Source organism: Seriola aureovittata, chromosome 24 (assembly GCF_021018895.1).
Source record: "Seriola aureovittata isolate HTS-2021-v1 ecotype China chromosome 24, ASM2101889v1, whole genome shotgun sequence".
In the NCBI taxonomy this organism is placed as follows: domain Eukaryota; kingdom Metazoa; phylum Chordata; class Actinopteri; order Carangiformes; family Carangidae; genus Seriola; species Seriola aureovittata.
The window spans coordinates 861,856-1,006,034 of record NC_079387.1 but is presented as its reverse complement, the minus strand read 5'-3'; positions in this window follow the sequence as shown (position 1 = coordinate 1,006,034).

The following is a 144,179-nucleotide window of genomic DNA, read 5'->3' as shown; positions in this document are numbered from 1 at the left end:
AGAGCAACATGGAATAAAGAAATAATATTTTACATTTTAGGCATATAATTTATTCTCTTATCCACTAGGCAGATGAGGCGATAACACATTATGTTTCCCTGAAGACCAATCTTGACCAAAGTGGGGGACTGACTGACAAACCAACCAGAAGGCCAACATTGCCACCTCTACCACCTCACCACTAGTGTGGTTAAAGATGGTTTAAGAAACAAAAAAGAGGTTATTTATGAGAAGAAGGCCAATGGAATTGATATTATAAATGTGTAAAATATTATAAAACCCTTTAAGATTATTGGTGTTTGCACCTTTTTTTATGCAATATCAATATCTAATTAAGCTAGAGGCTGTGGGAATTATTGTAAAAGAATAAAGGAATTTAATCAAGAATAAAAACATTAAAAATGGATATATGTAAATAAATATAAAAATATATTTCAACATTGAAAAAAAATGATGCTGCAATGTCCAAACTGCCAAAAGTCTTCCTGTGGAACTTGATTGGTGTTTGGATCGTCACGTTGAGAACGGCTTTGTTAATGGAAACCAAACAGAGAGAGCAGCCAGAGAGTTGCTTTTGAAGTAAGTTTGGAAAGTGGAAAGTAGACAAACAGTACATCAATAGAGCAAGTTCAGCAAACTAAAGAAAATACAAACAGAATGAATGTGTAGTTCACAGCAGGTGGTTTTCTGTTTCTTGTCTTTTTCCTACAGGCATTAAAAAAACTGTATGGTTGTGTGTGTTGTGTGTGTGTGTGCGTGTAAAGAGAGTGTGTGTTCCAGAGACTCCCCTGCATTCTTGTCTCACACGCATCCTTGCATGTAAAGCTGTGTGTCTGTGTGTGTGTGTGTGTGTGCGTGTGTGTATATGTGTGTATGTTTTATCCTCTCAGGCAGTGAGGATGTGTGTGCCTATGTGTCTGTGCCTGTGTGTGTGTTTGTGTTGTATGGATTGGGTCAGTGCAACTCGGCATGTTTTCAAACACAAGCTAGCAGTCAGATCAGGGTTCCTACACAGGTCTGTCAACTGTGGAAATGTATGAAAAAGGAAAGAATGTCTAGGTCTTGTTGGGTTTGGATATTACGTAGAACAGGTTAGGAAATTGTGTGTAATTTGCTCTTTAGAGCAGGGTTGTGGTCATCGTGATGTGATCTCCACAAGTTATTCTTAATTTCGGTGCAAGATAAAAGAGGTGTTTTTTTTTGGGGGGGGGTTATGGAGCAGATGACACTTCTGCATCCAGGTTCTTAAGGTTTGCTGCCAAAACATCACAGGTATCAAACCCTTGATATATTTTTTTGGTACCAACTAAAATGTGTCCGCAGGATATAGTATCAAAGAAGAAAAGAAAACCAAAAGCTGACCATCAAATGCTTGCTCAGATTTACACTCTTCTTCTTCTGAGCAGACTGTATTTTATTCAGGCAAAGACTGCTTGTTTAGAGCGTTTAAGACTAAATATGAAACGTCTGGCTTCTTTTCTTAAATAAAATGACTTTTTTTCATTGTGAGGTATTGAAAAATACATTGTTTTGGTGTCTATACCCAAACTCAGGTACTTGTTTTGAAACAAGTGCGACTAATCAACTGTTTATTTTGTCATTCAGTTAATGTTTTTGTCAGTAAATTGCCCCCCCCCCCAAAAAAAGAAGAGAAATGCCATCACAATTCACAACTCAACTTCAAGTGTTTGTTTTGTTCGACCAACAGTCTAGAAACCCAGAGATATTCTGTTAGCTATCACATAAGACAAAGAAAACTAGATAAATCATCAGATTTGAGAAACTAGATTTTGGGGCATTTTTGCTTAAAGAAATGATTTAAAGTATCAGTGATCATGGTAGTTGCCAATCACAGGAAGTGAGAGTTTGAAACTCAACAGATAGATAATTCAGATGACATATGAAGTCCTGTCGCTTCTCTTCCTGAACAGGGCAGCCACGTTGGAAGTCTTTTCACTCTTTCCACCATCTGCCGTCAGCAGAAGCTCTAAACTCTTTGTCTCCGTGTGCTCTGGAATAACAGCGCCCTCCTCCTGTTTTGTGCCGTAAAGTAGTCCAGCAAGTTTCCCTTCAAATCCGGGCAGGTGGCTCACGATGACAAATGTACTGTAGAGACTGTTGGACAGGGTGAGGGTCTTTATAATGTTCTTATTTTTTATTCTAATGTAACTAAATTAATTCAGTAATTATTTAATATTATTAAAATAATCATAGTTAATGTGGTGTCTAATATCAGGTAGAAGCAGAGGAGATCTGGTCTCAGTGCAATAGCTTAAACACTGCAAAAACACTTCAAAGTGTTCCCAGAGAGTTGCATTGAGCAGTGTGTTTGAGAGCAGAGGGGGACTTTAGCACACCAGATGGACTCTGTCACGCTCCGGCTCGAGGCCTATCTGCCGGCCTCAGAATTTCATTAGTAGCTTGGCCCCGGTCGCAAGTTTGAAGAGCATAAGAGGTTCGATCAAAGGATTAGCAGCACATCTGAAGCAACAAATGGTCCACTTTTTTTTCCTTCTTAATTTTTGTTTTTTTCCTTTTTGCGCCCTCCTACCTCCACAAAGTGCTTAGACCTGGCCAGAATAGAAGAGGAGGGTTAAGAGTATGTGGCAACCAGGGTTTCCTTATCTATTAAAAAAAGACATTTAAGAACAACAGAATATTGGTGCTATTAATGTAATTACAGATAATGGAAGATACATTTTTTTGGTATATAGCAAATATTTGAGGGAAAGAAGAAAAAATAAATATTACCTGATTCAAATGTGGCTTTTACTTTTCTACTTTAGCCATCGAAATAAACAAACCATTATAAAAATAGGCAATTATCAAAATTAGCTTATTGTTAAATTTGGTTCTTTGAGTTTAGTACCTGACTTTCTTCCATTGGAATAATTCTTTTTATTTCAAAAGTATTAGTACATCTTTATTAATTCACTGCAAAATTATGTTTAATGCTAAAAGGGTTTAATGGTAATATAGCATTTACATTGGCCTTTCGACCCCAAGTGCCAGGAAGTTTTAATAGGTTAAAATAAGGTGGCAGAGGTTGTTTCTGTTGTCGAACAAAATGAGCAGACTTGTTTGAGTTTGCAGAGTTGCTTGAATGCACGGTTAGGTAGCAGTGTGTCCGGTGTGTACACATTTTTTTCACTTCCCCCCTCCTTCTCTATTTGATCAATGAACTCAATTACAGCTATGTCCTGAGGTTCCTCTCACCACGGCACTCTCTCTTCCTCTCCTTCCTTCTCTCTCTGATGATGCATCACACGAGCCACACCTGACAACTCCACCGGCCCCCCCTTAAAACTCTCTTCAATAAATAAGAGGGGCATGGACGGAGCACCCAGGCTTTCTGTTCCTCACTATCTCTCTGTCTTCTCACCCCAACCCTCGCACTCTCCCTTCCTAACAGCTCTAGCACCCAGCCTCCGTCTGATTCCTCTCCGCAAGGGTAGCCTCTAATAGATTCCCCCAGCTCCCATGTATTATTAATGCTTACTGCTCTCCAAGGTGGCAGTGACAAATAGGGAGCAAAATTCACTGACTAGCGGTGAATGTACTTTTTAGTCATGCTTGAGCTTCCACTAGTCCATACTGCTGCCAGTTGGAAGGTTTCTCTCTTCTCTTCCTCTGCTTTTGCTCTTCATCTTTCATCCTCTCTACTTTCTCACTCTGGCTGAGAAGGACTGCAGAGAAGTTGACCACAGAATTGAAGTCTTTTAAGGAAATGCACATGGGAGATGAATGTGAAAGGTTTTTTTTCCCACTGCTGTAGAGGTATTTTTTTGTTCTTTTATTTCAGTTTTTTTTTTTTGGGGGGGGGGGGGGGGGGGGGTAGTGTCAAAATTAATTTTCCTCCTGCCCTTTCTTTTACATTTTCAGCATGTTTTATTTACTAAGATGTGTCCTCTTACTGTCCAGCTACCAAGTTTCAGATGGGACCAGCACTGAGTTGATATTTATACAGTCGTTTTCATTTATTACTATTATTATTATTAGCATTTAAGCTTTTTGAGAGGCAGCAACGTGATTTGATTACTTTTTTAGCTCCATGTTTTGCCTTTCTGCAATAACCTACAAATGTTACAAACTTAGGAAATAGCATTTAGCCTCTGACTTTATTGCAACCCCTCCCCACGTCTGAAACCAAGCCTCCACAACCTTGAAGCAACATAACACCTGGAAACAGCCACACGGCACTGTAACAACAATCATCACCTTAGTGTTTATGCCTTGGAGCCCATAAATTATACTCAGATATTGCCACTTTCAAATCAAATTAGCAGTAAAAGGAGAGCACATGTTCGTAATAAATAGATTCTTACGAGTCAGTCTGCAAAGGTGCACAAGTTCCCTACAAAGTGGGCTTGCATCTCCAATATGTTTATAAACTAGTTGTTCACCATCATCTCCTGTCAAAGTATGAAAATTGAATAAAAATAACTGTGAGCATTGTCTTAAATTTTTTTGTGATGGATGTAAATACTTGCATGCATTTCTATACCATTATTAGTGATGTGCTTTATGTGAAAATGGGGCCTTTAGTCAGGTTGTTTTGCTGATAAAGTCTCACTGTTACATGGGAATAAAAGGTAGACAGGCATGTAAGAGACTCCTTTTCTGAGCTCCACAGTTCACATCCACCCTCAAGGGACAGCATCTACAGTGGTTAACCCACATTTCCGGGCCTTCACCTCTCCCTGATCCTTTTACCTGAATGTGACAGAAATAGGAGCAGCATAACAACACAATCTCTCCCCTCTGAACAACAGCTCAGCTCACAACAAATCACATGCTTTTAACCTGACAGGCATTTTCCACAAGTGAGACAGACCTACCTGAAAGTGGTTGCCTGTCACTGAATGAAAACTGAAAGCATATGTCACCTGCACACCTTTATCCAGAGCGCCCCCTAGTAATGTGGGGGTGTTAATTTTGTTTGACATTGTGCGAATGGAGCTCCTACTTCACCTGTTGAGCTACATAGGGAAATGCAACCTTTAAAGGTGCAGAGATTTTAATGTTAGGTGAATGTTTTCAATCCAAAATGGTAAATTTCAAGAGCTTAGCTAAAAAGCAGACTTGTTTTTAACTTTGCATTTGTAAAGTTTCACAAGCCTGATTTTCTCAAACAGTTGTGGGCCAAAGCAGTGCCAGTTTTGAAAGAAATACAGCAACCCACATTCAGCAAAGCCATCACTGAGTCTTCAGTATCGATTACCAGCCTTATCAACCTCCTACACCCTCACTCATTACTCTTTTCTGCTTCTTGCACATTCAGAGAGGCGATACACTGATCAAAGCGTCTGATACATTTGCCAAAATTGCTTTTAGTGTGTTAATGTCCTTAGGAAGTGCACAGATGTGGATACAAGTGAAACGAGGAATCAAACCGGTAACCATGGTGGTGTTAGTGCCTTGTTTGAAATCATAGGACCAGAAGAAGAAGTCATCTGCTTTAACTGAAATATTCTATTTGAACTGAGTAACAGCAGACCTTTGTTCACTGCATATTAAAATATGTTGCCAGTGAAAAAAAAAAGGTCTGTGCATTTAATATGAACCTGTTAATATCTGTTTGATCAAGGTTTAACATGAGTGCTCCTCCCCTGACTCTGTCAAGGCATCGTTCACAGGTTGGCACTTTGGTTCAGCTGAAATAAGTAATTACAGCGGTGGGTCAAACCTTCTCTCAGTGGTTTGGAAGGTGGGGGTGGAGGGTTCAGTGCTCTCTTGTCTCAGAGAACCCCCCTTCCTCCCGTCTTCATTCGCTGAGTGCCGTGACGCGAGAACCCACTCTACAGCTGTTCCCCTGTTGATCAATTAAAAACATGCTTTGGTGAAATAATTAGCTCACATTTGCTCCTACTTAACAGATGTTTCTGTGGATTCTGCCTGTAAAAAAGTACAGAGGTGGAAGCAAGGGTGTGTGTGTATGTAGTGATGTGTGTGTAGTGTTGGAAGAGGGGGAGGAGGGCATTTGCACATCTCCTGCACAAAAACAAGGTTCTTCTGCTTGCATTTCAAAGTTGTGTACATCTTTTAATGCAATTATGAGAGGTGGGCCCTTCGCTGAAATGATTTGAATGCTAATTTGAATGTTGATCATCATAGTTAACCATCGTTTACATAATTAGCCTGTAATTAGCATCACATTACAGCAATGTTATTGGCATTAAGTAATTAATTAAACCCAAATACGGATTGTTGGCCCTGCATTGTTTGTGTGTTTGTTTCTGTTTGTGTATGTCTGTGCTTTCATAATCATATTTTTTTGTTTTGAACCAAACCAAATCCAATGCTCTTGTGCTTCGATTGCTGTTTTCCAAACAAGTATTTTCACTTGGCTACTTTTGGCTGCCTTTGAAGGCTCCTGGAGTTGGAATATTGATTTGGATCCCACTTAGAAAACAAACAGAAACAGTCTATGTGTGTGTGTGTGTGTGTGTGTGTGTGTGTGTGTGTGTGTGTGTGTGTGTGTGTTTTTCAAAGAAAGAGAGGTCTAATAATTTGCCCGACCCACTGTCCTCCTTAGCCTCCTCCCTTTTGTCATCATGATCTTTAATCAAATAAATATGCTCACATCTCCTCATCTTCTGCATGACATCTTCAACAGCAAGATGAAATTCCCTCTCCAGAGTGAAAATAACACACACAGGGAGACAAGAAGTTGGGCGGGGGGCAACTGGGGGGTGGGGGGTTGGAGGTGGGGAGGGAGGTCCTGCCTCCCTAATGGCGGTCTGCTTGTCAGGATTAGGGCAACGGGGGCTGTAAAATCTACGCCTGATGAGGTGACTAGCTCTCTCTCTCAGCTCCAGCGCTTTACAGATTTGCCCACCTCTCCGGAACTTTCTCCACTCACGCAGCCGCTGCTGCCTCCGCCGTGCTTCGGTGCAGCTCTCTCTCTCTCTCCCTCCCTCTGTCTCTCCTTTGAAGTCCACTTTTGAGTGCATGCTTCGATGCCATCCATCCGTGCCCCCTAACTTTATGTTTCAGTCTACAGTAAATTGGCTGATTTCATTACCATTCAGGTGAAGATTGTGGAGGAGGGGGGGGTATGAGGGTGAGCTTCTTCTTTTTGGATTTCTTCTTAAAGCAGCCTCTCAAAACCTCATCTTTAAAAAAAAAAAGAAAAAAAAAAGAACAGAAAAAAGCAGCAGTAGGATGTCAGTACAGGGTGAAGCAGGTGCGAAAGGTTTAACCGTTGCCAGCCGAGACGCCAGGCCAACTCTGGCAGCTAATCCCCGAGGTATTTAATGAACTTTTTCTCTTAAACCGCCTCCGCTAATACTCAGAGGCCGTGCTCTTACACGTAGCAAGAGCACTGCAAGCCACGAAGACGACGATAACGTTTTTTTTTTATATACCTGTAATAGAGGTTTTAAGGGGTAGGTCCTCTATTTGGAAAAGGAATGATTTAAATTTGCAGCTCTCTTCAACCTCAGGCTTGTCTTTTTTGTGAGGAAAGAGACTCAAATGAAAAGAGTGTATTATTATTGTTATTATTATTGAGAGGTGGATTGCTAAACCGTTCTGGGAAATCCAGTGGATATGTAGTTTTTGTGATGCCTGCAGTGCTGGAGATATTTGAGCTTCCCCTAACCTTTCTGTGGTCTTATTTTCATGATTTTCGTCTTTTGCCTCGTCTGATTTATTAGCACCCCCCCACACACTTCGAAGCCCTGCTGCACACACACAAACACATATACACACACCAAGGAAAGGAAAAGAAACAAACACATACGCCAAAGGAAAGATCTCACGAGCAAGGTTGGCTGTCAGAACAATTGGGAGTACTGGAAAATAAAGGTTCCTCGCTGGCGAATTACCTTTCTGCCTGTAATTCCAGAGGTTTTACTGAAACATTAAGTGAACAGGCAGGCAGGAAAGAAGACAAAAAAAACTTGAAATATCCCAAGGCTATTTCTTTTTGCTCCAGACGTAGAGAAACAAAATGAACTCCCAAGTTCAGGTTGAGGCTCAGCTTTGCCCTGAGGTTCTACAAACGAAAGTGTGTGTGTGTGTGTGTGTGTGTAAATGTGTGTGTGTTGTGAGGACATTCAGCCTGCTTCCCCCTCCCCTCTTCTCTCACCTCACACACACACTCATCTACCCATCCTGCAGTAAATGAAGTGACAGGACAATTTGCATTACTGCCCTTGACTTGAGCCTAGCATTCACACACACAAACATACATGCAAAGACACACACACACACACACACACACACACACACACATATAATTATATGCATGTACACAGACTTGCACTCATTCATCATAGTGAGCATAAAATCAGCACTTGGTTTCTTTATTTTACCTTACATGTGTTCTCTGTCTGACACCATGAATATTTAGCTGTGGGTTTTTAAGGGAAGCAATATTCAGCAAAAAAAAGGGGGGAAGCGTTAGTGTTTATGCCTGTTTGTAATCATGTGTCACATTTGGTTTGGATCTTTCCGGTAAAGCCTCGGGGTCAGGTGTTAGGTTCAACACTTGTGCAGAAATCAGGATGACCTGTACTGCCTCAGGGCTGCAACACCAAGCACAGCAAACTGACAGAGGCAGGGCGCTGACACTACCAGGGTGGAATCATGGGTAAAGCAAGGCGTAAATGGTTGTCTGGGTTAGGTATTTTTCTTCCACAGGTTGGGGGTTCAATGCCTCAATATACTAAAAGCCCCTGTCCACTTAACTGATTTCAATTATTGTTTATCATTAATAAAAGTGTTAATTTTGTCAAACTAGTTAGCCATACTCCCCATGAGTTTGCTTAGGCTTCATGATCTGTTTCACGGCCTTTGAGCAACTTTTGAGATATCCATTATCATGAAAACACCAAAAAAACACTGAAAAAGCTGAGTTTAGAGCTTTATTTGAATTTTATATTTTGAATGTATTATTGTGATGATTTGTTTTTTAACTGATGGGACATCATTTGAAATCTGTGGGGTTTCATTGCTAAAGGTGCATTGAAACTGGGCAAACTAGATAAAGATAGACAAGGAGTGTAAAACTATCATAGTTGTTCTTTTTGAATTTATGAAAAGATTGTCAGACAATTGGACAATTAGCTAATCTTGAGCTAGATGAAATCAAAGATGGCAACTCTGGAAGTGTTGTAAAACAACCAAAGACATACGTTTATCCATTAAATCCATTTATCCATTATATCCAGAGATAAACAAAAGTGTGCACTCAGGTTAAGGATGAGTTTGAATGGGTTTTATTTTTTCTGTGGTAAAAAGTGAAACAATATCCACACACTGGAGTACAGCTCCCAATATTTAATTGACTACAACAAACACTACGTTTCAACCCGACAGGGTCTTCATCAGGCAAATGGTTTGCATGACGGACAGAAGGGTATATATACACAAGACTTAAGCTGATAACATGAGTGAATGAGATTGGCATCAGCTGAGTCAATTAGGCAGGCTGTTGTCACATTGGCCAGTCCATAGTGGCAAGTGTTTGTAGCCACGCCTGGTTTATCACCTAGTGATAGTGATTTCTAGTGAAAATACCAGAAGAACAGAATTCATCAAAAATTAAATTACAGTTGAACACAATATAACAACATCATAGAAAAGAATAAAACAAAATGACATACAAAAAAATATATATAATAACAATGCCATATAATTGTGAGTGAAATTACCATAAACACAAATGATGAATTAAATTCAATCTTATATAAACTTAATTGACTAAAACTAGATGAAATCATCAGTTTCATTTGAAATTGACAGTCAAATGATAAAAACTGATACAGTTCTTTTGTGAAAAGACTGAAACTGAAATCGAAATGAGATGTCACATCTAGCACAACTTAATACACAGTAAATTCACACAGTAAGTGTGTCAGCATTTCAAAAAATAGTGACAGAGAGCTGCAGTCACATGATGAGGCCCACAGAAATAAAGAAACCGCCATAAGAGAATGGCGTCTGTGCCTCCCTGGCTGTCTGCCCGTGGCAGATCAATAGACTCGCCAAGCGTCCGACATGCTGCCTCTCTGACGGAGGCGTGCTGGAGCACAGGGCCGGGAATAAGTCGAGGGGTTCAGGGCGCACCGGTCCATCATGGTGTGTCACGGTGATGAAATGAGTTGTCTCCAGTCACCAGATCGATGGCTGACATAAGAGCGTTGAGCCGCTGAGAGGGGCCGATGGAGGGAAGGAGGGAAGGAGGAGGAAAAGAAGGGGAGCAGGCTTCCTAAAGTTATTACCTCCACCTCGCTGTCAGAAATCACGGCGTGATGCATTACATGTGTTCCCTGTTGTGTAGTGTGTGTAAGGCGAGCACAAACAGAGGGGAACAGGATGAAAAATGTAGTTTCCGCTCCATTCGTCCCCCATATACCACTGTGTTCTCATGGACGGACGGGAGTGTCCCAGCGTACTTTTGTTTGTAAATAGGCATCACTCATGGTGGCGTTTCTCTCAGCACTGCAGAGTGTCAACTGAGAGATTTACATTCTGCATTTTGTGCTGTTACACGTCAGTTTCATTCATAGTGAGGGTGATAAAGCTGTAGCGGAATGGGATTCAGTTCAGGAGAAACACATCATCACTATCATCATTATCATTTAGACAGACCTTGTAGTTAAATGTCACTTTTGACTAAATATCTTGCACTGTATGTCAAGAATTACTGTGTTTTAGTTAGATATGTGACTTAATTAGATGATTGTTTGGTTTATTTTTAGAATTTATGAAAAAATACAGGAGTGATTAATCCTACAGTTTCTTACAAAAGTGGCACACACACACACACACACACACAGACACACACACATAAGCACACACACACACACACTTGGATGGTCGACAGCAAAGAGAGGGTGAAATAACTCTTTTATACTTAAGACATCTGAATAACAATTCACTAGTTTACCCTCTGTGCATGTGATGATGAATACCATTTAAATAAGGGCAGGCCACGCCCCTTGAGTCATTTGATGACGATTGATCATGACATGCTAATTTTTCAAGGGTAATTTCCAAAATGCGCCTCACACGTAACGTCTGGACTTATTAATACAAACGACGAGGCTTCGTCTCCTGGCCCCCCCCCCCCCTTTTGGTATGCGACGTTGTTCGTCTGCTCCTGGCAATAATAAATCACGCCGTGACAAGTGCCGCACTCTTAACCTTGATGGACTGAGAATCAACGACCCCCTTCAAATAAAGCCTGATTACACGATTGGCATCGATCATTGCTCTTGTCTTCTTCAATAAGGATGTGCTTATTCCGCTGCTCTGACCCTGGCGTCCAAAGGGAAAATAAATAAATAAAAGAAACAGGCAGGTCTTCATTTCAAATAACTTCTAATTCCTTCATTGGTGGCAGTCTGAACAGCAAATAAATAATAATTTCATGATATGTGTAGATTTCAGAGGTCTTTTTCTGTTTTTACTTCATACGACAGTATAGTTTTCAAATCATATCTTCCTGAGGATGAGATTGATGTTCATCGTGAAGTTTCTAAACAAATATGGTTCAGTTAAAGGTTAAACACAATGAAATTCAATGAACTATGTTGGACTCTGGCTGAGAAGCAGCTTCTAGGAGTCAAATGAAAGAACCTGCTGAGTGAAGGTTCTCAATTCAGATGCTACAAACTGGCCTGACTGGGTGGAGATCAACCAGTAGTGAAGGGACCAATAAGAACTGAGCCCAGCTGGGATGACTTTTGTGAAACTGCCCGAAACCACAAACTTTAAATGTTACAATTTTTGGGTCAATATCATAGCCTAACACCGTCATAGGCACATGTTTTTGATCATATTCTGCACATGTAGCAATGGAGGCTCATTTATATTATAAAGGGGTCCTTTTATTGTTTTTTTTTTGTTGTTTTTTTTAAGAATTTCCATTATTTTTTATGTATTTCTTTGGTCTAATAATTATTAATACTAACTCTCTTTTTTTTCTAAAGTCAGTAATATTTCTGACTGATGACAGCATCTGTTATTTTTATTTTTACCTTCATTTCACATCCATCCATGCACCCACCCACCCAGCGAGGCCAGGGGACCCACGGGTGCTACCTCAGGTCCGGCATGCAGACCTGTCTGTCAGTGTTACTCACAGGGGGTTGAATTGCTATGACAGGTGCCAATCTGCCGTGCCTGACGATAGCGGTGTCACCCAGCCGGCGCTCGGAGGCGACCTTAGCAGCCGCCTTTACAGATGCACAAACATTTCAAGTTGTTGGGTTATACAGGAATAACAATGGTGCTGGTGCATTTGTGTGAATCCCGGAATGTGTCTTCTACACTCTTTGTGGTTGATTTATGGGCTCTGAGATGAAGCGATAACCTGTTTAATGCTTGGTTGGTGACATGTACCTTTGCTGTCACATGGATTATGCCTGAAGCTTTGGATGCTTTTGGATCCAAACACTCAAACCCTCCTCCTGTCTACTGTAGTAAAACTTTATCAACATATCTCTTTCTAAACGGTGAATGTGAGATGTGACTTGTCTAATTCGACAGTGTTTAAAATAGAAAATGTCAAAGCTTTTATGCACTGGATATATTAAAAGTTCGATCACACCAGGAGCTGATAAGACATAACTGCAGCATTTATTTATTTGAAAATGTAAATTAATGATTATGATACATTGATGATGCATGCAGTGTGCTGTATGACAGGAGGCTAGACACAGAAACTTGTCTCCCAAAGGACAGAGTTGGCATTTATGCTCTCATTACCCCCTTCCTGTTTATACCAGTGAGCGTGTCTATGTGTTTTTGGTTGGTTGAATCGGCGGGGTAATAACAGGTGTCAGGCGCCTTAAGTGGCACTGACATACACACATACACACACACCTACATGTACTTGTAGTCTACCCAGAGCAGAGTCCACTGTGTGCACAAACATATACAGAAAATGACATACACTTGAACACTTACAGACAAAAAACACATACAAATGTAGATACTGTAAGTTTACACACCAAAAGTATCAAAGAATCAGTCACCATTGTGGGTTATTTGCCAACTTGTTTGTGTGATGCTTCATCCTTTCAGTTTATACTTGTTTGGTAAATATTATCAGTTTTTAAGGTTTTGTGAACAACGCTGCAGTTATATGGCCTCTATGAAACTCCCTGTGGCTTTTCCAAATATATGACGGCTTAGTATACCATAATATACCATATATCAGCATATATTCACAATATATACTGTATAAAGCAAAAAAGTAGAATGTTTTTGTCTTCAGGGGAAAGGCGGTACACAACTGCTACCCCTTAAACTCCAACAACTTTGCTCCTGAGCAGCAATATCACAAAAAAATTGAATGAATATCATGCCAAGAGAGTTACTCACCAGCCTTCAGAACCTGCAGAGATCAGAGTTGTTTGTTAGAGCGTGCATCTGCATTTACAATATCTGACTAGCACAAGACTGCTGTACTAGTTCCAGATAGTTGCAAGATGGTTGAGTGTGGCAACCATTTTCCACACACACACACACACAAACACACACACACACACACACACAACACACACACACACACACAGAAAGAAAGAGAGAGAGAGAGAGAGAGAGAGAGAGAGAAAACCTAAAGTCCAGCCGTGTCTTCTTGTTTTCCTGCCCTTCCTCTCAGCAGATTTCCCTTCAGAAGCCTCTCTGCTCCTCCCACACACTGGAGATCAATTTGTCTTGCCGACAGGAATCCATATTTTTCTCATCGCAGGTACTGCTGCTTCCAAGACCCTTCACCCCCTACTCGCATCCCGCCCCCAGTCCACCCCACCATCACCTCTCTGCAACCGTCCATCTACCTCACCCCACTCTCCCACCCCCCACCAAAGTGCAGCTGAATCAGCTCTCAGTCAGTGTTGCATGGACAACAGACTAACAAACAAACACCACTTGACACTCAGCCAAAAACCAAACACTTCACTTCTATATGCAAACATAAATGCATGTCAAAGCCCTTGCCAAAAACACACACACATACCCTTGCATACACAAACACACCTGTCCTCCTGTTGGTGTTCAATTTACAGTGTCAGAGTGGTGATCGCTGATGGTCCCTGTGGCTGTTTTCAAAAGGTGTTCCATCACTCTGCAGCAAAACCTGAGGGGAAAAGTGGAAGCACACAAAGTGGGTAGAAGACGAAGGGAAAAAAAGCAGCAGCTTGATATCAACAGGGGAGTGGATGAGGGAGGGAGGCATTTTACAAGACGTTTTTCTCTCACCGTTGTCTACCTTGGTCCGAGGAAATACCGGCGGGCTCCCTCGTGGCCGCCGCTGCGATCAATACTACACAAGAGTTGAATTAGACCTCAAGTGGAGCGCACATCTACCTTGGCGGAGGCATGGGCCGACCTGAAATCCCTTGAACATTTACTTTCTTTCCACCGAGTTAACCAATAACTGGATGAAATGAGAGGGAAAAGAGCAGCTGTCTTTACTGTTTCTTATCTCTTCCTTTTTTTTCCCCAACCTCTCCCTCTCTGCCTCTGTCTCTTCTCCTTGTCCTCACTTCTCGCCGTTGCTCTTGGCGCTCAAACTCTCAGTATCTGTTTTGCTTTAAAAGAGTCACTTGAGCAGAAATGAAATGCACAATTAGCAGATATCCAGAAGAAATGGGACACACACACATGCACATGTACAAGGAATGCATGCATGTGTAAGCTTTGTAACCACACACACACACACACACACACACACACACACACACACACACACACACACACTTTTTTCACATATATCCTTAATTTAATCATGTTCTCTCACTGACACTGATTCATGCTTCAGCAGCTCCAAGGGACAAATGTTTTTCAAAGCAATAAAATGTGAGATATGTGCTGTGACTTCTCCTCCTTTACATTATTCCCATTCTGGATTTGGAATCTGTTGTAGTTTGGTGGACCTTTTAGGATTTTAAGTTTTGGATTTCTGCTGTCTAGTGAACAGCATGCTTCTATTAACATTTGAGAATTTGGCCGTTTTGGTCAACCTTTCTCATACATTGCATGCAAATCAGTAATAAATAATTTTTAGATTTAAATAGAAGTAGATATGTTGAAAATTGTTTTTACACCATTTTATGTCCTAATTTAAATTTTAGTTTTCTTCTGTTGTTCTGTTCTGTGACTGTTCACTGCTGATTTCCCTGATTTACACAAAACAAAATGAAGAAAACTCAAACCTTCTGATTATCCACAACTGTCCTTCAAACAAATAGTTAAGAAAAGATAAACTGTAGATAATTTGTGCGGAAAATGCTGAAAAAAAAAACTGATATGTATGTTATGAAAACCAGACCCAAAATAACCTCAAAAAATTGCACATCTTAATACTTCCTAAACATCATTAAAAAAGTCTGAATGAAAACCCTCCTGTTGTTGTATTCTAAACTTGTTATCATCACTCAGTGAAAACGTACCTGTGTAGGTTTCACTTTCCTTATTCCGCATCCCTGTCTCACTCCAACCTGCACTTATAACAGTTACCATCTCACTGCAGGCAAGGAAGCGATTTAATTGGAAGATTAAGGCGTTTTAGGGATTGATTTCATGTCGACAGTTTATTTTTTTCCCTCTTCTGTGTGCAGAGTCAGTTTTCCACCACTGGAGGTGTTGCGCTGTGTTATGTGTAAAACAATGCTATGCTGGGGAACTATTGTTCAGACTGAATAGGAAACTACTATTTTAGTTTTTTCTTTTTTTCTAGAAAAGGTATTGTTGTATGTGATAAGTAGAGAGTAATACTGACTGTTTTTACCTTTTGTCCATAGGTAGGACGTGAGTGACCTGAGTGACACGAGTGACTGAGTTCCGTCAGGTAGGTGCCTTTACCCTGCCACATGCCTTGTACTGAATTTGAGTCAGGAGGACACACTAGCACACACACACCAAAACACACACAGGTCCTCTCCTGGATCAATAAAAGGCACTCAGTGCAGCTAACGGTCTCTCACACCTGATACTTCGCCCAAACACCCTACAAACCCCCCCCACAAAAGACACACACACTCCAACCTAGCGAGGGACCAATTACACCAACCGGAGGGAATTACCCAGAGTCCCCCACTTGTCTGGAGTGATATCTCCAAGGATTACAGGTACTTAGCTCCCATTATGTCTGCTCTATTACCTGCCCACTGCCTCTTGACACACACTAACCTCCTCTGTGTTCGCCTGTTTGCACAACAATTCCTCCCATCAGCTTGCTATCTTTTCACTTCTCAATGGGCGCTTTGTGGCATTGAGACAGGTGTGTGTGTGTCCATGAGTGTGTGTCTGTGGAGGACATACACTTTTTTTAACTCCCACTCACTTTTCTGACCAGGTACCTGCTGTCTTACTTACTTACTTTTCACACTTATGGTTTAAATAAACACACTAATGTTCTTTATTCATCTCGCACATGCACACACACACACACACACACACACACACACACACACACACACACGCACACACACACACACACGCACACACTTTTTTTTCTCTCTTCACCACACAGACACACACTCATACTCACTCACTTACCTGCTGTCTTATCTCACACAACATTTATGCACCCACACTTTTCAATTATAGAATCACTTTTTGTAGCACACAGACATACACACACTCAGTACTTACATGCACAGGCATACAAACAGTTTCTCTTTGCACACACTCTCATTTGTGCTAACACTATTCATGTCAACACACCTGTACGCACACTTGCTTCTCATACACCCACTTCTCCACACACATGCTCACTTATACAAATTATCTCCTTGTTGCCAGACATGCACACTCATTTGATCCCTGTCAGGCACACACTTTCTCTGAGCACACTCACATTCAGTCAACACACACTCACACACCTCCAGACAAGAGGTAAGTTGATCTCTCTGACAGACAGACGACTGGCAGCTTGGAGAGCCGAGGGCGCTGAGAAGGTAATTACCCGTGACAGACGTACCTGTGTAGGTTTCACCTCCTCTTTCCTCCACCTCTTCCTCCCTCCTCCTCCTCTTCCCCTGTCTCACTCTAACCTGCACTTATCACAGTTACCATATCACTGCAGCCACTGAAGAGATTTAATTGGAAGATTAAGGTGTTTTAGGGATTGATTTCATGTCGACTGTTTATTTTTTTTCCCCTCTACTGTGTAGAGTGCAGACATAGTTTTCCACCACTGGAGGTGCTGTGCTGTGTTTTGTGCTAAGCAATGATATGCTGGGAAGACTGAATAAGAAACGCTGTCAAGGGCAGAAACATGTTTGTAAAGGCATGTTTGCTTTTCATAGAAAGTGTATTGTTTTGGTATTATTATATCTTCATATCTTCATATTTAGTTTTGTTTTCAATTCTAAAACTAGGACCTGTTGAGTGGAGGCTGTGTAGTTCTGCCTGGCTGTTGGAGGCCTGTTCAGTGATTCAGTGATTCTTCTAGTTTGAGAATTGAACAGGAGAACCGCCAGTTGAGTTTGATGTCCTGCAGTTAGTTTGTCTTGGATGATGATTTTAATTATGTTTTCGTGTTTTATCTTTGTCGGTAAATTGATAAAATATTAGCATTTTTTAATGGGACCTTTAAATGAGATTAAGTGCAATAACATCATACGTTCATTGACATATATTAGTTTTACAGGGTGGATGTATATTTTTGGTGTATTATTCTCCCCACCAAACACTGGAACGTGTTTAAATGAAAAACAAAAAAAGATTAAATCACTGCAGCTAGTTGCTTTGAGTTTTGATATTTGAATAAAATGCTTTCCAAATGCCCAGGTTATTTGGATTTCCATTAGACCCTGAATGTACTTATTGTACAGAGATTGCTTTTTTAACTGATAATATTTGTTCTACACAGTGAGAAACCATTTGATATACAGTTTAAACCACAAGAAAACAGAAAGGTGCAACTTTCCTTGAAGTCACACTTGGACCAGACTGGTGTTTGCACATTGAAACTGTGTGCGTAAAGCATGAAAACATACACCTCCTGTTCCTACACACATTTTCATACTGTTAATAATTTCATGTCTCTATTAGCCAGGTGTTAAGGGGTCCCTGAGGTCGCATTTCATCAGGAATCAACAACCTGTTATAAACACCAGCTACCTTCCCTTTCTTTCCCCCATCTACCACAACCATCTGGCACCAGGCCACAAAAATAGACTCAAAAGCGTTGATAACAATTAGTAGTCACTGTACCCAGGGACCACACAACAACCCACCTGATTTTCATACCCTGCATTTCGTTGCCCCCCACTCCCACCCTCATCAGGATGCTATCAATAGCCAGGCACCTGTTTCCTGCCAACGCTAGCTAGGCCCTCTCTGGCTGCACCTGTATGTGCTTACACAAGAGCCTCGAGAGGAGTATTTATGTGGATAGGCCTGCAGGGCTGATGTCAGGCTTTGCTAATGCAATCACAGGAAGGACAGGGAACACTTGACGAGTGTGAAGCAAGCCAACGGTGGGGTGAAGTCACTCAAATCAAGACAGGATGTGGATTTTCAAAAGAAGCTCAAATGGGAAATCTTTTGACCCTGAAATGACTATTCAGATAATTACAATGATTGGGATGCATGCAGGCTAATCGTAGAGGCAAATTAGTTAAAGGGACAATGAACATGACTATGAGTGTTTGTCTGGGAATGTTCATTTGTCCAGATGCAGAGATATTGAGTGTATTCTTAAAATTAATTCAGAAGTGTCCTGTCCTCTGCCTTCCTGTCTGTCAGCTTACCTATCCCAACAATAAATAACCACACATGCGAATCACCTGAACGGATTTTCTGCTGCTACCTGATCTTTGAAGTAGTAGTATTACTATTTTCTTACATTTCTTTTGGTGGATCATTGTTGTTACTGATGGAACTCAGTATATTGGTAGAAATCCCTTTTCTGTGAACACTTCATATGAATTTGATTTCATAAGTAACATCAGTTACTGTCTGTTTCTGCAGGCAAGTACTAGCTTACTGTATGTTATTGTTGACTGAGTCAGCCAGTTTGGCAACCAGTCAACCATTTGCTATGAAAAGCTGGCAAGAGTCATTCATTGTGCAAGAAAATACTGGATGGCAAGGCAAGGTGCCTCAACTGCCCTGTCTACCAATACTCCAGTCATCTTAACAATATCCAGTATCCGTGTTCAGGCATGTAGTACATTTGACTTTCATGGAGGAGACATGAAAGTCTGCTGCACAGATGACCTGTAGTGTCCTGCATCAAACTTGTAAACTTGTAATTTTGGGCTACTTTATTTGACAGTTAAATTCATCCTAGATGGTCATTAGGCCCATCATTTGCTTTAAATATAACAGCTCATTAAGACACAAACTCCACAATGTCAACAACAAGTGATGAAAGTCTGCCTCAGCTAGAAATGGAGCCAGTCATTCAGTAGTGAAACAAGTCTCTCACACAGCCAGCCATCCATTACCTCTAAACCAAACAGAGATCCAGACATCGAGGAACACAATGCAGAGTCAAGCATGGAAGGGCAGGTGATTAATGCCAACACAGTGTTTCCCTGTTCGTGGCCAAAGTGTTATTGATTTGATTTTGGAGGGGCGAGAAAAGGTTAGGGTTTGCAGGCCGTGGTTTGAGGTCGGCTGTGTGTGATGGGAGGAGTAATGACCCCTCCCTCCTTGGTAGGAGCTACTGAAGCGGTCATCCAGGAAATGGAGACAATCCCCAGCCAGGCGCCAAGCGACGTTCTGTCCTTTACACTGCCGATATGTGTGAAGTGGACATTCACCGGCTATCGAGTGCCACGTACTGCTGCTACACCTAAGAGCCATTATAAGTTTTAAATGGCCAAAATAGCAAGACAGAGTAGCATGTAGTGTGGGGTGTAGAATATGGGCTACCATAACTGTGGCTTTCACTCATGACCTATTTTCAACTCGTATATATTTCTATAAACTAGTACACTACGCATGAACCCAAGATGTACTAATGAGTGAAATCAGTTGGTAGTTGGAGCAGTCGCACAGATGGTCACATTAATAGCACTTGCACTAGTAAGATGTAGCATTTAGTTCAATGTTATGAGCCTTGGGAAAAAATCTTGACCACCTAGTGCTTACCTGCTCAAATAAACATGACAACAAAAAATGAACCTATCTCATTCTGTTTTGTTTAGTGTAGTGTTCTGTGTCACAAGATGATGTAGTGGTATTTCAGAGGCTTTTTCGTGACGTAATATTTTAGGACTGCTGACTACTTGTAATTGTTAGTGGATGTTTAAAGCATGATCGTATGGTAGCTTCAGTCCAAAGTTATCTGTGTCAACCCAGACCTTCTCAAATCAAAATTTTTGCGGCCAAGAGTCAGCGGTTTCCTGTGTAATAGTAATATTAATAGTCATGGAGAGTGAAAGGACACTGTCAAACTACAGATAACTGGATTTGTTTATTTACTTTTGATCCCAATCCAAGTACTTTCATGTTATTATTAATATTATTTAAAAAGAAAATCAGTATATAGTCACTACTATATACTGATTTTTAAAAATAATATATTTGTTTATTTTCCACCATAACACACCATATGTAATGCATACTACTATAACTGTTCCTGCTACTGTAACTGTAAAATATAGCCTATATCACAGGTTTACTGATTGTTTCTATAATCTTTTTTATGTCTGTGAATAGATAAAAAAGTATTTGGACAGAATTTAGACAGTATCTCTTTATTTCTAGCAAGACGACCATTATTGACATTGTCATTATTTAAGCACAATTTTCAGGAAACAGCAGCACTTCAGAGCTATAGTTGAAGGTTGTCAAAAAAAAAAGAAAGCAAAATGACCTAAAGTTGTCTATCAGTAGAAAAACATTTATTTATCCTAAGAACATGAACAATGGTTTGAATAGTGGTATTAATAGGTACTGAGCATGAGTGATATTACATTTTACTGATATGATTGATATGTATAGTAAGTTGTGGTTCAAGGTTTGTAATCCCATGCTTGTTGGCACTGATTTAACTGTGATTTCATCTTGCATGTTAGCCTGGTGTTTGTGCATCATCAAAAGGTACGAGTGCATTCCTGAGGTACAACAAGGTTAGGTTGGGTGTAAGCATTACTAGCATCAATGTTTTGCTTCAGTCACTTCTCCTTCTCCAGTGACTGGATGGAAGCTGCAAGCTTGTTATTCATGAACCACTGAAATTAAATAACTTCAAAGCATGAAAAAACGTAAATAAATGAGACTCATCCAAAGCAGGGTAAGACATGTTACCCTGTACGTCAGGCACATGACAAGATCACACTCCTGGAGTTGAGTTAATTTTCGTACCCCCACCATCCTTACCCTCCCTCCATTCTCTGTCATTTTCAGGGAAAAAGGTGCCGTAGCCACATGACAGTAATTAACAACTGACAAAAATATTCCCTCCCTTAACATGAGGTGGGAAATCACAAAAGTAATTTTCTCATTAATTTACCAGCCCTGCTCTCTTTTACGCTCTGAGATGGCAATGCAAGACCTGAGGTATAAGCTTAATAAGCACTGTACTGTTTGTTTGTGTGTGTGTGTGTGTGTGTGTGTGTGTGTGTGTGTGTGTGTGTGTGGAGGGGGGGCATACAGTGTGATTCTTCAGGTTGACTTTAAAGTGGATCAGGATTCAGCATCTTAACTCAGTATATAACAACAGCACATGTTTCTCTGTGTCAATTTAATTTTATGTGGTTTTTAACTTAAACATTAAATCATGGCAGTGATAAAAGGCCCTCTTCCATCTATGCTGTTGCAGTGTTTTTCAAAGGTATGTGGGTGAGGTAATGGGTAAGGTGTGTGAAAAAGTTATATTTATTATTTTTTAATATAACTTATTTTTTAAAGTTATATTTAATTTTATTTAAATTTTTATGTATTTTTTATTTTTACTATTGCTTTCATACAGTATAAATCATTTGCATGAAGCAGGAAGCTGTGCATGATGCAAACCTGAGAAAACTTGAAGTTTTCGAGGTTACTCCTGCATTGTCAACATCTGTTTATCCACCAGATTTCTGCAAGTACAGCCACATCTTGTCTGTGTGCTTAGTAATTTGTGGGCTATTCTGCTCTATCAGTGAGGGACAGATGGTTTGAAATTCACAGAAAGCAGACAGATCTTTCTCTACCCTCCCTCTGTCTATTTGGCTACCTCTGCTCCCCTTAACTTGACTTGTGTCCCAATCAATAATAGGATTTGACTGATATAGATTTTTGAAGTCCACTTCTTTCAGATTGAAGTTGGCACGACCCCCTTTAGCACCCTAAAGCAGTATTTGGCACATGCATTTGCAGGTTGGCACCTTTGATTGTTGTTTAAGGAAATAATCATATAAATGGACATCTCTGATTGACTGATACCTGATTTTTATTAAAAGGGCAACAGCGACCTGATAATATCAGTCTAAAGCACATATCCAGCCTTTTCTCGCATAAGTCTCTGTTTTATTGTCTCTCTGTCTTTTTGTCATCCTGGCTGTTTCTCTCTCACAATCAGAGAGCCAGACAAAGCTTCATCACAGCCATAACTACACACAGAGAAAGAAACACACCTCCTGGATGCCTAAGGGGAGCCAGAGTTTGTCACTCGTGTTTGCTCTTTAACATGCGGGACGAAAAAAAAAAAAAGGTACAAACTCCTTTAAATACCCTGTTGCCCCATCTCCCCCCTCTTTGCTTCTAAGCTGTGTTGCATCAAACTGGGGGGGGATAGGTGCCATTAGGCCTGAATATTTAAAGCCACCTAAATGTGTGGAGCAGGTGGCGCACAATGCACTCTTGTTGTTATTTGGTTCGCGCAGTCAAGATGGCAGATTTCATAATGCTTTCAAATGGCACATAACAGGGAGAAGCCTCACAGGACTGCCAAGAACAATTTCGCCAGGAGCCAAAGAGGAGCAGCAGGCTGCAGCACATACCTTTTTCAACAAAGAGACGGTGGAAGGAGGATGTCTCGAAATGCACTAGTAAATCACCTTTTAACTATCAAGTTTGTTTGCTGAATTCTAATAAGCTTTTTAGTAACAGGAAAACTGTAAATGAATCATCATAATGCTCAGCAATGCTAAACGGTCAATTAGAAACCTGAATAAACACAAAACAGTTAAAGTCAACACAAATAATCTTTGGCTATGTTTTGTAAAATATAAATAAAAAAAAAATAAATAATAATAATAGAAATTAAGTAAAGACGTTCTTTAACAGAAAATAAAGGGGTATATATGCTATTATTATGTGGAATATTAGCCAGCAAGGTGATCTTAAGTCATCCATTGATGTTAGAAGTACACTTTTCTGGGCTTTGCTTGCACCTTTATTTAAAAAAAAAAAACTGAAGCTACATTTTTACGTGACTCTCCAAACTAAAAACATTAATAACAAAAAAAGTCTTCCTCTATCTCTCAAAATAAAATAAAAATTTTTAAAAAATGATCTAAAACTGACAGTCTTATCCCGTTTGGTCTCTTGGCGAAGTCTCTCTGCTTCGTGGAGGAACTCGGCAGGGACTCGTGTCTCATCCGCCCATTCAAATAAGCCCACAGATGTCGAGAGGACTCCCCCACCAACACCGCCGCCGCGCACGCACACACATTCGACCCACCTCCAACACTGTTTGTAATGAAATCTAACACTTGGAAGAGGAGAAGTGGACCGACCACCTGTGCATCCAATTGTTCAGCATTCGGAGACACACAGGAGAGAAAAGAGAGACGAGGAAGAGGGGGAGCATGGGTAGAGGAATCAAAGCTGCACACAAACACACACACTGATGAAAGAAGAAGAAAGATGAAAACTATTTAGGACATTTTAAGAAGGAAAATGGGTTTGCAGACTATTTTAAAGTTAGTTTGTTTACACACATAAATGCACATACACAGTGTGTGATGGACAGCACCCCCTTAACTGGGGTTTATAAGCTTAACTAGCGAAGTTTCAGGAGCAGGACCACACATCAACCACACCTCTTCTTGCAATCCCATAAATACCTACCTAACCCTCTTCTCCTCTTTCGCTCTCGTGTTCTGCACTAGAACCGAGAACGGTACACATCACCTCGAGCAAAGCTCCTTGAACAAAGCTAAGCTTTAGAGTTAAGTAATCTATCTACTCACCTCATCCAGAGCATGGTTTTTGTCTCATTGTCCCCATCAGATGATGACACCGGGATGCCAGGATCCTCTGCCTCTCTCACCAGAATGTCATCACCAAGCTTTTCCTTAACAGCCCCGCAGCCGCATGTTCCTTCCGCTTTCAACTCTGGTCTCCCTTTTCAAGTCATTCCAGTGGCCACCAACTTGTCATCCTACTTCTTTCTCCTCTTGTCCTTCCCAAGTCCCTACCAGTATCCATAAAAACAAATAATAGATGGTATTTATGTAGACCTCACACTCCTTCTTATGACTTCCTTCCACCAACCCTCTGCCGACAGATTTAACAAAGGACATGAAGGCTGCGCCAATACCAATCTGCCCCAGAGAGCTTACTCCCACAGAGTTTGCTTATGCTTCCTCTCTCTTTAGACATGTTCTTTGCTCTCATTATCCCACCCGTCGCCAGGAACTTGACAACTACATGTCCACCATTCTCAACCTGGCCCTCCATTTTGGAGGAAATGGCTTCTATAAATACCACATCCACTTTGCCTCTGAGGCCACAGGCAACATGCTCCATTCCTGCCCGGACGGAGACGCAGCAAAATTTCACATGAGTTTCAGCGTTCTTCCGCTTGGCATCAGCAGCCCCACAGAGCCCCCAAGGAGGTCATACAATCTGCAAAAGCTTCAAGGACGCCGGCTCCAACATGTCACAGTGCCACTTCCTTGACGTCTGCTCCTTCTGCAGCGGTAGCCATGCTTGCCCTGCGTGCTGGCACAACCCCACCTCACAGAAGCTAGGTAAGCACCTATCCACACCCATTAACATCCCTGCTCTAGCAGCAACACTTCATAACCGGCCCGACCCAGGAACCCAAGACGGGTTCCACCCTGGTCTTTCCACACTACCTTCCATTTCCTTTGTATGCAAGAACCTTCAGTCTGCCTTAACCAACAATTAAAGAAGGCTTCATGATCGGCCCATTCGCTCATCCTCATTTTCCTAACTTCCACATCATCCCTCTTGTCTCCTTTTTGGGGAACCTGGCTATCTTTTCCTGGTAGGTATCTAGGGGTTGGAGCCCCTGAAAAGAAACACAGGTCATGGAGACGCCATTCCCGCAAGCAGCCTCAGCCCCAGATCTCCAGCAACCAGCCCTGGGTCTCCTGTTCCCGGCCCAAGCCACAGCCCCAGATCTCCAGCTCCCAGCCAAAGCCTCAGCCTCAGGTTTCCACTTTCCAGCCCAAGCCTCAGCCTCAGGTCTCCAGCTTCCAGCCCAAGCCACAGCCTCAGGTCTCCAGTTTCCAGCCCAAGCTACAGCCCCATGTATCCATCAACCTGCTCGAGCCACACGACCAGCTGCCCAGTTATCCCGAGACCCAGCTGCCCAGCATCCAGAGTCTCTGCTGTCCTGTGACAATGAGCCTTTGCCGACCACCCTGGCTGACGCATCAGCCAGTATCCGGGGTGCTGGTCAACATTTGAACTGTTCCTGACTCTGTTCCTGTGTTGACCACCCTAGCTGGTGCTTCTCCTATTCTGGTATTGGGGGTCCCGGTCAATGTCTCACCGGTTCCTGAATTGGTGGTCCTGGGCAATGTTTCATCTGTTTTTGCATTGGAGTTCCTGCCTCTTCCTGTGTCAGCCCTCTTGATCGACACTTCCTCTGCTCCAGAGTTGATCTCCCTGGACAAAGTATCCCCTGTGTCTGAGTCTGTTCCTGAGTCTACTGCCCTGGCTGACGCATCATCTGTTCCAGCATCGGGGGTCTCAGTTGACATTATACCTGCTCCTTGTGTCTCATCGGCGGACCGCCTGGTCTTGTGGTTCCCAGTCGGTGGTCTGGCTGAAACCTGCTCCTCGTGTTCTGTCGGCAGCCTGGCTGACTCCTCCTCCTGGTTCCCATTCAGCGATCCGGCCAACTCCTGATTCTGTTCCCCAGTCAGCGGTCCAGTCGGGTTCAGCTCCTGTTCATCAGTTGGTGGCCTGACTCCTGCTCCTTGTGTCTCATCGGCACCCTGACTGACTCCTGCTTCTCATGTCTTGTTGGTGGTCCAGCTGACTCCTGTTTCTGATTCCCAGTTGGTGGCCTGGTCGACACCTGCTCCTCATGTCCTGTTGGTGGTCTGGCCGATTCCTGTTCCTCGTTCCCAGTCGGCGGCCTGGCTGACATCTGCTCCTCATTTCCAGTCAGTGGCCTGGCCGTTCCTGTTCCTTGTTGCCAGTCAGTAACCTGACTAACCACAGTTCCTGATCCCCTGGTCTGGCCGACTCTACCCCTTCATCTCCAGTTGGTGGTCCAGCCGACTCTGGCCCCTCGTCTCCAGTTGGTGGTCCAGCAAACTCCGGCCCCTTGTCTCCAGTTGGCGGTCTGGCTGACTCAAGCCCTTTGTCTCCAGTCAGTGTCCCAGCTGACATCAGTTCCTGATCTCAAGTCACAGGTCCGCCCTCCACAGGTTCCTGATCCTCAGTTGGCGGGCCGGTTGACATCAGTTCCTCATCCCCACTTGGTGGGCTTGTCACCATCGGTTCCTGATTTTCAGTTGGTGGTCCGATCAACATTAGCTCCTGATCCTCAGTTGGGGGTTCTGTCACCTCCAGCCCATGATCCATAGTTCGCGATCCAGCTGACATCACCTCCTGGTTTCCACTCAGTGGTTCGGTTGTCTCCTGTTCTAGATCTCCTGTTGATAGTCAACATTAGCTCCTGTTTTCCAGTCAGCAGTTCAGCTGCTTCCTGCCCTCCGGAAGGGCTCCACCTGCGACGCAGGCCTCCTGCTCGCCCTCCAGAAGGGCCCTGCCAATGGTTCCCCCCTCCTGCTCAGTCTCCCGAGGGGATCTGCCTTCGTCGTCACCCTCCTGCTCAACTTCAACTTGTAAATCCTGCATTGCTACCATTGATTATCCACTCTCAGGATCATATCAACAACCTAGCACCCTCAACCTTTTTTTTGTACTGGAGAGCTTAGAAAAGTTTCCATCACTGTCATGACCAGCATAATATAACATTCCCGTCATTTCATCTTGTCACCCTGACTTGTTCCATTACCTATACCCATTTTGTGATGGCGATTAAAACACATACCATCAAAGTTTATCTTAGCGACATCAGTTTCTTTAATGAACTCATAACCGGTAGTCCACGCCTCGCCTCAAACCATACTCAGACAACTCCTCAAAGGACTCCTTCACCAAGTGCCAGCTACAAATCCTTGTTGCCTTCCTCTCACCGCTGACTTGCTCTCAACATGCCTTCACACCATCCTTTCTGGATACAGCTCTCCTCACATGGCTCGAACTATAGGAGCTATGTTCTGTATTCTGTTTCCATCAGTTTTAGAATCCATTTTAAAATTTGAGTGATCAGTTTTCGAGCTCTACATGGCCAGGCCCCAGAATACATCACATTCTTGTCCCATATCTCAAACGACACCCTAGTATTTTACTTAAAGCAGACAAAACTAATCAATCCGGTCAGCCCACACCCATCTTCTACTTCAAATCCCAATCACCCCTAAATGCTTTTCAAACCCTCACAAGCGACTAGCTATATCTGAAAGCTCAGACTACAACAGCTAAGGATCCTCTTTTAATTGAATCCGGACAAGTTGTCACTCGATTGTGGTTCCACCACTTCTGTCACGTACTCTCCTTGACTGGCATATCTCCCACTCATTACTCCAGACATTCTTTCAGAATTTGAGCCGCCACTTCAGCTTCCCGTGATGGCGTTCCAGAACACTTTGCTGTTGCCTGGGCGTATGACTGATTCCCCTTGAAGCCTCACCACACTGCATCCAGAAAACCTATCAAAGATCAACATCATAATATTTCTCAATAAATAATTCAAACAATCCCTGTTGATGGTGTGGTCTTTGCTAGTGAAACATGAGGTTGCAATACTTTATTTAAACATTACAAGCTGTATAAAAGCGACAGCGCTATACCTACTGTAGTTGTGCACACGCAGTTTTCTCTAACAATGAGGGATTATTACTGACATTATTATTTACATTTACATGTATTATTGTGCTCAGTTTTGATTTAAGTAGTTTAGCTAATCTAGATTAAATTCTGGGTGTTTGTTTACAACCTGTCTGATCGTCTGATTGCTCGTTGCCCGTTTGGAATTAGTTGTAGCGACGATAACTTGTAATAGACTTGAATATTTCATTAAGAAAATAAGTAAGAGGGTAGAAAGAGACTGTAGATAAAGATGAGCTGATATCCATGATTCACGCACCTTGTTAACACACACAGAAGGGACACACACACTTACACACAAGAAGGGAACAATGGTTTCTTTGAAACAAAGCTAGAAAGAGACAGAGAACGGGTATAGAAAGATGCCAATAAGCACACGCGCACATTCAAACACAAAAAAACAACACACTTGCAATCTCACACCCACACAAATGCACCTACACACACTCTCTCCCTGTTGCTCACACACACACAAACAAGAAAGAAACAGCAACTACTTAGAAATGAGCCCTGACATTGCTTGTCACAGTCAGAGGCCTTGATCAGGATTTGCTCACAGGACCTCCTACTCAGCACACACACAAACACACACAAGATCCTAGGAGGAAGGGGGGGGGGGTTAAAAAAGCTGAGGGCCATGTTGGAGGAAAAGGGGGAACCCGGCAACATCTGCAGTCTCCGTTGTTGATAGCGTTGCTGCCAGCTTGGAGTCAGATCACAGGGCTGGAGATGCAGCAGTCTGGGCTCTACCTCTTGGCCAACCTCCCCCCTCCTCAGATCCGTACTTCCAAACCTCCTAGCTACCACCTGTTAGTTAATTTGCAGCGGAGAAAAGGACACCGTGATACTCTGAAGTCAAACTCCCTCTGTGTGTCAACTCTTTTCTTTGTCTGCATCTCTTTCTTTCGCTGTGTTGATCCCTCTCTCGGAGGTTCGGTACACCCACGACAGAGTTTTTCCGGACTTGGAAAGGATCAGGGCTATGTTTTTTTTTTTTTTTCCATCATCCCCCTGAGTTGAAGCTTTGATGTGAGAAGACTGGAGTCACAAATCCTTGTCCATTTACCATCAGAGAGCATCACCTAACTCAGGGCTTGGCACAACCCCACATGGCTAATGATTTGAGATACTTTAATTAGGCCAAAATGTGTCTAAAGATGCAGTTGTGCCCCCAGATTTCCAGTACTTCCCATGCTAAAGAGATAAATAGACTAAATTTCTATGGAGCAGAGATTTTAGAGGAGCATTTTCTATCATTTCATGTCTTTCAGCATTTGGTAATTCCCTGCTGGAGGGTCTCATGTGGGTGTGGCTCACATTTTCGGAACAATCCTATTGGACCTGATGCATCACAGAGGCTCAGCTGATGATCTGATGATTTGGTGAAAATCTCAAAGCTCTGTATTTATTCTGTTGAATTTCAACATCTATATATAAATGCAACAAAACATAGCAAAGCTAAGATATCCTGAAGATGTGCTTCAACACTTTATGTCAAACAGCATCTATTGCAAAGTGACACTGCCTCTAGTTTACCATTTTCAGTTTATATTTCACTATTATATATCTATTTATATATCTATTTTTTTGAAACAAAGTAATATTAACCTGATGGTGATCTGATTACTTCCTCTAAAATAATAACATGTTTTTCAAGGGGGTTTCTTGTAAATAAGGTAATGAAATTATTTCTGTTCAATCAAATTATATTGATTTCATTTTAATATCCAGAAGCAAATTCAGAAGATAACGTTTAACGAGGGCAGTGTGACTTAATATAGTATTTACAGACTAGATTGCCTTAAGAGTTTTAAATACCTGTTAAGACCACATGTTTAGCTTTGTTTCATAGGAATCAACTGTCAAAATTCAGAATATTATGAATTTTAGATTTTGTGAAAAACTTCTAACATTTTAATTCTGCAAAAGTGCTGGTATGAGACTACTCATCTAATTATCTCTGAGCACTGCAGATTTTAAAAGTGAATGGAGCAATTGAAATAAACAATTAAAGCCGAAGGTTAAACAAAACCTCTGTGACCAAATGCAGCTGAACTCGATCACCAACAACAGCAAAGTTAAAACCTGATGTCCCCTTCTTCCTGCAACAAATTTGAAGTTCACAAAGTTATTTCTACGCTCTAAGTTACAATCTTACATCCATGTGGATTTCCAGCAATAGATAGCATGCCTTTTTGTGTCAACATTGATTTTTCTCTCCCCCTCCACCCCAGTCTCCTTTTAATAGAGGAGTGGATGCTTCAAAGCCCCCCGGTTGCCCAAAGCAAGCTTGAAATTCTTGCCTTTCAAAGGGCCATTTCTTCTTTGTAGTTACCATCCCCTGTCTCATCGGGTAAGGGCGAGGGAGAGACGAAAACTTCTGAAGGTACCAAAGGTAGCACATGAAATCCCCCCCATGTAGGTGTGTGAAGTTCTGATAGTTGTGTCCGACTTGGAATCAATATGATACCCCCCTTAAGCCTGAAAAGTATGTGTTTGTACAGCCAAAGACAAGGTATTTCCAGACCTTAAATCAAAGGCCTCTTCTTCACAGATTCTGCGCCAGACAACTTTCTCCAAGCCAGGCCAAACAACAGTGCAACAACTTCTCAAAAGTGTTCACAGAAGTCTCGAGTTGGTGTTACATCCAGTCTTCTGCTGTCTGCTCAATTACAAGTTGTTGTTTCTTTCTCTGTGTCTGGCTGTCGCCCTCTCGTCTATCTCTCACTGCCTCTCTCTCCTCTCAGACTACTGTGAGGTGTTAAAAAGGAACCAACAGGGGATCTGTGCTCCATTTTGCAGGTCTGTTCCTGTGCTGTCTGTTGTCGCCTCTTTGCACCTCATATTGCATTTTTGCCCATTGAGACACACACATACAACCACACATATGCAAAGGGAATTGAACTTTTGCTACCTCTTTGTATCTTTTGCCAGGTGTAAGGCTAAGAGGTGCTTCTTCTCTGCCCCCTTAGGCCATGCAGGCATGTTCGAAACGAAAAGAAAAGTGGTTGAGTGATCCAGGCATCCATTACACACTGTGTGGGCGGTGCTGCTGCTTGTTTTTTCTTCATCTCTGACGTGCTATTGCAGAAACGGATGGAGTCTAACTGCTAGAGTAAAGGTGCTACATGTAGCCCGGCATTTCTGACGACCTGTATATCATTGTCAGATTAATTGTGATACCTTGGTGGGATTACACCATTGGAGAATTGAGACCAAGGTGGAGATGCTTGAACATTGTGTCACCTGTCTCAAACTGGAAGTGTTTCTCAAAAGTCAGACGTTAAACCTGATTACATCTTTCCATTAACCTTTTGCCTTTCTACCATCCGCCACAAACTTTACAGAAAGATTTGGGGTTATTATCATTTTTTTCCCCTTCCACATTTGTGATATGTAACAAAACTTCATGTTTACCATTTAGAATATTGAATTAATAAAAAAATTCTCACCAATATAATAGTCACAATTACAGTGTCAGTGGTCATTGATGTACTATCTTGCCATTGGTTTCTTGTTCACTCATTCTATAAGCTCAGTATTAAACATCATGGTAGTGAATCTTTTCTAAAACTATATTTCATACAGATTAAAACTTATTACCTCCAACAAAGTTCTTCAAAGTTACACAAATCAGTATATTGAAGAGGATTTGGAAGCTATGCACACTGTCAGCTACTTTTACTTGATGTAATTAGACAAGATAAGGTCCTTTGTTAAATGAATTAAATAAATCTTACTTGATAAAGGTATGCCATGTATATGCCATTACTACATAAAGTGAGCACAAGTCTCTGACAGTGTGTGGTATCTCTGGCTACCTTTTAGTATTTAAATGAACACTGCAATGGGGATTATAAGGTTCAGGTACACGGATAACATCTGTGCTGCTGGCCGATGTAGGTTAAAAAAGTACACATAAACAGGCTCTGAGGCTGTAATGTAGCTAATAATTATTTTAATTTTCAATTAACCTGTCTGTTGTGCCCTTTACAGTGTTGTTGATAAAGACGTTTACCTTGTTCATGGTGGGCTAGTGTCATCTTATGGTGTTCACATGTATTGTTTTTCTGCTCTTACCTGTATTTAGTAGGTGGTGTCTGTCGGTAGCTTTGTATTTGGACTTAATTCTTTTTTATTTCTGCATGCTATTTCTGCAATGTCTGTGTCTGTAAGTATCCGTCCATATGTCCCATTCTTGTGGACACGATATCTTGGAAATGCCTTGCCAGAACTTCTCGAAATTTGGCTCAAACATTCACTAGGACTCAAGAATGAACTGATTACATTTTAGGGGTCAAAGGTCAAAGGTCATGGGCGGTGACCTCACAAAACAGTTTTGGTCTTGCGAACATGCTATCTCAGAAACATTTGACGGAACATCTTCAAATTTGGCACAAACATTCGCTTGGACTCAAGATGAACTGATTAGATTTTGGTGTCCAATGATCACGGTCACGGTGACCTGATAAAATGCTGTTTTGGCCTTGTGAATACAATATCTCTGTAACTTCATAAAAGTCAGCAACTTAATCATTGAGCTTTTTGGGACTCTAAGCAGGTTGGATAGCTACTATGAGAAACTAGCAAGGCCTATACAGTGACCAGCCGCCACAAACAAAGGATGTGAAGATAATCGCTCTGTAAGCAAATGCTCTTTTTGCTCATCATCCAATTCAAAGATTGGCTTGGCAGTCATTATGGTGAAAGTGAAGGCCGAAGTGGCACAATTTAGAGTGGCACACTCAAAAAGAGAAATTGAGCTAAAAGTGGAACAGGCACGCATTCAAGCTACTCTTGAGGCGTTTAAGAACGGAAAGGAAAACGAAAACGATGCTGCCATAGCAGAAGCAAATACATTGGGGGTTGGCCTGTCAGACATGAATGTTAAGGTACAGCAACGCAGCAAGGCTTCCGGCCAGTCCCGAAAGATAGCTATACAGCTGCCATGTGTCAGAGCAAGCCAGTATGCATGCAGATGAGCAGCCTGCCACAACGGAATGCTGCTGTATTACTCCAGGTCTCCTCCCTCTTAAGGCAGAGTAAGGTGAAGTTAAGAGAAGGTATGCAGCACAAATATTGTTCCATCCACACATCACCCAAGCACAAGTTGCTGTTCCTAGCTATCCTGCATCTCACTTCCTATCTCAAACTCCTCAAACTCCGGTTTAATGGAGCACCACCACCTAAGTGTGTTTATAAACACTCACCATTTACTGTGCACCAGCCTACTCTTGGAACATCCTACGACTGATGATGATGTCATTCTAATATACACAAAGCATAGTAAAAACTTAATTCAACCTTAACCACTGTACAAATCAATACTTAACTCACCACCAATGCGAACCCTGAGCCTGTTTTCCGGAGACAAGGTGGTCATAGCGTCGTACTATGTGTGTGAGTGACAGGCACAGCATGTTTTTAACATCCAGTCTGCTGCAGAGCCCTGTTTTGGTGGTGGTCGGAGCAGAAAATCCGGCCTCACACAATTCTGTGGATGGGAATGCCAACAATGTCTGCCATTGTGGCAAGTTCTGGGTATTCTCCTTTAATTTTAATCCAGAAGGATGGGTAAGATTGAGATGTGAATAAAGTCTTTAGTCCTCCATCATTTTTTAATTCAAGTAGTTTGTCCTCTTGTACTGGTGTGACAGATTCAGATGATAGTTCGGAAATAAAAGGATCACATATCCAGTCCTTCCCTGTCCTCGGGTCCTTTACAGAGGGGAAATATCTCTCAAACTCCGCTGACAGTGCCCGCAGGGGACCCCACATGAGATCCATCAGGTGCGCGGCCATTCTCTCAGTGTACTCTGTGTATGTTTGGAACATGTCAAAAACACCTCTTTCCACTCTTTCTTTTCCAAGAATCCAGTTTTGCTTTGAAAGCAGCAATTTTTTGGCCACTCTTAATACTATTGATGTGTTACCTTGAAGTGACAGATTGGGCTTGTTTTAGTGTGCAAATATGTCACACAAGTAAGACAATTTTGCCATCCATTCATTGTCTTTAAAGGCCAGCCAGTGGAGAGCGCTTCTCAGAGAGAAACACTGATAGCAGCTGGCGGAGCTCAAATACACGAGCTAAGGCCTTACCCTGGGACAGCCACCGAACCTGTGTAGAAGGAGCCACTTGTGTTCTATGTCCATGCTGTCACAAAGTTCTCCAAACAGATGTGTGTTCAGCGCACGTGTTCTGACTTAATTTATTATTTCAACAACATCGCTCATCACCTGGTTGAGCTTTGGTGACCGAATGTCAGAAGGCTTCTATGCCTTGGCAATACGATTCGCCACGAAATATGAGTAATTTGGATAATTTGCATCCCCAGCAGCGATAAAACCATATTTTATATAGCTGTCATAGTTTCGGTTGAATTTTGGTTTCTTCTTTTTAGTCTCTCCATGATCTTCAATGCCCACGGGCCTTTTTTCAGCAGCACCTAGATGTGATACCAGTAAAATATTTTTATTTTACATCTAAACTTTTAATAAAATTAAATCGGTTTATTGAACATTTTAAATGAGAACCCCTGCGCTAGAGCAGTCTGTATTGAGGTGATTTAGGCGATGAGTGCCAGCAGCTTCATCAATGCTTTAAGGAGGTTCTTTGCAGTCAGAGGTCCTGCTAAGCAAACTTTACAACAACTACAAACTTTGTTGGTGCCTCCCAAGAGCTGGGCATGGACTGCACAAGTTTGGACTTCAATAATGTTAACAGGTACTTGAGTACACAGGGATGCACATGTGTGTTCAATCCACCTCGTGTCTTACATGGGTTGCGCATGACAGCGAATGATCGCTATTGTCTGTCATATGGACTATATGCAGCTTGAACAGAGCAAATTGCATGTGACATACGACGTCCTGAGAACTCTGATGGCTGAGGTGGCAGCAGTCCTGAACACAAGACCTATCGTCTCAGTGTCATCAGATCCAGAGTAGCCTCTTGTCCTCACAAAACCCTGCAACTTCATCACAATTGGCAAGGGAAGAAGCCAATGTTCGAGAAGATGATGTTGTTCTCTTGAAAGACAAGCAGGCAAAGAGGAACGATTGGCCCATGGCAATCGTATCAGAAACCATTCCAGGAGAGGATGGACTGGTACTCAAGGTTCAGGTGGGATTTATCAAAGATGGGTCTAGGAAGACTTTCTCTCGTCCTGTTATGGACATTGCTCCTGTCTCCAAAGATTGACTCTTCTTAGTTAATCCCCACCTGGGATCCTTAATGATCCTTAATGATCCCAGGTGGGGAGCGTTGGGTGGGGAGCGTTGTGCCCTGTACAGTGTTTTTGACAAAAATGTTTATCTTCATCTTCATAGTGTGGTAGTGCCATCTTGTGGTGTTCACGAATGTTCTCTTACCTGTACTTTGTTTGTAAACCAGAAGTTGGCGGAATCGCCCGGCATTGTGGTCCATAGCTTTATATTTGTACTTAATTCTTTTTTTTACTTCTTCACACTAAAGCAGTATATGTAAGTACCAGTACTTCAGCAATGTTTGTTGACCTATCCGCTATGTTATGTGCCAGTGGGAATATTAAAGTACTGTTTTTGTTAGTATGAGTGACGTGTGGCTAGGAGCTGAGCTAATGCTCTCTCTCTATTTATGTTATTGCAGGCGGCTATATGCTAGCGCCGCGTTTTCTTCAGTTAACTTCATAAAAGACACCAACTTTGTTGTGGCGTTTTTTAGGGACTGTTCAGCTGGCTGGCTAGGTAGCATGAGAAGCTAGCAAGCCCTACACACTATCTAATATTTTTTTTCTCAATGAATTGGTTAATTGTTGAAAAATTGATAAAGGGTGATCACTGATTTGTTGGACCAGAAGTCCAGTATAATCAGATATATATTTACATAGATATAAAACTGAGCAAAGCAGCAAATACTCATATTTAACATGTGGCAACCAGAAAACGTTTAGTGGTTTGTCATGATAAATGACTGAATAGTTTCTGAATAATTGTATGTCTATTGTCTAATTGATTGTTCAGCTAATTGTTTTGGTACCAATTTAATATAGTATACAGTACATCTGTGACTTAATATCTTCCTTTCATACACACTGTACTTTGTCTTAAAGCAGTCAAATTAAATTCTAGCCTGTATACATGCACCTTGTATATACCAGTGTCAATGTAAATGCAGATTTCTCTTCATCACAGGGTGGAACCCCTGAACTCTGGCACACAGCTGATGGAAGCAGATTCTTTTCCATCACCCTCGTTACTGTATGTCTGACTTTTCCATTCCATTTAAATTCCCCTCATGTCAGATTGCTAAAATCTCTGACACAGAAACACACTGACATAGAAACACACTTACTGTGGATACTGTATACTTACATTTATATTGATATTGAGTGTATTAGACATCTATTTGTTGTAGTTCCATCTCTTACTATAACTTGAATATCAAAGCACACTGGAGGATTCACTGTAAGATGCACTTAGTTTTAAACTAACATTGCAAGTGCTTTTGAAGTACAGTATCTCTTGTTTCCCCAAGCTGCACTGTCAGGAAATGAAAGTCGGCATTGACCACCCTGCCCACATCCAAACCTACTTTTACGGCTCAACAGGAGTCACTGTACCTCTCTGACCCCCCCCCCCCCATCACCACCGCTTCTCCATCCCTTGGATGAATAATACATGGCGCCCCCACTACCTGTTTCTGTGTGTATATGTGGGGTTGTGAAGGCCGAGCTTACACACATACACACAAAAACACATACAGTTGACGCAGGAAAGCAGCCTCTGAGGCCTGACCCTGCACATGTTTGGCACACACACACACACACACACACACACACACGCACGCACACACACATATATACCTCACATGCACAATTATGAACATATACAAGCACTGAGATCTCCTGTACACTCATAGACATACATGATAACACATTTAGATACACATACCTACATTCACACACTCATATACACATAGAAAAGTAGGAGTAGAAACATCACACACATACAAACTCGCAGAGACAAGTGCAAAAAAACACACTCACACAGATACTGTACACATTAGCAAACAAAGCCCACACACATCCACTGTGTACCTTGGAGGCAAGGTTGGGGGTTGAAGTGAACACTGCTGGCAATAAGGTGAGCAGCTGTTCTTTGCTGTGGATGAAAGACGAGCATCAGGAGGCATGCACTGTGTGTGTGTGTGTGTGTGTGTGTGTGTGTGTGGTGTGTGTGTGTGTGTGTGTGTGTGTGTGTGTGTGTATGTATGCGTGTGTGTTTGGATGTGTGTGAGGAGATTTTTTGTGTGTTTAAAGGGAATCAGTGTGAGCTGGTGTCTTTTACAGAGAGGAGAGGAGAGAGAAGTTGTGTGTGTGGCTTTACAAATTTATTTAGTAGCATTGTAGCATTGCTGAGTCCTGATTGTATCTTTTTTAAAAGTTACCTTACTTTTGTGCACAGCTTGTTATTCAGTAAAAGTATTTCATTATTGTGTATGTGTATGGTTGACATCATAATTCTGTATTCAAAAATAATTTCTTAGATACTAGAACATATGTATTTCTTGTGTAATACTTGTGATTTATATGTATACTTTTATAAACACAAATATTATAATGCTGTCAGTACTTTAAATCAGCAACCTGATTAATTGCAGGGTACAAATTACTAATGAAGACTGCAAAATAATAGTTCAGCTCAGTTCAACTTGACTCATCTTTGTTTATAAACAAAAGATAGTTAATCCTGACACCTGCACGTGCTCGTGCACAACATTTATGGCGAGAAAAGTTTGGACAGAAAGCTACATCCTTTGTACCAGTGCAGATCGATAGATCGATAGATAGATAGATAGATAGATAGATAGATAGATAGATAGATAGATAGATAGATAGATAGATAGATGGAAAGATAGATGGAAAGATAGATGGATAATACTTTATTTGTCCCCTAGAGGAAATTCATGATGCACTGCTTTATATAGTATATGTACTCTGCATCAATATTGTGTTTATTATTCCACTACATTTATGTGACAGCCACAGTTACTTGTGAATTTTCAGATTCACAATTTACATGCAATACATTATATTAAAATAGGCTGCAAATCAACCAGCAATAATATCAATATACTGCTTACATTATTATCATTAATAATACAAGTACATTTCCTCCAGTATAATTTTGTGCCTATAATATGTTTGTATTTCTCATTTGCTCCTGAGTCCTGTTGTCTGCCTGTATAGATTTCATTGAAACACTTCTCTTTGCTTTGCATGTTTTTTTTTGTCTTTCAATCAGTCTACATTTGTGTATGTACATTTGCTTGCATATGGTGTGTGTGTGTGTGTGTGTGTGTGTGTGTGTGTGTGTGTGTGTGTGTGTGTGTGTGTGTGTGTGTGTGTGCGCGCGCATGTTTGTGTGTTTGTGGTGCAGGGTTGGAGGGTGGTGTGCCACGCCTGGAGCTATTCCCTCCTTCCATGCAACCTGAATCCTTTTGGAATGGGAAGTGGAGTGTATACAAGTGAGATGATCAAATAAATCAGCTGGATTCGCCAGCTCTGTCTGGAACATGAATATTAAGCACATTAGGATCATGGGAGGAAGTAAATATGTCACGTCTGTAATCCTCAGTGATCTGCTGGTCAGTTTGGGTTTGTGTTGCAGTAGATACAACGAGTATTTACTTGAACGTGTGAGGCATTTAGGTGACGCTCTCATCTAGAGTGACTCAGTGATTGTAACAGTAAAACAAGGCAACAGTACCCCACCCCCACACATCTTCTGGCCAATGATGCAGTCTCCCTGAGGGCCAATCAGTAACAAATATGTCAGTTTGTGCTCATATGTAATTGTAGTGCTCCCCTGTGATTAATAATGTAATTTCGAGAAAGCCAGAATCCATCGTTTTGTCAAAATCTAATCAGAAATATTTGGAATAAAACTTGACAGATAAATTAGTAAACTAATGAATGTTAAAATTTGTTAAAGGGTGAATGAGTGAATGTATAACTGAATTGATTGAGCAGCCTTAAAACATTCCAAGCAGCCAGAATCAACCTTCAGTATTTGCGCCTCTGTATGCCATTCCATCCATGATTGTTTTTTCCCTGTATACTTCTGTGTTGTTAGTTTCTGTCTTTGGATGCATGTGAATTGCAACCACACAGATGGGTCAGTGTTGTAGGTGTGAAGCACAGAGACAGAGAAAGGAGAGAGGTGAGGCCAAGAAGGACGCCTTCATGTTGGCGTGCAATGCTCATTAGCATCAACATCCATGTGTCCCTCCTGCCTCCAACCACTTCGACTCACTTCTTACCTCCAAAAATAGAGAATCAAAACCAGAGGTCAGCAAGACAGTAGAAAGAGAGAGAGATGAAGAGTATATTTTTAGCTGGTGTGGGTTCTTGGAGGCCACACGACCATTGATGGGCAATATATAATTTGCCTCTATTGTATGAAATTTCTCTAAAGCAGAAGGAAAGACAAAACCTCTCAGCTGAAATTAGTGAAGCAGGTTTCAGTGTGGGTTTCATAGACTGGCAACCCCAAGGTGCTCAGTGAAATATGCTGACATGTCTTCTGAACGATTTCCCTTGTTTACCATTCGGCATTGAATAAGTGAAAACAAATTAACTGGCTTTAAAGATAAAGAGGAACATCCCTCATATTGCTTGTTGGGATGTATCAACTAACTAACATCTCAGTCTTATGGGTGAATATCACTGCAATTATATTGATCAAATACTTACCCTGAAACAGAGATCAGATTTTCAGACAGACATAAAAAAAAAAAAAAATAATAATAAAAAGAATAAGATAAAAACAAATGATGAACTCCAGAGTGTTTGGTTCCTCTTTGTGTCTATTTTCTCTCTTTCCAAGTCACTACTGGCTTTCGGGTTTGCCACACAGCAAGGCGACCTGTGCAACACCTTCCCCAGGCCAGATGGCGGTGTCGAAGGCCAAAGGAGCATCAGAAATCTGCCAGAGCAATCTGCTGCGAGCAGGTGTCGACTAATTGTCTCCGAGAGCTGAGGCAGCAGCAGGCACGTGCCAGCGCTACCTGAGTGGAAACAAATATCTTCATTTACCCCCGCTTTGTCGAGGGAGCATGCTTCCAAGCTATGAAACATAATAGACCAAGCCCAGAACAAGAAGAGGGTGGTGGGCTGGAGCAGGCAGCCGAACAAGTGTACCTTTGTCAAACAGAGAAAGAGCCACAATGTCTCTCAGAGCTACTAGTGGCAAAACACTCTTGACAATTATAATCATGTCTAAGTGGATACAGAAGGAAGAAAAAATGAACTCTGTTTTTTTTTGTATGGGAGCTTGTGCATGAACATGGTCCAAAATTTAATCAAGTTTACAGTGTTTTAAATTTTAAGAAACCAGAAGGAGACATTGCTCTCTTTCAGAGAGAGAAGTTTGATCTTTGTATTCAAGGAAAAGTTTGCAAATTAATTTTTATTGTTGATTATCTGGATTTTACTGCAGTTACCCAATAGTGTCCAACAAGGCTAACAAGTGTTATGAACTGGAGGCACTTGTGAAGAACCAGCGAGCATAGTAGTCTCATGTGTTTCATGACGACCTGGTTAAACGTCACTGGTTAACACTCCCGACCAATGTGTGGATTTACCTGGTTTCACTGCAGTACGAGCAGACACAGACACCAGAGCAAGTGGAAAGAATGAAGGTGGACGACTGGTTCTGCTTGTGAACAATAGATGGTGCAACCCCAGTCATATTAGAGTGAAGGAGAAGATCTGCTGTCAGGGTATTGAACTGTTAGCAGTTGGTCTTTACTATGTACTGAAGAAGTTTGCTTACATTGTCACCGTTGTTGTTTACATTCAACCATGAGCGGAGCCTGTTAATGCATGTGACGTCATTCACGAGACTATTGCAAGAGTAAAGGCCCTGCACCATGTCATTCTCACCTCTTGACTGGCTTCGCTCAGTATGTTGACTTTCCCACAAGGGAAAATAAGACAATTGATCTGTTGTAAGCAAATGTCAAGGAGGCCTACACTGCTTCAGCTCTACCACCACTTGGCAGATCAGATCATAATCTGTTTTTTTCTTCAGCTTTCCTTTAAACCCTGTGTACTGGGGCAGGCTGCAACCACGCGCTTATTCAGGAACTGGACCCCATAGGCCAGTGACTTTTTTAAAGGACTGTTATGAGTGAACAGATGTATATGTACTGTTGGAGTCATGGGAAAATAATAACCGCAAGGACACTGACCTCGATAGAATGGTTGAATGTACTATATACTGGAAGGGGCAGAGCTGGCTCTTTTTCATCAGGAGGCTCAGATTCTTTGACATCTGCAGTAAAATGCTGCACATGTTTTATCAATTAGTAGTGGCCAGTGTACTTCTTTATGCTGCAGTCTACTGTGGCAGCAGCATGTCCGACATGAACACAAGGAGACTGGACGAGCTGGTCAAAAAAGCTAGGCCTGTGCTTGGCAGGAGTCTGGACTCACTCATGACTGTTGTTGAGAGACGCATTCAATGTAAGAAGGAGGCCATCTTGGACAATACCAACCACCCTTTCACCCTCCCACCACATTCTGGCAGGACAGAGAAGCAGCTACAGCTGCAGCCAATGTCTCATCTCACTGTGCTGCAGAACAGAGAGGTTCAGGAGATCCTTTGTCCCCACTGCCATCAGGCCATATATGGACTAATTTAGTTATTATTAATATTTATTAGAAACTAGAAATTAGAAAAATGTTTTTTTTTTTAATGAGCTACTGGAAAGATACATAAATAATAATAATAATAATAATAATAATAGTAATAATAATAATGATAATAAATACAGTATCTATCTATCTATGTATCTATCTATCTATCCATCTATCTATCTATCTATCTATCTATCTATCTATCTATCTATCTATCTATCTATCTATCTAAAAGCAGTCAGTACTGAGGCAAGAATGTGAGCTTGCTACAGTAAAGTGATACAGTGATTGAATTACATCTTCAAACCTTTAGGAAATATTTTGTCTTCATGTGTAGCAGTTGTATGTCGTGCATCAACCTCAACGTTACATCGTTTTAAACCAGAACAACTTTCCCCTTATTATACCCGTGAATCCCTCAGCCACTGTTCACACATGAGTAAGGAGAACGAATTCCACATGCACTCTGCAATTTATTCATTCAGGTACCGGCTCGCTGCTTCATAGACTCTGACATTCCCATTGTGTATTTAAAGGAAAGGAGGGGCTCTGGGAAGGGATGTTCAATCTGACAACCGAGTTTCTCCTCCTTGTCAAGAGATCTTTCAAACGAAGCTGTCCGACCGTAGAAGGGGAAGCAAAGTGCCTCTAATTTATGTGTTTCTCTTTTCACAGACCTCTCAGAACAAGTTATAGTAAAATGTCCATGTTATTGCGCTACAAACTTGTGATATGCAATGAATCACTCTCTTTCTGGAGATTCTTGTTTATCTTTTCATTCAATTTCATTCAAAGGGCTTTTCTGAACACGTACCTCCATTAAAGCTAGACTTTGACTTTGAAACTTTTTTCTTGGCTGTTATACAAAGCTGCAATCAATTGATCTTTACTGTTAGTTACTAAATATTCTAACATGGACCCATTTGGATCCGATTTTCTTCCTCTGGTCAGGTGGAGATGATGTGAGATTGTGACAAGATATTTTCAGTATAGTCGGCTATAATCGACTGGATAGAAAGGAAAAAGTTTTCGAACCTTGAAATGTAAGAAATGACAGTGAAGTAGAGGCAGATCAGGTAGGTTGATGCACCAGTAAAGTTAATGACAAAAATGAGTTACAGAGCTTTTATGAAATCCCACCAGGAGCACACTGAACACCGCAGTTTGACGATATGTAATGGTGTAAGAACATCAGCGAGTGGAAATTTCTTTTGAGCTGTGGGACTGCTGTCGTCCATTGCATCAGTCCAGATGCATCCTACAGAGCGCTCCCTGCTATGGGAGAAGCGAGACCGGCTCTATTTTTAAACCTCAAATAAGAGTTGAGTCTTTAAAAGCTTCCCACGATACCGATTGATCCCCTGACCCAGCTCTCCTCAGGCTTTCCCCTTGTCCATTAAGAGCTGTGTCACCAGAGGAGTTTCAGCATTACCATGTGTGGCCTCTGTTGTTTCTAAAGCAGGAAGTGCCCAGTCAGGTTTAAGTGTGCTATTTCCCCAGAAGCCCCTGTTGAGATCTGACTTTAACCCTGCTTCCTGCCGTTTGCAGCTCGTAGGCTAAACAGCTTGGGTCAAACTTCTACAACCTCTCTGCTTTAAGACTGTCTAGCTCTGTGTCCTGCTTCTTGTTGACATCCTTTTTGTCTTTACATTGCAGGGTACAACAACAAAATAGCTGTACATGTCAATGATAATGGTTTATGTGTTTTTGCTGTTCAAAATGTCAAGATTGAACTGTATGATTTAAACAGACTTCATAGCTCTGAGAGATATGTTTTTCCAAAGTTGAGTAATAATAGTGCTAAGGTGTTGCAAATTTTGTGACCTCTGTATTGAGGACCAAGTTGGATCAAGTCTGCAAGGCATGTTGGTGCTGACATTTGGGAGATAAAATCATACCCTGTGTGATTTTTTTCCAAGTTGTAATCATTTGTCTTCTGAATCGTGAATTCAAACGGTGTGTTTGCGGTTACCATGTACTTGCTGTCCACTGTAATGTTGATGGAAATAGTTTTGTATCAGGTTTCTTGTCTTTGTAAGCTTCAGTAATTGTAAGGTCTGTTTTCAGCTTAACACTCAACATAATGAACTCATGAAGAAACAGACAGGAAGGGTTTGCACAATTAAACATGTTCTTCTTTCATATGCTGCCCTACTGTAACCAGCTTGATGAGCCTCAGTTTGAAATTGCTGGTACAGTATACAGCTTTATTTTGCTCTCTATTCCATTCCGTAAATAATTAGCAGCAGTTGTAATGATGGGTTGGTGCAGGAAGAGAGCATAGAGGACACATTTTGTCAGAGAGGCACACAGAGAAAAAAACATCCAGGGATTTGGGAGAGACCCTGTCCCTACCATCCATTAATTTACAATAATGTTTTTACTCCGTCTCTTTTTACATTTGAGTGTCATTTTACTAGGACACCATAAAATGCAGTGTTGATCCAGTTATTTTACACCATTTCGTATATGACAGGCTTTATTGTGCGTTATGTTGTAGCTCATTCCTCAGCTCCATACAACAGCTAGCCGGTGTGTAATTACAGCTTGTAGCAAGCAGCCAGACGGAGCGATACGTGAATGAGAATCAGCGGGAGCGCTTGATTTATGAAGCCTTGCTGTGCTGTATTTGGAGTCCCAATCTTACTGTTCACCTTAGCTCTGGAGCATGACGTCCAAACATGGTGAGGTGCTGTGGAGGGTGATGCTGGGCAACCAGAATTACGGTTTGGACCGAGTCAGACTGGAACAAGACTGAAAGGCAGTCCCGTCTGTGTCTAACTCTTTTCCTCCTGTCTCTGTCTCTCAGGCTCTCCCATTCCAAGGAATACATCTTGAATTTTTGCCGAAAATGTAATAATAGCCACTGCAGCAGCAATCATTTTTGACCCAGAACAGAAATAAAAACTGTATAAAACAAACACATCCCTGCAGAAAAAAGATTTCAGGGATGCTAATCCACATCAGACTGAATACTTGAAGGTGACCCATGGCTAAGGGAGATATGTAGATATTTTGTGGTGGAATTTTTTTTATTTAGTGATGGATCATAAGTACATCAGAACAGGGTTTAGGATATACAACTTTTGCAGTTATTAATACTAGTCTCATGCAAACAGTGCTAGGGATGATATTGAACAACTCAATGTAACAATCTAATAATTTCGTACAGAGAACAGGTAGATGACAAATTTATTTTTGGAAAACTTGCTGCTTATATTGGCATATTAATTAATCACCATCTACTGTAGATATGTCCCTATATCTTTCCTAAGTTTCATCATTTGCTTAACCAAAATAAATGTAGTTATGTTAAGTTTGTCAAAGAATTAAATCCAAGCAACCTCCTGGTTCACATCCTCAGGCGTGTTTTCAATTTACATTTTCTGATGTTTCTTCTCATAATTGAAGTATGATGACGACGCCATAAGCTTGCTGGACGGCACAGCTGTGTGTGCCATTGCGCTCGGCTGGAGATGAATCGGTATCTTTAACTGTTTGTCCTCAAAGTACCTTCGTCGCATTGGAACAAGTCAAGTGCATCAATGCAATATGGTGTCATCTGCCCTATACTCGGTACAGGTGTTGCACTGGAGATGCAGTGGAGTTAATAAATCTGCTTCTATGTTAGGAATGTTGGAGAAAATACTCTTGAGTTACTGACCTTAAATTACTGATAAAACTGTGGTTTTATTTTTTTACTTGCTCTCTACACTTTGACTTAAAATAAAGAAAGCATCACAATTCAAAGATCTATTTTAATTTCCTAATTTCTTCTAAATAGATGGATAGGATAGTTTTTAGTTCCTGCCTTTACTACCTTCTTAGCCAAAATACTTAGAAAAGGCAAAGATGATGTGGTCGTCCACTAACTGGAATTAGGAGGGAAACTCCTTTTGTGGTTTCCAGTGAAAGTTTATAGACCAAGTCATCATGGGGAGTGAGCTTTCTGAAGAATGTTGTTTTCCCTTAATGTAGTGAGTTGAAGTGGTGCAGTAAATTATGAAAAAAGACTAGTCTGGAACATAAAGTCATCCAGAAGTGTCTAAGTACATAGACTTAGACACTTCATTTGGTTTTTGCACTACAAGTCTCATGTGGTAATAATGTGACACTAAAGTATAAATTGCCAGTAACATGTAACATCTAATTTGACTACACTATAAGCATTGTACACTATATATTCTGGAATTTACTCACACAATTCAAGGGGTAATGACTCATTGTCCGTTGTGAGTTTGGTCACACTTACATATTTTCTAACCTAGGAAAAATAATGTTCCAAAATTGATGTATGACTTGGTAGAAAGGAACCTTCATTGCATCCATTTGTTAACTGAAATGATGGAAATGGCACCAACTTTAGAAATTAAACTTATAGGGGCATGCAAGCTCATGTTTTACATGTTTTTTGGTGTGCTGAATTCACACTTTATATGGTAATGTTTGGAATATTATGATTCATGAGTCGTACATTTCATTAAACAGGAAATTAGCAGAGCATAATGAGCTGTAGTGGACAGTGCCTTCATCCACTCACACTTCTCAAGACTGCTGTTGCTATGGTAGTGTTCATGCACTTTCTGGTCACTAACCATTGAAGAGCAATGGCAGCATGACCACTGTCCTGCTCAGCAGCCCTCGCTGATAAATTTTCATCTGCTAATTGGCAATGCGTTGTCATCGATGTTTGCTCTTGTGAAAACAGAAATTAAAATGTATTTGTCTCTCATAAAACGTATTCATATCGCTTGCTTTGCCCTTTGAGTCTGCCCCATTTTGCGAATCACTTGTGGCCACGAGAACTGAACAGACCACGGGTTGGACATCAAAGGTCCTTTGGTCTGACCTTTGATCCCCCCCTGAGGATACGTTTGACCAGACGGGTTATTTAAAATCAGCATTTCATCTATGGATAGAGTCATCTCTGCTACAAAATGATCTGACACCATTAGTGTCAAGGCTAATAACAGGTTTAATACAGGTGGTGAAGCAGAGACAGACTTGAACTTTAATTGTCCAGGTTGTAAAACGTTTGTGTGACCTTTTCTGCTGAGGATGGATGAGTCCCGCGTTCACGAGGAGAAAGCACAGATGGCAATTGCTTCGCCTGTTTGATGCAGGTGGAAAAAAAACCTAAAATGTTACAAGCTCTCATGCTTATAGAATGGGTAGAAACTGCCAACTAGAAAGCTCTTAAATATCATTGGAGATCATCAATAACATAGATAATGGACTTTCCTGAATTCATGTGGGATAAACTTTATAGACCATCTTGACTGTGAAATTAAAATAATGAATAAATCTACAGTACACAACTCATTATTTGAGATCCAACAATTTTCTTAATGTGTTTCAACACACATATTCTGACACACCAAACTCTGTTTAACACTATAGACTGTCCTCACCTTTATGCTATACTTTCTTTGTATTATTCTTTGAATAATATCAACCCACTTTTTGTACAAATCCTGTTAAAATCCAAATCAGTATAAATAATTAACTGATTTTAATGAATAACTGATTTATTAAAATTAAGAACAGTAATTATTGTTCAGTCACAGTATCCACCTTCATAATAACCTTCAGACTAGAATCAAAAACATATGCGTTTCCTCTTTTTTTCATCTGTTTTGCTGCCCATTTAAACCAGCTTGTTAACAGTGCCATAAAAAGACATGAGACTTGAGTTTTTCTACTCGGGCCACAGTGCTGGTTAACCAACAGCTCTCCAGTCCACCCCTACTCAGTTTGACTCCCACTGTGCCCCTGAACGTACACTAACTCTCTGCACTTCCTTCCACAACGATTTCCTTCCCTGGCCTCTTAAGAGCTACATGGCGATTATACAATACCCCACAGTTGGCTGGGAGTCGCTGCGCTTTGTGTGACTTAAGAGGGAAGGATGGAATAGAGTCAAACAGTCATTTCACTCTTCGCTGACTCTTTGGCCCTCGGATGAAATGTGCTCCCTCAGTAGAGCTGGCTCCTTTTCGTTTCCAGCCCACTTTCTCTGCATCGCTCACACTCAGAGAAAAGTTCTGTGGTGCCTCTGTGTTTAGGATAATCAAAGAAAATGTAGAAATTGGGAGGTCTACACACAGATAGGCATGGTTCTAATTATATGCTTCGATTTGGACTTTGCTTTGAGTGTCTTAAAGGACTTTAAAATAGCTTGTTTGAGTCCTGACCTAAAGAATTTTGTACAGTCAAGGGAAATATAAACTGATCTCTTCTCTCGTAAAAATTACAAACAACATACTCTTGAGCAATGTAAGTCAATAAGGCATAGGTGTAATTTTACGAAGCGTCAGGGAGACATGTCATCCTTACAATCCTGTCTCCTATGAATCATACTCATATGCAGCTAATTTTCACTTGTCAATATGTATGGAGTTTATGTAATACTGCTCAGATGCGGCATACCTCAGCAAAAAGAAGGGGTTGATGGGAAATGGTTGGGTGGGACATCAAAAGATATTAATCATAGTTTTAAGAATTTGCAGTTTGCCTCAATATTTCCTCAACCTCAACCACACTGTATATGTCATGCACAGGTATTGATGAAATCAGTGTCAATATTGAGTGATCACTGATCCCTGTCCAGTGCACTTCTGTTCTGATCTCTTTACTTATTGTAAGTGCAGTTAAAAACACCTTGAATATACAGTCTCACTTAAAGGGAAGTTATGAAGTGCTCAGTCAGTTTTACATTCAATAACCCAGGGAAACTTAAGTTGCTTTTGAAAATTACAAAATGGATCTGCAGTTGTTGTGCCTGTACCATAAAATCCTATTTTCTGTGACAGTTTTACTCTTTTGAAGTTGTTGTGCTGCGACCTGAAGGTATAAATTGCTGCGAATAAGAACATGAGCTCTATTTGTAAAATGAAGAAGAGGAAACGTGAAACAAAACCTCAGTTTCCGTGAGTGTTAAAAGCAAATCAAAAATGAATACCTGGCAGTAGTTTAATTTCATAAGCATACACACCATGAAGCAGAGCTGCAAATACTCACATTTCATTGGTTTCTATGGGTCTTTTTAGGACTATTCAAACTGCAGTAATTAAAGTTGCACCTGAGTTACCTCACCTGACACCGCCTCCTCCCATAAAAATGATTGAACAATTGATTTGTAATGGGCTTTTCTGTATGAAAGCCATTTAAAGCAGGAGCTCCATTACTGCATCAACCATTGACCCTGCAGCGCTGTGGGGAATTCACATGACTCAATTGTTTAGACAAAGGTGAAATGTTTATTCCTATTAGCCAGCTTCCACACAAGATACAGTATTGACCCGCACAAACGTCTGCTCGGCTATCACAAATTACAGCTGCTGCGTCGTCGCCGCCGCTCAGCTCCGATGCTGCCAAGGCATCAGCGAGCAGTGCGGGGGACATGCAAACACAACCTAGGAAGAAAAAAATCAATGGAGTCTAGTCAGATGTTAGGTAAGTTGTCCCCAACGTTTGCTTTAGGGACAGTCACAGTTGTTTAATAAGACCCCGAGCATTTCCAATCAATGAGAGCCTTCCATTTCCCTGTTTTGAAATCAATGGGGCTGCTTGATGCAGCACTGCTGACTTCTTGAGAGGTGTCTTCATTGCTGGACTGCACAGCAATTGTTGCACTCTATTTGGATTTTCATTTTTGTCTTTTTTTTAAGATATCGGAATAAATGCAGCTCTAAAGTAACACAAATACATCTGTGGCATTCAGGATTTACAGTCCAGTCCAGACATTTAGCAAAGGAGAGGAACCTGCAATAAGTGCAACACTGGAGTCGACTGAAATTCATAAATCCATCAGTACAGGAAATTAATGAGTGTATATGTCGAAGCCAACAACAGGTGTAACAAATGTTTTTCCTGTTGACGAAAATGTATGTAAAATACATAAATAATGAAAACAGAGATGAATACAGCATCTGGAATGAATCAAGAATGTGTTATATTAGAAAAGTATGTTTATGCATATAAAGAATTAGACTTATACAAAATGAATTTAAAGTGGAAGTAAAGTGTGCATATGTTTTTGAATTAGTATGAATTAGTAATCTAAAGTACAACTATGAGTAAAATATCGAAAAAGATACACATGTAGATGTTTTCTTGTTTGTTTGGTGTGGCAGGAGACCAAAACAGCAAGATGAAGTGTGTTTTAAAGAAAATGTAAATTCTCTTAAGTATGTGTTTGTGTCTCTGACACATATAACCTTCACACACAGAAAAAGGAGAAAAAAAGCATTAAAGCAAAGCATGACTTGCTCTGAATGTCATGAAATCTTTCATTTACTGTATTTTAATTTGTCCCTGGTTCTTCCCCTTATCCTCCTTTCTCCCTCCCCTCCCCTCCCGCCCCTCCTCCCTCCCCTGTCGTATTGATGTGCGCCCCCCTGTCGAGTCCCCTGCACTACCAGGTATGACTAACTGCTATCTTGCTCCCACGACTCCTTTGTCATTTATCTTGCTCCGCTATGCCGGCCGGCTGACTGCACAGCACGACAGCATACGGTGACAATAATTTGCACTGATCGGACCCCTCTGCCTATCCTGCTGTTACAAATGGCAATCGATTATCATGCGGTAGTGCTATCGACTGTCCAACACTCGTGTGTATGTGTGTGTGTGTGTGTGTATGTGTCAGGGCTAGGTTTGTGTTTATACTTGCTGAAGTGTAGCTTTGCCTCGTGCAACTGCAGATTCATCTTTTGCTATCACACATCATGGACATGCAGTCATGAATTAATCTAATATTTGAAGTATGTCTATTGAACTGTAAGTGCTCAGATTGAAATTTACTTCCCATGTTACTGCATTTGACATGTATTGTCAGTTACTGGTTATAATAGGATAGAACTTTTTCATGATGTGTGATGAAGTGTGGATAATGACATCTGATCACAGGCCTTTTGATTTCAAAGTGATCTTGTCTCTAGTTTGACCACATTGTGACTGTATACAGAGCCGGTGGACTTAAGCAAACATGGTCAAGGAAAGCAAACTTCTGTATGGGCTGTACTTATTCGTCTTTGCTGAGGAAGCAGTTGCCTCTAGACTTTTATAGGGCTTGTTTGAGATAGGAGGTAAAATACAGTTCAGTTTTTCACCTTGTCTGGTGGATTTATCCCTTAAGAATTTTGGACAAACTACATAATGTTTTTCACCTGGCTGCAATCAGATCCTGATTTAATATTCAGATAAGATCTTCAGATGTATACCCTTCAATTTTGCCAACTCTGACATATAATGCAATGTTTCTGCACTTCAGTTTATAATGAACTGAAATTTCACAGTGATCAACAAAAAATTGTTGAGATGTTTTGTAAATTTCTACATAATCTGTAGGTAACAGGAGAGAAAGGACAAAGTGGGCTGTGACCAAGCCAAGAAATTAGCTTCATAAGGTTAGCAGAGCAGCTAATCATCAAACCCAAATCCCTTTCAAAAAGCACTTACCTCTTTAAAAATGCATCTGATGAACTTGGTATAGTGACAAATCCTTAACAGTGTCGTCTGTATCCCAATTTACAATCCTCTCAGTATTCTGTCACAACAAATAACTTTTGATTAGTTATAATTTGCAAATGGTAGAAGTTGTAGTTGCATTTGTCTGACAGGTGTTGATGTCTCTCTGCAGTTAGTTACTGCTACACCCAGAATAAACACTAGTTCATAGTTAACATTCCTTATTCTGAGTGGATAAACACACTCAAGCATCTCATCTGGGAATCAAACTAGTAACACTTGAATTAAAATACAAGAATACGGAATAAAAGTCTAGTTGACATTACCTTAAAGATCTACACTCAGTCAGGTCATTACAGGTAGAGGTATAGTTAATAATGAACTCAATAAAAGCCTTAAATCAGGTGATGAAATTTCTGATCATGTTGCAGTTTATTTCATCTGAGTGTTGATCAACAATGAGCAGGAGAGATGTGTTGCTTCTGTCTCTTTGCGATGGGATCATGGGTACTTTCTGGTCCCTGCACAGCTGCACTACGCTGTCTGTGTTTCCACTGTTTCTAGATACTTCACCAGTAGTGTGACTTAAACATTGGTGTCCCGCAAATAGAGTGTGTATAATATTGATGACCGGGATATGTGCCGTTTAATCAGCACTATCGACCCGAATGGCACCGTTGCCTTGTGCAGCCAGGGTGCAGGAGCGCTTAAAACAAGAGGGAGCGTTTGATTCCCCTGTCGGGGCTACATTAACAGCGCCCAAACCCTCCCCCCTCTGGGCTCCTCTCTCCACCTCTCCTGTAACTGCATTGTGCTTTCGCTCAATCAATACTTGCAGCAATTGCTCAAATTAAAAGGAAAAAATAGGTTTGCTGAATCCTCACCCGGTGGCTTCCTGCAGACTCCTGGCGGCCACTGTGGATCGTAGAGCACTTACAGGAAGTGGGGGGGAAAGGTGTTCGAAGGGCTGATTGATGAGCTGTCTCAGCACGGCGCTCACCCACTCAGACTCACCACACTGCCAACTTCTTCTTTGTGCTAGACTCTCCTGATCCACTGCTCCTCCAGCAGCGGAAACATACAGTAGCTCCTAATTTACACATGTACAAAGTGTCCATTTGAATATTGGTGATGCTCTGAGGCTTACCTTACAACATACAACATCTGTGGTTGGTAGCATGGAGGCTTCGTATCGACTTTCATAATGGGCCCACTTTGTTGTCATCCTGTATCTGCTGGTTTTCAGGCAACAGCGCATGTTTCAAAGGCATCAAAATGTCAATGTTTGGATATAGGTGATTTGAAGGATACATTTTCTCTTTTCCTCTTTTCCCTCTTTTTCTTACCCAGTCTGTTACCCAGTAATCACTCAGCTCATACCTTTTGAAGTCGGGGGAAGTTCAAAGCAGGTGTCAGTGAGGCTGTGGAAGACGACCCCTTCGCGTTCCATTCGTTTTATGTAATTGGTGCTGTCTACCGTCGAGGCTGAGTTGAAGGAACACAGCCTTTATTAGTACAATCGTAGACAGGTTTGGCTTACCGCCCCACAAACACACATTTATGTGTGTACACGTACACATGGCGCATCAAACAGACGGTGTCAAATCACCGATGGGTGGGTGTTTGGCTCAGGAATGCAATTACTGTCGTACGGGGAGAGCTGCATACATGGAAAACACATTTGGTGCAATAAGGTGAGCTGGTTTACTTTGCTGTAGGTCTTACAAGGTGGTACAGGCAACTCTCTTTTTTCATACGTTTCTTATGTAGCAGGCGTTGGATGTATATGAGAAGAAGCAAATGGCCAGGTTTTTTTCAGAAATGTCATGTTGCGCGTTTTTGCAAATCTTGGCAGATTTTTATAATTTTTTTCTTTGTTGGAGGTTACACAACCTAGACTCAAATAAAAAAAAGTGAGTCTCATACTCTGCATTTGCATAAATGCACCACTACTATTTTATAGTATAGCATAACAGTTTTATGTGTCTCTCTGTTGCTTTTAGGAAGTTTTATATTTTTTAGCATGAACTGTTTTTGTATTGCTACCCTACCATCTCTTTGTCATTATTAACATCTTTTAACTTTGGTTTAATAGGACTATATGATAAGAATTGACCAAATTCATGATCTTGTTGATCTTGAAAACATCCCCTCCTTTTCTTTCAAGTGTAATTATTTTCCTTCTAATTGCATAATGTGCCATTTAAAGGGGAATTCACCATTGTCATGTATGCTCTGAAGAGACCTTCATGCTGCAATGCATGCAGTAATGAAATACTGTAGTGTCACCCCATTTCCCAAATGTTAACTTTCAACTTTTTGACAACTGAACAGAACTTAAGGAGGAATGTGTAACCCATGTGACTAGGCCTTAACTGTGCAATAATTATTATGGCTGAATTAATATTTTCTACAAAGTAAATAAAATAGGAGTAGAAAACAAAATACAAACAAACAAAATAGGGCTATATGGTTAAAAAAAACTATTGAATAGTAGTTAACACTTAATTATAGTAGTAGTTAATTAAGGTAGAAATGTATCACTCATTCTAAATGAGGTGAATGTGCTGTGGTTGAAATATATTTAAAGTTTGAGGTGACATTGGAGCGGAATAGCTCTAAGATAAAGAGATGCGATACTAGGTTCATACATCTTATCCTCCAATCGGAGCCCTGCTGGAGGTGTGCACCCAGCATTGCCTATTCACTCTCTCTTCTGATGCGAGTGAGAACAGAGTCAGACACACGTTGTGTCACTCACGACTGACTACGCTCAAGAACATGCTCTTTGCTTTGCTTCTAAGTATACTAGCTGGAAGTGGAAAAGTTCCTGTTTTGAGATACATCGATCAAAAATCAGCTATCGTGTGCAGTGGGATTTGGAGAAAGAACTGGACGGAAATGTGAGTGTGTGAACCGCATTCATTCACAAGTGAATGAAAGTGAAGAGGGTATGGTTAAGAGTGAAGTATCTGGCTGGGGTTTTTTTTTGTCTCCCTGTTTGAGTTTGATGTGACATCTGTGGCGGAGAGTGGATTTCTTCTGCTGCTAGTCTGTGCTACAATAGTGATGGTAGAGTGCAGCAGTTGTAGCGGCCAAGCTAACTGAAGAGACGATCCTGAAAAAGTTGAACTGTTGCTTCCATCAGAAATCGTGGTAGGACTGATCATTGCCAGAATACTGAAGGATACAATTCATATATTGCTTATTTTCAGCTTTTCACTGGACTGAAAAAGAAAGAAAAGAGAGACTGTTCATATTGAAGTAATTGTTCAATTGTGTTCAAGTTGTTTTTAACCATCTGTTGATTGATATAGATTTTTGGGGAATTTACACTGTTCTTTTTGATAAAAGCTTGAAAGGGTGCTTTGGTATATGCACTTAGGTTACAAGGGTGTCCCTAACACACAAAGAGGTTGTCTTAGAAATAAAATCATAGTGTGTGAGTTAGCTTAGGTCATTTAATATTAGGATGCACTTTATTCATGCCAATAATACATTAATACATTCCTAAAGCCTACCTATTGGTCTATGTTTTTTTTTGCTCTTAATACTAAATATGCATGCAGTATTAATGCTAATTTCTCCTGTGGGCAAACCTACATCCTCTGGTGTGCTGGTACATATAGTTGCTGTTTTATAAATGTAGAAATACACACATCTGTAATACCCATTGTCTACTGTAATATGCTAGAGCTGACATTTGTTACAGAAACTTGGCAAGGCAGCCAGGAGAAAGCTGAGTATCAATGAGTTGCAAGAATAAAAAAAAAGAAAAAAAAAAAGAACACTATAGGCCAATGTATATAATAAAAGAAGCAGTGATATAAATGTCCCTAACTCAGTTATTGTTAGTGATTTAACACAAACTGAATTGGATGACGAACTCAAGAAGCACCTAGCAGCTTATGGCTCTGTTAACCGTGTAGTGCTAAATGATGATCCAAAATCAGAATATCACCATCATGTGACAGTTGAATTTGCACAAAGCTTCATTATACACACTCTAAGCCCCTCAGGAGGTTGAAAAAGTCAAAGCCCCACTTCAGGTAACACAGACTTCTAATCTTCTGTTTTGCCCTGTTTCACCTGTACTAGTCAAGAGCCTGCCAATGGTGTTTCCACCATCCCCTCCACTTATGCATTGTCAGCTTGGATCGACTAATCTCACACTATCTATCTATCTATCTATCTATCTATCTATCTATCTATCTATCTATCAAAAAGCACTGTCTCAGAAATAAAATCATAGTGTCTGAGGTAGCCTAGGCAGCTTAATATTGGGATGCACATTAATTTAGGACAGACTTGGATTCTAAATAGACCTATAACCAAGTGAGCAATAAGTAATGCCAGATATATGATGAGTGACTCTTTTCAGAACAGGAAGCAACACATTGGTTATTGTTGTTATATGTTGTTATTCTCTTCATGCTAATACTACATCAATACATTCCTATGTTTTTTTCTTTGCAATTGCTACTCAGTGGTTAGCGATTGACACTCATTTCTCCTGTGGGCAAACCTACAACCTCTGGTGCATGGTCCATATAGTTGATGATTTATAAATGTAGATATACAAGAATCTATAATACCCAGTGTCTACTGTAGTATGCTAGATGTTTGTTACAAGTACATAAAAGAAAAATTCAGGTTTTAAATGTGTTAGTCTTTTTCTCATACTAACAGTTTCTCTTGCTGAACACATACAATCAAACACTCGTGCCAGTGTATGTGTCCTCCTTCAACCGTTTAACAGTGCTCACTCTCAGCCCTGCAGACCAGCATCCGGAGGGAAAAAAAGCATGTCGAGTCAAAAGGCCCATTCCCCAACCCTCATAAATAGCACGTAACTTGATTACAATGAGACGATTATACCTTATTAGCAAGGATATTATGGCATCTTCTTACTGGGCCTCATTATATAGACTCGCATCTGTGACTGAACGTTAGCACTTCCTTTTTTCCAGTGTGCATGTGTGACCTGCCAGCCATTACTGCAGCTGGAGGAAGAGGTGGGGGGCTGATCAGGATTCATGTGGTCTGCTCTTTTGTAGGCAGTTAAAATCAGAGTCTTGATGATTTGACTTTAAACCACTCTTATGTTTTATGCATTTATCTAAAAATGCTTATTCTGAGCTGTTTACAATGAACAGATATGCTTCAAATTTTTCAGTCATTTGTAGTTAGACCTGGTAACTGGGATGTAATGCACTGACAGTAGTTAGTGTAATGTTTTGTCAGCAGATGGAAATTAAGTTTTGAAAGATGAAAAGAGGTAGAGTTAGGGAAAGCAATATTTCATATTTTCAAAGTCAAAAGAAAGCTACACATTTGTAGAAATCCAGCATGGTCCAGCAGATTGGCAGCATTTTTGCTGAAATTAAAATCCACCTTAAAGATTTTAAGACTTCAGAAGCAGTAAGTGATGATGCATTTTGCATTTCTTAGTGAATTTATTTATGTTCATTGTTCTTGTGAGTAATTATCCAGGCAAACATTGTTTGTGATGTGATGAGTTTGTTCCAGTTATCAAAGCAAAGCAAAAGTCAGTGAACCAGAATTAAAGAACAAAACTATCCCTCTATCTTCATTCACATCCACTCACATTTGATTGAAAGCAGTACTACAATGCCCCTTTTCAGGGTGTTCTCCAAAGCCAAATTTTGGAAATCAACCACATGATAATTAAGACTCTAGACATTGTATCTGATGGAGTTTTACTGCTAACTGCAACTGTACTGCTGCTCTAGACGAAAAGGCCCATTGCACTGGGCAGCTTGCATGTCTAAATGTGTGTAATCGTCTGAATGCAAAGCAGGACTCTGCCACATAAGGATGCGAGCTCAGCAAACCCTACTTGGATAAATAACGGTTTAAAAAAAACATCTAGATAATAGCTGTCCATGATTACAGAGGCGGTTTGCAGCGCAGTTCTCCAATGGGCGCATATGTGTCGTGCAACTGCTACACCGCCAACAACAACATTTTCTTCCATGTCAGCCGCCAAAATGAGAGCAACTGCCATATAATCTGTTTTTAATAGATGCTAATGCAGGAACACCTGTCATCGCAGCGACAGCATTTTTCCCCCAATATAATCCTAAGAAGATTACACATGTTGGGAGCAGGTATTCCTGGATTAATTATTGACAGACTGTGAATTATGTGTTATACCCAAATGTATTTTGGTGTATGTGTTTGTATACAGTTGTGGTCTTCGTTAATTCTATCCTCAACAATAATAGGTTGCTCATGAGATTGCAGAATCACCTCATTTGACTTTAATTTAGAAATGGGGAGACAGTTGTCATAAGGCTGCTCATACCTTATGCACTGAAAGGCTTTACAATTCATTCTGATCAAAACCAGACATGAAATTACCTGTTGTTGAGCAAGAAGCTCACATTAGATCTGATTAAAATAAAAATAAAAATACACACATTTTAATAATGCAGTGCAACAAATAACAATAATCTATTAACCATGATCGTTCTCTAACCTTTACCAAGCGAAAACCTCTCTCATTTAGGAGAGAGGACTTGTTGCAACAGCCAAAAGAGCAACTAATTGTTAAGGTTCAAAAATCTGTCGTGACAGGTGTATGTGATTATTGAAGGCAATAAACTGCAAAGTAATTCAGTCCTGCCAAGATTGGTACATATTGTACATATGGGATAGCCAAAATAAGTAATTATTTACTTAAGTAATTAATAAGTAAAATGCTTCTTGAACATGTTCCATGGAGCCTAATACGCTGCGGTCGTTAGTAAATTAGTTTCCTTTTTCACAAGAATCTAAACTTTTCTGCTTCAACTCAACCACCACCTTCACTCCACTTCACCCCTTCCCTGTGGATGACAGCCGGAGCCGCAAATAAGTGAGGCTTCACCTGACAAGCCACCAAGGGGGGTGAAGCAAGGGGTATAGGTACAGGAGAATTGGGAGAGGATGAGAAGGAGGGGGGGTCTGCTATTTCAGACCTTCTAAGGAGCTCATTAAGTGAAGGTGTGATCAGCACGCCTCCGCTTAGGTGATGCTACCGGCTTCCACACCTTTGCTTGCCACACCGCAAGTGAGTCAATTTTATTCACTGTTAAAGGAAGAGGAGGAGGAGGAAGAGATAGCGTGTGTGTCTGTGTGTGTGTGTGTGTGTGTGGTGTGTGTGCGTGTGTGTGTGGCAGGTGGGAGGGAGCACACTTAGCCAACAGGCCCTTTTCTTTTTCCCCTCCATCTCCCAGAAGGCTCACCTCGACTTTCAATTGTCAGACTTGTTAGTGAGCCTGTCTGACATCGGGGCCGTCAAGTTATCGTGTGGATTGCACTTTATGACATGTGGTATGATAATATTTTTACCTTTCCATTGAGCGAAGAGTGGGTTGCTCTTCTATCTGCAATTCCCCTCAGTCCTGAGCCCCCTCCCATCCTTTTTTTACCTCTACTGGAGATTTTTTTATTTGACTTGAGGATGTACTCGCGCCTCAACGCGCCATCCTTATTCCCAGCAGCACTAGAATCAGGCGCAAAGGAGACGTTGACGGATGTCTTCTTCCATCCGCCGGAGAGCTGTCGCCCCGGACAACGCCGACAATGACGTGGAGCCTCTGACACGCTCTACTCCAGCTTCTCGTCTCTTGACATGAGCCTCCTGCCGCCATTGCCGGTGCGGGCCGCCACTAGGGAGGATGCTGGGATACGCTGCAGTGATTCACCTATTACAACGGTTTTGGAGATGTGTCACACACACACACACACCTTGACTGTGGCACACACACACAGAGCTCCTGGATAAGCTGCTACCAGGAACAGCAGAGCAGGCAGGCCTCATGTGCGCAGAGTACATGTATGAGACAGGAGGAAAGAAATGAAAAAAGGGGGAAAAAGAGACACAGCAATTGCGTGTTATTCTGCAGACAGCTGAGAAATACACACCGATGTCTAAATCTACCTTCCTCCCACAAGCACAATGGAGAGATTACTCGCAAACTGCCAGGTAGACAACAAGATGTGAGCCGTCAAACCCCTTGTAGCTCATTGCCGCAAGAGCTAATCAGGTTTGAAGCACACCCAGGTACACTATCTTTTGCTTTTGAGTGCACACGTTTCTCGACATTAATCCCCCCTAAGCCTTTGCAGCTAATGTAATCTAATTAATGACTTTTTTTTCCCTGAGCCTGCTGCAAACTTGAACTTCACAGACTATGTATCCATGTTTATCACAAAAATTTGTAACTGTGAGTTCAACACAGTTCATCCAACCATTTGCAAATAGGTTATTCATTAACGTATTTAACAACAAAATGCCGGCAAACAAAAATAAATGATTGTATATTTTACTACCAATATCCCTTTTTTCTACCTGAAATAGGCAGATTATTTCATGCTGTACTAATACATTTATATGAAAGTCCAATTAAAAGTGCTATAAGCCAGATGGTACCCCAGTGATGCAGTTTTGGCACATTATGACCCAGAACATCTCATTCTTCTCTTTAAACCAGCATGGTTGTAAAACTAGTGAAAACCTGTGGAAAAATGAAGCTTTCCATATTTTCTTTCTCCCAACTCCATGTTTTTACAGTTTATTTTATTTATTTCATGGCCTTTTTAAAAATGATTTCTGCTGAACAATGCCAAAAGAAATAAAGTAACATCAAAATGCCTTTTCCATGTGGCATCAGTCATGAACAGCTCCTGGATTTTACAAGCAAAGAAATGAACCTGAATTGCAAATCTCCTAAAAATAAATGAGAATATGTGAAGCTTTACCTTTTTGCCATGTCCCGGACCCACCGTATTCATGTATAATTTCCCATGAGGTTCATTTTCTAACCATGCCATACCTCAATGAGGCTTTAATCTCTGCATCAGGAGGCTGACACTATAATTAAAATTGGAAGATGCACTGTCTCTCCAAAAAACAATACTTAGGTGGTTTTGATATCTGATTAAATGAGTTTGTATATATGTGGAGACCTCATTTTACCTGCTCTACCTCAGTGTCTGATGGCATTATTCTGTACCAAACTGAATTTTTTGCAAAAAGTTGGTACATGCCGGTTATTTCCAGCGTATTTGGAGGACTACTAAGCAGTGTTAATTTAGAGCTAGAGCGGCTCCTCGTGCTGGAAGTATCAGCATCAGTTGTGCTGTAAATATAAATAATTGAACACATTCAGATTAGATTCTGTACCTTAAGCATGAGGTCTGTGTATATTTCATCAAAACGTGCATTTTGCCAAATTAGCCTGAGCTTTCATATACGTTATAAAGCAACACCAGGTTGTTCCACTTCACTACCTTATTTATCTTCTTTTTTTCTTGATTACAGAGTACTGTTAGGATGATATAACATTAGGTTTATATCCCAACCTATCACAGTTATTTGTGCCTCATACACAGTTTTTTTTTTATCGTTTTACAGGCTTGGATGAGTTTTACTGAGCATGTTTTGTGGTTAGCTTTGGTCAGAAAAACAAGAAATATGCTCTCCCCTTAACCCCTTAAAAATTATTTTATTTATTTATTTCTTTTTAGCAGTTGAGTGGTTCTGTTTTTCATCATAAATGTAAAGTGATTTATCTTATGTAATGATTTAATTACATAAAATACATTTACAATCATGTGACAAATTCAAATATTTAACAACATCATGACACTCGAATTTAATTTAAAGACAAAATCCAAATTATAGATTAAAGAAAATATTGGGATTTTCTTTTTTATTTCTCCAATTTTTGCCATCAGTAGATACTAAACCCTATCAATAATGTAATGTTGTTTTAAATGCTGACATACAAGATGTAACATTTAATTGTTTTGAGTTGATGATTTGTCATCTTGTGATCTAGGGTCTGTCTTGAAAAAGAAATCTTAATCTAAATGAGTCTTCGTGATAAATTAAATCTTAACTAACTAATCAACGAACTAACTAAACATCAATATCTAGGCGCGTGATTATCATCATCCTAGATCATAAACCTGAACAATCAGCAGACACATCTGGTATATATTAGCTGTTGTTTCTGACACATTTCCCTGGTCTTAATGATAGTTTTCAAGTAAAACTGAAATCTTGAAATAGCAAACACACCTGTTAATGTCTTGTGGAATTTTACTGTTGTACATCTTTAGTCTTGAGTTATATTAAAAATGATGATATAAAAACATCAACTGTCAACTCCCAGGACTTAACTGGCTTTACTTTCTTTGGTATAACCAGGACCACCCTGACACTTCATTGAATTAACTGTTTTCGTTCCTCAAATGAACCACCACTGAACATTTTCATGTGAACCACAGTGAAACTGTCACAGGAACATAATTGTCACACATTTCCTGCCCAGCCTTTAAAAACTTTGGTGATACTGCGTTTGCAAAAACGAAGCTGCCATTTTGCTGCTACTGTATTTTTAATCCAAAGTTTTGCTTTTGTGAAGGTGAAATGAAACCTTCACTTGTTCTTGTTCCTGTTCTCTTCTTCTGCTTTCTTCTATCCTGACTTCACACCTTTGCAGTGAACACATGTTTACTTTTTTTATTGTATGACAGGAACTGTTACCATGGATTGAAGTGGTACACCGCTGTGGAGCAAAATAGATTTTCAGTTCACACAAATACTATTATCCACGGCAGGTCTGTCTTCCCCGGCTCATCCTGTGAGCTCCTTCTCCCTCCCTTAGCAATTTCCACAAACAAACATTTTTGCCCGCTCTGTACAAAATAGATCAAGAAAGCACGCAATTATCTCTGAAAACTGGAACAGATTTTTATTAAATTAACCTTATTAGTGCATTACGGTAAGCAAATGCCAAAAAAAGGAGTTCCTCATTTGCATTAAGATAGATTTTTCAGGTTGGCTGCACAATTTAATTAAAGAAAAGATTAAGAATCATTAACCAAGCTGCTCTACCTTGCAGTAGCGACAGGCTCACATCTGACTCAGGTTAACAGAAACCCAGATGGTGGCTCTCTAACTGTTGAATCTGCGTAACCGAATCAGAATGATCCCATTAGTTTCCAGGGGTGGGGTGGGGGAGAAAAGTGAGGGAATTCTGGAAATTTGCAACACTTGCACATGGTGCAGCCGGCGGCCAAGTTTCATTTGAAGTCCCTGGTTGAATTTCTGATTGTTTTGTGGTTGGGAAAAGGGGTGGGGGCTCAGGGGTGACTCAGGTGGTGGGGGTTTATTTGAGGCCTTAAAATCCAAATAGAATGGGTGTAAAGATGAAAAGCTAATCTGTAACACTTTCCATCTGTTTTGGGAAGTAATGCCATTACCTGAAGTTCATGAAGCAATACTTTTCACACATAATGTAAATGTGAATGTAAATGTGGCATCAAATAAGGGTTTTAGTAACCTGCTGGCCAAAAATGTCTTTATTAATCATAGTAACTATCAAATGCCTGCATTTCTGTAACAAAACCGACTAAATGTGACTGCGACTGATATATAGCCCTTCAGCTACATTCTCGTGGTGCTCACTGTCTTGGCAAATGCAGGAATCGTGAGCTTTCTAGCGGGTCAGCCATAGCGGCATCTTCCATCAGCTAATACTAGCTTGAAGCCTCGGTGTGAGAGGAGTAGTTGACCAGACACGAGTTCATGTATTGATTCACAGCCGTGACCTCCTGTTTTAGTGTATATTTCAACTAAAAAATATTAGATAAAGTTGCATACTGCAGCTTTAACCACGGTTGGCTAATAGAAACACTGATGCGCTGTGTTTGGATTAGCAAGAGTCATTACTCTAGTGCTGTTCCACCACATTGTCTTGTACATTATTAAACTACCAGACTATGAAATGCAACATCACTCTCATAAACTGTTTGTGATTGCTCTCAATATTTATTTATAATCCACATCAGGACCGTGACATAACCTTTTTCAGGAGTGAATGCAGGCCAGTGTTGTTGATTGAAGATTTTACTCTACTGGCAAATTGTATTGTATCTGCATTATATTATGGTTTGTCCTGCAACTGCAACAGTCCTTGACACTGGTGTAACAATGGCAGCTAAAAAAATAAGTCCTTATGCTTTGATTTTCAAGGACTGTGGCCCAATTTTACATTTACTGTTGCTAAAATGTGGTTTACTTATAATTATATAGTTATAGTTACTTATAGTTACGAAGAGGCAAATACACCAAACCATAAATGAAAACTCAAGGGAGCTGTTAGGTGGGTATTTCCTTTAAACATCATCGATTTGCATTCATACACTGATACATTTAATTTGGCACACAGCAAATGAATAGGCTTGAATTCTGAGATTGCCAACATTATAAACTACCAAAAGTGAAGAATACAGAGGTTAATAGCAGAACAGCTAGTTTAGTATTAACCTCTTTCATGTCTGAGTTTTTATATCTACTGTGATGGAACTAAGTCAGCGGTCACAGGTCTGATGCACACACACAGCAAGCCAAGTGGAGAGGATTTAACAGTCCTCTCTGACCACCGTAGGGTTAAAGAATTTGGTATGCAAATTATTCGGGAAGGATGTTGTTAAAAGTGTGAGAGAGAAAGAGACAGAGAGAGGAAGAGAGGAGAAAAAAAGGGAGGTACACATCCAAACCCCTAATCCTCTTGCTTTCGCCAAAATGACAAATGCAGGAACTGAGGCATAAAAGAATCACTCATGTATGGCGCACTTGAGTATTACTGCAAGGCACCTGCATTGGAATGAACAGATACAAATAAATACAAAATAATGCAGGGGAGGTGGCGGTGGGGGAGAGGAGAAGGGAGGGTAGGGGGATCACTAAGAAGCTTAAAAGAGTCTTCGGCGTTTGAATGCAATCAAGCGCCATTGAAATGATACCAGGTGTCTGGCAGGTGGAGGGAAACAGATGCGCCGGGGTTGGCAGCCTCAGCGGCGTACAGGTGTGAAAAAACGTGCCTTCTCCCTAATTACCGATTTAAATGCTTAATTTCTGTGTTTCAATATTGATTGCTACCTTTCTGCTCCTATTTCCCTACGGAGCGGACCGAGTATTTGTAGGGAGGCCTTGTCGGTGTGTTTTCTTTCCTTTCTTCTCCCTCTTTCTCTTTTCTTTTTTTTTCATACCCCCAAACAAATCTCGGCTTTTCTCCCGAGCGCTGTGTTCATGTTTGGATTTCTTCCCAAATCATTCCTGAGTGATTAAAGGGGGGATGTCTTCCTTATTTGATGGCAGGGCAGCAGAAAGGCCCGCTTGCGGCGTCGCTCCTCTTCTCCCTTTTTAGATTGGATCATATACTGGTAATGGGACGCACAATCAATGGCCGCGCATTGATGCCAAAAGCTGCCCCCCCCCCCTCCTTTCAGTGGATCCAGATGGATCTTTATCTGGCGATGTATTGATGAAAATCGCTTCTCTCCTTTGCTGGCCCTCCTTCCTTCCTCCACAGGCAAATGATAGACTTGTGTACCTGCTGTAATTTCTACTTCAGTTTGAGATTTATAACCTGCTGTGCTGCAGATTGTGAATGAGCTGGAGGATGATGATGGTGGTGAGGATGAAGATAATGGTGACACATATGACAGCTGATGAATCTGAATAATTACTTGGGGAAAAGTGTGTCTATGCTCTTTACTGTTAGCTGGACACCTATATTTTCTTTTGTGTGTACATGTATGCAGACTTCATATCTCTCAAAGCCATTGATTGGTGAAACCTTTCATATCCAGCAAAACCCTGTTACCAACAGCAACGCCCCCAATTACCCAACCTCCTTTCTTTACCTTCATGACACTAATGCACATGTTCTTCTGACCAAACCTCTTTTGATAAGGGTGCTTTACATATAATGTAGGCTTGACAGCCAGGCCATTAAATTAGCATTTAGGTGTATTTACATTTAAAGCAAAGAATACTTCTCTAAAAATGCAGATGAGCTTTGTGATACTTTCAGGAAGTCAGCTATGTACTTGGCAAAATGGCAAGTGCAAAGTCTGAAATTATTCGTAGATATTTGATAGATTTTTGTGTGTTTATTTTTTTCAGATTTCATTTATCTATCATTATCATTGCATAACGACTTCTACTATGATCATTAAATTAAATGTTAAAGAAGACTGAAGCAAGTGGCAGCCTCAAATGCCAATGGTCACCAACTGTTGCCCTCAAGCCTCCCTCTGTACTAAAGTTATAAACACCATGGTACAACCACTTTAACTATCTGCTCTTGAAAGTCAAAGGCAATGCAGTTTACCCTCGAGGAACAGTTTGTCTTGATTTTAGGGTTATGTTTCCATTGAGAAGTTTTTTAATTGACAGGTGTCTTAGTCTGTCACTTGCCCCTTAAAACAGTATTTTATAAACCTGTGCATGATGTGGTACATGTTACATTAAGCATTCTCTACAGTTAATAGTCTAAAACTATACGTGATGGAGGTTGTTTTTAATTTTGGTTGTTTATATCCCCCTGCCACTTTCATTGACTTGAGCTGGTTTGTATTCAGATCAGTTACTATTAGATCATGTTTTTTGTTTGCTTTCCACTTATTCAACCGGGTGTGCTAAAATGAAAGAATGGCACCTTATAGTTCCTTGCAATACGCAATTCAAAGAGTAATGGAAAAGTTTACTTTAATCCCAAAATGCATCCCAGACCATCACAACTACCATTGTTTTTTCTCTTGTCTCCTATTATTTGATGGGAAACTGTTTTATTTCCTAAAGGTAGCATGTCAGGAACACCGCAGGGCAGTGCATGCTGGGACCGGTCCAGGCCCACCGCGGTGGCTCCCGTTGCAGGCCAACAGCTGCCTTTCCCAGGTGGCCTGACATTTGAGTCGCAGCCGGCCAGATTAGATGGAAGGTGTACGAAGAGGGACAGAAGGCAGGAGGATGATGAAGGGGGGAGACTGGGGGGCGGAGGGGAAGGGAAGGGGGAAGGCAGGACGATTAACTTAGTGCCAGGTCCTTGTGCGTACGGGGTTGGAAGGCGGGGGAGCCCAGGGGACAACCTGAGCCCCTGGATTTCTGTCCAGATGGCTGGCCAGGGCACCCCAGAGGACCCCCTCTTATTGATTTAGGAGGGAAAACAGAGAACCTGGCTTTGCTTTGGGCCCCGACAAGCACCAACTGTACCATACAAGACCTGCGTGGCTGCTCCTCTCCTCCTTCCTTTTTTCTTTTTCATCCTCATCTCAGGTTATCTGCGCCGACCCAGGGGGAAGTGAGCAGGGGATGTGCGAGGAAGTGGGGAGCCAGGGGGAGATATGAATATAAGTCAACTGATTTAGCAGGTCAGATGTAAAGCGGGTCACACTTTTGCAGGTCTAATCCCCTTTTCTTCGCGGTCAAATTGTGCGCTGATATGAGACGGTACCGGCTCCCTGGAACCAAATAGAGCCTGAACGGTGCAGGTCTCTGTTAATACAAAGAGCTTCTCAGCTAGTGAGCAGCTGAGAGGAGATGTGCAAGATAAGATTTGTAGGAACACATGAAAGGGGACATGGGTATAAATATGTATGCACCCCTTGGAGTGGAGCCCTTTTTGTATGCCCATTAGGCCAGTTTTTGTGATACCGTGTATCTATTGTCAAACGTGTTAACACTTATAGCGTTGCCACCCAGTCAATTATATTACCTACATTACAATAGGAAATATAACTGACTGAACATACAGTCAGTGCTGCATAATATGAATAATTTACAGGAGATCATACGGACAGCTCCTGTAAGACATTGTAGAAAACAAATAAAAGAGAAATATTGGACATCTGAGGAGTTTAACACCAACTCCAACAAATGAAATATGCACATATACACCCTCCCCCTCCCCCCCTTTAAAGCTTTCGAATAATGTTTTTTTTTCTTATTTATTCCAAAATAATGTTTCAAAATGTGAATATTTCAAATGAACAATTAAATTTTTTACAGAACAGGTGGTAATTTAAGTCCCTTAAGAAACTTATTATAAAACACTTAATCCTTGAAATACTAGATATGATATGATATGATTTTAAGCTTCATAAATTCCATATGCACATAAAGCATAACCCATCCTCTTCTTTGATTTCATTGCACAGAGTTTACAAAGAGTTAACTGCAGCTCAGCGTATTAGGATCTCATAGCATATGATATTTGTCAATATGGTCGATTAGCTATGAAACAGATCCCCTTCAGCGAGGGACCAGAGCAGGGAGGTATCTGTAACCGGACGCCCACACACCGCAAAGACTATTGACTGACAAGGGGGACCTCTTTGTGTTCTTTGGAAGATGACTACATTCACGTTGTTTTTGTGTGCTGGGTCCTGCGCTGTGCTAATGAGCCTAATGAGCTGCTGTTTACATGTTTGTGCTTATTTGGTGCAGACACCTTAGGCATGAAGAGATTTTAAGTGAGTTGTGTAGGCATATGCAGTTTATATATTATATATTTGTATGTAGAGTATGGATGCATGCACCTTTATGCTCACTTGTGTCAGAGCCTGTGGAGGTGTGGTGTGTATGAGTGTTGTGTGCTTGATAATTAGAGTTTTATGCTGCCCACATCAAATTTTTTTGATAGGGTGTTCACATCTTTTTTATGATGTAACCTACATCAAGCAGTGCACTAATTTGAACTGTTGAAAGAACATGGAAAGGAGCTGTAATAAATCATCACACATTTGCCTATGTATCTATAGGCCCAGAATCAATAAATAGCCTTGTTGAGATATTTTCTTTGACATGTTAGACTCATATCTGAAGAATGTCCTTACATCTTTTCACATGTTGGCCATGTCCGGTTAGGTGATCTCAGTGCCCTAAACTTCTGCTAAGACTAATGTTATACGACACATCAAAACCTGACCAATGATTGCTTGCAATCTTTCACAACCATTGTTACATGGTGTTTGCGCTGGAAGGACCAGACGTCCTCAGTTCAGAAGCACATGCTAAACGCTCTGACACGCTCACACGTTTTCTGTCGAGCCTGTTCTGAACACAAAATGTTTTTCTGAACTCAGTTAGACAGGATGAAGCAACAGTTTGTCATGCCTAATAATAAAATCCAAATACTTTCTGGATGAAAAAACAGTTAACAGGACAGATAACCTTTACCCTTTAAAGAATATGTATTAAGTATGCATAATACTGTGCAAGTTATTCATCTGACGTTGCCTTCTATTGTAGATCTCAGAGATGGAGTATGTAATCCTAGTTTTCTGATTCTCATCCGTTTTATGCAGTGCTTGTTTTACTAAATTGAGGGATCTCCCTAAATACCAGTGAAGACAGCTATTTGGCTTCATTTCCTTTGTTGTCTCTTGTTTTCCTCCATGCTAACACAGGCTCAAGATGCCAACATTTCTGACAACTGTCTCTGGTGAATGAGCACTCAGATTCAAGTCACACACAGTGTGATGCATGCCATGGGATCCAGTTTTGTTCCAAATATCCACATGGTTCAGATAAGAACAGAAAAATGTGACTGTTGACTACGATTAGAATAAAATCTTCATCTCATGTGAGAGACAGAATCTGATTTAGAGGATGTGAAGACATATTTCTGCTCCCCTTACTCACTCTGTGTAAGTAGCTATGTGAAGTGTGTGCTGCTGGTGAGTCCGTGTGTGTATTTGTGGAAACGTTTAAGCGTGTGTGTGTGGTGATAATTGAAGCCCACTTGCTCCTGTGGGACTGCGCTGATGTGAGCCTCTGGCTGCACTGTGGTTTGATGCTGAAAGGTGTGTATTGTTTTATCACTCACAAGTGTTGCTGTGGAAAAGGGGTGTGACAGTGCTGCTAAAACCTGAACCGAGTTCAGACCTGTTTGTGGACCTCCGGAGGAAATCTCAGAACAATGGGTAATTCTATCTTCATCCTTTTCCCCCTATTTTTATTTTCACCTCATATCTATCAGGTTAGGAAAGGTTTGCTCTTTTATTCCAGTAACATCTTCCCTCACTTTATGTAGGTGTAAAGCTTCAGATACAGAAGGCTTCCTTCAGCTTTCACTAGTGCTGTGACTCAAACTTAGACCAATTAGACCAAAATAGAAATTTGACATGTCTAAGTAGTGGAATAATTAAACTGTAAAATGACTTTTTGTTTAATAATTTTTGAAAACCAAAAACCAACTGTCAAACTAAATTGTTGACACATTGGGTTTGATCTGGACTCTTTTGCCTCCTTCTCCATCCATTATGGTTATTTGCTACATGGTTGTAAACTCGCTTCTCAGCCTTTGTAATGCCGCTGGATGTCCCCTCCCTCCCTGTGCACTGTAAAGCTAATGTCTTCATGGCAGTGTGCTCAGATATGGGATTTATAGGTCACAGTTGCAAACACAGCTAAGGGCAATATACTATTGTTCTTTGTTCCTCAGTACAAGGTGTATTAAACACACATATGCTCCTAAATGAATATTTAGATTACTACCCTTTATTATTAGTCTGTCCTGGAAACATTTGAATATCACCTCAAGCATTGTTTTGCTTATCTACCCCACCACCACCACAGCCATTCTATACCCCTCTGTTTTTTTCTGGGGGAAACGCCACAGTGTGCTCAGTGATGTATAATCACCTTGAAATTAATTAATTGTAACACAACAACGCTGGCGATAGCATCAGTGCCCGTGTGGTTCCCTCTTTTGTCTGGCCACCCGCTCTTTCTTCAGGTTGCTGAGGTTGCTGTCCTGGACGCCATCAAGCTAAAATGGCTGCTATCTCGAAGCCGTATGTGTGGGGTCTCGGTGAGTAATTAATCTCAATGAAGCCCATAGCTGAGGTAGGTATGACGGCCCAGAATTCAATTACCCCCCCACTGCCACCGCCACCACCATCGTGTACCAATGCTTTAACGGGAGGAAATATGCCGCCTCTATTTTCCCAGGTTAATATGAGCCACCTGAGCCTTATCATCATTTAACCAGTGTGGAGATATTGTCATAACACATGCAGGTTCCTGGTTTTACCTCAGTCTTTCGCATTAGTGGCCCACACTGCATTTTCAATTCAAAGTCAAATTACACTGCAGAATATGAATGTTTGCTCACTTCTTAGGAACATGTAGTGTGCATATATGAATGAGAGTGATGTGCATAGTGTACTCTGCAAATATATGTTTTATACAGTTTATTTCTGCAAGTACTAATTCCAGTTTCCAGACTGAATGCATAAATGAAGCCAAGGAACAGAGTAAACTGGTCAATCTGAAGCTAAAAGTGGCTTTTCACTATGAAAATACAAGGTATAGAAACAGAGCAAATTCACAACTATCCACCATATTGTGGGCAATGTGGGAGTCTTGGTGTACATCCAATGATGGGTAGGTAGTGGTGGACTTAGATTAGATTAAATATGCACTATAATATGTCAAATGCACAAAATTATTTGAAAATAATGTTGAATAAAATGTGAAATACGGATTAGATATAATCACATCATCACTATACAATTCACTTTGAATGGGTAAATGATAATACATTGAATTATTGAACAGTTTAAAGTAGTGTTAAGCAATTACTAACCTTAGAGTCAGTCATATAATTGTTGTGCAAACCCTCTGCCCCTCATGTCTAGTCCGAACACATCTACCCTGTTGCCAAAGTAACAAAAGAAGTGGTTCCTTTACTCTGTTAAACTTTTCTTCTTGCTTTCTGCTGTGGCTGTTGTTGCTGTGACCAATTACTCTGTGGCAACTAGCATCAACCTGTCACAGTAAATACCCACAGGAAATGATATGAGTACAACACAACGCCCCTAGCGTCATGGAAACACAATTTTTTGTCAATGGGGGTTGTCAGAAGTGTGAAAGGTCATCCACAATGTGTGTTTTAACTGCACCAGAAACAGATATTAGGTGATCAGAAGTGATCCAAACATCCACACAGTAGTTGTTCCTTTAAGTGATGAGGGCTTTGTTATCGGAAATGATGGTTCTTCAGTCAGTTGTGTTTGCACAATGAGCTGACTCTGGTGTTTGGAATGAACACTATTGGATATTGACCAATATTCTCATCCTTATTGATTTCTGGTTGACAATACACTGTATTTCCACTTTAATTATTTGCATGGCTGCTTTCGCAGGGATGGACATCAATATCACAGAAACTAGTGCATCACACCAAACCTACAGCTATTAAAAGGAAGCTCCTGTACCACTGGTCTCTGGAGATGACACATGTGGTGGATCAGGATGAGGTTTGAACAGCTAAAGGAAAGGATGATCTCTCTCTCTCTCTCTCTCCAATAAAGCTAGATTCATTTTTAGGTGTCTCTAAAATCAACAAGATTACATTTGTAAGGTTTCATTTGTCAAAAGATGACTATAGCTACTTTGTATGACACAAAATATCAATGTTTTTTTTTCAGAAAAGTTTAATTATATACAATTGAGATTTTGTAGAACTCCACATGTTCACCATTGGTGATATTTAAATTACATTAATGTCTTTTAATAGTACCCTTTTAAACAAGACCCCTAATGTAGCAGCTACACAGAGCATCAGTCATCAGTCAGTTCAGTCATCAGATTTTCTCCTAGATGAAGGTGAAACAATCCTGTTTGTGGTAGTTTTTCTAAAAGCCTTGATCATACACTTCTCTGGACTGAGCGTGCATTCATTCCTCTGCCTCTTCAGTTATCATTTGCAAAGCTGTTATCCTCTTTATGACATGTATGTTTCAAAACTTTTTCTGTATTTAAAGTCATAAACTGTCTCAACTTTTTGTTGTGAAACAGTTCTGTCCTTTTACAGATGGAAATACACTGGCCTCAAATGCAGGACTGATGTGCAACAGATAATAAATACATGAGCAGTGATTTCTTTGTTGCCACCGGAGTCATTGACTCTTGCAGAAGAACAGCACATTCCCACAGCACCTTAAATTTCTATAAGGATTCCTGCAGTATAGCCATTAAGAGGCCAATCAGGTTTTAGTGTTGAGGAAGCATATGGACGGCAGCCTCATAGCTATACATGGGTCATAGGACGAAACTGATGCTATCTGTGGCTCTGGCTTTAACCTCTAAAATTCCTGTTGGTTTTTGCATAAATAAGGTGAAATGAAGGCATAAAGGTTGCTTTGGTCGTGTGTGTGTGTTCATATGTGGGTGGGATGTGGGGGTCACATGTCTCCAGATGAGTTCTATGCAAAACAAAAACGTTAATACACGCAGCGAGCGTGACGGCGGGCAGCACACCTTCCCATAAATCACTGTGGTTTTAATCATACCTGTCTCGCCATCTCTTCACCGCCATCCCTGGAGAAATAGTTTCGCCTGCCTGCCTCACTCTCCCTCTCTCTCTCTCTCTCTCTCTGATTCTTTCTATCTCACTTGTGCTCAATTATCTAGCAGCTCTTTCGGTGTTTATTTATTTATCCAAAGTTCATGTACAGTATGCATGCACAAATTTTCTCCTGGGGGAGCGACAGCGGCTCAGCGGAGCGTGGCGGCTAACCACACCGGCAGCAGGGAAGAAAGTGGAGGAGGAGGAGGAAAAAGGAAAGGAGAAGGGGGCAGCAAAAGCAGATTAAAGGTTTAGTTGAAATTTTCTTGGAGGCAGACCTAAAGGTTGCTAGTTTGTTTCCCAATACCCACTAGGAACATATCAATCCTCTTTGAGCAATCAGTGAGGGACAACTTTCCAACTTCCATACTCCTATCTGTGGCTACAAGCCCATTGGTTCCTTCTGAAGACGTAAACATTTAAAAATGGCTTACAAATAAGTTTGAGGGCACTGCAGTTTTGAACAAATGTTTCTCAGACAGGAGGATAGAGTGCGTTTGTTGGACACTATTTGCTGCTCTGTATTAAAGGTCCCATATTTTTACACTTTTCTGACGTTTTATTTGAAGTGTTGATCCATAAGAAGATATATTTGTAGTTTTAAGAACCAAAATCCATCTCAATGTAGTTTTACATTTCCTCTCTCAGGATTCTCTCTGGAACTCTGCCTGAAAGTGATAACTGCTTTGTTGTGACATCAGAAAGTTACAAAAGTCCTGACAGCCCGTTTTAAGGCTCAGTCTCTGAATACAGGCTGTGTGCATTTCTGTGGACTGAGCGCTTCGATACTTTCACAGGATTAATATAGGACCTAGACCTGCTTTATAATCAAAACAGACTCAAAACGAAATCACTTTATGCGATATGGGACCTTTAATACAGCTGTATTGATGGCAGACGTATGTAGTGTATGTGAGATCACAGTAAAGTACAATGCATGTGTTTATGGAAATGAGGGAACATGACACCCAGTGCAAGGGTGTAGCTCATTAATGTGGCTTTAATAGTTTTTGGACAACAATGGAGCTCTGTGGTACAGAGAAATAAGATACACAGACATCCTACTTGTTAGTAGGATACGTACATTGTTTATTTATGTCATTATTTTTGTGCAATCACTGCGATTATGGAGAATTGAGTCACATGAATATGGGTGGTGCCATGGTTGATTTAAGCTCCTATTCACCTGTGTGGGGAAGTGGAGAGGGGATGAGTGGGTAGCTGTATTTTTTGTGGACCGCACTTTCTTTTTGATCGCTGTGGTTATTTTGTTTTTGTTTAAGTTAGTGCAGTGTATAATAATTTGATTTTTTGTTTAAAAAATTCATTTGTTTTGCACGTATTTTGGACTGGCAGTGAATCCTTTTAGTAGCATTTCAGACAAATGAAGGCCCGACCTCAGCCTTTCAGCGACTTTTAGTCCGTCTTCCTGAAGTCACTACATTTTGTTAACAAAAAAGGCATTGAAACGCACGTCACCAGATGGCACATCAGATCAAAGACCAAATGGATGGAGATGAAACCTAGAAAATCATTGGAGATAAATCACAGAGGTAGGCGCTGATCTCTTCAGCTTTGGGAGCCGCAGTCAATGGGGACCCCACAACAGCCAGGTAAGTTTACCGGTGGATGTGCCTTATAAGCTGTATATTAATGGAGGAATGTGGCTTGCATATTCACAGCTGTTCGTCTACTGGAGACGATAGTTCGATGATTAAAAGTTGAATTACTCAGTGCATTATCTCCATGCTGATAAAAAACGGATCTCCACTCTGTTTCTCTGACGTTGCTGCTGCTCTGCTGATGTGGGAATGGGATGTGTGTGTTGGATGAATTTCCTTTCAGTTCATGGATGTGTTTTAAATGCACAAATACTGTATTAAAACTGTGGGGAAAAGGAAAGGAAATAAAAGGAGAAAAATTCAGTCAAATAAATGCTGGAGTTGCAAGTTCTGAAATGGAGTGTGGGAAAAGAGAAACCAAACTCACTGTCAAGGTGAATAAAATTGAAAAGCTTCAGTAGGAGTGAAAAATCACCGTGAATAAAATGAAGGGGCTCATACCAGAAATAAAAGCACTGTTTCACAGGTGCAACCCCATCTGGAGAGTCTAATTCAACATTGTGAAAATGCTACCATGCTATGTAATAAGTTGATTCCATTACTACTAGAGGATGAACAAAATTAATGGTTTGCGAACATTGTGGAATACGCTCTTGATATAACAGCAATGCCTCTCATCTTTGCCACAGAGAGATCCCAATTTTTGATGGGTTGATTAAGATGTCATGCATTTATGAAAGCGTTTGAGAATGGGGTTGAAAGAATCACTGAGAGCTTCAGTGACCAACTATATTTTTTGGAGCACTACACTAAGGATCACCCAAAGGAACTTCTTAGAAGCTGCCAGCACGTTGACCCAGGGAGGGGATATGTGAAGGCCAAAGCTTTATTACAAGAGCAGTTTGGAAATGAGCAGAAAGTTATGTTGGCGTATATGGAAAGGGCTCTTTCATGGCTTCCCATCAAAGAAGATGTAAAGGTTCTTCAAGAATACAGCCCTTTCCTTCCAGGCTGTTCCAACACCAGGAGAGAGGTGCAATATTTGCATGAGCTAGATCTGCCTACCAGCAAGATGACCAGTATAAGGACATTGCCCTACAAACTCAGGGTTTACAGTGGCCTGTGAGCTGAAGGAGAGGCGCTGCCGGAGAGCTACATTCCTGGATATTGTTAGTTTCACTGAGAGACAAGTGGAAATCTTAACTGACCCAGTGTTTGGAAATATACAGGATGCTCCCTCATTGACTACTAATAAAGGAGTAAATAAACTAAAAACCCCAGCCTCATTCTGGAATGAAAGGAACTAGTTTTGCCACCACTTTAGCCCCTGTGGAAAACAAAATTCACCCTGGAACCAAAGGGAAGGAGCATATTCAAACAGCAAGAAAAGGGTGTGCTTGCTGTGGAGGAGGACACACATCAGATTTCACAGAAAAAGTTGTCTATTTTGGCTGTTTGCATATTGGAAACATCATGAAAGATTCCAGAAAAAGGATTTCCTGTGAGTGAGGTGGTTTTCAACATCCACATATACTTCACATTCCTTCAAAGGAAAGGAGCAAAGACTCTGACTAAGCAGAGAGGAGATCAGAGGTAATGTTGGACAGCACTCTGCTGTCGAATGGTGTTGCCAGGGTTGGTGATCACAGTTGTTAGCTTCCCATTGTCCCTGTACAAGTGAAATCAAACAAGGGCAACAAGATCATCACCACCTATACTTTCTTGGATCCAGGAAGTACAGTGGCGTTTCGTACAAAGGGTTTGATGCAGTGGCTTGACCTTATAAGAAAGAAGACATATATCCTTTTATGGACCATGGACCAAGAGAAAGACTGGAGGTGGCTGGCTTTACACTATGACTTCTGCAAATTGCCCCAGAACTGCACACAAAAGTGTATGCCTGTCCACAGAGGGAACATTCCAAGACAAATGGATCTTCAGGAATGGCCTCATCTGAGATATGTTCATTTACTTGAGATAGATGCAGCAATTGGGTTGTTAAAAGGCAGAAATGTTCCTAAGATCTTGGAACCATTGCACCCGTTTTGCAGTTTTAATGGTGGACCCTATGCAATAAGCACAATAATGGACTGGACTTTGAATGGACCACTGAAAGGAGTCAGTGAGAATACAATTGATTGTGAGCAGCCAGAGTTATAAGTGAACAGAGTTTTAGTTTTGGATTTGAATTAACTTTAGCAGTAGCAGTTCAAGACCTATTTCCCTGAATTCAGTGGTGATGAGCAACTTGGAATGTCAAGATAAGATCACAAGTTTATGGAATTGGTCACAAACTCAGCAAAACAAGTGAATGTTCATTACCAGATAGACTTGCCATTGAGGAAAAAGGCTTAACATGCCAAATAACAGGAAAATTATTGAGCAGCGTGCTTTGCAATTTAATAGGGCTTCAGAAGGATTCATCATTTCATGTGGATTACACTGCTTTCATGAATGATCTTGTTGCAAAAGGTAATGCTGAAAGAGGGCCTGAAGGTGACTTGGAAGATAGTGATGGCAGGGTCTGGTACACCCCACACCACGGTGTTTGCCATCCTACAAAAGGGAAGATCAGGGTCATTATTGACTGTGGGGTGAGTTTCCAGGGGCCATCTCTTAATGCTTAGCTCCTACAGGGACCAGATCTTACCAGTTCATTGATTGGTGTGATGATCATATTCAGGAAAGAACCTGTTGTGATCATGGCAGATGTTGAATCCATGTTTCATCAGGTAAAGGTACCAGCTGAAGATGCTGATTTGTTGAGTTTTGTGGTTGTCCAGTGCGGATTTAAATCAAGACCTCACTGACTTTATCATGACAGCACATCTCTTTGGAGCACGTAGAAGACAATAAAGAGCAGTTCAGCCTGGAAGCTGTGGATAAGATTCTACACTGCTTCTATGTCAATGATTGTCTGGTGTTGGTGGCTTTAGAGAAGGAAGCAGTATCCCTCTATTATGACCTTGTCTCCATCTGTACTAAATGTGGATTTCAGCTGACAAAGTGGATAAGTAACAGGTGTGATGTTTTGGCTGTAATATCAGAAAACCACAGGACCAAGGAGATGAAAAACTTGGACATGGACCATGATATGCCACCTGGGGAGAGAGTACAGGGAGTGGAATCAGTCTGATTCATTTTAAGATTGTGATCAAGGACAGGCCATTCACCAGAAGAGGAATTCTCAAGCATTGCAAGCAGCTTGCAAGCTTACGGTGTGCCTCAAGGCTCAATCCTTGGTCCTATTCTCTTCTCACTTTACATGCTCCCTCTTGGCCCCTTAATTAGTTATTTTATGTACATTTCTTATCATTGCTATTCAGACGATACAGTTGAATTTTTCTTTCAATACAAATGATCTCGGTAAACTCTCCACACTGCATGACATCTATCAAGGACTGGATGTCAAACAACTTTCTCAAGCTCAATCATGAGAAAACAGCAGTCCTCATCATAGGCCCGGAGAGCAGCTCAGTAAAAATAAAACAATGTATTGGTCCCCTAGCGATAAATAAAAAACCTAGGCGCTTTCTATGACCAACATGAATTTTGAACATCATGTAAATAAGCTAGTCCAATCCTGTTTCCCCCAGTTGAGAAAAACCTCTACTATCATTTCAAGATTTAGAAAAAATCATCCATTTCTTTGTTTCCTCCTATCTTGATTATTGCAATTCTCTGTTCACCACCCTTAATTGCTCATCTGTATACCGGCTCCAGTTGGTTCAAAATGCAGCTGCTAGACTGCTAACCAATGCACAATGTAAGTCACATATTACACCAGTACTGGTAAACCTACACTGACAACCCATAGAGCAGCTAATTGATTTTAAAATTCTTATCATCACTTACAAAGCACTTCACTGGCTGGCCCCATCTTACATATCTGAGTTACTATGTGCCCTGGTTACAGGGAGATCACTGAGGTCTACTGACCAGCGCCTCCTTGCTGTCCCAAGGTCCGGTCTAGAACCTAAAGGAGGCCGTGCCTTTGTAGTCATGACCCCCACCCTCTGGAATCATCTCCCTCTAGCAGCAAAAATGCTGACTCAGTTGAAAGCTTTAAGAAGATGCATACAGATACCTGTTTAAGATGCACTTTACTACTTGATGCACATTATGTAATATGTGGCTGCCCCGTGTGACTTTTATTGTTTTTTTATTATTTTTCTTTTATTGTCTTTATTTTATCCCATGTTTTTATGTATTTTCTTTTATTGTCTTTATTTTATTTCATGTTTTTATATATTTCTTAAATGTTTTTGCTGTACAGCAGCTTGTAACCCTGGTTTTCGAAAGGTGCTCTATAAAATTTTTACTTACTTACTTACTTGGTTACTTTTATTAGTAAAAACAGAGTGAATTACTGTTTTGCAATCAGCATCACGCTAGCAAAACTTTGTAACAAGACTTTGTATTTACATAAAAATGTCAGAGGGTAACAGAGAAAAAACAGCAGAATCTTACACAAAACAATGGAGAGAAAACTCAGTCGGAGGAGAAGTGGGCAACACAGGGCTTTAGTGAAGAGAATAGAAGAAGAAAAGGGGGACTTGCAAAGGAGCAGAGGATTTTCCCTTTTTTTTTTCTTTTTTTTTTTTACAGACATTGAAAAACACAAGGGAGTTGACGGTTTCCACCGAGGGAGAGGCAGGTAAAGGCTGCCTGGAAGCTAATTAGAGGCCATATCACAACAGCAGCAGGGCCTGAGCCACTTTCACTCAGCACCGAGGTAAACAAAGTGCTTGGCTGCTTGTTGCTGTGACAGGCCAGATAAAGTGGTATTTACCTTTCAGTTGTTGGTTTCTTTTACAGCCCCGTACTGCACGTATGTACAGTGTGTTTTCCGGGGTTTATTTTGCAACAGAATGTCAACACAGAGAGAGAGAGAGAGAGAGAGAGGGGAAGAAACAGAGAGAGAAAAAGTGGATGCACAATGCAACTATAGACTTAGCTGGAATGGAAATGAGGGAGAAAGAGACTGAGGTGGGAGAGGAGTGTGAGCAGAGCAGAAAATGAAAGTCTAAAGCCTTATTTACACAGGACTAATATTACCTGGGGATGTTTAGCGATTTGTAGTACAGAGATAGTAGGGGATCCCATGCAAATCTGCTTAGTCTCTCAAGTAAGAATTAAACTGCTGTTTATTGTCTGCTGTTTTTGGTTATCCTCATCGCTCAACACTTATTTCTGGTCAAGTTTTGAGAAAGACAGAGTGAGAGAGAGGTTGTCAAACAACCAGCACCAACTCCAGGAATTCAGTGCACCCGGCTAACAAATTAATTGTCAGACACATACTCCCACAAAACCACGTCAAGTTTACTTTTTGGTTTTTGTACAAATAAAAGAAACAAGATATAACATGTTGATCAGTGATTTTAAAGGTCCTGCTTTATAGCTTCATATTTAATGCACGGACATGAGAATGATATAAAGTCACGTGTGAACATAATCTAGGCATCAATGATGTCTTGTCCTTGATTCACTTTTTGTACAAACCCACAAAGTTATATTTTTAAATTCGGGAATTCAGGCAAGTTAATAGTCACTTTAATTAACTTCATCTGAGGCGTTGTTGATCTTCTCTGAAGTGTCTTGTCTTTGTTTTGTTTAGATTAAAAAGAAGATTTCATGAAAGTATAACATTTTCCTATGCAGTCAGGATGTATACATTTTTACCTGTCAACTTTATCAACGTCTGTGTATTAATTACCTCCTCCTTGGCCTTGTCACTTAATGGTCTTGAAAAGGCTCTCGAAAGGGCTTCATGGCGACATCTGTCTCCCATGTTTTTAACTTGAGAGAATAGCACTGTCAACCATTCACATAAACCATGTCAGAGCCGCCTGTGGCACCTATCTCCTCAACAAAACAAAGGCTCCTCGCAATTAAGGAGGCCTTTTCTCACCACCGACAGCTCCCCTGCTTTTTTTTCTTCCCTTTTTTGCTTTATTCCGACAATTTCCAGCAACTCTAGCAGACACCTTAAGTGGCGCTAAGTGATCAAAGAGGGGAGTGCATATTGGATAACGCAATTAGGCTACCACTGAGAGAGGAGAGTAACAAAGAGAGAGACAAGAGAGGGACTCTGAACAGATAATGGCTTGTAAACAGAGGACATTACTTTACACAGAGATTATTCAGATCCCGACCTGACACCGGATGCTCCAGGGTCTATTAGCAGAGTCATACCCAGTGGGAGAAATAAGACAGGATCACTTTAGTTAGGAAATGGGAGAAAATGGCAGTGTGAGGATTCGTTCTTGCACTAAAAAGTTGATTCTCAGGCTCCTCTAATTGCCAATATTCAAAACAAAACAGTGATAGCTGAAAGGGAATGTTAGGATACCTTGTCAAAGAGGATTTCTCTCTCTCGCCCTCCTCCACCCATACCACATTTTTCCTCACTGCTTGTCATTGGTGTACTTAACAAGAGGACATAAGTGGCTCCTCTCATCATAATGGAGATTCGAGAGTATAAAGAATGTGTGTGTGTGTGCGTGGCCGTGGCGGTGAGGGGTGAGTGTTGTGGTGAAGAAAGGAAGTGGTGGTTTCCTCCAACCCCATCCCCCCACCCCCCCACCCACCAAGTGCTAAATGACATGGGTCAAAGGGTCAAAACGAAATTATTACAGAGGACAACAGCGATCGCTAGTCAACCTGCTTACCTGACATTAACCCCAGTCTGAACTAACAGGAGGCCCTCGTTGCTCCGGGGACACAGATGCTAATTTGAAGCAGAGTTTGCGGTTGGGGGGTGGGTGGTGGGTTGGGGGTAATTGTGGAGATCTAATAGGGATCAGTGCTGTGGGAGCTTTCTATACATCTGCCGTCTGGCTAAGACCCACCACACCTGAGACTCATGGGCTTGGCTGTGGTTGTGCTCCCCTGTAGACTTTGAAGCTCAACGGGTGCAGCATGGCGCCACTGCTGGCACAAGTGAGGTGTGTGTGTGTGTGTTGTGGTTTGAATTCCAATTGTGTTTGAATGAGAAGACTGTGGCACTGCATTCACATTGCAACTGAGAGTGTCCCAAGGCTGTCAGATCTGATGTTTTCTAATCACAAAGCTTGCATGAATTCATCTTTTTACCTCTTCCAGTAATATTGTCTGTTTATTTGTCTGTTTTATTTGTTATTCACAGACAAGTGCCCACCGCTGATGGGCTTGAAAGACATAAAATATATTGCTGCAGTGGTGAAAATAGATTATCATAAAGAACATCAATTGTTAAATAAAACATTACCTTGAAAACAAAGAACTTTGCAAGCTTTCCCAAGCAATAATAATAATGATAATAATAACAATAATAATAATAATAATAATAAATCATGATAAATGAGATAAATAAACTCTGCAGCCTTGTTTCTTTGTTAGTTAATAGGCTATTTTTTTTAAATTGTATCAAATTTCAATTAAATTTGCTGGAAAATGTGTTGATGAGCCAAAGAAAATGTATAATTAGTTGTTACTGCAGATACTGTTCTGGATTTTTTATAGGATTGTTTAACTAGCGGCAGTGTCAGTTGATTAGTCGGTTGATCCCAACAAGGATTTGGATGGATTGGCATGAAATTTAGTACAAACATTTATGGTGCTGGATAAAATAAATGGTCTATTACCTACAAATATTCCTTGCGGTCTTCCTGTAAAATGTGCTCTCACATTAGAGACCAGTGTATAGCTGTGCAGAGGGACGTCCCTACATTATTTCCCGCTCAATATGGAGAAGACTAGATTACATAAATTGATGTGAGGGGCAGCAGAAGGCCTTGGCCCTCTTGTAACGCAGATCACCTCTACACTTGACTCCTGCTCACTCATTGTGCCGGTGTGACGAGGAAGAAGGCCCAGGGAAGCAGCCTCCTGGTCATCTTTAATTCATGTGATTAAATATGCAGGAGAAGCCCTCCTTGTACCAGCTGTTAGACGCTGTTAGTAAGCCATAATTCAAGAGTTCAAATCTGAGCAAATTGAGGGCGAGGTCGGACAGAGCGCCGGCCGGAGAGGCATTATCCTTCAGCAAAGGGATGAGAGAGAGGTTCAGTCAGGTGCAGCGCAAAGCCGAGGCTTGTTAATCCTCACGGCTGGTAAAGATAAAGCAATGTGCTGCCCTTACATATGGGGAAACAGACGATGACAAGCTGAGAGGTGGACATAGTGGCACACAGAGACTCGTGCTGGTTATTTCTTCACTGAAAACCTCCCTGTCATGGAGTGATGCAGAGGTGTTTATTACATCCACTGTTGCGGATTTAACCTTTGACCTCAGATGTCATCACTTTGGATTTCGAAGCTTATTTACCTGAAACTGCGATCATTCAATATATTCATATATACTAACAGACCAACCTAGCTGTGTAATTAATGTACAGACCTATCTTTTAAATATAAAGAAAATTTAAGAATTTACTATTTAATTTGAATTAAAGAAATGACAGAAAATGAGAAGAGTGACTGTTTTCATATAGATCACAATCCGATTTTGGCTTAATCTGATAGGGTTTTGAAGAGCCTTCGTAAGAGGGTTAGTAAGAGTTCATCAACCTATAGAGGAAGATGCAAAATCAGAAGTGCAACAGTATTTATATCTGAAGTGACCAACAGAGCATCATTCAGAGTGTGCTAAACACTGTCTGTCTATGCATGTGTGCATGCCAGTTTGTGTGTGAACGTGTATGTGTGTGTGTACACACGACTATCTGCAGGTGTGTCTCCATAAATTTCTGGGTGTGAAAAAGCAACTCATTGACATGGTGCACCTGCATGAATATAGCGTGTGTGCTCAGTTATATAACATGTGCATTTAGGAATATGTGACTGTGTACGGATCTGTACGTGTATGTACGGGTGTGCACGTGCGTGTCCGTGGAGGAAATCACCATTTCAATGTAGCTCTGATTAAACTTCCCATTTACGGTTCTGAAAGTACACAGGAACCTTTTCTTGGCAGGTTGCCTCCTGCAGCAAGCCGGTGCCAAGCTCTTTGAAACCCAATCAGTTTTTGGTTCTCAGATCACTATCCGCTCCTTAGTCTCTCCTCGCTCTCTCCTCCCAGATCGGCAGCTCATGTTGCAGGCTTAGAAAAAAAAAAGAAGAAGAAAAAAAAAAGAAAGAACCGGTGGTTGGTCATCCATCAACACAGCCAGCTGGCGTTGGATCAACACCCACCAAGTCCAGCAGGCACCTGTTGGGAGTCTGCAAGGTGCAGCACACTGCAAAAAATAGACAACCTCACAAGGCACAGTTTCATATGAAGCTTACCGGAAAAGAAATGAAAAAGATAATTACAGTTCTCCTGCAAGGACAATTTCACATGATGATAACTTCAAATAACAAACATTAGTGGAGGATTCATTGTAGGATTGATTGTTGTGGGTTGTAATTTAAAAGTATGCTGTTCTTCTGACCATGCCCCAATCATTGCCATCAGAGGTATGAACTTCTTTACACAGTCACTATTTCTCCATCTTCATGTTCCATTGTCTCCCATGGCGGCATCCACTCACTGCTTTGAGTAACTTCTCCATTTTCATAGTGTGTTGCATTGTAGGACCTCCTCTTTAACAGCCAGTAATTTATCAGACCATTTAAATGTAAGTTATATTTTGAGTTGAACTGATGTGAACAAACCATTAACAGTATCTGATATCTGTATGTCGCAGTTTGTGCCTAACAGTTAGGAATAAGACCAGATTTAGGGAAGAATTGCTGCATTTTTAAACCTCAAAATCACAAATGTTTACAACATTTAAAATGGAAAAATAAAGACACATTAGCACTAAACACCGGTGCAGGAATAGATAAGGATAGAGGGACTGAGAAAAAGAGATAGAGAGAGTTAGAGTGAGACTTTGACCGCAGTGACCAGAGGAATTAGAGAGAGAGCTTATCCCTGCATCAGTATCAACATGTATAAGCCCAATGCTCCATTTCACCCCCAGAAACCTGCCGTCCAATCCATCAAAACATGACTCCCATCGACATAAAACCTCCCTCTCTGCCTGTATTTGTCTTCCTAATTAATTACTTCACATGCCACAGTATGTTTTTCAAATGATAGATGATGGAAAATTATAGCTGCGGTATCCCAGGCACAGCCGGTGGTAGATTTGTGCAGTCAGCTTCCAGCCTGCATTACCTGAGTAGATCTGGCAGAATGCCTGAGCACTCAGACAGGACGGGACAGATTTGATTTTTGGCGTGTAAGAGGCTTTTTTAAAAAATGTTTCTAATGCGGGATTTAGTAGGTAAGCACAATCTGTCGTGTTCACCTACGTGATATTATCCAACAAGGACACCGTGACACATAAACAGCAAAGGAAATCAGAGTTTTATGTGCAGGATTGTATTGTTGTTATTGTTTAGGAAATGGCATTGTGAATCAGTAGGTTCACTTCCTTGTTAAGATTTTATGACAAGACAAAGATATTCATGATAGCAGATTGCAGGGTCAGCAAAATAATTGTAAGCTAAATAATCAAACTTTATCCTTATTTTTTCCCAGTATATTTTACCCAGTGGATAAAATAATTCATACATTGTGGTTTTTCTGTTTCCAATAAAAATTACACAGTTCATTATCTTTTATCATTTAAAATTTTGTGTACACATTTAAGTGTTACAAGACTGCTTAATTCATTTGCATAGAGAAAGGCTGCTTATTGGGAAGCTGTTTATGTTGTGTTGCTCAGGTTTGATGGTTTATTTTATTTTAGTCTATAAAATAGAATACAAAAAGAATGTTCATCAAAATTTCACAGAGCCCAAGGTGACATCTTCAAATGTCTAGTTTTGTCCAAAACCCAAAGACATTCAATTTTCAAAGATATAAAGCAGCAAATCCTAACATTTGAGAGGCTGTAACCAGAGACAGTTTGTTTTTTTGCTTGATAAAGATGATTAATCAATCAGGTTGATGTTGTAAAATGATTAATTGACTTATTATTTCATCTCAGATAAAGTTTAGAAAGTTTAGTATATATCTGTATGTGAAAAGTTAAATGCCTTGTCTTATGGCTATTTGAGTATGTACAGGATGTTCTTCACCTTCAGGAGATTTTACGTTACAGGGGTAATAAACAAACAAATCGACAGGAGCCTCACTCTCTTATATTTTTGATCAGTCGTACGGCCTAAGGCCAGGTTTTTAATCCAGATTCTAGGCCTTTGATTCACAGTGCTGTCCGGTTTTAATAATGCAGGCGTGTTAGCGGGTGGTTTGCCCCCCGCCTCGGGGTCCGTCTCACCGCCCCTCCTCCTGAAGAAGGGCCGCTTCCTCGCAGCGATGTTGAAACGGCCGGGGCCAGACAGGAAACGCTCACCGTGAGAGAAAGCCAAGATGGGAAGACTGGGAGCAGTGGGGGTGTGAGAGAGAGAGAGAGAGAGAGAGAGAGAGGAAATGAGAAGAAAAGCAGAAAAAGTTTCTTTTTTTCATGCTGGGAGCACAAACGAGCATATTAAACACTAAAGTTTATCAGTCTAAATTAAGTCTTGAATTCACAGCTTCTTTAATCTTTTTGCATCTGAAACCATTTCCTCTCTCTCCCACCTTTTACGCCTCCACATTTCCTCCTGCTAAAACAGTGAAATGAAATCCAGCCCGTGCTGTTGACTCTCCTCATGTTGAAAACACTGAGACACATCATAAAAAATTAATTACTCTTCCAACCCCCACCCCCCCTCATTTCCATAAGATTTCCTTTAAAAAAAAATGTAAAATTCATTTAAAGTAAGTGGTGACGTTGTCTTTGAAGATCACGACAACTAACATGGATCAAAGCGGAGGTTCTGTACGGTTGAGGGCCTGATTAGCATAATGAAATTAACTTAGAGACAAGAATCTCTAATAGGTGCAACAAAAAAACGCATTAACAATATTTAAGCAAAGTGCTGTTTGTGCTTGTAATACAACAATTATGGAACTTGTATCCAATTAACACTTTGTTGATTAACTTCTTTTTTCATACACAACTCATATCAAGACCTCTTCTCATTTTCGAAGCATAATTTTTGCTCCTTTTTTTTGTCTTTTTCAGCCTTTTTCTTCTCAACTTGACACACATGATGATTCTTTGCTGTATTGTTTTTCTTAAATCGGGCCATGAAATCAAACTGAATTTCCATATTCACAGTGATAATTGCAAAGCTGGCAGATAGTTGTGCTATAATTGCAAACTAATGACTGCAAAATTATTTGTGAACTCCCGAGATATTGAGGCTTTTTTCAACAGCACCTAATTTGAGTGACAGCTCCAGCAGGTTAAAAAAGGGTTTATCAGGAAATTTCCCTTTGAAATGACTATTAACCAGAGTCACGGTGTCTTTTCTGTCACAGCGTGTGATCTCTGTACTACAACATCCTGTATGAGCTTTTGAGCTCATAGTTTCTGTCTAAGGGGCTTTAATGCATCCTCCTCTCCCTGTAAGAGAAAGTATGCAGTTTGTAAAACACACAGCATAGGCTACCAATCAAAGCTGAAATAATACCTGAGAATACTGAAATCCCAGCTCTGATGAGAGGTAGATTCACCTAGACATCTTTCAGGTCAGATGTCTTTCATTTGTTTTCAGGACTGTGACAGATGAGATCTGACTGTATGCAGCAGCTGTAATATCTAAGAAACAAATACGCAAAAGTGTGCACTTTGAATGGAAGATGATCTTGTATTAATTTCACATGTCTCTCATTTTCTCTTTGGTCAATTATAACTTTCCCATTTGCTGGTGTGAACACTCAGTTTGAGTCTACACTTGCAGACTCTATCAGACATATACTAACATGACATTAAGTTGTCACTGTTATTGCATCCAGTCTGTAAAGGTGCTAGGCGGTGAAGGAGATGAAATGCAGTTTGAGACAGGACCAACAGACCAAAATTGTTGCTGTGAATATGATGCCAGTGATTTAATGAAGATGCCCGACATAAACCTTTTTAGTCTTTATCAGCAAAACCAGTTAACAACAATCAGACATTCTTCCTTAGTATTGTTGTTGTGGTTATATCATCACATATTACTGCTATGGATGAGGAATTACGAGTAATCTTCTAAACAAAGTCGAGTGTAGTCTGCACCTGATGCACAGTTTTAAAGTCCACACCTGCCCTTTGCAGACTTGGTGAATTGTGAGACCACACCGGACTTTACAGGTCTGCACTTGTAGAGTCTGTGGGTTTGCATGTGTGGGAAACCACAGAAATCAGAGCCAAGCTCCAAAGTTCATACTCAGACTCGCAGACTTTGCCACATGCTCCTAGTAAGTCCTTGAGAGCCCAGGGTTGTCCCACTGTGAAATTATACTAATTGCTTTCCCATTTCTCAGCTATTACACATTCCCCACTCAGCCACTGAGTGTACATTGATCACACAGGTGAGGTCAGTTGAAGTCTGTAAAGGGTTCAGTGCTGTGTGCTGGATCTGAGCATTTATGTGGTAGCTCTTTCCCTGCTGCACAGGAGGTGACATCTTTTATGCTTATTGTTTGTTTAGAAGAAAGAGGAAAAGGAGTAGATACTAACAAGCAAAGACGGCCTCCTACAGAAATGAAAGAGGACAGGAAAGAAGGAATAAGATGGCAGAGGATGGAGATAAAATAGGAAATAGAATAGATTATTTCCCAATTTACTACTTTGGTCAACTGAGAGTTGGACTGTGTAAAACCAGGCTGTTATCACACTAATATCAGGAAGTAAGTTTGTCCATATATTTTGTGGTTTTTGTGTTGTTTCGCTTGTAATCTGACCAGCACTCCTCTCAGTGGGAGTTGGGTGTATCCCCCCGTCTCACTGATAGAGAAAAGAGTGCTGTCCTCTTTAGGCCTGGCAGTAATTGAAATAAATTACAAGAGCTCAGCATTGTTGTTATCTGTGGTTAGTTAACAGTACCTCCCTCCCTCTCAGGGAATGGAGGGATTCAGGGAGGAGGAGGACGATGACAGCAAGGTTCCAGTGACCCAGATTCAGTCTCAAAACATAAATAAATTCATGGTGAAGTAGAGATTCACTCAAATTCCTGTATGTTGTATGCACACACTCCCATGCATGCACACATGCCCCTATGTACCAAATGCATATAGTCGACTAATGACAGAAAATTCACAACAATTTTCATAAGTGATGAACTGAACAGGCAATTGATTAATTGAAAAAAAATAATGGCGAATTTAAACCAAAATTAAAGTCACTGCTGCTCAACAATTAGGAATCTACTAGTCTGTGGATCCTTGAACACACCACAAGAAGAGAACTACTGTAGATACTATAATGTTGCCTCATAGTATGAAGCTGCCTCAGTATATTAAATTTCTCTAAACTGCTTTTCACAAGATCAGATCCATTTACCTGCTAGGGAGCAAAAATTTATTGTTGGGCTCCTGTTGTCCCCCTTTACACCTGGCAGATTAGGTAATGGTGGCTTTGTCTCAGTTGATATTGTAGTGTCATGTTGCAGATACCTTAACAAATTTTCACAAACTGTTAATTATGAATTTAATCTGGGGCTTCTGGGGTTTTTGGCCATTGTTTTTTTAAAGCAATTGTTTGTGATGCATTTGATGTTCTTCCTTTGTGTGAACGACATCTTCCCTCTGTCCTCTTTTCATCTGCTGCACTCAGATCTCTTAAATAGTAATAGTAATAACAGTATTCCAGAAACATACTACAGCTGCTCTGTGTCCTAACTGTCTCCTCCAGATGAAGCATAACCCAAATCAGAGTCTAAACTGACACCAGCAAATAATCCTCTTTTATTCACACTTCATTTGTTTGGAGAACATCTTGAGAAAACAGGGTTCTTGTCCTCAGAAAACAAAGTCATAAAAACGGAAGAATCTGAGACTGTGCAGGAGTGACAGTGTTTTTAAGCAGTCTGTCGTGGCGGCGTTTTAAGAGCATTCTCTGGCGACTGCCGTGACACTGCCATTCCCATGCCCTGTCGAATTCTTTCCTCAGATCCCAGGCATTTAAACTGCTCCCTCCCTCCCCTGCGCTGCTCAGGATGTAGCCAAAAGTCCACTGACCTATGTGGGAGTGGATATTTTGGAAGGCAGCCCTGACTCTTTCACTCTCTATTCCTGTCCTTGCACGTTCATTAGCCCGGCCTCGAGAGTCAGAGTGTTTACATGTTGTTATCATTCCTCTCCTATCATTTTTCTTCCCTGTTTTCTCTCTCATTTTCCCTCCGCTGAGGGATGTTTTTTCTAGGTGGGGTCATCTGCTGTGATAAACTCATATATGTCACATTAGAATTACTATAATCACCAAGTAGATTAAATATACATGTGTTTATCCTGGTGAAAATGTTGGAGAGGTTGCAAAGGTTCTCTAAAATAGACATAGTGTGGAAGGAAGCGGTATACTGTATGTTCACTACTTTACACTACATGCTGTAGATTCATTATGTTTGTGCTGTACAAGTTGACTGTGGCTGCATCTGTAGAGGATTTTGCATTTTGGAGAACCTCAGAACTGTTGATGTGTAGGAAAGTAAATATCAGAGACAAAAAAAGGCAGTGTTATTGAAAGTAAGATTTTATTTACTTCAACATTATTATTACTATTATTATCCTGAAGGAAATTTGGTTTGCAGCCAGGTGTTAAACACGTTCACAGGATCACATCACTAAAGGCAGAGGGGGAGGGTTAAGGGTTTTTGAACAGGGTGAAAGAGGAAGTAAGAAGAGTGGTAAATATTTTAAATGTAAGGTCCACTTATTTAGCTGTTCTATCAACTGTATCCCACGGTCTTCTTTGTTGTCATATTGTCTAATTTGTTCAGAAAGGTGATAAAATTAGGTGATAAACTTGATGCATTTGTTATGTCTCTATATGCACATATATCTGTCCCTGTATATATGTGTGTATGTGTTCATACTCTATGTTAACGTCTGGTCTTTGTCTATCAACCCCTCTAAACAGAAATTATTCAATTTAATTTCATAATAACACATAATTGACTTTCTGGAAGCAGTCTGTAGTGATCAAACATCTCTGTGTACAGATTGTTGCTGCCTTATTGCTAGAGGTCAAGGTAGAGGAGTAAGTCTTTTTCTGGCCAAGGCATTATTTACACAGGGAAGTTTTCCTGACCAGAGCTCAGTACTTTCACATTACAGCCCAGCAGAGGAAATAATGACCTGTAGGTGCTCAGCTGTTGGAAGGAAATTGGTGTTTCTTTTCTTTTTGTATTATTATACTCCAAAGCTGCCGTGGTCTCCTCCAACATCCCTGCCCCCTCCCTCCCTCTAGTCTTGTTTCCCACACTGGGAGCCGCAGCCCAGTTACATCACTGGAAATGTTTGCTGCTTTCTTTCTGGAACTTGTGAGCTCTTACTCACCTTTATTTTGTCTCTCCACATACCGTTGCTGTTTTGGAGAACGCTTGTCACTGCAATTATTGAAAGAGTCCTGTTTTGTTTTTTGCCGACATGTTTGAGCTGACATGTTTCAGTATATTTCTTCCTCTGAAGGTGGAGGAGGTTTGTTTGATTCCTAATAAGGCTCATAAAATGCTCAGTATTTTGTATCCCAGTCTTACGAATGAGCTAACAATGCAAAAATGTCATTCTTATATCATTTTGACTGCAATTAAGACCATAAAATCTTATTTCCTTCAAACAAGTGAAAAAATCATCACTGCATAATTTTTTCTGGTTCTGGTGGAATAACCTTCTTTATTCTTTAATGTTTCAAGATATAGACGCTTTTATATGGAAAATTCTTGAAAGTTGTGGAAACTGGTTGAAATATTCTCCATCACATACATAAATGACTTGATAAGATCGAGATGTTTTGCAAAACAACGCAACTATTTTTTTGTCATGTCATTATATGTTTTGACCTGACAGTAATTATATTTTCTATTGCTCCTTCTTTCCTTCCTCAGTAATTCCCTCCTGTATTCCCCCAGTGGCCAGTAGATTCAGAGGGAGGGCTCGTGAGAAGAAAGAAGTCGAGTAGTTGTTAGAAGTGAAGAGAATTCAGGGCCCAAGGCAACTAATCAACGTATTACTTGTGTCACACCATCTTAAATCAACTTTTCTTGAAGCCCATAGATATTCCTCCGTCGTCTTTGAATGTTGTCCTGTGAGACCTGTGAAATATTTAAACTATTTCCACTACCTGCTGTTTGAGTAGGTATAAAGCAGAAGAAGAAAAGCTGAAAGTTTGTTTTCATGTGTTTCATCTGATGGACTGTCACTCGCTCAGTGTTACAAATGTTCATATATGAGGTGCACGGCAGGCATGACTTTTCATCGCTGTTAATCAAAATGAATAAACATGCATAATTGCAAAGAGCGGGGAGAAGTTAGGGAAATTCAGAGGGAATTTTCAATGCCCTATGAAGTATTAAAACGAAGCCTGGCCTCATTTTTTTTCTTTTTTTTTTTTTCCACCTAACCGTACTTCCCCACCTAGCTTTCTGCCGAGTGCACCAACATGTATATCTCTGGTTTTCATCACATGTGCTTTTCTCAAACACACAAACCATTAGGACAAAATATTTACTTTTTCACAGACGTATTCCCGTACTTCTCCTAACTTTGATATTCCCTTTGAATTCCAGCACGCCCCTCCCTCCCCTTTTTTGTAGAAGTTTAAGAAATCTGTGGGTTTGATGTGATTTTTCCCGCCTTTGTACATCATAGGCAAACATGAAAAAAAAAGTGCATTAACAGACAGGCAATGAGCTCAGGCAACAGTGGGGAGCTAAGATTGACATGTTTTTTTATTTTGACAGCACTCACCCTCCCTGCCCTTGGTTTATGATCATAAATAGTGCATGCTGCTTATTAGGAGGCTGCTGCCACGTTCCCAGCTAGTGAGTGTGCTGCTTGCCGGTGTTAGTAGACAATTTGCCAGTACACATGTGAGACATTATTAGCGTTTCCCTTTCATCCTGTGCCTCACTCTCTCCTCTCTGTCTCTTTTTCCAGTCCAATGCCATCCATGCAAAGCACTCTGGGATAGGTTGTACTCACTGATTCTACACGCTGCTCGTCATGCAGCTAAATTTGATGGGAAAAGCACATAATTTGCCTCTTCTTAGATTAAATCTAACTAATGTGATTATGTGGCACAGACACGGGAGTATATGCAAGCGCACAAGCGCACAAAAGCCGGTATGATGACAGAATTTCAAGATGTTTCACGTAGCTGAGAGGAAAAAAAGAAAGGCCGGTGCTTTTAATGCTGCATGGAGCAACATCTGGCTCCAATTACCCACTGTGAGGTAGGTGCTCTATTATAAAAGGAAACTCAAAGGATTTCCTCTCTTAAAATACACGTTATCCCTTAATTCCTGCCTAAATTACCACTTAAGCAAGGCCTGTAATTCATAAAGCCTGGTAGTCCAGGTCTGTGTCCATTCTGGCTGCAGGAAAAAACTAAACTCTGTGTCACCTTGACTGTGGAGGTAGCTGTCCTTGGAGAGCAGTGGCAGAGAGTGACATGGGCAGGGCAAAGCGACTCAGAGAAAGAGATTAGTGGCGTGGTCGCACCTCTCCTCCCCTCAGATAGTGCCCCGCTGGAGTGGCGAGAGAGGTGAGGAGGGACATAATGGCCGATGGACCCCCTCTAAAAGGATGTTTTGCAAGAGGTGGGAGAGGAGGTGGGGATGGTGTGAGGGCTCAGGGGTCTCGGGGGATAGATTTGCAAGTGAAGATAGTCCGATTCACCTCTCCCTGACACTGACGCCAGGGGCCCGGGGCTAGCAGTCAGCCTGTGGTCAAGGCAAGTACGACCCCAACCCCGCACCAGCCCCCACAACCTCCTAAACACATACTGTCTCCCAGAAACACACACATGGAGAAAGTACAGGTCCGAGCAGAGAGGTAATTTGATGCTAGGTTGTCTCCTGAGGCTCGCTGTTGTGTAGCAAGTGCCGGTGTCACTGGGTCAGAGCTGAAGTTTTCCACTGAAGCTTTCAGAGTCGATTAACAGGGAACGGTGGCCTGCTTGGCACGACACAGTCACAGGCAGGAGACTGGCTTTAAGTACAGAATTAAAAGCCTCAGCTAGAAGCACACACGACCACATGCTGCACAAGAGGTAAATGTTCATACTAGGTCATACACTTCAGAACTGTGTTGTCTAGGCTGTGAAAATAATCTAAAAAATGATTATATAATCATAAAATTGGACAAATACGTGATTTTTCTGGCCAAACCATTGTAAATAGAATTTAAAGCCACCAAGACATTTCCTTCCGAAGTATGATCCAACAATATTTAAGGAGAGATTTTCTTTTCATGCAACTTGGGTCTTATTTTCATCATTTTGGCCGTGACTCCTATCGGTAATAGTATCATTTTAATGCACAAGTTCATGCTGAGATCTTGGACAAAGTGACCTGGCAAGCTGTCCGTTATAAATATCTGTGACAGTTTACAGACCAACTTCCTGCATCAGCTTGACCTGCCGTACTTAGCATAGTTATGTGCACAGTTTTCATGTGCATTGAGGGATCACCAATATTCCAGATGTGCTCACTTTAAGGTTTACCTCCAAATAAATCTAAACTTTTGTTGGCTCGTTTCCAGCCTACATGATTGTCTGACTGCTCGTGACAGAAATTTTGACAAATGAGAATTTTTCTTTAGTAATAGTTCAATTTATCAGATTAGGTCTGAGGCATCTTCCTGTTAAACCAAATAAGAAACATGGGTACCCAGCTGAGTACATTCTGAACTGGGCCAAAACTAAGAACTATAAACGGAGCAGAATACTATGTCCTGCCAGAATTATATCATACAAGCATGAGATGTAAAATATGTCACAATATACATGATTAATATACATTTGAGGACATTTACTACAAAAAACAGATCTAAAACATCCTCTTTTTTTAACACTATCCATCAAGATGGACATTTAAGGAATACAAGTTTATCAGGCCAACATCACTGAAAGTTATGTACTTACACACAGTTCACAGAAATAAAAGTTTTATATCTTTCACATATATTTGTTATCTGTAGTATTCTGTCACTTCATGACAGTGCCTAAATGAAAGTTAAATATGAAATTCTTGGCTCTCAGAGAAAGACAGACAGAGGGCGAGATAACTTATTTTCCTTGAATAACTGTATTTCTCGGAGGGAGGAAAATTAACCGTAACCCTCAATGCTGCTCCTTGCCTGGACTCCTTCATTTTTTTAAAACCAGAAAGTGTTGAAGGCTCTGTTAGCATTTTTCCGACCTGGAATTTTACTGACCCAGGAGTCCTGACTGAGCAGGTATTGGCGCACCGCAGCCTGATTTCACAAGGTTTCGGGTGGATTTTTAATTTGTGGAAACATCAGTCTGAACGTATAGTCCAGCAACCACGAGGGAACATCGTCTCCAGCAATCTGCCCCAACCCTGTTATTAAGTGGTAATTCAAACAACTCATTTATTTCATCAGGAACTGCCCAGAAAACACCAGATTCTTGGAGTGTCTGTTCTTCAAGGAGGATTTTTTGTTAGGGTTACAAAACCTGTATTTCATCTATGAGTACTTTAGTGTATATTTTGTGAAATACAAGTTCTTTATCTGATATGGTGAGTCATTGTAAGGGTATCATATGATTGGGTTTACTGCAAATGTGGACACGCTTCTTTTGATTTAAAAAGCATGACTGATCCGAAACAGGGAAGTAGCCAAAACAGGTTTTACTGAAACTCTTCTTCCTCTCCTGCACTTTAATGGTTCAAATTCCCTGATGAATTTTGCAATTAATCAAATGACCAAAAAAAAAATGTAATTGACAGTAATTGTGGGGCTTTTGTAGCCCGACGGTGGTGAGGTGCAGTTGCTTGCTTTGCCCTGTGGTTAAACCAGTCAAGTTCCATATTCTTGATGTGTCAGATTTCACGTCCTAGGTGTAACGCAACCACGTTTTCCATATAGTTTAGTAACTCTGGTTCTTGGATCCGGCACTGGTGTCTTGCAGTTTTACTGACCAAAACAAACCTGCTGCAGGCCAGTAAATCAAAAATGGTACAATCATGTTTCATGTGATTTGAACCCTGTTATGAATGGAAACTCTGAAGTCCTTGGGTTCCTAATGGCCATCCAAAAAAACCAAAATGCAAGTGTTTGTTTGCCGTCAGAGCTCCTGAGTCTTATTACAATGTGAACAGCGAGGTTTGGACGACTGAATCAGTATCATCTTTTAAATCACTTCTGAATCTCACTTTTACAGGCTTGCTTTTATGTGTTAATGTTTTATTAATCTTTCCTGATGTTCGTCTTTTTATGTGATGCTTTTATGTTTCTTGCTTTGCTTTTATGTTTCTTGCTTTGCTTACATTACTCTTTAATAAAGTCTAACTTCTTTACTGCTTGTTTGCAGCAGCACTTCAGCTCATATCCAGCAGGAATTCTTGAGAAAAATCACTGCTTGTCCAAGTACCTTTTTACGTGCAGTGTATGTCACTGTATGTTTCTGCAGACACTAAACATTTATTATAGTAAATTTCTTTACTATAAATACTTAATGATCGTAGTTTTAAAACTGATGTGTCGTTACTTTTAAACTACCAAAGAGGACATGAACAGAGTACATTAAAATGCCTCTTAGATATTGGTGCATTCATAATTTTATTCTCTGCAAAGAACAGATTATTCTTGATGAGCAACATTGAAATAGAACAATTCTGCAATTTTACTTGAGTAAAAGTTTAAATTGAGGACTTTGAATAATGTTTTTCATGCCATCATTGTATTTCCTTTGTTTACTGCCATTGAATAATACTAATTTGATTCAGCAGTGTAACATTTAAGAGGTTATTCTCTGTAATGTTAATGCAGGATTTATGCAGTATGGATGCACAAAGAAGAGACTTTATAATGGCTACTGGTTTACCATCAAAATTGCATTGATTCTACTGTTCTCTAAAGTTTTATTCAGCCAGCAGCAAAGCGACATCATAAACTAAACTTTCCAAAGCACTTCACAGACAAGCATTAACTTCTATGCTGATTAATCATTGTGTTCACCTTTTGTAGTAAACACAGCGTGTTGCTGCATCTGTGAAACACCACAAATGTGAGGATATTCTTCTTTAACAAGGAGAAAAGACAGCACAGGTCTCTGGGAGTCTTTTGGTGTAATTTAACACAAACACAGTGAGGGAAACAGACTATTTCTGAAGGTAGTCATCCATCAAACACTGAGGAGAATGTCCAGTTGGTGGCTCCAGCAGGCTTAGAATAGCCTTTTGTTCAAACACCTTTAATAATTAAACACCTACTCAGCCCCTCAGGCTTCACAAGATTGAAGACTTTCGCGGGGGGGGCGGGGGGGTCCTTCCCCTCCCTTCTCTGTTGTAACCTGGAGAGCTTGGCGGAGATGAGGTGCGCCGTATCACCTAATGCCTTTTCCTTGCGCTCAACAAACCCCCTCTGACTCCTTTAGTACACTCATAAAAGAGAAATGCTTGAAATACATCTGTCTCTGTGGCTTTACAACACACATTTGTGGCACCTTTCAATGCAGTTTATATTTCAAATCTACAGTTAGACTGGTATGAGCGTCAGAGGCTGATCTGTGTGTTGGTACAACAATGTTTTGTGCCAGTAATCAGTATCTTGACATTTGACCTTTTTTGTATGCCCAAATAAAATGAGTCATCCAGCATTTAGACATCACTGGAAAATTAAGCTCTCCACTCTCTTTCACTGAAGTGAAACAGAAAATGGATTTAAGGTAGCAGGAAACATAATATCTCTGGTTCTGGTCTTGGACCCTATGTTGCATGTTGTTTCTCATCTCTCTCTCCCCTCTCTTCGTGTCAACCCTCAAGACTTAAAATGCCCAGACAATATGTAAAATAGAAAAACAAAACATCTAGTCTCACCCCAGTAACGTCCGTTTAGCATCACCTATTAATTCATGCGTATGTATTGGAGAAATAGCTCAACAATTGTTTGATTAAAAATGCACTAAGTCTGTGTATCAGCTGTGTGCTTTCCTGAACGGATCACATGCTTTTCTAAGAGTGTAGTTTTGCTTCCTGTCACATACACTCACCCCAGCCCATTCCTGATCCTGTGGGACCAAATAATGACTAATGCAAAAAAAAAAAAAAGGGGGCTGTAGATATGCTGAGAACAAGCACCTGAGAGAGAACAGCTGTCTTGTAAAAGGTCAGTCTCCCACTGTTCCTTGGTCTCTCTCTCCATTTCCGGCCTCTCAACTTCAAGACCCCCCCACCCCCACCCCCCTTCTCCTTCCCACCCCCACCCGTTTGACTCCAAAGTCAAGTATTTTGGCTTTTTTCTCACACACACACTGCTCTCACTCCCCTTGCGCTGCACCTAGAGGATTCTTGGCAGAGCCTGACCACCTTGTAATCCCATGCAGGAAAAAAATGGAGTGGGTGGATAAATGTACTGCACTCTGGTTTATAAAACTTCCCTGCGAGTGGATATATATGGGTCTCTTGAGGTGTTTGTTTTTCCCGAGTGTAGTGTAGCTATCATCATTACGCACATGTGGACCCCCTCCCCAACACACACATACACACACAAACACACACTTGCACACAAGCACTTCTAAACATTGACAAACAGTCTCAAAAAGGCAAAAAACAAACACAAATCGAATTGGTTACATTTGGGCTGTTTTGGAGAGAAATTTCTCATAACCCGCTTGACGAAAAGAGGCTGCTGCAGTTTTGCAGACAAACAAACAATGTTTGGAGTGATCACTTTCAATAAATGCCCTACTCACATATTTGAGCGTTAATATTTATCATGAAATCGGCGTGGCCGCCAGACCGACTAAACAAATACTGAGCTCCCACGTCTCTTATACCAACATACATGCAGAAGCCAACAGTAAACACACACAGACACTGCCCTGTCACTGAAAGTAGCCTCAAACCCAAACTGTCAATAAGGCAGAAGTGGTGTTGTGCAGGACCCATACTTGAAGCTGCAAGATGAGAATAATAAATAATTTATGTCTTTTCTACCGTACCAGTCTCTGTACTAGGCCTGAAATTCCCCATTTCCTTGAAGCAGTCCTTTCAATGTTACTGAGGACATTTTGGGGCGGTAACCATTTCACTTGGGCGGACAATATGGGCGTGGTTGGCAGTGAGCTTGTTAAGCTTATCAAGGTGATGCTAGTGGTGGCAGCAACTGCAATAACAGAGCAGAGGAAAAGTAAACCTGAGTCCAAATTCCATACAGCATATTAGAAGTATACCATATATCTAATACAGTGTATGTATAGCCAAAAGAATGTGGACAGGGATACATTACAATCATATGTAATCTCAATTGAAAACCATGGACATTAATCTGTTGCTCTGACAGCTTCTCTGGTTTCAGGCTACCTGCCAGATTTTGAAACCTAGTTGCAGGGATTTGCTCCTATTCACCCACAAGAGATGCAACACTAATGTTGGGTGATAAGGCCTGGCTCGCTTTCCGAGTTAAGTTCAGTTCATCCCAAAGGTGTTGGATAGGGTTGACATCAGGGCTCTTTGCAGGCCAGTCAAGTTCCTCCACACCAAACTTGGAAGACACCATTCTTTTTTGGACCAGACTCTGTACATGGAGACATTGCCATGTTCAAACAGGAAATGGCCATTTTCAAACTGTTGCCACAAAGTTGGCAGCATACGTTTGTGACAGGATCAGTCAATTAATCTAACTGTGACCATTTTCTCCCTTGGGAGAGTTTCATTCAACAGCACATCCAAAAAAAATCCCCAAAAATTACAGTTTCTCTACATACTGGAATCTTTGAGACTAAAAACTTGCTTATAATTGGTATTTAGTATGAAAATGGGCCACAGCAATGCTCTCAGACAGCCATGCTTTCAAATCTGACCTTTGACCTTTGTGGTATTGGTTGGAGCCTTTGATGTTTTCAAGAAACTGAATGTGGCAATTATGAGCCAGAAAGCTCTCTTTTTTTGTTGCCTCTGTATCTTTTTCCTTTCATACTCCACAAGAGTTTTTCTCTGCAGAAGTCATGGGACATGCCAGTTATATCACTAAACATATTATGTGCATTCAAACTTCATCAGGAGATTTCTACTTTTTTCATGCTCCCAGCGTGTGTGTCTATGTGTGTATCTTGTGCATGTGTGTATGTATGTGTGCATATGACCTGAATATCAAAAGCAGTGGTGTATGAGCCCCCGGGTGGCTGAGAGCAGGTCTCAGTGCTTTGACTTGATGAGGGACTCTGTAAGTCTCTCTGCTGTGATGACATCTCCTTCTTCTTCCTCTTCCTTATCATCTGCATGCAGAAGCAGGAGTAGATATTTGGGGGGGGTTGTGACAGTGGGATCATCCGGTGGGGGTCGGGTATGGACGGCACAAGGGATGACCAGGGTTACGTTACGGTCAGCTCTGCAATCTGGGTCACAGCTTTTAATTGTGTTTTCAGGCATTTATGAGTAAAAAGGGTTCTGTCTTGAGCTGTGAGAAGAGTTTGAAAGAGAAAAGGAAGGGAGGGAAAATAAGGTGAAATGAAATAAATCAGCATATAAAATAAGAAGGTAATGATGGTAGTGGAGGGGAGGGGGAAGCGGGGCGACAGGTCTCGCCGGGTATTTCAACCAACTGCTTGTCAGGACCGAGGCGGCTGCAGAGTCCGTGACAGCTCTGACAAGAGTTAGCGGAGGTCCTTCAGCGTTTCTCTTTTGTGTGACAAGGAGAGACGGGCAGGGAGGGCTGTTCGGCAGCCCAAGACAGCCGAGGTCGCGGGAGTGGTTTCCGGTGGGTCGCATTAAAGCCAACCTGCCTGTCATGACTCATGAAGTTTGTCGGCAAGAATAAAGAAGGCAGATGAAGAGGATAAATAAAATGTGTTTCCAGTGGTTATGCAAGGTGAAGCAGGTGAAAGGTGAACTGGCTCTACATGTGACCCAACGTGTACTTAATCCTGTGAAGGACGTGAAGTCTTATTACCTATTGCATGTAGTTCAGAGCTGCTGAGAGAGGGATGGAGATTCACAGGAGGCTGATTTGCAGAGGAGGTGGTAAGCGGCCAGGGGCAGCTGGCTCTTAGCTCGTGCAGCCATCTTTTATCCATTTATCAGCCTATAAGCACATGATAACTCATTCCTATCCTTGTCATTATAAGCTTCAGTAAGGTAGAGGAGAAGAAGATATATCCAGTATTTAAAAAAGGGCCACCTGATGTGATGTAAATGAACAGTTAGTAACGATAGGAGGTTGATTTATGAAATCATAAGGATGCTCTGAATTTCATTGATAGGAACAGAAAGGTTATTTTTGTTTTTGTTTTTAAATATGTTTTAGAGGTACAGATAACATATGTTTTACATTAACATGTTCAGTTTTGTGCTTGCTGTGTTTCAGAAATGTATATATAAATAATATATATTTTCTTTCTCATTCCAAACACCCATTTATTTCCATTCATTTGGTCTGTACAGTATAAAAATCAGCTTTTGAAATGCATCAATATTTGTAAAACATTACCTGATTAAACACAGCCTACAACTATCAAAATGACAGTTCGGGAAATATACATTATCATAAAAATATAAGTAAATAAAATTTGGAATCTAATGAAAGCTTTCAGTGCTATGTGATACTCAACAATATATTTCCATATCTTATGAAAGGGAATGTGAATCAATGGTTTATAATAGAAGAAAAAAACATTTGAAAAACCTAACCATTTGAGAATGGTCAGCCAGCATGTACAGTATACATAATTTGTTATGAAGAAGTTAAAACTTGAAAACAGTTTAGTCCTTTATCTTCAGCTTGCTCAAAGGTCTTTGTTTTTTTAATTTTCATTTTGCCTCAATGCTCAGTGAAACATTTATTTCTCTGCATACTCTCCGTTTGCTATTGTCTTCCTGCAGCCTTTCAACCCAGCCTCACAAACGTATTCTCTAAACCAATTGTCAGTAATAGGAGTTCAACAGATTCAACCATGAATATGCATATTAATCTTTCACCACAGTGCATTGCCAGAACAGTCCACCAAAAAAAAGTTTTCATCCAATTATACTTCTAAATCAACAATAATTATAACCCTATACATCATCTGCATATTTCAATTAATATTCCAATCTTGTATAGGGTTTTGCATGCAAATGTATAATATATTCAGGATTAAGTATATTACAGTTAAATCTATCTCTATTCAGCCTCTACCTTGCTTCTCCTTAATAAGCTGTGTTCCCTGGTAATGTTCCTGAACTTATTATAATGCAATATGCTCAGGCATAAGAATCACACATCCTTAATATTATTTCTTGCAATTAACATGGAGCTGAAAATACAGAGGGCCTCCTTCGTTAATTCGCACAGGCACTCACATACAATGCAAAACAGAAAGGGAGTAAACAGGTCTCTGTCTGACTTCTCCACACACACGAGTCAGTCAAGTGTTGCAGATCTAATTTAAATATATGAATGCTTTGCTTTGTCCATTTCCCTGAACTTGGCTCGGCCGCATCACATCCCTGTTGAATAGGAAATTATGCTGTGTAGTGTTGTTGCCCAGCAGTCAGAGGGATGGTGAAAAAGGCACTGTAAGATGTTTGTCAATACTTTGTGCATTTGCTATCTGTCCAATTTATATGTTCTATACCCTCAAAGCTCAGGGGACTTCAATTAGACAAGTACCTGTATCCGCCGCTCTGGTCTACAGCTCCCAGGAGCCCTTGTGCTCTCATATTGAATCATGGAGAGACAGTTAATATTCCAGCAGAGGGAAGGATCTATAAAGTGTCCACCATAAACTAGAGAGCAGCGTTTGTAACATCCAAATAATGGCAGTAAATAAAGAGCTTACACCTGTACGCCGAAGGCCAGGTCCACCGGCGGTGCCCTGATAGGATACACTCTGCTGGCCTGCAGACAGCTGTAAATGCTCAGATTAAAGAACAGTGACCACTGTTAATGGATAGGTTTATTTTAAAGCATGCCATCGGCCATGAATCACCTGGAAGTATCGGGCAGTGGAGAAGTGAGTTAGCTTTAAGTCCCATCTTTTGTTGTTCTTTTCTTCGTCTTCTTCTTTCGCCAGGAGCCCGATAAAGATGGCAGGGGAGGTGGGGAAGAGATGCTAGGGAGGACGGCTGTGCTGGTGCACAGAATCCCTGCGAGAATAAAGCATCAAACCCACTCAGCAGCACCACTAACAATAATAAAAATGCCTCGGCTTAAAGGTGACATTCCCAATTTACGATTATTTGTGTCTATAAAGTGTATTCCTTGGCTCCTGACTCATTCGCGCCCCTCCCTTACAAGAACAATGCATTAAGGAGGGGAGTGCCGGGGGTAAATGGAAATTCTATCCATTTTATTAAACCGACAGGCCCCACTATACCTGAGACTTTCAATTTTGTCGGCGTGACCTCTAAGGAGACATTTCTGTCTCCTCTCTGTCTACCTTCGCCTCATTCAATTCCCTGTTTGCTCTGACCGGCCCTCCAAGCACCCAGGGGCCTGCAAAGCCGTTATGGATGAGCTCCGAGGCAATTCTGAAATAGAGAGAGGAGAGGAGCGTAGATCTCTGCTCCCCCAGAAAAGATTTACTTCAGGGTGTAAGATGGATGAAATCAGCTTTTGTATCTCTTTTAGTGATTGTTTTTCCTTCCATTCTTTCGTCCTTTTTTCCTGTAAAAGGAGGTTGTTCAATAGGATGGGAAATGTGATGCATTAGGAGGTCGAGATCAGAGCAAAACTAACAGCGGAGGTGGAGATGATGGTGTTAACCTGAGTAATGCAGTGATCAAGGCCAGCTGATACGACTGCGGTGTCCTTTCCTACCTTAACTTCACCAAGATTAAAAGAATGGAAGCACCTTTCTGACATAGATGCAGAGAAATACCGACAAACGTGACACAAAAACAAGTAAGGGTGGACAAAATATTCAATGTTTTGATATCTCAAGCTGTCAACAGCCTTTGATTTAATCGCTTCATCATGTCATCCATAGCTACTCTGATGATTTTTTTTTTCTTGGCCTATATTGTGCGTCAAATAATGGGGAGACAAGCTCGCAAAGGAGTAACCTAAAAGAATATCTATAGCGTTGATTTAAGAGTTGGAGAGTATAGATTATTCATGTAATTTCAGATGCTAAACCAATTATGGAGAAAGTATTCAAATAAAATAAAAGCACAGTAACTACAGTGTAAAAATACTTTGCACATTGCATTGCACTGCCAAGTCAAAATTTTACTTTAATGACAGTTTAGATCCATTGATCTTGTACTGTAGTTGGAACACTCCTGGTAAAGCTGGGGATGTTTGCTGTATGTAGTTCTCCATGTCTCTCTCTCCATTAATGTCATCTGCTGTCCCACAAAGGCTCCTGTCCAACAAAACACACTGAAAAAAGCATTGGTTTTAAAAAGTGAACAATATAATATTTGCCTCTGAACAAAATTTCGGTATCAAGTAACTTAGAGACAGGAAACAGAGTCAAGGACAGTTCATTATTTTGAAAGGAGCCATTACTGTTGAAAATGCCGGTTGTGGCTACATTCAGTGACATGCTTAATTGATGAAAAGCTATTAAGGTCTACCACACCATCCATCATTAAATTTGTCATGGAAGTCAACACAGAGCTCAAATGGTTCAAATTCGATGTTCTGCCAATGATGCATTCTGGCAAAGCTCCAAAAAAACAGTGTCCAGGGACAGCAAATCGAGCCCATCAGCTGCAGAACTTTTACCAGGACACAGACCCAGTGCAGGAGGAATGTCTCTGCAGCTGAGGGGAGTCTCCTGGACAGGAAACAGACATTACTTTTGCTTTGCTCTCCATCACAGGGAGGTGATGGCACATAAAGTATTCCCGTGAAGGATGGCGGGTGAGAGGAAGCAGCCGGAGACACAGCCAAGTTTCTATTGAGTTATGGACATCTTCAGCAAAGAGCCTTCAAGAGCGGCACTCCTCAAAGTGACTGAGCTCACACTTAGCATGGACAATATAAATGGAATTGTCGACATTAGTATTTCCTCATTCATTTTTCCTTTTTGTTAAATCTCTTTTTTTATGCCTCTGAGGCGTATGAGGAATGGCTGAAAAGCACATGTAGAGTATCAGATGTCTACTGTGCAGCAAGGGCTCAAAGTATAAAGTATAAATGAAATTGTACGAAGCTTATTTAGCCGTCTGTCATGATAGGAGCGCTGGGATCATAAGTGCATTTCAGTGACAAGCATGACATGATGTAGCAGATGAATTATTAAAGAAAGTCATATCACATCAGAGGATTGAAAATAATAGTTGTTTGGCAGTTTGCACCCAAACTTTGCTCTATCCTTTTCAAACAGAGTCGTATTGTATGTGATAATGTTTGGAGATAAACGGGATGTTGATTTGGACTCTGTAAGTCGCCGCTGCATCAGTGATGGTGCTATAACCGTGGCTAATTGTATGTCTAAACCCTCTTTGGGATGAGCGGCGCGTCGGGAATAGAGCGGCTCTGGGTTTGACAGTGATGGTTCATGGGATGACAAACAAACGCCACAGAGGATCAATGTGAAGAGGTCCATCTTCAAAACACAAGAGAGACGGAAAACGACAAAACTGATCTTCCATGACAAGTGCCCATGTCTTTTCAGAGAATTCAGGAGGGGTGTTGATGTGTTTAGGGGATAGTGTGTGCACTTCATGGGGATTATATGAAGAGTTTTTGCACTAAAATGAAACAAACTATTTAAAAAAGTCACTATGACTAACTTTTGACAAGATGTGGTTCTTTGTCAAGGAACAGGTTGCTATAATTTAGTGATAATAACTACTCTGAACTGATGCTACTAAAGACTATAGATTAAGTTGGTGCGATAATCTGCTTGTGAGGCATTTAGAGGACATCTCTAAATTGTAGAGACAGTTGTAGTTACCCCCCCCCCCCCCCCCCGCCCCCCCCCCCCAAACGCACGAGTCTCTGCATGCACATGGGTCACACGATGCACCACCCACCACCTGTGGGAAACATTGAACGTGAACAATGTTTCATGGATTACCAAATTTGTACATTATACCAAAAATGTATAAAGCTTACGTGTGTTCAGAAGAAGGAGTACTAAAGGATTTTTCAGAAAGTTTCCCCCATCAGACATCTGAATAAAAACAACGCCGGACAATGGTGGAAAAATATTTTCCTCCAGTGTGAGAAATAATGGGTTCAGACCTTAAATGGTCTTTAACACTGCAGTTGCAATGCAAGTATGTTGTTCTGCAAATAAAACATTTGAGATAAGTTTTCTCACTTCCTACATGTGCTCTCCCTGAGGCCCAGACAATCTGCATGAACCTGTTGGATGTGTTTTGGAAGTCTTACAATAGGACTCTTTTACAGTTACAATTACTTTAAACAAAGACTAATCACTGGACAAATGAGCAACTGTAACACCAAGTCCAATTACTGGAAAAATGGCTGCTTTGTGTCATTCACTGATTACATCAATGAGATTGTCTTCGGTATGGCGCCATCATTACATCAGCTCAAACAGTAATTTTACTCATTTATATGGATTTTATAATGTAATATTCCCAGCAAAGTAAACATTTAGATGTGTGGGGAGGAAAAACAAACGTATGCATATGAAAGTAAAGAAAATATGAAGTTTCTCACAGAACCAAATTGGCAATCACCATCCTTCTACCCCATGGTCATAATGAAATTGCGCTAGCAATGGTTGAAATAAATGACATAATTCTATGTACACACAATTAAAGGAGAAAGCTACAATCGCACATTCAGCTCAGTTAGTTTATGATAGCACAAAGCAAAACCAAACCTATAAATAATGAATACGTCCATAATTATTCTGTCTCATATTTGCATAATTATTGTTTTTTTTTTCTTTTTCTTGGAAGCATCTGTTAACATTGGAATCCTTTCTTTGTTTCAAATAGAAGCACCGTACCTTCCTGCAAAAGTGCACACATGAATGGAAATAAATTGGCAGTATAAGGAAATGCTCTTCATTTATAATTAATAGGGTGGTCACAGTCACACAATGATATTGCTGCAAATGCACCACTATTACTCCAAATGAGTATTTCTGTTGCACTGGTAATGCTCAGGAGCAGTGGATACCAGACTTTGTATTATTTTGCTAAATGATTTTAATTTGTCCCTCTCATATGAAAAATTAGGGAGGTGAGGTGTGCAATTTATGTAACCTGATCCATCATCATGGATGGCAACAGCTTTTACTCATTGCTTTGCAATTTGAGACAATTAGTTGACTATTTTCCCCTTATATTCAACATAGTTATATACGTATATATATATATATATAACATAGTTTTACTTACTTTCTCTTGGGAGAACAGGGACTGCAACTAACAATAATTTTTATTGTTATTTATTTGTTTATTCTTTATACATTTTTTAGTCTACGAAATGTTAAAAAACATATATCATTTCCCAGCCTAAGGTGATTCTTCAAAATACTTATTTTGTCTGATCAGCAGTCCAAAACTCAAAGACATTAAATTTCCAGTGACATATAAACTAGAGAAGAAGAAGCACATTATTGCATAAGAGAAGCTGAAACCAAGAACCAAGAATGAAACAAGAATGAATGAATTTATCGTCATTGTGCAAGTGCTCCAAAACTGCGTTTGCTACCCCCGGTGTCCACCGATGTCACGCCATGCAGCAATAAATAATAGAATAGATAGAAAAAACAAAAACAATAGATAGATACAGTAGATAGATCAGACCCCTCATTACTCTGTTGTACCTGGTGTTTGACCAGAGTTTGCTAAATATGCCTGGCTCACAGCCAAAATGGCCTGTTAGCTGCTCTCCAGCGACCCTCGAGCTGTGTATAACCAAAGAAAACATTAGCCAGGTGACTTATCATGGAAGTCTGTGGCTGACCTTTTAATGCGCCTGTCATTGATTGCATAGCGTGGTACACTCTGTCCATCCCAAGGTGATAGATTATTCAATTAACTATTGACCTTTCCCGCAGACTCATTTGTCGATGGAAATGCTTTTATGACAGCAGTGCATTTAGAAACCAAAGGATGCTGAGTTTTGATTTTAGGATTTACCGTGCGCATTATGACTTTCCTCCCACTCCCACTCCTCCCCTCATTCCCCTGTTGACTTTTTGATTTACATTGTAATATTATGAAGTTTGGCTCTGGTGTTGCTCCTGTGTTGGATGGCAACTGTCGCCGTATGAGAATAAGCCTTTCCAGGTCTTGGCAGGCCGGAGCTGCCTGCTGGATTTATCCTGCGTACTTCTCCTTTACTCGGACATATTTCATGACCAAATGCAGCTCGTTAATGTAGCCGTGAGGTATTTGTTGAAGTTGAGAGATGTGCATTTGTATTTGTTGCAGCTGTAGAAATGCGTAGCCATGAATCAGCACCCATGAGGTGCCCATTTGGCACTGGTGCTGTTGTCTTCATCTCAGTTGTCTGCTATGGCAGAGATTACTAACTAGTGTCAGAAAACAGACTCAGATGACAGCATGCTCTTTCTGTTCTTTCTAATTTACATGGATTCCTGCAGAGGAATGGGAATTTTTTTAAACAATAGGATAATGTGAAACTGTGTTTGTATTATCAGCAATAAGTTAGTTGCTGCTCAACAGACACCTCCTATTCAGTGGTCCAACAATAAGTCTGGCAACTTTCTGGGCAACATTCCAGGGCAACGCACCTTCCTGCTCAGGACTTTGAGGACCTGAAGTGACAGACATGGCAATAAGCAGTACAACAGAGTTAGTAAACAAGTACTCTGTCGTGTATCATTTTAAGCATCATCTTATTCTTTAATACCACATTTCAGCCATTTAAGGTACAACATGGTGCACTTGTAATCCAAGTGTTTTCAAACTTGATGTGACTGGTAGTTTTGGAGCAACATGACAGGTCAACATATCTGCCAGCATCAACTGAAAATATAGACCAGAAATGATCTGTGCGTGAGGTTGCCATGGAATCACTGCGTCGTGTGTTGAGACATCTGTTGGGGTAATGTTGCCCTACTGTGTTGCCCAAAAAGTAGTTCAGTTAGTCATTACCCTTTGATCCATTTCTGTCAATAAACTTTTGCAAGTTTTATTTCTCATGCAGCTTTATGAGGAATTCGGGGGCGTCAGGAAGTGTTATTTGTTTCAGATATAGATATAGATTTAAGTACTAAAGCAAAAAAATTTGGCTTGGGTATTCTAAACTTTGTAGTTAGGATGGTTCTCAAAGGCGACATGGTCCTTAACATTAGGATTCTAAACCCAAGGTTCAAGGTTTAGTTATGTCTCAAGGTTTAGTTTGTATTACTGTTATTTTCCAAACTTGCATATTTGCTTTAACTGAAGGGTTTTCATGGGTTTCCAATTAGACGGTAACACATCTCTTCTATAGTAAAAGGGCCCAAAAGATAGAGGCACAGAACTTGCAGAGATTTTATTTTACTAAACTGTACCTTCACACCTTCCTGTTATCATGTGAAGCAGCTGTTCCCACGCCTGTGCTATCATGGCCTGACAGGCTTCAGATTTTCATCTCAACCAAAAGACTTCAGCCGCTAATTTCCCTGATTAGCTCTTCCTCCGGTTGAAGGTGTGCTAATCAGTAAAATCAGCTGCTGTCGTGTTCAGTTGAAGTGAAAACCTGCAGACACAGTCTACACTCTGGCTCTCGCTGCTCTCCCCTCCCAGGCAGATAGACCCCACCCATCTGCTGCTGCCGCACACAGGTTAAAACAAACGGTATGAGTTAGCTGCAAATCCTGCTTGCCTCAGGTTAAATCTCCCGTCGTGACTTGATGCTGCATGACATGTCTAGCCAGCGCCAGTTTAAGGACCCACCTCCCTTCTCCTCCTCTGCCCGTCCTCATTGTTGTTAAAGAGGATGTGACAAAGAGCGATATCAGTGGAATGAATATTTAATACCCCCCTCCCCCTGACTTATTCATGTTCCTCGGGCATATCTGCCTCGCACATCCCTGCTCTTTACCTGTCATATTCCCTCTCACTGAAGAAGCATGGAGTCATCATGGTGGAGTAATAACTTTACTTTCAGCCAGGGAAGTAGTAGAGGAAAAACATCTTGATCAAGCAATTCTCAAGAAATGATGTAAGCTTGCAGAGAGGTGATAGATATCTTTTATCCAGTACACCTCTTTAATATCATTCTCCCCTTTAACAGTTTTGACAGGAACTGCTTCCCTCCTTGTCAGAGCCAATTGGTTGAGGGATTGAGGGATTGAACATCTACGGGAGGACAGGAATACCACAATTACCGACAAAGGAGGGAAAGGGGGTATCTGTTAGTGATGTTTGATGTGATTTATCCGACAGCACCGGTAGTGCATTTAAACGGGGCCGTGACGGCATGACATTGACAGAGTCATGTAATCAATTGAACTTGTCCGAGCACGAATGGCTGAGAAAGCTGCTGTCAGGATCTGAGTGACAGTTCATCATAACTACCTCATTCGGCTCTCCCCCTCACCACCCTCCCCTCTTTCTTCCTCCTGTGTTGAGAAGAGAAGAAGAAGGAAGAGACCTGAAGAAGCAGAGCAGATAAATCACCTCGGCTTACAGAGAATCAGGCTTCCACTCAACTGGATTCACTCGCTGGAGGAGTCTCAGTTATCAAATCTCTGCTTGTTCAAAACTTCAACCATCTGAGAAAAATACTTCTCTTCAGTGTAACATTTTTGATCTCTGTACTACAATTAACACTTTATTCTCTTAAATGGACTGTAGTAGTTATGCATGCAAAATGGTTTCTGCAATAGTTAGTATTGTTTTTGAAATGAATGGTGCAGTTGTAGCTTCTTTGCCTGTGAAGCACCGTAGGGAAGAAATCATTTTAGTTGAACAGGAATTTAAAAACAATCTCCTTGCACTATTTATATTTTTCCTCTTGGGCTGCCAGCCTTCATTGCTTGTTGAATGTCCCTCATCGACTACATGAAACAATGATTTAACATTCTCAAATTCTGTAAGAATCTTTCAAATTTACACACTTTAGTTGCTCTTAGACCCAAATCCTTGGTAGGTCATATTTATTACTCTCTATCTTTATTTGTATTTGTTTTTCGTTTTCTTGCTGGCGATGATAATACACAGAGATTTCATTATGATATTTCATTAGATTTCATCCTGGAAAAACACGACAGAAACATCAAAATGAAGCAAAAGGAAAAAAAAACATATGGAGTGTGGAGTCCTTAGCCATTGCGTTTATCATGTGCAGAAGTCCACAGAAAAGCACATACAGTACAGTCATCATCAGGCAACATCTGTTACTGGTCAATAATTCACAAATCTGAGACAGTGTTTCAGTGTAAGTTTTGAAAACAAGGATAGGTTGTACTTATCTCGACCTGGAGTCATGAAAAGGGTTATGGAGCCTTGTTAACAATGCATGAGAGCTGCATTTTGAACCCCCCACCACTGTTCATGCATTTTTTAAGGAAAAATACTTTGCAGAGAGAAAGGGACGGCTCACTGTGTTTTGTCTAAAAATAACCCCCTATATATCTCTTTACTGTTGATCTGGTGAAACCTCGTAAAACTGACACCGTCGTGGGTGACCTGGGAGCGGGGTAGAGCGAGTAACTACTTCTTGATGGATACCATTATGACTTTGAGCTTTGCCTCTTGTTTCTTTCTCCTGTATTTCTCCAACATACATGATCATTCTAAAGACTCATGAATATTTCTTTACGCATGTTTGTATTTTAACATCTGACATCTGTATATCGAGTGTTTCAGCGCTCACCTTTACCCCTCTTTACTGTTAGATTTTTGTAATGTTGCCAATGTAGGAATTAAAGCTTAAATGACTCCTCATCAGCTAATGCCTAAAATGGACTTAAAAAGCATAATTTGAAATGTATGTATCTATTTATGCATGCATTTACGTCATGTAGGCCCACACATACAGTTTGTGTATGAAAATTGCCAAAGAGGGCAGTTCGGAGTTTAAAGGGGAACTGTAATGAGTTTAGTGTAGCCTAAATATTTTGCTGAAGGGCACATTGGCAGGCGTTACTGCTATAGAGGGATTAAACTACAGCAGTGACCCCTGCCAATGTAAAACCAGCAGCCATAAAACTTCCAGAATTGTATTTATTTATTACTTATGCATATACGATGCTGCTCTAATGAAGCATCTTCAAGTCTGTGTCTTTGTGTGAGGACTAAATATGTAATTTGGATTAAATTAACAGTGGCAACTTAACACCAACACAGAAACAGTGTCACTTTAAAGGGGAACTTCAATGATTTTACACTTAAAGGTCTGTTTCCAGACATCCAGATATTATTGAATCCAAGAAAATAGTTGTATAAAGCCATTTATTGCTCCAGAAGGACCTGCGTGAAGTCTGATAAATATCCTCAAATGATGTCACTTAAGGCAGCATCATTTGTAAATGAGGACTACTGAAATGAAAAAGATTTGGTGGTGTGGAGCTTACCAGCCCTCTGCAGACTGCTCCGGCTCGAGGCTCCATTAATGGTCACAAGCATAACACTATATGATCTGTTTCTCTTTGTCTTGCTTTGGTCTTCTAGTAATATTCAAGCAAAACCAGATGCTCAAAACCAGAAACAAAAAAGATCACTTATAGATCAGGACATCACTTGTTGTGACAGAGCCTTTCCAAAGAGAAAAAGTCACATCAAACAGAGGTTCTGGTTTAGAGGTCCCCTAACCCCTTGGGCCCCTGGACTTGTGCCTGTTTGGTAATCTATCCATGTTAAGCATTCTGCGGCTGCAATGCATGGATATATTTAACAACTCATATATCATAGAAACTGTGGCAGTGAACATGAATTGAAGTGAGGTTTTGTAAAGCCTTCCAATGACAACATTGTGTTTGGCGAGAGAGTTGGTAATATAACCTATTATGCATTATAATTCTGGCAGGTTTGACGTGATACAGGAGTAGAAATGACACAAATATGATACAAAAGTAGCTCGTAAAACTGTTTTGTCTGTTGGGAGGGAGAGATGGTTGGTGACAAGACCCTCGTCCCAGCTAAAAATCACCATATACTGTAGGTGGCTGTCTACCTGAAACAGTTCCAAGACTAAGCTTGGATACATCACCTGTAAAAAAGAAAAAAAAGCGTCATTCCTTAAAAATGTATCCACATGTTGTGTTTTAAAACATTATCAACTCGCAGCTGGCGAGGAACACTGGACCACGTGGCCTGCCAGGGAGGGAGGGAGGACTCATGGAGGATTTTAACTCCATGAGTCGACCATCAAGCCTGTTATCAGAAATAAAAAGATGCGCTTTTTTACCACAAACCAATGAAACCAATAATTTACTAAAAAATGAAGAATATGCACCTTTCTCAAAAGCTGTGATCTTCTTTCCCAGACCTAAATGTGCCATTCCTCCAGTTGCTCAGATTTATTAAACAATATTTCATGACTGTTTGACTTTGTGTCAACACTCCAAACTCTGTGGCGGTGTTCGAGCTGTTATGTTGCCGTTCCTGGTTTTAATCATTTTTGGCCGGTTTCCACTTCCTGCCTGAAAAGTGAAACAGCTTAGGAATGTCATTCTTTGAAAAGAAAACAGAGAGGATCCACAGAGGAAGTCCTCCCACAGTCCTCTGGTGTCCATGCACGGCTAAACACACACACTCTGTCACACACACAGACAGACACACACACATACACACACACACCTCTACTCTGATACAGACACACAGGCATGTACACACACACATACACACACACACACACGAATACACACACATTCTCACACCCACACATACAACTCTCCCACACCCAAGCTCACCACACGCAGACACACACACACACACAGATTTTCTCACTTACAGACACACACTGATTCACACTCTTACACACACACACACACACACACACACACACACACACACACACAGAGAGAGGGCTGCAGCAGGGCTTGCTGGGAAACATCAGACACCCAAGGAGGAAGGAGGACAGGCTTTTCCCACATTTAGACTCCATGGATACTTCAGATGTCAGGCTAAAAATAGCCAATGTTAACCAACCCAACACTGAATCAACTACAGCAACATGCCTGTCTGCGCTGCACTGCTACACTTTGGCCCAGTGTTTAAACACAAAAACACCACACAATGGTCAGGATAGTGAGTTGATCTTATGCAATCTTAACTGCAGTTTGTTCTGCATTTTATGATATCTATGTGACATATAAAACACATCATGTAACACATATGAAAACAAACTGCACATATTCTAAGTCATTTAAAATGACCTTAATGTAGAAAAAACTTAAAGTTGCCATGTTTAGACTTTAAAAACAATATTAGGTCAATTCTGATACCAATCCATAATTATGATGGAAATGAGTCCATACTGGAAATGATGGGTCACATTTTTTCTCATATCATTGTGGTTGTAAGTGCAAGCTGTTTTTAAAAAAGAATAATTCATTTCCCATCCACCCTTTGCTTCCATTCCTGAAGAGAATGTCAGCCTTTCTCTCCTACTTTCTGTTAAAGTATTTTCCCAAAGAGACACAAATCCATACATTTGTGTTTATATAAACAGACGTGTTTACACATGCACTCATAAATTTTGGCTTGCAGTTGCTCCCTCACAGACATGGCCTGAGATCATGCAAACCTTTATAGCTCTGCAGTCACAAAGTATAATTTCAGCTGTGAGAGTTTTACTTTCAGATATCTATTTTCATCAGCTCTTACGTCAGTAAAACTATAAATATTAGTCACAGTTTTTAATTTGCAACATTAAGTTAGACTTGATGACAGCTCATCTTCATAAAAGGTAAGAAAGGTTAGTGCATAATTAAAATCACACCTGGAGTTGACTGACTCATCACTGCAGGGTAGAGGCTGACTTTTTATATCTCCAAATCAACAATAATTATTTATGGATGTGGACCACCTTTATATTCCTAAATAATCAGTGTATTAACTTAACATTTTCAGTTGGTAAAAGATTAAATATGATTTAAGAAATTGAAGTACAAGCATTTTAAGCAGTCCCTTTTTTTCGTCTTATATCTGCATTTGCTTGATTTAGCAAATCACAGAAGATTTTTGCCTGAGAGGATTTACATATGCCATTTGGTGTGAACATCACCCTACATTGTCATGTTTTGTTTCTTAATGTTAGTGCCGTCATGTGTTTGGTGAGATGTTACATCTGGTGTATTTTTTCTTACCAGGGTGACTCATTCCTATTTTCACACTTTTCTATCCATGGATGTTTTTTTTCCTGAGAATACAGACTCTTATACAACAACACCCTTTTTTCACATTCATACCATGTTTACATATTTTTGCCAGTGACCTGCTCACCGCAGCCTTTGTGTGACTGAGCAGCTCCAGTTGTGCAAACCGCCTCGCTCCCAGGGCACACCAACAGTAAAGTTTGAGAAAGAGGAGAGCTTTGTCAGATTTTCTCAGCAGGCATTTCATTTCAAGCCGCTGACCTTTCATGTCACAAGCCTGTCTCTACAACTTTCAGCCACTTCGACCACTGCTGCCATTATGCAAAATAATCTCATTTCACATTTGCTCACTTCTCCAACTAGCACCAATTGTCTGACCCAGTCACCATCTCCAAATAAAAACCCGTCTGGCCTTTTTACATGTTCTCCATGTTGCCTAACTCAGTGCTGTTCCTGGCACCCAGTCGTGTTTAATTTAGTTCAAGTCTGCATCGTCCCATAAGGGTGAAATCGTGTTAAAACACATACATGGCAACCAGATATTCACAACAAAGCTGAACACATGCAGTAAGTGGACAAGATGATTAAAAGAGCAGGAGGAGTGCAGCCACATTTGAGCAATAACATCAATTCTGCCTGCAACAAGCAGAAAACAGCTGAGAGGTTGTAGAAATTCATCAGCGTCATCATTTAGAGTCGTGTCGTTATGTTGGTGAGTTGTCATATAACAGCTCCTGTGATGATTTGTTGCAGTGATGTCAGGTTCAAGTGCTGTTTTGATATGGAGAGTAACATGAAGCAAACCATTGTCTTAATGACATTTTGCCAAATTCAGCTGCTTAGCTGATTTTTTCTTTTTCTATCTTTTGCTTTTATTAAATTGAGAGGTTTTTTAACAACACCTGCAATCCTGAATGATTGCTGATATGTCAATCAGCAGGAAAAGAATCAACAGCAACTTTGATAATCAATTAACTGTTTCAGTAATTTATCCAGCAAAGTGTCAATCATGCGGTTCCAGTGTCTCAAATGTGACAATTTGCTGCTTTTCTTTATTTCATCATGCATCAGATTCAACCCTGATATGGGTTTTAGGCTGTTAGTCAGACAAAATAAGTAATCTGAAGATGTCACTTTCAACAGAGCTCGACAGGCTCTAATTTCTGAGATTAATGAGGCAAAATGACCGTACATTGCCAAGGTGATAAAGCAGCTCCTGATAAAGCAAATCCTGTGTCAAACAATACCTTTTTTTTTTAATCTGAACTTTTTTATTTGTTTCCTACGTCTCCTCACATGCAATTTCTTCCTTCTTCCTCTCCTAATAAGCCCCAAACTCTTTGATTTGCAGATGAATGATAGACGTGAGGGATACTGGGATAAATCTGATTGAAAAGTGAATCTTTTTTAGCCTTGTAGATGACACAAAACCATTGTTTTAACAGTCTTTCACTTAGTATGTTTCAAAGTGAAACCACCTGTTTAAATATAGGCATTAAGATGCTGCTGAAATGCCAGTTGTCTGTAACCTAGATGTCTAAAAAAACATTCCTTTTCAACCATCTTTTGCAACTGCAAATCACCAAATCAGTGCTTACAGGGTAACTGGATGCTGTAGTAGAAGGTTTTGAATGGAAGGAATCAGACTGAGCCTGTATGATTGTATCTTATGTCTTATATCTCACATAACTTCCTCAATCCTCATGGATCTGTGACAATATACTGTGGCCTCTATGTCTAATCTTCTCATCCAAATTCCCACAATTTGTTTTTGTTTTCTACGAATCCTAAAGACATTTTTTTTGTGCAACCACTTTCCTTGATTGTTTCTGGTAGTAACCACCTTCCTCCTCATCCTCCTCATCCTGATGCGAGGTGATGCTGTGCTCATGTATTTGCTAATTCAGTGTGCAAACCCTCTAAATCAGATTTATGTAGTTGCAGACGTCACCTCGGTGCACCGAGCAGAGAGACACCAGAGCGCATTAAGACTGGCCCACGGGGGAAGACGCGCTGCCCTCACGGGTCACTGAGGATTATTGCAGGAATGATCATTTATGTTTTATTCTATTCTTGGTCTTAATATATTAACACACTGGTTACAGTAATGGCTTTATACTTCCAGTTTTGCCTTCAGTCATAGATGTGAGAAATGCAGTGCAGGGATTACAGAGAAAATGCAAAATACGGTGAAGAGAACAGTAATTCATTTTGACTCAAAAAGTTTTAAACTCAAGTCAAAGTAACACATTTCACAAATCACTCACATTCACAGTATGTTATTCCCCTTTTAATTTGAGATTCGATAAACATAATCACCACCTTTATCTTCTCATATGTCAGGGGGCTAAATTGATGGTTTGACAGTACAATCTAAAATTGAAAACGAAGATGTCGCTACTCCTAAAAAACAGATGATAAATTTAGCTTCCCATATGGCATCGGCATCTGGCATTATCTGAGCGTTCAAGTACACGGCGGCCGACTCAGCGGAGAGGCCTGCTGCACGATGACGCGATTGTGCCTCTGTGTTTGAAATGCCAAAGATTATCTCTGGCTCCGTGTTGAGATATGTACCTCATTGATGTAACGTTTCACAGATGGTGTAGTAGCTGCTGTGTGTTCAGTACAGAGAGAGAGAGTGAGAGAGCAAAGCGCCATAATCTCCTGATGTGTGATGACAGGTAGTCTCAAAGCAAAGCCTTTACACGCCGTACCTGCAGCGCTACTCGGTTTGATGGGAGATCAGTGGGCTGTCGACTCTGCTAACAGCCGGGGTGTGCCATTGAAAATCCATCGAAAGGCACAAGAGACAAACACAAACCTCATACGCAGACACATGAAAGCATGTGGAGTACATGGAAACACAATGTCTAGTTCACAAAAAATAAATCTGACTGATACAGGTACATAAGCCTGCAAATACATTTACAGTTCTGCAGTTCAGGTTTCAGTTTGATCGAGTTTTCTAAATCTGAAATCCAAATCCTTTTGAATCCCTTATCCAATCTATTTAGGTTTAGCTTTAGAGTTTACTTTAGAGGCTCTTTCATGACGTCTTTAAAAGAAGACTCCACCGTGCTAGAATTGGACTCTTTTAATATTGTTGGACTTTTTCTGTTCCACACATTCTTCTTGTCAAAACCTCACACAGTACACTACATTACCCACAACCCAGCTTGATGACCAACAGTTCGGAGATTTAGGCGAAAAAGGCTTTACGCAACTTTTTCCATATATACAGTAGTACTCCCCAACACCTGTAAACAGACCTCGATGATTTCTTCTGCACGTTTGCAGAATGCAGTTGAGCCCATGACCGTTAGGGGCAAATATGTCAGGATGTGATTAGATTTATTTTCCATAGTTTTGACTGATTCAAGATGGAGTTATGTTCTCTGAAAGTAGATGTGAACCTATGTGTTATTGGTAACCTTAGCTTCCAGAGAAACTGACGTGCACAAAACATAAATAACGTGTCATGTTGACCTTAACATCAAGCAAGCTGACTAACCCAACTCTTTCCCCAAAAAAGAGAGAGAGTAGATAAGAAGCAAATGAATTGAGGTGTTTTCCCAACTTGGAACCACATCCAAAAGGGATTCAGCATCTTCAAGAACAAATGCACAGAAATGCACGTGCAAATGCAACTCACATGCACATAAAAAGAAATACATGTACATACTGTATAAATGCATGCTAATAAAAGCTAACACAAATGCACGAGCATGCACACATTCCCACAAACATCTCCAATGAGTTAGCATCCCCTCTCTGTCTCTCTCTTTATTTCACACACACTAACCAGTGTGAGACTGCGCACACACACACACACACACACACACACACACACACACACGCACCCACTCACACAAAAACACCGGTATCACTCCTTCAGCGCTCTGAATGATTTTGCTCTCAGCTGAGCCACATCACAGGCGAGGAAGAAGTGCGCCCCTCCATCAAAGAGCTCTTTAAATGAAATCATGTCCTCTGATGATTCAAAGCAAATATTTCCCTGGCACACTCCTACTGAATGTGCTCCTCTGAAGAGCAGGTCTTCAAGTGAGCGAGGACGCGAGGACTTTTACGCTTTGAGCAGCACTCGGTGGGGGTGACGTGTCAGGGGGTTGTAAACAGTGTCGAAATGAAAATGGATCTCGGCTCCTTGCACCCAATTTTTCAGGAATGTAGTTTAATCTGAATGTGGACCACACAGAAGTTTCCCCACAATGTGACAGTTAAACATAAAGACTCACAACAAGGAATGAACAATCGCTGATATGAAGTGACATTATTCACTGAGGAAAAGAAGAAATATGAACTTAGATTTGATCTTTAAAGCCTGCTTCATAGATCAGATTTAGTTTGTTCTTAACATTAACAGAAGCGTTGTCTTGAAGCACATTAAGTCATTTCCCCTGTGTCACTTTAAGTCTGGACTAAATTTGGCTGCAAACAAACAAGAGAATTGAACAAAACAAATATTTGGTTTATTTATTTTATTTATTTTATATTTAGTTTGTGAAAAACATGATTTGTAAACATTAAGGTCAGATTAAGAAGCTTTTTATTTATGCATCTCTGTTGATTGTGAAATGCAGTAAAATGAATGAATGGTTTCCAGGTGATTTGCAGACGAACAAGGATAAATTTGGTTGAAAGGTGAATAAGTCTAAGTTTCATATTACTGTTGTTTCAGCAGCATTTCATTGACGCGTCTGAAGCAGGTCCTGAGGACATATGGCTGTAACATTTAACTTAGATCTCTAATCAGTGTAGCTACTCTTCAAAATTTTGAACTCATGAAAAATGATCTATTCTTCAATATAATGATCCTGAAATTCACATTTGTTGGTCTTGTGTTTGAAATGGATAATTCAGGAAGTATTTCATTCTTTTGAACACAGAACTGACATGAAAGATTAAAAATGTATTAATAACTTTTTTTTTTTTTATACTGCATTAGATATTTTGCCAGGTGGTGCATTATAGATTAAATATGCAGAACACAGTATCACTTTTTCTGATTACTGAGACTGTAGTTGCATACAGCAACACCAGCTACAACTTTTTTTTTTTTAAACAACGATACCATCACCCCACAATTTTCACATCTGTGGTTTTTGAGGTTCTATCCATCTCTGCATCATCAGCAAACCCAAGTGTCACATCATTTCCACTGGCTGAGTCTGTTGTGACACTTTTCATCCCAATTTGCAACAAAATGCTGCAACATCGCCTTCTCCATCAATGTATCAATCTACTAATAATTCAATTTCATCGTTCATTTTCTGCTCGAATATGTCCAAATTGAATTAATCCAGTGTCGAGGTGCACGATCCACCTTACACCTCTCGGTTTTGAAGGACACTTTTTTTTTCCCTCCTCCTTTTTCGCCTTCCTCCTTTGAGCAACAGATTGTAAAAACTGTTGACAGCCTTGACAGCCTCGCTAAGAAAGCAGAGTTCATTATCGGAGTCATTGCCTGGTCCTTAAAGGTTATTCACTCCCCTTCTTAGAGACAGAGCATCGTCCACAAAGTGACATGTTAATGGTTAATGTTGCATGCCATACTGTGAAGAAGAGTGGAGTTTCGGTGGGGGGGGGGGGCATGGGGGAGGGAACACAGTTGCAAAAGATGCAGTGTGAAATAATTCTGGACATGTTTGGGAAATCTTGTCGCCTAATGACACCAGCAGGAGAGGAGGGGACGGGAGTGGATGGTGGAGTGGATAGATAACATCGGATGGCTCCTGTCAGATGTGTCACTCACGCCTTTATGTGTTCAGCAATTGGATTTTCCTTTTAACCCCCACATACACATCACAATGTTTCTCTATTATTCGAACAGGCATCTAGGAAAATAGGCGGGGGTAAATCTGGAGAAAAGGTGCATGCTGAAATCGATGAGGGAAAACGAGACGGCCAGTTTGAAAAATCTATATCATTAAGTACCATCTTCCTCTGTTAGGACTGAATAAGAAAAGGCCTTTTTTTTTTTCTTTTTTTTTGGGGGGGGGGGGGGGGGGGGGCAACACCTTCTGTATTTTCTCCATGCAGGAATGAAATTTGAAATCCTGAACACATAAGGGTGCTTTCAGGATGAGAAAAGGAGCTCTTTTAGCGCTCTGGTAGGGCAGTTACTCCAACTTTCACATGAGAAAAGTGAGAGGACACTAAACTTCCTCATAATGAATGAACGCCTCACATCCACTTTAGAGGAACATCCTTTTCTCATTATATTGCAATAAATTCAACTGGATGTGGCCTATATTTAGTGTGCTCCTGATCTCGGCCCAGAGATATGTGCCTCCTAACTCATGATTCCTCCCTCATCTTCATTTTGGCACCACACCACATTTGCCCTAAGACAAATCTTTTCCTAAGTGAAAATGAAAATTCTTCTCCTTCAAATCACGGTATCAAACAGCGGGGGATGTGGGCTTATGCTGCAGATAAGCTTAGGTGGAAGAATGGACATTTTGACTCACAGTTTTGGGGCTGGATTTTATACAAAGCAGCGTTTGGAATGATTTCTGAATGTTGGCAGCTGCAATTAAGTGTGTCCGATGTACAGAAACAGCTGGCAAGGAATGGGTGTTGAAACTGGAAAGTCAAAACACTGCATTTAGATACTGAAAGAACAGCACGAAAGTAATAGTCTAAGGAAGAGAGAGATAAGGAGAGAAAAAGAAAGACAACAGAGAGTTTAGGTGACAAAACCAATCTTTTTGCAAGAAGTTGTTTCTTTTACATTTCTCCTCAAAGTGTCTCTATGCTGTGCTATCATATGTTTGTGGATGTTTTTGAACATAAGGCACAGCTGACTTAGTTCAGCCTCCTTCAATCTACTCAGGAAACTGGTGACATCCGTGTCCTCCTCCATGTGAGGCTACCTCGACCTGATTTCATCCTTATTTGTTGATGTTCCATCACTTTGCCTGTGATGTCTGGATGTGTCAAGATGCACATATTCCTTAACTTGTCTTCCTTTTATGAAATTAAGTCTAATTAATGCTTTTATTTCCTCATTTGAGCAGTCCACAAAATAATATGTTAGTCAGTCCCTCAGTACTTTCTGTCTTCTCTACTCTGTCTTTGGCTCTACTGAGGGCATCAACCTTGAGAAACAGCTCAGAAATATATAGTTTTAGTATAGTATTGTAGTTTTCACAAAAAAACAGTTGGTTTAGTTACTTTTAGCAAACATAACTCAAACAAGAGAAAGTAATGCACATGTTGGGGACCTTAAGATGCTTTGTGAATACAGGCCTTGATGTGTATTTCAGCAGCAGGATGGTGTTTGTGGGATTGAGTCAAAATAAACTAGTGTTATGAAGAAACATGTCAGCCAGTGCAACAGTGTGGCTCACTGATGTGTTTTTTTTTATTGCTTTTGGAAACAATGGAACTCTATGGCTCAGGGCCCGTATTCACGAAGCATCTTAAGGCTAAAAGTAGCTCCTAACTTGCTTATTTAGGAGAAACTCCTAAAAAATAATGAGCATGTCAGTGCTAACTTTTGGACTCCTCATTTTGCTGACTGACTAAAGTTAGAAGTAGCAGAGAGGACACCTAGCTCACTAAGACCAAATCACAAAGAATTGTAAAAGGGCTGCTGACATTCCATGTCACAGTGTTTTGGAAACCTTACACGATGCTGAATTACTTAAAGGATACCGACTCAATCACAAGGGAATAATGATCGTCGTGGAGTCTGTGAGGGAACAACCTACCAACCGAAACAACCCGATCAGTGCGGAAATGAAGGGTTTGGCAACACTGCGTTACTTGGCAACAGAGAAACATCAATCTATTCCCCAAACAATAAATGTGCTCTGACATCATAGGACAATTCATACAATTTTTTTTTTTTTAGATGTTCAACAACTACAGAGAAATAAAGCAGCTTTAGGGGCAATTGCTAGTGTGATCGATGCCAGAGCTGGAACACATGTAAAAATTATTGTATCACCAAAGGAGGAGGAGGTATTTGTAAACAGGAAAACAAAATCACACCATCAACACACAGGTTGTGTTGATGCTGCCTGTACAGCTGTAGACATTGTTGCACAGTGTGCAGGATCTACACATGATTCATGGATCTTAATGGAGAGTGACCTGATCGGCTGTTTGAAAGGATCATATTCCAGTTGCATGTCACCTCTTGGCTTAGGAGCTTTTTGTTACTAAAAGTTGGTCTCAGCAGCTTTGTGAATAGGTCTTAGGACAAAACTTTGAGTTGAAAACTTTTAGTTAAAAACTTTAAGCGTGACTTCAGAGTACTCTTAGTGGTAAGATAAAATGCTTTGTGAATACGGGCCCAGAGCAATAAGATGAATCAGACAAAGGTTTTGGTCTTTTCATGGCATTTGTTGACAGTAAAAAAAATATAGAAAATGAGTCAATGTCAAACTCATGAAATAAATTAAAACACTGGTTATTTAAGCTAATTTGAATCTGCAAGTAATATATGCTTTCACTGCCAGATTTTGGAGTGATGTTTTTGTACCAGTGCTTAGTGTCTTTGACTTTCATTTTCATGCAAAATTCCCCCAGAACACACAAACGTCCTCCCAAAAAGTAACAATTTCCAGGGTGGAAAATCCTCTAAAACAGCAACTAGACCATTATGAGACTAATGAACTTCTTTTATGGTCAGGAACTCTTTAAATCAGGGTGAGGCAGGATTCGCTGCAGATTTTACAGACTGACGCTGCTGATGTTAGTTGAGCAGAATCACTTAATCACCTTCATCATATCAGCGGTGAACACTGTTCGCTGGCAAATATTTGATTTAGATTAAAAGGCCAATATTGGCGAACTGAACAGAGAAGAAAAGAGAGTGATGTCCCTGCTGAGACACAAAAACACTCTCCCCATATGCAGCTCCACAAAAGAAGACCAAAACAATATTTGGTTCCCACAGCATTTATTCATCCTGTTATACATCAGAAAGTTGTCATCAACATTTCCTAGATATAAATCAGTGCCAGGATCAGAGAGGAGAGGAGGAGGGGAGGCTCAGAGGCAGAGCTCTCTTAAATCTAACAAAATCTAACATTTGAATCGTGGTTGTTCTGGCAGCCTGGGGGCACAGCGGCGGGCTCCAGGCGTCAAGGCGCCACCTCAAATTCTCTGCTGTGGTCGGGTACAGTCTCTCCCCACATGGCACTCATTTCTGGCTGCAGAGTTTCAGCGTGAGAGCCTTCTGCCTTTCCAGCGGTAAGGAGATGCCTGAACAATTACGTTGGTAATTAGGGGAGGGTGGATCTCCACTCTGGCACGGCTAAACTGAACGAGGGCCCACGCCAGTGATCAAATGACGTATATTTCAGAGTTGTGAGGACAGAGCTCTGCCACGGATGAAATGAATAATTTACAGCTGGGGCAAAATTTGTGTTAACTGCAGCACACTTCTGTAGAATTGCTGGGGAAAAGCAGACCAAACAACTTGAAAGGAAGGAGAAGAAAAGAAGAATAGTGCGGCGCCAAAGATCATCAAAAGCTGAGATAGAAGTGACACGACTCACACCCACTCCCATTGTGGGGTTCAAAAAGATTTTTGTCTTTGCTTGGCTTTTTTTCTTTTATTTGTTTCTTATTGGGGAAGCAAAATCTTGTCATTAAAGCAATTTTTCTGCGGCTTTGGCTGAAGCGTCGGCGTCAGGCAGACAAAAAGCTTTGGTGATAAGCTAGCTTAAATGACAGATTGCGTCTTTATTGTGCACATTTCATTATGAGCTCATATTTTCCCTGTAGTTGCATGAAGAGGTCGAACCATAAACTGTGACCCAGACTGGCTGAAGGCATTTTATGCTACAAAAATGAAACTCTGTTGACCCTCCCACTCCTGGTCTGACAACAGACACAAAACAAAAACAAAACCACTGAAACACTTCCTGTTTCCCCCTTGATTTGCTATTATTTTCTTGGACATCAAAAATCCGTAAAGTTTGCAGTGAGGTGGTTTTCATTAGATAATTTAATGCATCATAGGCCCGTTGTGACCGCTGTGAGTGAGAGAAAGGGAAATTATGTGATGTTAAATGTAATGAAATTCTCAGATGTTTGCTTGAAGATTACATTTTAAGGAAGTTTCTTTGTTCCAATTGGCTTCTAATCTGCCTGTAATTCATGCAGTGAAACAAAATCCCCTCTAACTCTCTGCAGCTTTTGTGTTTATTTCTCCTCCTGCCACTTCCAGTTACTTTTAATGTAATATTCACTTGTAATGGAGCTGATCTAGAGGCTTATTCTCATGTTGCTTACAGGGTATCTGGACAGAGAGTGTCAGCTAAATGCCTGAAATGTAAATGCAAAATGAAACCATTTTTTTTCACCCCTCGTCTCTTTGATCCCCTTCACAACTTAGGAGACGAGCAACTTTGATCTTGACCCATTTCCTCCTAACAGCTTCTTTGTGAGCGTTCGTGCTGCAGCAGTGAGATGTGTCACCATGCAGACATTTACAGCCATTTCAGAAATTCACTGGGCAATGCGATGTGTGCTGCGTGACGGCGAAAGCCACGAACTGGCCAATTAATTTGGCCTCGCTCGCGGTTTCACCTAGAATAAACAAGACACTGATGCCCGTCTCGCATTAAAGCAATGTTCCTCTTATGCCTCCTTTGTCAAACCTCAAATTTATCTGCTTTGGTTGACAGGATAAGAGGTGATTTCTTTGATAACATGACTTTTTTTTGTTGGTTGTGGCATTTAACCCAGCACTTGCTGAGGTTTGGTCACTGCAGTCTGGAGATTTTCTCCCTCAAGCGCAGTTTTTTTTTGACACTTCTGAAAAAAATCTCTGTACATTTGAAGAAATGAGTTTGGGTCATGCCTCTAAATGGTAGAACCACAACACACTAGCGTCAACGTCAGCACCCATGATGTGGCACCTGTGACCTGCAGCATGTCAGTCTTTGTAGACATCATTTATTTTTCAGATTCCTCTTTGAGCAGATGAAGAGGGAATTGTGGCCTATTTCTTTGGAGAATAACCTCTTTATTTGCAATTAATCCACACTCCTCTGAGCTCTGCCTTCAATTTAGTCGAAGAAGACATAGAAGGCTAGAGTTACTTAACCTCCGGGCCTTTGAAAAAAGCCACAGACACATGAACTCAACCTAGATTTTTTAAAACCGACATCGCTGTTGTACAGAGAGCAATTTTCCAAGTTCGATGTAATAAAATGGCACAATTAAGGCATTTATGTGATTCCATAAAGTGATGTCTTCTCTAATGAGCCTGTTGACATGTGGATATTTAAACAGAAGCTGGAAAAATACATGAGCTATATCTATAATTATACATCATGCAGCTCGATCACACTTAAAGCAGTACAGTCTAGGTGTGTGAGCAGTGTGACAGCACCTTGTTAATGCCAGAAAAATATGAGCATTTCATATAAGTCACTGCGTTTAACTTCAGCTCACGGGAACATCAATCAGTCAGTCAACCATACTTGATCTGTATCACACCTTCTGTACAGGTTAGTGCTGTTTAAGGTGCATTACAGGTGATTTGACTAATAAGAGAAAAAAGGGGACACTTACACCCAAAAATTAAAAAAAAAAATAAGGTGATGTAAGGTTAAATGTTAAGATAAAGAAAATTAATAAAAACAATAAAATTGATAAAGGTACAAAAACAAATAGAGAGGAACAATAAACATGAGTTTACAGGGCTCCTTGTTGCCTTACTTGACAGATGGGATTACAGCTGCAGCTTTTCTGTGCATATAAATAAAGTCAGTGTCTTTTTGTGCCTGCAAACCACAATGAGTTATCAGTTTTATTTCCCACACAGTCCTGCACATACACATAGGTGCTAGATAGATTAACCAGTCAGGAGGGAAAAGAAATATTAGGGCAACCGGTGAATGAAAAACCTTCAGAGAAGAAATAATCATCCAGGTAATGAGGTCACAGGGACATAATGTCTTGAAATAATCCTGGAAACAATATATTGTCAAATGCTTTGAAAAGCTAAAACACTATTATTCACAAAATGGGAATCCTCTGTCATCATACATCTGAAATGCATACAAAACATCACTTCCACATCTATATAAAGAGGTCCAGATGAACAAAGGAGTCCTTGATCCATTTCAGACACACATTGAATCCACATTGAATTGATTTCCAAATTAGTTTTGTCTTTTCTTAATCTGCTAACCCAACTCTATAAAATGCAAACGTTATGCAATAGTAATAATCTGTGTTTTAAAACTGAAAAACAATGATGGATTTGTTTAGGAAAACTAGTTTTAGTTGCTTTCAGTCCTGTGTGATGCAGTCATCCCAGAGGTGGGTGTGTGTGTCTGTGTGTGGGTGTGTGTGTGTGTGTGTGTGTGTGTTGGTGTATTGGAAGAACGCCTCCCACTGGAGATATTCAAATTCCTGTGAGAGTGCAGTAGACTGATGGGTGGTGACGACAGTTTAAACAATCCAGGCAGTTCTCCAAATTGATTAACATCAGTCTAGCGTGTGTGTGTGTGTGTGTGTATTTGTTTGTGTGTGTGTTGTTATTGGGGGTGTAGTAATATGAGCAGCTACTGAAGTAATAAACCACCAATTGTACTTCAGTGCAGCGATAATTACAATAACCTATAAATTAAATTTAATTGACTTGGTGTTGCTTAAAAAATGCAGCTGATTGGACACAGTCTGTGGAAACCTGCTGGACGGAGAGACGGCAGTAAGAAGTTGCACAGCTTCAGGCAAAACAAACACTTTTTTTTTTCAGAAATAAACACACTGTTTTCATATAATCTGTGAGGGACCAGTGTGCTGCTTTTGGCATATAATCACAAAAATGAAATCATGTGCACTTTCCAAGCCTGAGAAGATAAACGAGGCAGTTTCCCCTCTCAGATTTCTTGAAGGAACCTCGCGTATGCATCTCACTTTGCCACATTTTCTGCCGACCCCTTTTTTTCAGAGCGCCTCAGAAATTCCACTAAAATATTCAGGAGCATCCTCCAGCCGCCATATTTTCAGTTTTATTGTGCACGATATAAAGAGCAGCAATTATTTGATTTCAGAGTTATGAAAACATGTATGTTATGAGAAAACAAGCAAGTTAAGCTTTAATTGGTGCCATTTTTCATGGTGCTGGCAAGGTACTTACCTCTTTGGCACCTTTTTTTCGCTCATAAAATTGCACATTCATATTCTTGAATGGAGATGGAAATTTCATTTTGCTTTATTCTGCCATAATTGGGATGCATGGTGTGTACCTGCAAACTCGAAGACATTCCATAAACATCCCCAACTCATTTATTCGATTCTAATGCAACTATATTGCTCTCAGTAATAGCACTCATAATGTGGAAAAATCCTTTCAATTAATACAGTAAATTCTAAAGTTAATGCAGTTTATTCTGGCCAGGCTTTTTTCAGCCTTTAGGAGATATATTGCATGTAAAGGCAGAATATGCTGTGGGATTTGGTTTAATAAGAGGAGATAAACAGAATATGAATACATGGTTCTTCTGGTAAATATCATATTTCAGATAATTATTTTTGGTGAAGGAAAATCACCTTCCTCCTCGTCAGCAAGCCTTTATCATTATAGTGGTCCCTGCACAGAGTTTAACTTGTTTGTCTTTTCTTCCAAAACAAGTCAAGTGCAAGACCAAATCAAGTCAGACTGAGTCGAGATAAAAACCAGAGCAAATCAAGTTGCACTCAAGACCAAATTTGGCAATAAAGACACACATGTTTTCCAAGTGGAGAATGAATGGTGAAGTTAAATTAAGGATAAGGCTCATTTGTCTGTGGTGGTGGATCTAACTCTTTCTCAACACTTTGTTGAGCTCTCATGGCAACAATTTGGGGAAACTGCTGTGGGATGTATGAATCAAACTTTATTGATGCTTTGAAGGCGCTAATAACACACTTGAGTTGATTAAATGTCCAATTTATTGACCTTGGTATTCAGATGAATACATTCTTTAAGAACCACAATGAATGCATTTCCCTGTCTTGAAGACATATCGTTTGTATACAACCCCTTCATTTAAAAGCCTCAATAAAATTTAATTCAGCATCAAATGAATCAGACATTTCTATTAACTGTTGCCATAACAGTCCTAAATATTTACCCAAGACGAGAAATAAACCTTTGTTTACAAATGTGGCAACAAAAATATTTGACTCATCCTCCTTTATATGAATATTTTCCCTTTATGATCACATATGGGTCAAAAAAGGCCTAAAAATAAATATTTTTTATTTTATAGTTTGTTCACCAACATGGAAAATATCTTAAATCCAGTTATTAAAGAGCTAATTTTGGTCACTATGTATCTTTCTGCTGGATGCCCTTACTTTCCATCGCTGTGTTTATTTAGAAAAAGTCTGTTTTGCCAACTTTATTTCTTGTTAGAAAATATGTCAAGCCCTAAATAGCTCTGCATATCTTTGTGTCAGCTGATGGAAAAGCTACAATTGAGTAAATCGATGAGTTTCCAAAAGTCATCAAGTTTTAGATAGTATAAATTCAATTTTAAAGTGAAGTGACGGTTGTAATCAGTTTTAAAGTATCCTCAACCCCCAGCACCATTTTCCCCGGTCATGTGTTTTTTACTTTCTGGAATTTTATTGTTTTTTAACAAGTGGCTGCACAGAGAGCAGCACAGAGACACTTTTAGAGGGACAAGTATCACTGCAGGCTGATGTATTTCCATGGAGAATTCCCTGAGAGGCGGTTTCATTCCTGCGGGAACTCCAAACATTCCCGGGGGATTTGCTGGGTGAAATGCGGCCACTTCGTCCTGACATTCCCTGCGGACTCCTGCAGCTCCGCGCAGGAAGTCACTTTGTACACAGTGAGATGGCGCTTGTCTGTTTGTGTGCTTGTATGTAGGCAGGCAAACACACTCATATGCATTCAATCATGCACACACTGTAAAAGAGCAAACACACATGCATAAAGCCTCATGTGAAAACACACATGCTCTCACATATTGATATGAAGGAATACAGCTGTGTGCATGTTTAAAAGAAAGTGCACACTAACAACAGAAACAGCCAATTATTTTAAACATATTTTCAAAATATTTTGACTTTATTAAATCTCTAAACACCAATCAAATCACAGTTTAGCGTTTCCTCCACTTTGTTATCTTTTTTACATTCAGATTGCCAAAAAGATGTCATCTGTCTCAGGTGAAGATTTACTTAAAACTTTGATTTCTATCTCAGGATTTAATTTTTCTGTCACATGTGCTTCCAGTTTCGTCATTGGCACTGATTAGAAAACATAAAATCTGTCTTATATGTAAGTGCGGAAAATAATCTGATGTAGGAAACTTCCAGTTTGTTCTGTGAAGTGGTTACAACAAACATGAGGTGTGTGATGACTGCGTGTCACATTTTACCCCCCCCCCTTTTTTTTTGAGCAGCAAAGTAAACCATTTAGGGTAAAATATCTCTGTGCTCTTTCCTTTGATTAGCGACTCTTTGAAATGGTATAACGCTGTGATTATGTGAAAGGCTCTGTGAGCATGTGGTTGGAGCTGAATATTTTCTCTGGGACACAGGGGGAAATGAAGAAAATGGGAGAGAGAATGAGAGAGATAAAGTCAGGGAAGGAGAAGGAGGAGGACTATTACAAGGAGAGAGCAAGCCCTCTTTGTACAGACATTGCGACGCCAGATGGCTTCTTCTAATAAATATTCAACCTTAACTCAGTTCCCATGTAACTTCTCTTTCTCTCTGTCTCTCGTTTTTGTACCGCTGCCAGCACACCCACACGTTTCTGGGCCAGCGAAATGATTACAGTAAAGCAAACAAAAAGAAAAAAAGGAGGGGAGGCTGGGGGTGTTTGACAGAGGAAACAGGCCGACAGGGTCCTGTATACAGAGAGATAGGGTGGTAGTGTGTGCTGAAAGCTGGTGATTTTTTTTTTTCTTTTGGGTTGGGGTCTATGTTGTAGAGGGAGAGAAAAAAGTGAGAGAAGGTAGGAGACGGGGGCGAAGAGGGGGAAAATCCTCTGTGGTTGGAGTTGGTGTGATTGTTGGAGACGGAGCAGAGAGAGAGTCTGTTCTCAGGCCTGATTGTTTACCTAGTGGGGAGAAGCTTTTCCAACATCCTCTGAAGTGGCCTGCTTTGGAGAAAATCTTGTGCCGCGTTGTACGATAAGAGCGAGCATAAATTCTTTGGCGGTGATAAAAATGGGTGAACTCCTGCGTCACTGTCACATTTGATTTTTGAGTTTATATTTTAGGCATTCAGACGGTATTCAGACTGGCCTACAAGTCCAACAGCAACTTCTGACCAGCCTGGATCTCTCTGAGAAAGGCATGTGCAGCAGAAACATATGTGAAAAATATTTTTTTAATGTATCAGACAAACTAACTAATATAGGTAACTAAAATGAACACAGATTTTCTGACTTTTTGCAATGAAAATGTTCCAGTTTAAAGTTAGTGCTTCTCAAACCCAGGTGATCTTCATCTGAGCCGGCTCTATCCCACAATCCTGCACTGTTGACCCAGCCCAGGTCTCTTCATGACCACCACAACCACCATGCTTCCTTTGTGTTCCCTTGTCTGTGGAAAGTGAGGGTGAAGCATATGGCAGCGAGGCAAATAATCTGGAATTACAAACAAAATTCTTCAGGCCTTTCAGCCTAGCAACAGGCCTCATCACCATCTGTTCACCTAAACCGGCCGTGCCGTTATTAGCCGCTGTCTTTGTGCATATTCCATCACCTGCGAGGAGGAGCAGGAGGGTGAGATGGAGAGAGCCTGACAACTGTCTTAATTTTATTTTTTGTCCACACAAGATAAACTGTCCTTATTAAAAAACCCTGGCGTGCCCACCCGCCCTCCCACCACCACCATCACCATCACCCTCCGTCACCCCCATTTTTTATAAGAATATTCATCGTGCAATATTGCGAGATTAGTCTGCGGAGAATTTGACAAATACGACCAGCTTTCGCGGGAAAATATTTTGGCACATTTTTCTTGATGTGAAAATGATTGCATTAAGAAGAGACACTTTTTTTTTTCTTCTTCCCTCACGCATGGCACCATTAGTAAGAAGAGTGAACACGTTGTTCAGGAAACAACCACAAGTATGATTTCTCTTTTTGGTGATAGACAAGTTGAAATGTGTGTCATTAGCTTCTCTGCTGTATAATGACCTTGTAATCACTTCAAATGGCAGCCTTGCTCTTGAGGTGTGTGTCATGGTGCCACTGTTCATGCCACCCCCCACCCTTAATTCTTCTCAACAAGAATCATTACTTAATCTCAGCCACCAAACAGCTCTTTCCCGACAATGTGGGCTCATATTGAGGCTGTAATCGCCAGACCAAGGCAACCGTGGCTGCTGCAGCCTCGTCCCTGCGGTGCTATCATGGGAAAAGGCAAAACCAGGGCTTATCTCTCAGCACACGGATATTACAGGAGAGGAAGAGCGGGACTTCACTGAGAGCTTTGTCTCATATCCTGATTATGTTCACTCTCTCTCTGTTGCTGGGGTTAACATCTACCTGAAACCAAACCAAACAGGTTGGTGCTCGGGGTCTGGCGGCTTGGAGCGAGGGGAGAGTCTGGATAAACTCAACTTCCACACGGACAAAGAGGAAGTGGGGGGAAAAAAACATTTGAGGCCAGATAATGCCCGTGCTGAGCCCCATTAGGATTGAGGTATTATCCCCTGGTTGACTTTGGCTATGAGAAAATGTGGCCCCCCCCCCTCCCTTGCTTTGCCGTTTCCCACTCATAACAGACCTGTTGGCCGTCGAGGTTTATCAAGCCCACAAATCTAAACAGGACAGGGGCCCTGACCGGGAGAGGGCCTTGTACACAGGAAGGACCCTAATTCTCTCTGGATTAGAGAGCAAGTTGCAATTTAGACAGCTGCTAGCTTGTAAAACCCCTGTTTGCCATGTCCATGCTGATTCCTGTAATGTGGAATAATGCTTTATTTTTCATTATTGCATATCTGGTGTTAAGAAGTCAACTCCGATTGGCAAGTGAAGTCATGGCATGGGTCGCCGTTTCAAGGGTCAGGAAGACTGGTCCATTTGGTTGACTTGTACTTAAATTAACTGCAGACACCTTGTGATGAAAAGTTATTTTTGTCTGTAATAACATACATTTTTGAATCCAATAATTAATCCCTTTGATAAGGAGCTGTCCAATAACTAGCACTGAACAAATAAAGAGGCCAAAAACCTCCATAATATAAATCAATATACCTAAAATTGCAATTGCAACCTTTATTTATTTACTTTAGTTAGTATTGTGATATTTTTAGCACACAGTCACAATAGCAAATTGCACCAATTTGTGCAGAGTGTTGTCTCTGTAGTTGAAACATACAGTATTGTTCGTATTTCCTCCACTTCAGCGAGCATTTCCTTCTGCATATGTCACATTTCTGTCAGCTGTGTGTATTAAAGCCCTTCAGTCATTAAACACTGCAGCTAAATCTTAAAAGTTGTGAGGAATATAAGAGAACAGGAAAGTAAACGATCAGAAAATCAGTGGAACTCACCACTGTTTGTTATATGCTGCATGTCATTAGTAGATAATAAGTAGATAATGCATCCTTTAAAGGGGTCATGAGGCAAAAAGGATGAAAACCACAGTTTGGGGCGATGGCTAAGTGAGTTGGTGAAGAACTTCTTAACGGGTAACACTTCTTGTTGTTAAACAACAACATAGCTACATCAGACACACAACATCTATATAGTTAAAGAAATTTATGGTGTTAACACATTCACTTTCAGTAGCACACGCTACATGATTGTAGTAGTTAACTAAAGTCATCAGACTAGTGACTAAAGAGGCTATCAAAGCTGGAAGGTCATGAGTCTGATAGCCACAAGTGTCCTCCAGCTGAAGGATCCTTCAGCAAGTTTCTAAACCACTGCAGCATCATTGTCCCTGGAGAAGAGAGGCATGCTTTGTGTGTCTGTGTGTGCTTGAGTGTGTGTGTGAGTGTTTGACAAGAGTAAACCAGGTGTAAAAAGAGCAGGAAGACAAAACATCTTAACGCCCTTGTAAATGGAAAACATACAACACGTGCTTTTGCTCCCAGAGTTGATAGCTTGTAATGTGCTGTACTATTTGTCAAGGAAATGCGAATTATATTACTGCTAAGGTGCATTTTCTGCAATAAAAATAGATGTAACCTTTCCCTGGCGGGTTTGTTCTCAATATTTACAGTGGAGGAGGGCTGGTAAACATGTTTTCATGCGAGATAGATCAAACGATGCAGATGTATTCATGTAATAAACATGGAGAGGCATGCACACACATACTGTGCAAACCCATGCTGGTGATTTCAGGTTGTGTCATTGTACTAAGCTCCCCCTCTGATGGAAATGAGCAGTGGTTCTATCAACCTGAATGATTAACTTCCTCACGTGTTGCAGAGGATTGCAGCAGTCACTTTGTAATTGCAGAGGCAGGACGAAACACAGAATGCAGATGTCTTTTTTATCAGCTGTTAAGGAGGGGGAACCCCACCTTAGTGTCAAGGTAAGCATGCTTTGATGGCTGAATTAATTCTTAATCTGTTGGCACGGCGCTGCCAACACGTACCAGGACATGTTGGGTGAGGCGTGTGTGGGTGTGGGGGTTTACTTCCTTTGACTTCTGAGAGATTTCCTGAAGGCATGCAAAACATACTCAGGACTTCTGTTGCTGATCCAGATCAGCTTTTTTTTTTGTTCCTCTCAGACATTGTGCCTCACAGCTACATACGGGCGACTTCTTTCAATTGATTAATTCTGCTGTAAATTGGTCATAATGTGTGACTATCTCAAGAAATGTATTGCATGTTGGGGGGGGGGGGCTGCCAACCACAGTAGTGTGGACACAAGTTTCGCCATAAAGTTGAGTAAAAGGAAAAGCTTTTGTTTTTAAACTCCGCTATTGTATAGCTTTTATACTGGCATCAATTCCTTTTTTTCATGTTACCAATTTCTACAAAATGAAAAAGTAGATTGTTTTGAAGCTACCAATATTTATACTTCTGTACATTTATTTAACAACTATAGTTCTGGATGAAGATTTTAGATACTAAATGAGCTCATACATTCTGATTTATTGTTATACATTAAAGAAGCCATCAGTGAAAATAGTATTTAAATTAGCTTTACCTCAACCAGAGAGCATTGAAATGAGGGGTTCCACCTTATAATAATGCATATTTTATGAAGACTTTATATTCTGTAACTCTTAGCTTTTTTAATAGTTACTGACCCATTTTGTTTTATAGATTATTCATAGGCCATTATTACTTTTGTGGAGCCAGGTAGGGAAAAAAAATGTAGATACTGAAAACCCAAGGATTGCTCTTACAAATCAATTATTCCTGTTGATCAGTGGCCTCTTGCGTTTAGTTTAGTGAATGATAGTATTGGCTTTTGGTCAGTTACCAAAATGTGTTAAGACTTTTCCCAGCAAACAGAGGAATGTCACATAACTTCATGTACATTTTCCATCACTTGCTATCAGCTTCTAAACTGTGTCTGACCCTGTCAGCAATCTCATCAGTTCAGGTGGGAAAATACAAGTCAACTGCTATCAGGAGGTCTCGCGCTCTTGCTCTTCAGACCAGACACTAATGGTTTATGGAAAATGTTTCAGTTTGAAGCAAATGGAGAAAATTCAACAACACAAAGTCATCTGCAGTCATTATGCTCTCAACTCTTCAAAATTAATTGAATGCATTTCTCTGTAGTTAATGGTTACTACAGCAACTGTACCCTGTAAAACACACAAACAATTTGATCACATTCACATTATGTTTTTCTGTAATAATGACATTATCCACTGCATTGTATCCTCTCAACCCTTTTATCTGCTGAACAATGCTGTTGTGGGAATTTTTGCTACAGAATAATATCAGTAATGTCTGTGTCTGTGTCCTCTGTAAAGCAGAATAACCTTAGAGTGAACCGTCATGCATTGCAGAGGTCATGCTTAATGCTACATGGTTAGCGGTAGCTTGTTAGCAGCCTGATCCAGTTAGAGCTGCAACAAAGCTGCACACATTTCCCAAAGAAGAGGAATTACAACCATAATCGTTCTTGTCATTTGCACAGCAATTTTACTCCTGAATGCCTCGTTTTAGGGAGGAATTAATAAAAAAAAAATCTCATGAGCTTCAGGTGCCGCAGAGTTCACCCTTTTCCCACTCATCCTTGCCTGCAGCCCTTCAACGCTCTCTCACTCTCTCTCTTGGTTTCTTATTATCAGTTAATAATTCTTTCTCATTCAAGCAAATTAGAGAAACTTGACTGTGTTAGAGCAAGTCCAGCATGGAGCTGCAGGCAGAGAGGAGGCTAAATGGCAGAAATTCCCCCCAGAGCAAAGAGCGCATGAAGCACAACATTGTGTCCACCACAAAAGCCGCTCTGTAGTTTTGATCCCCTCTAATTTAATTAGCCCAAGAGGTAGTGCATTAATTTGCCAGGAATTCTTCTGATGCAGAAAGCCGCCCCCGGTGCATGGAGGGAGAGATGGGAAGAAGAACCCTCCTTATTGCTTTTGTGCATTTGAAGAGGAGGAAATTTTCTTCCATCTTACATGCCATGGTGCAAGGGCTTTGATAGGACTGATCTCTGTCAACATTTGTGTGTAATTCCGGGGACTTTTTCTGTCATTACAAGGAAAAGCTCATAGCAATTTAATGTTATTCCTTTTCTAAGTCAATTGATTCTCTCTCCGTCCTTTGGCAACAAACATTAAGGACTCCAGCTTTCACAAAGAATGAAAGATCAACTGCATCCAACAGTACAAAAGTGTTTCTGTCAAATTGTTCCATCATCTCTTTAAAAATATGCAACCTTCTATCATTTGAGTGGCAACCATACTATTATTGTCTATATTAATGCAGAATTCCTCATCATATCCAGGTGTATGATGATGAGGTATCATGATATTCTACATTGTAGAAAAACACCTTACATTGAAAGTAGCCCATGCTGTTGAAGGCCTTGTAGCGATAGATATTGTGCTGCTTGTGTGGCAAGGTGGAAAGTGTGGGGGTCAGTGTGGTTGATAGGATGTGTAGCACACGTGTCTTTCAGACAGGATACTGTAGTTACCATGTGGAAATGTAGAAAGTTAGGATTTTAAACAGTTATTTTTGCGTAATCATCAAATATCATTATTGTGAGAGCCGGCTTGTAAAACACTTGAAATCCTGCGTGGTTTACATTGGTCCCCCTCGTGAGAACATTGCCTCATAGCACTACCAAATCAAACAGTCTACAGGGTACCTTTCACTTGATTATACTTTATCTGTATTTTAGTATTCTTCTCAAGTGTAGTTTTGTAACTTTGAACTATTTGTTTTGTATTTCATTGTTTTAATATTTGAATTTACATGTTGAAACCTGCAGATACTCAAAATGTAATGCAATAATACCATTGCTTCATTCACCATCAGTGACTATTAACAAACATTTTATGCAGTGCATGATGGTCACATCTTAAAGAAGTCCAGTGCTTAAATCTAAGATCATAATCCCTCCACTTGTCACAGGAGATGAAACGTTTCATTTAGGTTAACCATCACAATCACAGTCATTTTCATTTGAATGGAAAAAAACTGAGAAACTTGTGCTTTTTGGATTTAATTATCATGCAGTGTTCTTGATAAGTGAAGATTGGGGCTATTTGATAATATTAATTTTTTGTGCTATCGCACACAGCTCCTTTGATAATCTTTCATCTTGAGACACTCTCGTGTGATTATACTAAATTGAAGAGGCCTACACCATAGTCATTAAAGAATCACTTCTCATTTTGTAATTAGAGTGCTTCTACTGGTCCACTAAAAGATACCAGCCAGCAGTACATCATTTTACAAACTGATATGCAGAAAATCCATCCTTGTCTGTCCTTTAGCATACCCTGACAGGGTGGCCTTTTCTCCTACTTGCATGCTTACATGCAGTTCTTGTTGTAGTTTTGGTAATGACCTCAAAAGAGAAGAGTCAGTCCCAGCTCAGATGGTTCTGAAATCACTACTTATGCTATACTCTTAGGACAGGAGACTTATTGGATAGGTGCAGTCACATTTAAACTGCCGATATCCACACCATCAATTCAATAATGCATTTCCTGTTCTGGTGTGAGCTGTGACTCACAGGCCAGAGTGTAACTTTGTTCAACTTTGACCTGTGAAGTTGCACAGTCAGCCCTTAGAAACAGTGTTGTCTTGATGCTCATGCGTTTGAAAATGGGGGCAGTCATTATTTCTAGCTTAGCTTTTTTGTTGATGATTGTGGGGCAGTTTAAGTGGTAGTAGTAGTCCACTTTTCTTCCTCTCATTTGGACGAAATTGCCACCACTGGTGTTTTTGTCATGTTTTCTCACTAAGAAAAGCAGCATTCATTAAGCCTCTGCAAGAACTCAGTAAGACTCAATTTATCTGATTTGATGTAATTTTTGCCCTGCTTCTGTTTGTGTACCCTCTCTGTGCTTCCTCTTTAGTCCATTGTATTTGTTGCTGTGAGTTCAGCTACATTCACATCATATTATAGAGATTGTAAACATGTGTTGGAAATGTGCACACCTACCTAAAAATCATTAACACTAATACAGTGGATTTGACAAACTACAAATGTGCTACACACTCTTTCTTTAACTGGTCTTGCAAAACAAACCACTCTAAAAGTGTAACATGATAATAATAGATAATTTAGGTATTGTTTTCATTTATCAAGCCGAGTAAAGGTCAGAATAACATTAGGTTTTCCTCATTAGGTTCTTTCTGTCCTGCTGACATGCCTTCAGTCCATCAGTCTCACCTCCATAGCCACACCTTTCTCACTGCTGGCCACACCCACAGGAAATAAGCTAATAACAACACTAGTGAAAAACTATTTCGGGGTAAGGCAAATGTCGATTTTATCCCAGTTAATAAAGCAAAATGAATTTGAATTGCCTCAAATCATAGGCAGCTCACCTGAAACTTCCCACTCAGACAGATTTCCTCTTGTCTTTATCACATGAGAAGGTATGTAGCTACTTCACTGGAAAAGCGCAACACGTAGACCTTCGAGTGATCCACTCTGAGAGATCATCTATAATTCAGAATGAAGCGCAACCCTCGACTCAGAACTCAGGTTAACCAGTGTGTGTTCGGTTTGTTTTGCCGCAAGCAACCTTGTTTTCCCCTTCCCCCGAGCTACAAATCCCAGCTCTGATGTGTCCCCTTTTTGTCCGCCCTGTGTCCTAAGGTACATTTTCACCATAGAGAGGTAAAAGCTTGGGTAAGATGTTTTATACTTGCAGTACAAGTGCACAGTGCAGGGGCTCAGCAGGATAAATAATTCACCGGAGCATGTTTGAACAGGTACAGAAATAATCCTTCAGCAAAGTGAGAGTGGATATATACCCCCTCCTCTTCTCTCCCCTGCTGCCTCTCGCTGGTTTCAGAACAACTTGGAAGTGCAGAGAAGTCTCTAAACATATCACCCAGGCCAGATGAAATATTAAAGGTTATTGGTTAGCGTGAGAGTGTGCTCCTCGAATGTCTCCTGTGCTGAGACAAGCAGGTAAACTTAACTTCCCTCTCAGAGTAGACAGGTTGAGATATCTGACACTGGTAAATATTACATGGAAGTGTGTGCTAGCCAAAGGCCAGGTAAGCTGATTTTACAGACCCACCCGTCACATTTACTTTTAAACAGCATAAATCTTTTTTACTTTTATTTGATCAAGCATGATGTCCTATGTGTACATGATCTTCTTCAGTTCTCCTGAACATGACATCTATACAGATAAATCGGATCTATACATACTTTGCACAGTTTGAAAAGTTATAGTCTGGGCTATTTGGTTTACAGTCACTAATGTCCAAAACCATCTTAAGGAAAGAAACAAGAAAAAAACAGAGCGAACAGTCCAAATTACGCTTTTAAAAACTGGACTTTCTTAGTCAATAAAGATGAGCTGGAAACTCAGCACCTTTCATTTCACTACCACGGTTTGACTTGTCATAGCAGGAAGAGCACAAGTGTAACTCATTGCCTTAATTGAATGTGGTCATTACTGATGTCATTACTTGCACCTGTGTTTGACAAACACAATTTGTCCGCTGTGAGAAAGTCCTGTTTGCAGAGGAGTTTCAGTGTTGATGAGGGAGTACAAATGTTTGCTGGGATGCACTATTAGTATCTGTTTGCCTCTTACCCAACGTGCTGCAAACATTTGTGACTGAAACACACCAAAGGTGTCAAATGTCCTTTACTCAAATTTGTGTTGCCAGTAGTGGTTGGAAAATCAAGCAGTACCCCTCAAACAGACCACAATGAATAAATAAATAGATAGATGGATAGATAGATAGATAGATAGATGATAGATAGATAGATAGATAGATAGATAGATAGATAGATAGATAGATAGATAGATAGATAGATAGATAGATAGATAGATAAAAATTAAAAACTATTTGGGAATTTAAAAAGTGTTTAAAAGTTCATCTGTATATAGAAATATGCACATAATGGCCATAATGAATATTTAAATCACAGAGAAACATGCAGATATAATTTATTTTACATATTGTGCAAGACTTCTCAACAATGTAATTACTCACTAATCCCTTTGTTAACTCTGGTATCTGGGTTAACATGCAGTCACCAGTGAGTGGGCCTAAAGTAGTAACATGCCAACACTTTACAGTGTATATGACATCAATGTAAACTATTATGTTACGAATACACACGAGCACAGATATTATATCTCAGCACTGTGAGTAATAGTGAACATGGAGAACACGACTAAACTCACTCACCCACTTTAACCTCTTTGTTTTTTGCCCTGGGTATCATTGCAGACCCCAGGAAAGGACTGCAAGGGAGGTGGAAGAGTGGGGGGTGGTGGAGGCAGGAGCCTCATGGCGGCCGCAGGCTGAAGGGGTGAGGGTGGGGGAGGAGGGGCTGGAGATGGGGGTGAGGGGATAATTAAGCACGCACGGTGACAGCTGCAGCAGGTCCCGAGCAAAAGGCCTGAGCTCCACTGAGCTGAATTAATGGCATCAGTGGAGCCCGGCAGCACCGCCACTGCCGCCTACATTTGATCATTAATTATTACCCTTTTGACAGAGCCGGGCCTCGTAACCCCTCACCTGCCCATCGGCAAGGCCTCACCTGTACAGCACACATCTCCACATACAGTATAAAGATATATAGTCACAATTTGACGTTTTACTTACAACTGCTTAATTTGTAAGAGGGTGTCCAGGATAGTGATGCAAAATAACCACAATAATGACTAGATGTTTATAAAACATTCCGCACATTAATGCTGAGACATTACTGAACTACATCATTTTTTGATCTCAATCCCTTTCTGATATAAAAAATAATACCCTTTTATTCATGGTTTTTCTCCTGCTTAACCATCATATCAAAATATGAAATTTCCGTGCAAGTTTGTCACTTCCTGATACATCGCCATCTTGTCAGATGCTTGCTGGGATTTCACCACTCACATGCTGGCATAATTACACAAATGATATAATTGAAGCAGATGAATAAAACAACATCACATTTTACCAAAGGGGATGTTAGACACACAATCGTCACTCAATGGTACATACCTAACAGAGGTGACACTGGTATGGACTATCTATTAATAGACATCAACCTGTTCCTGTTTCTGGTAAAATGGAAGTGTTTCTCTTACCTCAGCCACAGAATGAGAAAGAATATCAATAAAATCAATTTCTTTTGAACACTCTATTGAGTCTATTGAGTAGTGTGACGGACAAAAGTTGGGCTCTGTCATGTCATTTAATGACATTTGTGTCATTTAAAGCTGGAGTAGCTAATCTGTTTCAGAAACACTTCTTGTTATGTTTAAATCTAATTTATCTTTAAACTCACTCAACATCCTGACAGCAATGATTTATGCTAGTAGACAGTGTAGCTAACTTTATGTTTAGACATAATGTCGTATGTAATCTGTGCAGCCTATATGTTTAGCGATGTCTGCACTGTTGTTGTGAGCAGATGTTGTTTGATAGTATTAATCTTATGTCTCTAACGGCTGCGACTTTGTGTTTTGTGTTTGTTTTGTTGTGAGAAAAACTCCTCAATTTCCACGCGTGTAAAACACAGACTGATGAGACCACCACCCCCGCTCCACCTCCACCATTTCCTCAGAGTTACTCTCCCACCGGTGAGTGCAACTTTATGTGATAGAGAAGTAGCTTAGCTCTTCAAATCTCTAAAATCAGGTCGTTGGTGACACGTTTACAAACATACTAAGTCTTTAAGAAGGTGTTATGAAGGTTTAATTGCTTAGACTGTGATTGCTTCTTTCATGTGTAGCTCTTTTGTTCTACATACATGACAGTGCTCCTCACAATATTGGTTCTAGCAGTCATATTTTAGCCTACTAGTTGAGACCATTTCCCATATTATAAAAATATTCTTGAATTTATTATTTGTGTACCTGTGTCAGTCAGCCACACAAAATATGGGAAACACTGTCCATAACTGCTGCATTTAAAGCACTAACCAACCCTCTCAAATAATTACTTTATACCCATAAAACCAGCTTCCCCTCAGCAAAATAACCAGAGACTTGTATTTCTATTTAGCAATAGTCCTGTGTTGTTATATATCCTATAAAGAGATTCAGATCTAACTATTTAAATGTCATTTTTGTAGAGATAATGGCTAATTGTGATATTCTTTCTAAAGGACAGTCACTGCCGAAGAAGAAGATTGCCACAGCGCCCACATGATGTCACATGCAGAGCCTGACCTGTCAGCCAACACTCACCTCTGCTTATAATCAACAGTAAATATATTGTGTGTGGCAATGATATATTTTGTATATATCTTGTAATGTTAATAGTATTTTGGTAATGTTTTATATATATATATATATATATATATATATATATATATATATGTCCATAAAAATACAATAAACAAGTTCCATAACACATGGGATTATTATTTTTTGTGTAGCCTACAAAGAGATACTAAATGAAACAACCTCATTGTGTATGCTTTAAGTGTAAGGAAAAGGCATTTATAATTTTTACAGATTTTACAGTTTGTGCATATAAATAAGAATGCAAAATAATAAAACACAAATTTAATTATTCACACAAGTAATGTATAAAAAGAAAAAAATATTGGTATTGTTGCATCCTCGATCTTTGATGCATTGAGTGATAATGTGCATATTATTGCCCGACAGTGCTATTGCAATTTACACGTCACTAGGGATGACACCTTGATACTGTCCATGTGGATCTGGGTACTGGTCACATAGTTTTCCAGACACAGCAACTAAGGATAACAACTGTGACCCTGCCCTAGTGCTCTGTATTGCTACACAACAAACTGTCTGTAAGCTGCATAGCTGAACTGCCTGTTGATCTCCCCTGGATCTGGATCATCAGCCACTGCCCGGATGTCATACCAGATGTGTCTGGCAATGTGCAGGACCCCCTCCTGCAAAATACAGCCCCAGTCAAAAGTTTTGACACGCTTTCCCAAACTTATGACTGGTACTGTAAATGACTGCATGTGTGGCAGCATGGAAACGAGTTGTGATGCTGTGATGTTCTTTCCACATTTTGGACATTTCTGGCTAGTGCACCTGGTAGGATGACCTGTAACCGGAGGGCCCGGTTGAGGAGCATCTGCTGATGTCATTTTTAATGTATGAAACACCAGTTTTGGGTCACAGAGCTCAGACAGAGTGATGTGATGTGACTGTTCCAAGTCCAGTTCTTGAATTCTGGCCGGTGCAGCAACAGATAACAAACACAATTAGATATTATAATAGAACAGAGCTTTATTGAATTTTGTATTGGTGGTATTGGTCAGAAAAAAAAAACCTCTCCCCAGATTACCTACTCCAGCTTTAATGGCAAAAGGTCAGCCACTGATGTTGGTTGATAATCTCTTTTGTTCATCCCTTCTCGTTGTTGGATGAGGTTCAGGTCAGGGCTCTGTGCACAGCATTCGAGTTCATCCTCACTAAAGTTGGAGAACCATAAGAGAACCACAAGACAGAAATTAGTTTAGTTTTTTGGCATTAAAATGGTAAAATGAAAGGAAATATAAGCACTCTCAACAATTTGGACAAAAAAATGTGTCTCTATTTGGCTTTCAGACTCAGTCAATCTCTCATATGCAGTAGTCAGCACCTACATCTGCATGTTTTCAGTACAGTCCTCATATAAAGATTGTAATTACCACCTTTTATGAAGAGTTACCCCTGCTCAAGCCATATCACATCACTGTGATTATACCCAGTCTAAGCGCTAGAAAAGGGGAGAAACGTTTTGACTGCCTACACTCGGCAGACGAGCCTGCGCCTTCACTACGTGAGAGGTCTGTTTCATCATTCCCAGAGGTCCCTCGATGCATCCTCCATCCTCTCCTTCCTCCATACCTAGTTCTGATCTGAATGTAGGCATGTTGCGCGGTGGATGAGGTAACACCAGGCAATCTCAACATGGTGCCGCTTACATCAACCCGCTGGTTCAGATGATCTGCCAGACCATCGCTGCTAATCTGAATTTCTGCTCTTATAATTGACCTTCCCGATTGAATAAAAATTAAATAAAATTGAAATAGAAGACGCTGGTGCCGATCCACGGCAAGCCTGGCTCGCTCACAAAGCTTGCAATTAGCGCTAATCGGGGACAGGCCGTCCGCTGATTTAGGTGAGGGCGTCTCAAGTCGGGAGACGGCTAGAGTGTGCCAACCAAGCCTGTTAGGGAGAAGCTCAGAGGGGCCTTTTAAAGACTGAAGCCCTGGCATGTGGCAACAGGGTTTTGATTGCACTCCACCGAGCGAGAGCCTCGCCTTGGAGTAAATTTAGATGTCATAAACTCTGCAGTGAAGATACGGGTTACTCACATCACAAACTGTGACTGCATCACAGCTATATCAGGTAAAGTAAGCAGAGAAATCATCAAGGTATCTTCACGTCTGCACACGTCTCCAATGCAAATCACCTTTTTTCAAGTATTTTCCAAAATCCAGTT